At 44.7% G+C, this 144,179-nt stretch overlaps 3 protein-coding genes across 8 annotated transcripts; 1 reads left to right on the top strand and 2 right to left on the bottom strand.

Annotated features, from left to right (window-relative positions):
• Nucleotides 1–13,264: 13,264 nt before the first annotated feature.
• Fgfbp1 (fibroblast growth factor binding protein 1) lies at nt 13,265–14,076 on the bottom strand. The gene has a single exon (XM_052199395.1). It carries the CDS (start codon nt 14,074–14,076, stop codon nt 13,321–13,323), a length of 756 nt encoding a protein of 251 aa, XP_052055355.1. The 3' UTR covers nt 13,265–13,320.
• A 13,795-nt stretch (nt 14,077–27,871) lies between these two features.
• On the bottom strand, nt 27,872–128,455 carry Prom1 (prominin 1). 6 transcript variants are annotated; one of them, XM_052199144.1, is made up of 27 exons: nt 128,389–128,455; nt 120,853–121,223; nt 94,119–94,174; nt 87,088–87,293; nt 77,837–77,957; nt 75,802–75,865; nt 73,664–73,753; nt 65,382–65,599; nt 63,475–63,549; nt 62,640–62,703; nt 59,232–59,391; nt 56,294–56,446; nt 52,090–52,213; nt 50,469–50,572; nt 48,506–48,590; nt 46,742–46,888; nt 46,080–46,151; nt 44,898–44,990; nt 43,258–43,311; nt 40,638–40,718; nt 39,743–39,811; nt 38,302–38,394; nt 35,579–35,694; nt 35,061–35,084; nt 34,571–34,639; nt 29,041–29,080; nt 27,872–28,487 (listed from the first exon to the last, which is right to left on the bottom strand). In XM_052199144.1, exons 2-26 carry the CDS (start codon nt 121,070–121,072, stop codon nt 29,065–29,067), a joined length of 2,574 nt encoding a protein of 857 aa, XP_052055104.1. In that variant the 5' UTR covers nt 121,073–121,223; nt 128,389–128,455; the 3' UTR covers nt 27,872–28,487; nt 29,041–29,064. The 6 variants fall into 6 exon arrangements, with proteins under 6 accessions (XP_052055104.1, XP_052055103.1, XP_052055102.1 ...); XM_052199143.1 differs by lacking the exon at nt 128,389–128,455 and adding an exon at nt 128,097–128,237; XM_052199142.1 differs by lacking the exon at nt 128,389–128,455 and adding an exon at nt 127,684–127,857.
• On the top strand, nt 100,355–100,819 carry LOC127696410 (60S ribosomal protein L29-like). Its single transcript, XM_052199148.1, has one exon. It carries the CDS (start codon nt 100,355–100,357, stop codon nt 100,817–100,819), a length of 465 nt encoding a protein of 154 aa, XP_052055108.1.
• Nucleotides 128,456–144,179: the final 15,724 nt, after the last annotated feature.

Below are 144,179 nucleotides of genomic sequence, written 5' to 3'. Positions count from 1 at the left end.
TCTAGTGTTTCTGTCCTGAACAAATCTCTCCACCTTCTCTGGAACTCTTATGTCTTGGCCAAAGCATCTGAGGGTACCTTGAGCTGCTCCTGCTGAACCTAAAATGTCTAATCACTCATAGCGGGTCCCAGAAGTCCTTCTGGTATCTAAACGGCTTTGGGAAGGTTTTCATCATGAACTTTCAGGGTTGCTCAAGTGTCTTTTTATGTCTCTGAGTGAAGGAAAATATATTTATGTTCCATGAGCATGTGTGTACACAGTGTGCCTACAGAAAAACGGGGATCTTTTGATACCTACTTTTTTTTGTTTTCTGCCTTTGACAGCATTCTGCACTGACAAAGTACATTCACTTGCAGATACTACAGGATACTGGCAAAAGAATCATGTACAGTCATTCTCCAGAAGCCACTGGGCTCTGCCTAGTTTAGCTCAGGGGCAACATAGATCACATATGGGTCTACTCCAAGTTTAGGAAGCCGATATCAGTTCCTCATACATTTTTTTAAAAAATGAGCTATTTTATTTTAATCAATAGGGAAATTCTAATTTGAGCTACATAAAATTGCTTGGTAGTAAATGATAAGATGCAATCATGAATATTCTAACATGTTTGTATAGTGAGCAATTCCAAAAGTATAAATACAACAGAAGCTCTCTCCTATTGTAGCTTTCTGCCTTCTCTTTCTAATACAATCACTATTGGGTATTTGAGAAACAGCTATCATGTAAGAACTATGTTACATGCATATTAACTTATAAACACATGGGAAGTATGTTAGTCTCACTTTTACTTAGAAATTGTTCCAATGAACTAATTAGTGTTTGCTAATCATTACCTAAGACTTTCTCCATTGCTCCTAGTCTTTTAACATTGTCTAAGGAACATCTAAGACATGGTTGATCTCCTTGGAAGTAGAATGATGTTTTCGGTTTTACCATTACTGTACTTTCCCTGGCATGATTTCTCTCTTCAGAGTCCCAGGGGCAGCAGTGCCTTGCCAGAGCTCACAACCTCTAGCCAGGTGCCCTGGGCCCTGGCTCTGTGATTCCTGTGCCTTCCCTTGTCTTGCCAGCTGTTGGCAGCTGGAGTGATGTTCTGGCCTCTCTGCATCATGTTGTGCCTCACAGTGTCTTCAGCATCTTAACTGTCCAGTTTTACTCATCTCTATTGACTGTGAACTGTTTCATTCTCACTCTTGTCCAAACTAGACCCTGAACTGTTACACTCAGAGTGGTGGGGGAGGGCACATTATGATGATGATGCTGTGAGTGGAGATTGCTGTAAACATCCTTTGACAGGCAGCTTGGCAAGAACCTTAAACATGAGCACAGTCTTATCTTAAGAAACAAGCTTTGACATGTTCATGAACTGTTGGGGCCTAAGTAAAATCTTAAGGCCTAAATGGGATGTTAAGGCCTAGGTAAAATCTCCAGGCCTAGTTAACTGTTACCTGGATAGCCTGCCATTGTAAGAAAACCTTCTCATATCTCTGCTGATACTGGGAAACTTTCTAATGCCAACACTGATTACATATTCTATTATGTTCTGTGCCCTTAGAAACCAATCATGATAGAAGTCAGTAGAACTGTTTTATGTAGTTAGCCACAATAAGCTTAGACCCAAACCAACCACCCAATAAGCTTTGCACCTATCCATAAGCTTTTATGGTTATTTGCCTTTAGAAGCTGTCCTTAGAATGGATCCCAACATAGAGACACCTGCACCAATGTAAAAAACTATTTGGAGTAAGATTTCCATTTTGAGTAGTGGTCTATTAAAGTATAAGTTCTCAAGACCTCCCTGGGAACTAATATTCTACTTGGTAGAAAGTACATGGGTAACTGACATCCTGGTTGGCAAGCTAGGACATGAATGTTGTACAAGTCCCATCCTGGTAGGCAAGTTAGGACATGAATATTAGACAGGCAAGTCCCCTGTCACAGTTGAATATTGAAACCAGTGGGAACAAGATAAGTGTACAACAAAGTCATGTTCCTAAGGAAGTCCCCCATCCCTAAATCCTGATTGGGGAAATAACTTGGCACAGATGTTTGTGGATTTGGGGCTTAAAAATCCTATAGAATCTTAACTCAATGTCATGGTTCAGCTCCCGAATCTGGACCATAGCCCTGGTCGACCAGTCTTGGGGCGTATGCTCAATAAACTACACCTGTCTGACTGAGATTGGTGTGGTGTGGTTTGTGAGAATTCCTGGACCCCAACATGAACAAAATAATCTAAGATCTCAGACTTGCTTCTAAACAAACTGTGTGGGTGAGGGAGATGGAGCACGGATGCAGGGAGGCCGCCATGATGTGACGGCTGAGCAGGGGTACCCTGCTTGAGCACTGACCTCTCTTTGTGCATGTCTGAATTTTCAGTCATAAAATGAATTCTTCCAAAAGCAAAAATAGACAGTTTGTTCTTCATCATAGATATTTATCCAAAAGGAAAATAGATTCCTAAATGTTAAAAAGTAATTGGTTTCTCTTTGGGAATGTTTTTAACAGCATATAATAAATAATTGCTTTATAAGGGCCATCAAAGGAAGAAAGAAAGCATCCAGTACCATCCACTGTTAAGCTTGAGTTCTCTGTCAGACAAGTTAGATTCAACTGGTTTATTTATTAGATTAATAAATAATTTCTTTATAATAAATAATTGCAAATGATCTAAATTTCCATAGTAGGACACTCCTATTGGTGTTTCCAATATAGCTATATATTGAACACCACTCAGGCTTAAAGAGAAGTTGTAGAATAAGAGAAATAAGCTTTTTGAGGCAAGAATTCAGAGAGCATGTGTACAGGCTGGTGACACAGGAAGGGAGGGAAGGAGGAAGAGTGGGAGGGAGCAAGGGAGGGAGGGAGGTGTATAGAGGAGTGAGCTAGTAACCATACCACTTCCTTTGCTATTTTTTTGAAGCCCTGATTTTTTTCATTGGTTCATAATATTTTAAAATGAAAAATTATACAAACCTTGTAATAATCCAATCAGATTAAAAATTTTTAAAAGATAGTCTTATATATCCCAGGTTGGTCTTGAGCTCACATTGCTTTTGTTTGGTTTCCATTTTTTCTTTTTGTTGGTTCGAGACAAGGTCTCACTCTCCAGATTGATCTGGAACTGGCTATGTAGACTTTGCTGGCCAAACTCAACAGAGATCCACCTACTTCTGCCTCCTGAGTGCTGGGGCTAAATGTGTACCACTATGCCACATGTTGAAATCACTTGGTATCAGAAGATGACCTTGAACTTCTGATCCTTCAGGCTCCACCTCCTGAGTGCTGAGACCAATAGGTGTGCATCATCTGGTACTAGGGATTGTCCCCAGGTCCAACTAAGTCTACATACTTGTCTGACAGAGAACTCAAGCTTTATAGTGGATGGTGCTGGATGCTTTCTTTCTTCCTTTGATAGCCTTTTGTTTTTGTTTGTCGTTTCTTTTCTCTTCTGATTAATTTCCCTTCTGGTATCATGTCATGTATGACTCCTGAGCTCTAAAACACGGTGAACACATCTTCCTCTTCTTCCTCTTCTTCCTCTTCTTCCTCTTCTTCCTCTTCTTCCTCTTCTTCCTCTTCTTCCTCTTCTTCCTCTTCTTCCTCTTCTTCCTCTTCTTCCTCTTCTTCCTCTTCCTCCTCTTCTTCCTCTTCCTCCTCTTCCTCCTCTTCCTCCTCTTCCTCCCCTTCCTCCTCTTCCTCCTCTTCCTCCTCTTCCTCTTCTTCCTCTTCTTCCTCTTTCTTTTTCTTCCTCTTTTCTTTCCACATCTTTCTCAAAGCACTTTTGCCCTGGAAGCCAGTGCATGAATTGGAGTTTCCCTTCAGCTTCTTTTTTGCAAATGTTGAGCTTTTCCAAGCCAGAATTCAAAGAGAATGTATACAAGCTGGTGACAGAGGGAGGGAAGGAGGGAGGGAAGGAGGGAGAGAGGGAAGGAGGTGCATAGAAAAGTCAGCTGACCACACCACTTTCTTTCCTTTTTGAAGCCCTGCTTAGCAGTGGACAAGCTCTGGGTTAAAAATATGCAGTGGGCACAGGGTGGGACCTGTGTGTGGCCCCTCCCACATCCCCAGCTGCCTTTTTGTTTGGCTTTAACATTTGACCCTTAACCTGTGACCTTCAGTGTAGTAAGGGCTCTAGTTTGGAGAGGTACACACTCTCAGCAGCAGCCTTCTAGGCTGTTTACCCAGCTTTGACAGTGTGGACTCATAGGGATACAAAAAGAAGCATCCTTGTGTCAGAAATATTTTTAGAAGGGGCCAGTTGGTAAAGTGCCTGCTTTGCCAACTGGCCATGGTAGTTACACTTCTAATCCAAGTGCCAAGGAGGCAGAGACAGAGAAACCCTTAGGGCTCACTGGCTGTCCAGCCTGGCCCAGCCCATTTCTGAGGTCTTTGAGGACAGGCTGCCTAGAGAGATCCTATATTGATTGATGTTGGTCAGTCGTAGAGGCTGCAGTAAGAAGAGAAACTCACCAAGATGTTAAGCCTTCATTTCCCAAAGGAGTAGAGGGATTCAGCCTTCTTGGGAAAAAAAGAATGACGCCCAGCTAGCTCATTCCAGGTACTTTACTCAAACATTATACAAGGTTAATATACATTATACGAGGGGTTGGGAAAGGTTCCAGCTACCAAAGTTTTATCTTGCCCTTGCCACCCCTGAGAGCAGGCAACCCACACAAATCCCAGTCCCTGTTGACTATGGCAGCCGGAATGGAGAGCAAGAGCTCCAGGTTGGTTTGGAGTAGTTTAGGACCAAGGTTTGTACAACTGCATGCTTTCATGTGGCACCAAGTACAGACTTTCCAGGGAGACAACAACATTCCTTCAAGGTTCCCTCAAAGCCAGACACAAAAGTTTTACTATATATATATCCCAAGACTCTAGTCTCTGCCTCTCAGGAATGCAGTGTCCCTGGCAAGCAGAGAGGCTCCCTGTAGCCCTGCATTTTTAAGGTATTTGTGGAGATAAAATGAGATAACACTATGGGAATACTTGGATCGGTGCCCAGTGGAGTGTAGCTTCACCTTGGCTGCCCATGTCAATCGTATGGTTGATTTATCTACCGTCAATGGGTTATATTAATAGTGTACTTACTATAAAAGCCCGTTTAGTTGAGTTTCCCACCATCCTACATCACCTGAAGACTCTGCCAAAAAACCATCTGCCATCTCATTCTCCCCAGTACACTTTCTCTGCATCCTATAGTCAACTGACTTGTGTGCAGAACCCTGTCTTCTCCCTTCCTTCCCAGAAGAATGCAGAAGTAGCCAAGGGAGCTGAGCCGTGATAGATATCATTACCCCAAGGTCCAGTTGTTCTCAGCTGAGGATGACCCTCCCTTTAGGGATGTTTAGCAACTTCTGGGGTAATTCTGACTGTCCCAACTGAGGAGAAGGTGGCTCTAGGCCCCCGGAGTTTAGGGCTTAAGATTGTGATTGCCAGCTGCACAAACGCTTGCCTGCTCAGCACAAAGTGTTATCTGCTCTAACTGTCAACAGCATGGAGGTTGAGAAACCCTACTGTTATCTCTGAGATTTATTGAGCATCTGGCAGGAGCCAGGTGGGTGCTAAGTCCCAAGAAGAGAGTGGGAAGCTAGACTCATTTCCTGCTCAGCTGTGGCTCACAGCAGAGGCATGCTCATTCCTGAGTTGCTCCACCAACCACTCAGCTGAAAACCAGCACAAATGGGGGCTTCCATACCATAGAAATCTCCCCAGTCCATGTAGGATGAACTAGGCTTCAGGGACCATCTGTTTATATAGATGAGGCTGTAGGGAGGTGGGGCATATCAGTATTAGAGACTCAAACTCTGGCTCTTTTTTCTTTTTTCTTTTTTCTTTTTTTTTTTTTTTTTTTATCACAAGTAAGTTCTCTCTAAAACCCTGTCTGGACCACTCCCTGATTCTCGGTTTCCCCAAACAGGCTCACTCTAAGAGCCTTGGTTCATCAGTTCCCTCTTCAGAGAACCCTTTTCTGACTTTGATTGCTACTCACGCACGTATCCTCAGACACCCAGTGTTCCTTTCTGATCATACCCTGTTACCTCAATCTTAACCTTGTTTGCATCTCAATGACAAAGTTATATTGGAGTTCTCGTCCTCCTCTATGTCATCTTTCACCATCCTTTCTTCCTCCCCTTTCCCCTTCTTTCATATCCATCTTCTACCTTTTCTTCTCCAACGGTACTTGAGGTCAAAACCAGGGCTGCTTGCACACCAGCTATGCTCTCAGCCCTCAGCTTCCTGACAGCTCCACAGTGGTCAGCGGCAAGGTCCTTAAGATGGCAACGCCTGGATTTCCCTTCTGGTGTTTAATAATTCGTACAGTGCAAAGCTTCATTATGTGGAGAACTGTAGCTGTCATGGCAGAAACATAGATGGATGCCCTTGTGTTTTCCATGATGTCAAAATGTATTAACTACAAGTTGACAAGATATGCCAGGTTTTACTGGCTGGCTGCTGCTTGTCAAGTATTTTGATTTTGCTCGAGAGACATTGGCAACCGCAGGTTCTTTCATTTCGATCTGAGTTACTCCTCTTAACTCTCATATACATTTTACTTTATACAAACGCATACAGGTTATACAATGTCGAAGGATCAATCAGCTACAGAGAGCTGATACAGATGGGAAAGAGTCTTCACGAGCCTAGTTACAAAGATGCTCAAGGTCCAGAGTGTTTTAGTGGCTGGCCATGGACAGTTTTAGTTAGCAGTGGGGTTAAGTGCCATGGCAAGCAAGAGGAGATGCCCACAAGCTGGACCCGAAGGACAGAGGCAGAAGTCTTTTGCTGGCCATGTTCCTGGGTGAGACTCAAAATAATAACCAGGTGATGGGTCAGTACAACTGACACATCTCAATCTCGGGTGCTTTTCCTTTTACAGTCCCAGGTAATCACATCAAGTATGATTAAGAAGCCACGGAGAAGTCATGTCACAGCATGTGTTTCTTAGTGTGCTGGCCAATGATGGTGGTTTTGTTGGGCTAATAAATATGCAAAATCATGTTTTCTTGGTACTTACACTCAAAATGGTGCCACATGTGTCAAGACTCTTTGCTTTATGGAGTGGATCATGGCTAGAAGCTACTGCTCATTGCAATCCAGGGTAGCTGTTGCAGGCTCCCTTCTGGGTGGGAGGTTGTGAGAAGCAGGGAGGTCATTCCTGGCTCCTAGGGACCTGACCCACGACCCCTGGATGTTCTTGTTGGTATGCTCACCAATAGCCTGCATATGCTCAGACACTCATCATACTTGCTTAGGGAAGAAAGCCAAGTCTTGGAGATGCTAAGGAATGTGCCCAGGGCTTATGAGACTAGAAAGTAGCTGAGCCAGTATCTGAATCCACACCTCTGTTGCTGGAGGCCACACCACTCCCTGCCATTTCCACTCTGTGGCTACTCTGCCATGCCCAGGCTTTATGAGCTACCTGCAGGAAATGCCAAGTACTTGACTGAGCTCTGAGACTGCTAGAAAAACCTGGCACAGCCTTTGAATGGGGACCAGAACCTTGTGCCACTTGCCTTCTGAGGAAACAGCCCTCTCAGTCCTGTTCCCTTGGATTTAAGGCAGATGTCTCCCCGCCGTGCAGCCCCTCACTCTCCCTTGACCCTTCTGCCAGTTAGGGTCCCTATTGAACCCTGGGCAACCCATTACTTTAGTTCAAGCCATGTGGTGGTAACTGGGATGAGAAATTCAGGGTAGGGTTGGGAACTAAGGTGACTTTTGAGCTGAGATCTTTCCTGGTGCAGTGTCCAGAAGGTACAAAGGGGTGTGTTAGGGCAGGTTTCACAGCAGCACAGAGCAGTGTAACCGTGGAGTTATCACATAGGGAGTATGCTGGCAATCAGTGAGGGAAGCCAGGTCACACAGCTTTATAAAGCTTTTAAAGACCTTTTGGTGTTTGTTTAGAATGAAACAAGAACCATTAAAGGGGTTTTTGCAAAAGAAAAAAATTATATGACAAAACTAAAAGGGATTTTATTTTATATTATATTTAATTTTATTTTTTGTCACTATGCTAAAATGAACTACACGAGATAAAACCAGAAACAGAGAGACCCATCAGGAGGACACTGCTGCTGCCACCCAGGCGAAGAGGCTGAGCTTTTTAGCAAGGTTGTGGAGGCAAAGGGTCACGGCTCGGATCTTGAAGCCTGGTTTGAAGGTAGAGAGGACAGGACTTGATGGTGAACTGAATATGAAGCTTGAGCGGAGTCTAATATGATCTGGAAGAATTCTGACGAAGCAATTGGAGAGTTACGTCACCATGAGCTGAACTCGCGATGGAAACGCTTGCCCCAGCTGGCACACTCAGTAACTCTAACCCAGGTTTCTTTCAGCCTGAAGTCTATCTTTGTCCTTGCTGCGATTTCTTTTCATTCCCTAAAGCAATATTTGTAGAAGATACACCTGTGGCAAGCCTGGCACTGAGTGTTGGCACTCTGCTGGTGGGCCAGACAGGCTTGAAGGCTGCATTATCACACACATTTCCAAGTCCATTGTGAAAACTTGCCCTGAATAGCCCAAAGCCAACAATCCAGGACCCTAATCAGCCTTTTTAGGGAATTTCTCATGCTTCTTGAGTCCTTATTTAAATGGACCCTAACAAATATGTTCTCGTATATGCTTGTTATATGACAAATTTATTGAGGAAGATATTTAAAGGTTTTTGGGGAAGATATTTCAATGTATACACAGAAACATGAAAAGCCAAGACACCAGCGGGTGGCCAAACTTGTACGTGTGCGCGAGTTTTAACCCCTGACATTTTATACCAGTTGCTTATTCTGCCGAAAGCAATTTAAGAAGGAAGTTAATGAAAGAGGGTGGATGGGAAGGAGGCCAGGTGAGATGTGCCTGATTCCAGCCATTCAAGTTTGTACTAGTGTGGTGAGTAACCAGGCAAAGCTAGGACGCTGGAGGCAAGGGGCCCTCCTGCTGAAGTATGGGGCATATAGATATCACTTCTCCTGGTGGCTTCAGAGGATGCACACATGCCTCTAGTCGGGGGTTAGGAGGACAGACAGACTGAGAGGGAGAGGGAGAGGGAGAGGGAGAGGCTGCTCCTTTTTGTGGGGAGGTTTTGTTTTGGTTTGGTTTTTGTTTTATTCTGTTTTGTGACAGGGTTTCTCTCTGTAGTCTGTGCTGTCCAGGCACTTGCTCTTTAGACCAGGCTGGCCTTGAACTCAGAAATCCACTTGCTTCTGCCTTCCAAGTGCTGGGTGTGCCACCACTGCCCAGCTAGAAGCCTCTCTATTTTATTTCCGGAGAGATCTCAGGGAAACTACACAATGACAATTTAGGTAGAATCCAACAAAAAGTCTGGATTCTCTTCTGTTTATCTTTTCTTAAGATTTTACCACCTTCCCTCAGGATGTGATTAGGATGAAAAGTTCAACAGAAATGCAAGTGTTAGCTTCTAGAATTTTCTCTTTATAAACGTTGAAAGGGGTTTCACATGGGGAGGGGACTGGTGGACCCTGTGGGCATCCAGGTTTGACTCATCTGAATACTGTAACTATCACTTGAAGAAAACTCTCAGGCTCTCCAGTTAGAAGGACCCATGGACTCCCCAGGGAGTATCCCCCCGCCCCCCAGGCTCTGGTGTTCACAGTGTCATGACTCTTAAAATTGTTCACCTTTTCTGAGTCTCAGTCCCTTTATTTAGGACATGATGTTGAGGAGTCCGGTCATGCTTGTTAAGACATTAAATAACAGAATGAGGACAATGTCATTGTCACCTTGTAGATGATCATTAGTGGTGGCACTTGGCCATTCACTATTCTATAAAATGTAACGCGGAGGCAAACATGTCGAGGCGTGTCCAAATTGCCAATACTGAGGAGGTTGAAGCAGTAGGATTATGAATTTGAAGCCAGTCTGAGTTACAGACTCAGTTTATGGATAAGCCTAGGTTGCATATTGAGACCACATCGCAAACAACAGTTAACAACACACAAAGACAACAAAACTGAAGTCAAACTGAAGTGAAGGAGAAGAAAACCAATTCCTTAGACCAAAGAAAGCTCATTACAAAAACAGTCTCTTTCTTCTACAATCTAGTTTCACAGCATGGACTCTGAATGGCCACTTGGGGTGGGCGCCCACTGTATGAAGGGAACAGAATAATGGGTAACTGATTTCTTTTTTTTTTAACTTTGATACTGGAAATTGACCCGAGAGACACATGCCTACCAAACAAGTACCCTACAAGACAGTAAGAGAACAGGTTTATTTTGGCTCCTGGTTTAATAGGTTCTGATGTCTGACCTCTTGACCCTGTTCTTTAGGATCTGTGGTGGTTCAGCATACCATGATGGGATTAAATGCCAGGCAAAAAGAAAAGAGGGAAAAAGAGATTGGCTTTCCCGTGTCTCCTTGAAGGGCACTTCCCTGATGACCCAACTCACTCCCACAAAGCCCCAGCTCCTAAGGGTTCTACCACCTCCCAACAGAGCCCTAAATTCAGGGCCAGCCTTTAAAGGTACATGCATGGGAGGGAGAGTCCAGAGCCAAGCTAGGAGCAGGGAGAGCTGGGAGGTTGGTTCAGTTCCTGAAGCTGATGGTTAGATTCTTAAGCCAGGTCTAGGGCCCCACCTTATGATGGCAGTGCAGTCTTTACCATGCCACTAGTGTGTCGAGCATGGTCCCCATCATGGGAATAGACCCTAAGGATGAGGAGACATTTTTCTGTTTTATTTTTCCCTGATGTTATTTCTTAAGTCTGGAGGAGGGCCTGGAAAACAGTGGAAACTTAACAGAGAACAAAGAAATTACCTGCAATGTCAGACCATTTGCTCTGCCAGCTTCTTCTGGGGCCTTCTTAACCTGGCTGGCTCCCTCTCTTTAGATCTAGGTTCAAGTTCCCTCTAGAGAGAGGTCCCTCGCCTGCCGTGTAAAACTCCCTCCCATGGTTTACTTCTGTCCCCACCTCTACCCCAGCTCTGTTTTCCTTCTCTAACTCTTGTAGAATCATATTTATCAACACTCCCCCACACCAGTGAGAGGTGTCACAGCAGAACAGCCATCCGTGGCACCCCCCAGTGTGCCCAGCACCCGGAGCACACACCCCTAGGAGTCCATGGTCCATAAACCACATTTGAATGAATGAGACTGTGAGGGAATGAACATACTCATGGGAGAGTCTTGGCAAAGAACCAGGCCCATAGCAAGGGAGGGACTCTGATTTTGGATTTTGTTTGGTTTGTTTTTTGTTGGTGGTGATTTTTCTGTTTGTTTGTTTTCTTAATTTTTTTTTTTTACTAATTCTTCAAGAATTAGTAATCTATTCTGATCATATTTACTCCTATCCCCTAACTACCCAACTCCTCCCAGATCTATCCTACTTCCCCATTCGCCCATGCATGGCCCCTCACTGGAATGTGGTTAACCTACAAAGGGCCACACCCTTAGAGAAAACTCCCCCCTGCACACCCCCTCCCACCTATCAACTGATAATAGCTCCTCAGTTAGGGCTTGGACTCCCTTTATGACCTCTCTTCACTATGCTGGGATTTTGTCTGGATCAAGTCTGTGCAAGCACTATGCGTGTTATCACAAGCACTGTGAGTTCATAGCACTCTTATTAGCCTTACGAAGCTGCAGATATCCTCCTAATGTCACTGTGAGGCCTCCTACATTTCTCGACATGTGTCCTGGGAAGATGAAAACAGCAAACGACTCTGTTGGTATCATAGTCGAGGTTTGTCTCTGACACCATCAGAAATGCTAAGGGTGGGGTTTCCGCTAACTCACTCTTTTCCTACTTGGTGAAACATAACAAGGCATTTGGGAACAGTCCTTTCTCCTCTGGACTCAAAGATAGCTTCATCTCTTTTCTACTAACATGTACACAACTAGGAGTTGTGTTGACTGTCTATCTCACCAAGCCATCCAACCACTCTCAGCTTCCAGGACTTGCACAAAACTTTGCTTTGACATGCATATTCTGTCATGTCGAATGTGTCTTACTTTACTTCATTTCATTTTTTTTAAAGTGTTAATATTATTTTATTGGTTTTGTATGTATGGGTGTTTTACCTCCATGTATGTCTGCATATCAGAAGAGTTTGTTGGATCCCCTGAGACTGGAGATACAGATGGTTATGAACTGCCTGCCATATGGGTGCTGGAGATCAAACCCAGGACAGCTGGAAGAGCTGCCAGTGGTCTTAAGTGCTAATCCATCACTCCAGCACCCCCATCTCATTATTAAAGATGCTCTCTCCAGAGCCCAGCTCTACCATTGCTTCCCTGTGAAGTTCAGCCCACATCGCCCACATCTCTCTGGTTTTCCATGCAGCACCCACCTCCTGTTATAGTTGTTATCACAGGACAGGCCTCTGTCGCCAATAGGCTCTGTAAGGACAGTTCTACAGATGTTGGATGGACATGGGGAGATCAAGGCTGAATCCTCAAGCCTGTGTTCTCAGTGGCTTTAATTTCTGAGTCCCAGGGTTAGTGAGATGGCTCAGTGGGTAAAAACCTTGGTTCATAGGGATTTCACCTCTAGGATTGATGTAAAAATGAAAGCAATCTTCCAAGGTGTCATCTAACACTCTCTCTCTCTCTCTCACACACACACACACACACCATGGCATGCATGCACTCTTACACATCACATCTATATACATACAATAATATTAACAATAACAATGATAACAAAATTAATTTAAAATATTCCTGGTTCTAAGGAATTACTGTCTTCTCTCTAATCACTTGTGACACCTTGAGAAGTCACTGTGCCCAGGGCATCCCATCTGAAAACAGATCCTGATGGCTATATTCCAGTAAACATCAAACAATACAGGGCAGTGAATACAAACAAAATACGGCTTGGATTGCCTCAGGAGATAACTTTGGATGGGTAAACCCCTGACGTCAACCTCATGTGTCGCATCTACTCACACCTGGAAGCGTGTTAGAAATGAGCCACGGGCTCTCTCAGAATGAGAAGTATCAGAAGGAGACAGCGGTCTTTCTGAGAATGCCCAGAACTTTATTATCCTGATAAGTACAGCCAACAATTCCTCGCATGGATATTATCACTTGGGTTTATCCACTACTTATATGCACCTAGATTTGTGGTCCATGGAGGAATACGCTGAGGCAAAGAGTCTCTGAAAAGCACATCCAAGGATGTGAGAAAAAGATAAAGCAAACTCTAAAACACAAAAACAAAATTTACAAAATCTGTTCAAATACTTCATTTTGTTCCCATATTAGAAATGTTTGTACCTTGTGGGGAACTTGGGGAGTTTCCAGCAGACTGTGAGGCTCTGATACCACATGTCTTAAAGGCTGCTCCCTCTGACCTCGTTAGCATGATGTAGCCTGTAACATGTTGAGGAAGAACGTGCAGAAGGAGCTCCAAGATTCCCCACAGAACTCCAGGGCGGTCTTCCTCTGGTTGAGCACATCTGGGTCCTCTAGACACTCTGAATCTTTGACGGCCACAGTCTGGGCGGGTGTGGTGTCTTCTGGACTGGGTGTGATGTCTTCTTTGACTTTGTTTGGCTCCATGGAGACAGCTTCTTGGACTTTGTTGTGCTCCTTTGAGGAGATCTCTGCTTTCTCCTTCCTGGGTTTCATGCTTCTATGTGCATTGGGGTTTACCAGCTTGAGGTTAGACTCTGGAAATTTCTTTCTGCACACTCTGGTCTTCAGGACACTCTTGGCGTTCCCACAGACATTTTTCTGTTTGCGCAGTGCGCGAGCAACTTGTTTCCAGTAGGTCTGCTCTTGGTCGTGTTTAAGGCAGCCGGTTGGATCACCAGCAAAAACACAAGAAAACTCCTGGTCGCCTTGTGTGCACTGGACCTTCAGGCTGATGCCCAGCTCCTCCTCAGTCACAGCCCATCTGCATGTGGCTTGGTCTTTGGTCACAAACTTGCCATGCGTCGGAGATTTGGATGCCCTGCTTCTCTGCTTATTCTGAGCCTTCCCCAAGGACTCAGATGCACCCTCCTCCTTGGTGCTGGGTGGTGCATCCTTGGCTCTTTTGCTGGCCTTTTCTGAGAGCACTTGAGCAGCCAGGAGAAGGAAGGAGAGCAGGGTGAGGCTGTGGAGTCTCATGGCGTCGTCGTTGGCTGGGTGGACACCTGTTTGGCAAAGGCAGGTGAATAAGTGGCAGCATCCAGAGGCTGGGAGAGGGATAGATGGGGGATGGGGGGCTGCAGGCTGCCTCCCTCCACTCTCACAGGGCTGGCCCAAGGGGCCCGCCTGCTCTTAACTTCCACTTTAAAGAAAGTTAAACCTCCTTTCCTTCCCCACTGAGTGAGCTCATGACCCTCTCTATTCCCTCAGCTTCTCACTTTCTCAGCCCCATCTACTCATGCAACAAGCTCTGAGTGCCTACGACGTAACAACGTCCTGCACATTATTGCCACATGGAGTGAGAAAGCCTGAGGCCTTAAAGAATTCATAGGATACAATCGGAGAAATTTAAATAGCAGCAGCTGGGGACTTTCTCCCTTCTCAGCCCTCAGTTTCATCTTGGAAAAGCCACTCTCCCCCCACCCCCCTAGAAACTGTTGAATAAAACAACCACTGACTAACCACTCTGGCTAGCTCCAGAGAGAGTTGGGTTTCTACCCCATCATCCACGTGAGTATCAATGACCACCAGTTGGGTAAAGATGTAGTAGGCGTCATAGAAGTGTCATGAAAAAGATATGTTGACTCCGAGTTGAACAGGCCCAGGGATTGACACACTGGGCTGGGTGTGGCTGTGTGAAGAAAAGAGAAGTCATGAGGAAGAGCCCCAGGAAGGCAAGAAGGGGAGGGAGGCCACTGAACTCGATGGGGCCAACTTGAAACAGGGTGGAGAAGGGTGAGTTTCAGATTGAATAGACTGCAAGAGGGAAGGGAAGGATCATGGCTGAGTTCAGTGGCACAGTGCCAGGCATATAGAAATATTTATTCAATGCCATATATATTATATGTGTGTGTGTGTATATATATATATAACACATATAGAAATATTTATTCAATGCCATATATTATATATGTGCGTGTATATATATATGAATATATATATATACATATATATGTCATAAAATGACTTTCAATGGTGTATTAAATGACATGGTTTCTATGAGGTATAAAGCTATAGTCAAAGGCAGAGGAGGCGCACGTGATTATTGGCTATCTCCTAGGTGTTAAGCAGCGCCCTAGCATTTGATTCTCACCCCTCTTAATCCACAAAAGAGCTTGCACAGTGCAGTTAATGTAACACTCCCAGGCACCCCTGAGCCAGCTAGGGCTCAGACAGATCCAGCAAGTTGATCAGGGACCCTTGATGGGCAGAGACAGTGGCTTGGGAAGCCAGGCGGTGTCTCCCTTTCTGTCAGTCCTTACTGCTCATGTCTTGCTTTGCACCTGTATTCTGCTCCTCAGAAAAACAGCAAAAAGAAACACGGACTGTACAAGGTTTGCTATGGCATCCTACATGATCACTAGATAACATTTGATCATGTTTGATCTAGTGATCATTAAAAACATTAAATCTGTGGTTTTTAAAAAAACAGAATTTTTGTCTGAAAGCTAGGAAAAGTCCAGAAAATTGCCGCAATTTCATTTCTGCCCACCTGGAAGGTAAGAAAAGGAAGAGGTCCTGAGAGAGTTTGGGCTAAAGCTTGGCTGAGACAAGAGGCTAAAAGAGCCAGGAACAGACCTGTTTCTCCTGGCATTGTGACATAGCTTTCATGTCCCCATAATGTGGTCCTGACCCAAGGAGTCCAGGGGCTATGAAAAAGGTAACACAGCTCTTAAGAGGGGACTTGCAGGATGGCTGTGAGGACGGAGGCGCTTGCCATGCAGGCCCAGTGACCTGAGTTCGATGCCCAGAACCCGTGTGAAGCTGGAAGGTGAGAGCCAGCTTCTTTTTACATGTTAGCCTCTGCTCTCAGCATATAAGCCCCCATCCCTGAAACCATACACACTAATTAATAATAACAATTACAACTTTATATATGCGATGTGAACACACACACACACACACACACACACACACACACACACACACGAAATGTTTAAAAGAGTCAGGCTTACCTTTCTGTGAGTGTACAGACCCAGGTGTGTTGGGGAGTACAGGCTTCTAGTCCTCACACTGAGGTGCAGGCTGCACTATTTAACAGGAGCCCAAGCTGGCTTTTACAACTCACATACCTTATTCACGCTCCTCCCAGCCACACCCCTCAGGGAGAGCCAGTTCCTGGAGAGAAGGTGCTGGGTGGAATCCAAAGGCTGGGGCTTTGCATTTGCTGTGAGCCCTCCTCCTTGGAGAAGCCCTTCCTTTCCCATCCAGTGACCACGATCAAAGCCATAGCTCAGCCTTGCAAAGATGAGGCAGGGATCCCGGCAGTGACTTTTCTTTATGAACAGAGGAAGAACCATACTATTTAATTGTAGCTGCCAAACACAGAGTCCATTTCCTCTAGTGCCTTTCCATATTCTCTCCAGTGGCTCTTCCCATTTGATAGGTGGAGAAATGTGCACTTAATAATAGTAAATGGGTCAGGATTCAGAGAGCTGGTGATTTACACCCAGGACTCCCAACATCCGTAATCAGTTCTCTTCCCACCTGGCTGTCTTCAGGGAATATTTGGAGAATGAGCAGCTAAAGTTGCTAAAATCTGTCTCTGAGTTCCTGGTTGCTCTGAGCCAGCTGGATTTACTGTGTAGGCAGATGCATCTGTGGGCCCCAGGGGTGGTGAAGAGATAACTCTCCACTTGGGATTTCATTTGAAAATATTTGCCTTCAGGTCATCAGAGAGAGAGCTTGCACAGGTCATCGTGTTGCAGGCAGAGTCTCACTCCAGATACATCTAGGTAGGGAATGCTGGCCACAGCACACACTGAACTGTGCGACAGTCCACACTCTCCGATCTCCTTCTCCAGCCCCTAGGTGGCCACTTTGTGCTTAGTGCAGCACTTAACAACAGCACCTCCCTGCATGCAGCCCACTGAAGTCTTTCCTGGGGCTGAACTGTTAGATCTCCTACTGAGATCTTAAGCCGTTTTTCTTGGAAAACAGGCATTTGTGTGAGAGTGTGTCCTTTGTGTGAGTCTCCTTTTTGAATGTGGTGTTTCTCATTAGGTTGGGAATTTGTCATTGCTTAAACTCTTGGGGATATTGAGCAAAGAACACAATAAATTTTACTGATGAATTGGTAATTGCCACCAGTGAAGGCTGGTGACTAATTGCCTCTCATCCAGGCTGGTTAGCCACTGCAAGAGAATGTCATGTTCAAAGCTGGTTTTATTCACATGCTTTTTTTAAAATTATTTTTTATTTTATTATTATTATTATTATTTTACACATAACTGTGTGTCCTGAGGCCACCAGAGAGATTTTAAGTACATGTGTTTGAGCTCTGAGGTGAGCTTTAGCTAAGAGCAATACTATCAAGTCATTCTAGCCATCAATCAACCCACCTCTTTGGAAGCAACCTCATGAATAGAAGAAAAGGCTGAGTTGTTTCATTAAAGCAGTATCAATCCGTGGGATAGATAAATACATTGAAGTCTTTCCGAGTGACCGAGGAAACGGAAGGGGGAGTGGGTGTCTGACTAAACAAACAGTAAAATCCAATGTGTGTGGTAAACAGGTACTCACACTGGAGCTATGAGAAGAATGTGCATTCCAAGTTTTAATTTTTAGGCTTCTGGATCCCTGTGTAGCAAATCAAAAGACACCTGCTGCCAAAGTCTCGCTTTTGTGGCGCATCCAGAGATGGTGTTGACACTACAGCTGTGCTGTGTAAGAGGAACACCAAGGAGCTCTTACAATTCCTTGACTTGCAGGAGAAAGCGTTTCAAGCCATTTAGCATCAGTTCCTTCTGTTAGGTGTGTTCAATTGTTTCAGATGCTGAGTCAATCTAAGAAATAACTCTTAAATTTTAGTTTAGACTAATCCAGAAGTGATTAGGGATTTCTTTTTCTTGTCTTTCTTTTTCTTTTTTTTCTTTTTTTTTCTTTCTTTTTTTTTTTTTTGTAGCTTGTAATACTAGAATGCCAATAATTAAAAGTAAGACAGTCTAGCTTGCTCTGTGTAACAGTTATTTCAGATACTACTCTTCTTTCTGAAAAGGGTTTCTGTGGTGGTAGAGGGCGAAGAGGGTGGTGAAGAGGTGATGGTAATGCTGTTGGTAGTAAGTTAGCACCATAGGTGATAGTAGTTTTGTTAGTTTTGCTCTTTTACGATAGTTGTTCCCTCAAATCAAGCTTTTTGACCATCCTAGAACCTTTTTAAAAGTACATTATTTTTAATAGCAAAGATTCCTTAAAGGAGTCCACGTGATTTAATACTTTTTCACAACCACCCTCTGCACACTTATATGCACACATGCACATATGCGATCTCATGGCATATAGCACACGGAAATACATGTAAGTACCCTGCTGCTCTGGAAAGGGGGAAAGGGAGAAGATAAGTGTCCTGTCTTTGTGGTGAGACTGTCACTGTGTGGGTTGGCATGTGACCATGCTCCTTCATAAAACTCTGAAGATGTTTGGGAGAGAACCCCAGAAACAACTCTGGAAAGGCCAGTATGGATCCCAGAGCCAAGACACTCCCATGTAGGGAGGGGCCCCTTCAGAGAGGACACGGGAGTAAGAGCCCCTCATGAGACCTTGCCTATTCCGCTCGATCAGTTAATTCCTTTGTCTAAAGACCAACAGAAAAAAGGCAGGCCACTGGCTAACAAGAATGTATCAAGGCTGCTGTAGTGTTTGCCCTCAAGGAAGCCATGGACAATAAGGGGGCAGGCATATCTCAGATGATAGTGAAGAAGTTAATTGCCAGATTGGAGGAAAACCTGTGGTTCTACCCACGGGGACATCGACATCCTTCCCAACCAAAGTAGAGAAGAATTTCTCAGGAGACTGCAGTGACAGCAATAACTGGGAATGGAGAGGTGGGAGCTAGTGAGTCTATCTTCATGTAGTGACTATGCTAGGTGAGTTGTAGTATTAGGCACTCCAGGGAATGCCAGCTCCTGTCCTCAAGACCTGACAGGTTTGGCTCATGCCTGGCTCTTAGATGCTGATAGTTTTCTTTGGGGAGGGGAAGGGGGTTCAAGACAGGGTTTCTCTGTGTAGCCCTGGCTGTCCTGGAACTCACTCTGTAGACCAGCCTGGCTTTGAACTCAGAAATCCACCTGCCTCTGCCTCCCAAGTGCTGGAATTAAAGGTGTGCGCCACCACCGCTCAGCACTGATAGTTTTCATATCACACTCGAAAGCCGTGGGGTCATATGAACTGAGGCTATGTCATATCCTGTGGTGAGCTTCTGAGACAGCACAATGTCCTCTGAGATGCCTTTTCTAATCCAAGAGAAACCCTACTGGTATTGATGTCTATCATAGCATTTGTAAAGGGTCTATTCATTTCATTTGTATACTTATTGATTAATTTATTTTTGGGAGCTTATAATTTTGAGTTCTTTATATATTCTGGAATTTAATCTCTTGTGCGATGAACAGCTGATGAAGTTTTTCTCCTATTCTGTAGGTCATCTCTTTACTGTCTTAGTTGATCCTCTGTTGAACCTTTTGGCAAAGCTATGATGTCTCTAGAGGACCTGGGCTTCTGCATCGTAAATCAATGAAAGCGTTCAAATCTGAGAAAGAATCAGACAGAACGGTCTGTAGGTGCACTGTTTTCGCGAAAGTCGAGGTTCAAATGGGTCCTGTATCACGTGAGCAGGTCCTTTGTTGATGAGCATTTATAGTTCATTAGTTCTAGGAGAGTTTGGACTCCCCACTGTTCCTTCTGCTATTGTGAGGTGATGGCAACATGCAAAACTCATAAAGAAAGGTTAAGTCGTAGTGAAAAGCAGAAGCTCTTTTGTTGAGGGAAATACTAAAAAATGACCGACAGGCTTCAGGAGCTACTGCTGGCCCTCTCAGCCCTGCGCTGTCCCACTGGGCTGCTCTGCCTGCCAACTCTCTGATGGGGCCTGAGCTCCCAAGTTCCCTTCGCTGCCACGCCAGCCCCATGCAATGACTGTCTACCCTGTGGTCAGCTGCCACAATACCAAGCAACCTGAGCAAACTGTTAGATACAAAACTCTTGCTAACCGGCCGGTGCTACTGCCAGCAACTCTCTCAGCAATGGCCGACCTAGTATTATCTTGCTGGTATTATCTCATGACTCTGACTCAGAACTCCAAAATCTCTCCACCCAGCTCACTAGTTCCCACTGGTGGGTCGCTACCACACCAGCCTCATGCTTCAAAGCCCCACGGCCTTTGTGGTGCACATCAGACAACCAATGGGATGATGGGAATCCCGGAAGAGTTCTGAGGAGCTCTTCTGAGGAGTTACGTTTACCTGATGGCTAAACATGCCATGCATTTATTGTCAGTTGTACTTTCTGTTTTTAAAGGAGTCTATTCAGGCCATTTACCCTTTTATTTATTTGATTACTTGGTTTCTGATGTCTAATTTCGGTAGTTCTTTATATATTCTGACAATGAATCCCTGTCATAAAGACAGATAGGAAAGATTCCCCCCCCCCCATTCTGTGTGTCATCTCCTAACTATGAATCACATCTTACTTGGGTATGTGTGTTTGGAGTGTTTTCAGGAACTTTTCGTTGTCATCATATCTTGCAGTGTTTCTATCATCATGGGCTAGGTTCTTATATCAGAACCATTGGCCTCTTTGTAGCCATTAGGAGGCATGAGCAGTTGATAAGGCTTGTACAGTTATAGTTAAGGGCTCTCAGAGGTTCAAGAGGTGCTCCTCACTTTGAAATAAAAACTTTAAGATATATATTACCATCAGAACGCCCTAAAACCCAATACATATTCTATTTGTATTTCCATAATGAGCATGTCTGTAAATTTCTGTGGAGGAGGATGGCATCAAGAGGCGTGCCCAAAGAAAGGTGGAAAGCAGTTAAGATGACCTAAGGTAATACACAATTCCAAGCTGGAGAGGACCCTGTGCTGGCCCAGACGGCTCCGCTGCACCCCTCTGGAGGCAGAGGCCAGTGGGGCACTCAAGATGCTGTTGGTAGAGGCTCTGAGAAGAATGCACTGGCTAAATCTTCAAGAGCTGACCGAACTGTAGAAAGCCAGAGTAGGCAGAGGGAAGGGGCGGTGCCTACACACTGCAGCCTCTCAGAACATCTTCAGTTGTCTCTGACATTTTCTTTTTAGTTGAAACATATTTCAGGTATATCTATTTGTTTATTTATTTATTTGTTTGTTTATTTATTCCTTTCCTTTCCTTCCTTCTTTTCCTTTCTCCTGTCTCCCCTCCCTCTCTTTCTCTTCATTCTTTCCTTCCTTCTCTTTCTTTTCCTTTCCCTTCTTCTTTCCCTTTCTTCTCTCTTCCCCTTCCCTCCCTCTCTCCCTTCTTTCTATCCTTTCTTCTGCATTATTTTCTTTTCTTCCCTTCCCTCCTCCTCCTTTTGTCTCTTTTCTGTATCACTTTTCCTTTTGGTCATTTATCTGCTAAGCTCCTCATTGCCCCAGTGGCCTGGGTCTGCCTCAAGTGGGCAAAGTTTGCAGTGTTCTGATTTATAAACAATAAAGTTGTAAGATGAGTATTTTAACATGCTGACAAGCTGAAGGTTCTTGAGGCCCTGGAACATTAGCCAGAAGATTGACAGCCTATTCCAAACTGGAAATGTTCTCTGGGTCCATGAGAGAGACAATGATTAAAAGGATTTCTCCCTTTGCTTTTGTTGTGAAGCTGTGGGCCCTTTACACAAGGATGTGAGGCCTCTTGGACTAGGGTCTATTGACAGCAGCAAGGCAGACAATCACAGAGGTGGCCTTGAGCTATCTGTAAGGTTAGGGGTCATGGTTTTTCATGAGGAGGGTCCTAATGCAGGCTCCTAGCCACCAGGAATTAAATTGGGGGAATTCTGCAGAGGGTAGCGTGTCAGAGATCCAACTAAATCAGCCTCAGCCCCCAATACACTGCAAAAGGGAGACCCTCATTTATCAAGAACTATTTGCTAGCCAGAGTAAGGGAAGATTTGTCCAAATATAGACTTCTGTTTGAGGCCAAATACCTAGCTCCAGAGCCATCTATGGTGCTCCCTGCTGGTCCTCTCTGACATTGCCCTCAAAAAACATCCAGAGGAACAACTCCCTGTCTCCTTTCTCTCTAGAAAGATTTGCTGGCCAATTAGCCCTGGAAGCCTCTTCCCATCCTGTCTAACAGGATGCCTTCTCAACCATATGGTGTCTGTAGGACTTTGCAAAGTATTACCCATGTGAGGCAAGAATCTACAGTCCTCTCCTAGTCCATCACAGAGGGGAAGAACAGTTATTGTTCATGTCCCAAACATAGTCTCCAGGGAGAGACTGCTGATGGGTAAAGTCAGTGATGAAGCAGGAGCAGATGGAAGCTGGCCATGTATGGACCTCTGAGCCACCCTGGCGCCTGACACTTGTCTCCATGTGCCTGCAGTTTATGAGGCCAACTGAGTGGTCCTGCAGCAAAGTCAATGCCGTGAAAATATGGCTTTACCACTTCAGAGACAACGAAAGCTAGTACGCCACGCCGCACAGAGCCACAGTGATTTGTATAAAGCCTTGGCGATGACGAGGAGTAGAAGTGGGGATGAGGGGGAACGTTGGGTTATTTCCATGGGATAATCAAAGTTGGCGGGATGTACCTGCTGTAGAATGGGCTCAACCAGACTTGGACTTGGGACCTCGCTGTCCCTGGGATAATTTAAGGAGGAAACTGGCTTGGATTGTGAGTATTAGATAGAAAGGGAGGCTGGTTTGCACAAGAGAGCTGTGATCCCAAATGTGTTACCTTCAGGACTTAGCTGACCCCAGAAGAGATAGGCTCTGTAAGTTCCCCAAAGAGACCCAAAAAAACCCCAAAACATCAAAACACATTAGGCTGAGGGGATGGCTCAGTTGGTGAAGCGCTTGATGTGTACTTCATCATGAGGAGCTCAGTTTAGTCCTGAGAAAGCACTGGGAAGGCATAGGCAGGAGGGTCCACAGGGGTCACTGGCCTGCCCATCACACAGCTGTGTGAGTGCATGTGAGACATCACTCACACTTCTTCTGGATGCTTTTGTAATATCAACACCCCATTCAGTCCAGGTGAGTTCTCAGGAGTCCCCATAGCACTTCAGTATGAGGGTTTAGGCAGGAGCTGACTGTGCGCATGCGCCCGGAACTTCTGAAATAACTACTGTGTGGACTCAGGAATCCAAGGGGATCGCTGTGAATTAGATGTCAACGAAAACTCAATGTATCATTAGACCTCTGTTCTCATCTGCTTTGACTGGGAGGTAGGGGTCTGTACACCGTGATGAGACTAAGTATAGCAATTTGGTCACTAACACAATGAATCCAAAATGGGCTTCTAGTACTTTCCCTGGAGGTGGAAATACCCTTGCAGGATGGGTGGAGTCTGTCAGGAGTTGCTGTGTCTGTCCAAGGGTAAGCAAGGACCCCTTAATGCTGGTTCCTTATACCTGGCTAGCAGACCACTTGGTGCTCTGCTGCCATCTTGTGGCTGCCACTGGAATGTGGAAGTACGTGGAACAGGGTAACAGGGTTCTGTGAGGGGCAGATGTTGGCCTTGGTCATGGTAGGACCAAGAATCAACTATGTGTTTCACTTACCTTTTAGTTGATGCTGTTCTATCCAGGACACAGAATTCTCAACACTACCTGATTGATGCTTAAGACCGTTGGCTCACACCCTTAAGTATTCTCAGCTAGTGTTGTCTGCGATGGAATGACCTTTGTGACTTGACCGAAAAAGATGGCAGATAGAGTGTATGCTTGTGATGAAAGCGTGTCAGGTTTCCGCGTGAGCAGCCTGGAGCTGTGCAGAGAAGACAACACTCAGAGCAAAGCAAGGGCCATTGGCACGCCATCGCCCAGCAGCCTCTGTGTGAAAAGCACAGAACTGGGCATTTAAAGGAACTCGAAGGCCACCCTGGCTTGGCTTCTGCCTTGCCATGCGAGCTCCAGGCTCATTCTCTGATCCAGATATGCTGGTGACTGCTCATCCCTCAGCTCCAAACCTGAGGTGTCTTTCTGAACTCACAGGCAGGTCCAGGCCCTTTCCCTAATCCCGGTGGCTTCTCAGCTCATTCCCTGCATCTTCTGCACAGGTTCTGAGGCTCAAGCTCTGGGGCAAAGCTGTCCACCGCTTACAGTTCTGTGGACGCCTCGTCGTTGCCAAACTTTTGTCCCCGAAAGCCCCTTCTCTGCTCGTCTACATGGAAACCTCTCTCTCCGACTTCTGTGCTTGTGATAGCATCCATGGGTTCTTCATAAACTAAAGTTGTGGGTTGCCATAACTTTCAGTGCAGCTAACCTTTGTCTGGTTGATGTTGTGTGTGGCATGGCACAGTGCCATAGTCAAAGCCCTTCACTCTGTTATTACACATAGCTTCAACTTTTTCTTTTCTTTCTTTTTTTTTTTTTTTTAAATGTAGCCAGGCAGCGGTGGTGCACGCCTGTAATCCCAGCACTCTGGGAGGCAGAGGCAGGTGGATTTCTGAGTTCGAGGCCAGCCTGGTCTACAGAGTGAGTTCCAGGACAGCCAGAGAAACCCTGTCTAGAAAAACCCAAATCCAACAAACAAACAAAAAACAAAAACAAAAACAAAAAAACAAAAAAAAGTGCTTTTTGTTTTGTGTGTGTATAAGCATTTTGTCTGCTTGTATGTCTGTATACCATGTGCATGCCTGGTGCCCCTCGAGGTCAGAAGTGAGCATTATACAACTGGAGTTAGAGGTGGTTGTAAGACAGCGTGCAGGTGCTGAGAACTAAATCCAGGCCCCCTGCAAGAGCAGCAAGCGCTCTTAACTGCTGAACCATCTCTCCTGACTCAGATCTCATTACACTCTCCAGAGAGTGGCCATTATTATTTCTACCTACATTGAAAGTGAAAAACAAAAACAAAAAACAAAAAACAAAAACAAAGCCTTGATTTTAGTGACTTCCCTGAACCACATAACTCGTTTGCTGCAGATGCCGAATTGGCTCATGACTCTCCCATTCCAGACACAATATTAGTGCTTGCTCTAAAAGAGTAAACGTGATCTGACAATGGACAGTCATTAAGATGAACAGTACCTGAAAGCTTCAAGAAAAACCAGCAGAGATACAGCTTAGAGCACCCAGCATGCCTCTGGAAGCAGGGGGGTAGAGAAGGAAGGAAGGAAGAAAAGGAGACCCTTCTCAGGACCTGTGAGGTCTAGGACAAATGGCTGGGGGATGGGGACAAATACGCATTTGCATAAGTTAGTCATTGTCACTCACAAGTTCTTAATCTTTTCAAATTCTAGTTACCAAGGTTTCGATAGATACGCAATCAGTTCAGAGACACCTGAAAGCTAGCTGTTAAAGGAGCAGCCACCTCCCAGTCCACCTCAGGCTGACATCAGATGTAAGGTTTACGCACAGGTAGAAAATACCCTTCAAAGGGATGCTTTGTGTCAATCAACTGTAACATTCCAGGGAACACAGATCTGAATGTATTTGCGACCAACACGTTAAAACAGCCTTTCGCGCATGTGCTCTGCGTAGCTCTTTCATTCAGAGGGTACACTCACACCACAGTTAATGATGGCTAAAGAGGTCAGGAGCCGCACTAGTGCCTAAACAAAGCTTTAAAAAGAAATGGAATTGCTTAACATGAGAAGGAGATACTAAAATGTTTCAATTCTATCACACTGACAATTTTTACTGAGTGAGCATGACCAGACAGGTTGGCTTATGTGACATATCTATCCAAAGTGACAGAGTGATTGTTGTGTTATGTCAGTTAATGTGATGAATGAACAAACCCCAAGTTCTGGGGGCTTAACACATTAAAAACTTCCCTCTGTCTCACAGGAATTCCAAAATGAATGCTTCTAACCCAAAAGGACAGCGAATCACCAAACACATCTGTTGGCAATAGCAACCAACTGAACTGACAGTGGTTAGGTTGATTGCACAGGTGGGTCATGGCCAGTGCTTGCTCTTCAATTCCCTTCTATTGAGGATCAAAGATTATTTTCTCTATACCCCCCAAACTTGTCTAATTGTCTCTCCCCCTCACACACACCAAATACTAAAGTATTTCTATTTATTATGGAAGGATGGGTGACAACTGTGTGACAACATTTGGCAACTGTTCTTTTTTAAAAAAAATTGGATATTTTCTTTATTTACATTTCAAATGTTATCCCCTTTCCAGGTCTCCCCTCCAGAAACCCCTTACCTCATTCCCCTTCCCCCTGCCTCTATGAGGGTGCTCCCCCACCTACTCACCCATTCCTGCCTTTCCAGCCTAGAATTCCCCTACATTGGGGCATCAAATCCACTCAGGCCCAAGGGCCGCTCCTCCCACTAATGTCCAACAAGGCACGTTGTGCCACATATATGAGGGATCTGGCTGGGACAACCATTCTTTTGATGATACCCTGCTCATAGGCACCACCAAAAGACAGGTGACAGACTCTTCAGAACTGCTGTCCCATAGACAAGCCCAGCCTTTTGTGGATGCCTTGGACTGAGGATTACAGACTGGCTCCTGAGAGAGTCAAATGCACCATTCATTCAACAGAGTCACCTCCAATACAGGAAGCCTTGAACTTGTTCAGACTAATCAGAACAAGAGATAAGCGTCAGCTTCGCAAGCCAGGAAGCAGCACCCCTCCATGGTCCCTGCTTCAGTTCCTCTCTCCAGATCCCTGCCTCGAGTTCATGCTCTGACGACTTCTCTCACTGTAACAGTAAGTCAGGCTATGCCAAGGTGTAGTAGAGATTTCTGGGCAGGTCTTCTGTCCTAGGACTTTCTTGTGGTGCCTCTCTTGGAGGCCCATGGACTTAGTTAATCGAAAGGATCCGAAGTCCTGTGAGATCAAGTCATTGAGATCGCCAAACAAATACAACAGACAGACAAACAGAAAACCAAAAGTAGCCAAGCAAAAATCCCTAAGCATAAAAACAAAAGAGAGAGAGAAAAAAAAATAAGTGGACAGCCGGTGCAGAGGACGGGCTGAGAGCCTCAGTCACAGCACCGAGAGCACTTGGCCTGGTTAAAGGGACATCCCATTACCTACACGACAGAGGCCAGCATCGACTGAGTGACACCCAGCTAGGTACAATGAGTGTTGTTGACCATGTGACCTAAAATCTATTTCAGACTGCGGGATACATTTTAAATTCAAGTAAAAAGCACCGAACTTTAATTGTACTGCAGGAAAAGTGACTTTAAAAACTGTCACTGTACTTACAAGCAAAAGAAACTGTAATGTTTGATTCTGTGTAAAGAATCCTATTGTGCCTGTCACAATTGTCTGCCCTGTAAGCTCCTTAGAGGATATTTTTATAGGGGGATATTTGAGTATGTAGAGACCTGGACTGTTTGTTAAGAAATGTACTTTTAAAAAACTACAATGGTGCTGATTAGGTATCCCAGACTGGACTTGAATTTGCCACCATATTGCTTCTGCTTTCTTGTGTGAGCTGGGATAACAGGCTTGTATCATCATGCTTAGTAAAACAGTATCTCCGTTAGGTCTGAAAATCTGTTATCTCAAAAGACAACTGAGTGAGGAGGCAGGGTGTCAGCGCTCTGCCATCTCCGCATGGGGGCGCTGTGATCCTGGAGAGCAGTGGAACCATCAGAGCACAGGCTTTATCTGGCTACCCAAAGAAGCCACACTTGCCACGCTCCTTTACAGTGAAATGAATCAGGGCTGGGATCACAGGGAAACAACCCCTTTACCTGCAGAACACACTCTCTCTGGCCTGACCAGCCAGCTTTCCCCCCACTGCTCGCTTTTGGAAAGGTGAAGGCCAACAAGAACAACCCACAGCAAAAGCAAAGTCATTTTACGCTTCTGGGTGTTTAAAGGACCAAACGCCAAAGGCTCCGTTCACTCGTGCTTTATTTCAAATCTCAGAATCAGGACAGGAGCTCTTGTGGTCATTGCTTGTTCTAGGGTTGACACACGTTTAGCGAATGCAGATTCCTTCGACAGCATCCCTAAGTCATCCCCACCCCAACAGCAACCTCATTTAGAAGAAAAATCTAGAGTATTCATTTGTTTAAAAAACTGACTGTGGTAAAAGGGTATATATACAATTTACTATACACAAAATACATCTCTTCTGTAAACTGGTTTGTGTTTAGCACACTTCACATATGGAAGTAAGTCAGGTACCCAGCTAGGACTTCTGAACAGCTGGCTCTAAGTGTATCCAGGGGAAACCAGCATCCCCATATGTTTTAGTGTCTAAATAGAAATTCAGTGTGAAAAAAACAGTTAAAAACAAAACAGGAGAGACTCATTCGTGAGTAGCAGTGGATACGAGGATTATAACCACGCCTGTTCATTCCTGACAAAGCGCTACCCTAAGATCATTGGTGCCATGTTCCCAATGCCCGCCTGAGTCTTCACCCTGGTTTCTTCTGCACTTGGAAAGTTCTAGAGGACTCAGACACTATCCAAAGTCTGGGACTCTTTCCTCGTTGACTGTCTTGATGCTGAAATGGAAATTGAACATAATTTTAGAAACTCGTTGAGTTACAAAGGAAAGCAAGAATGCAGAATCCTAAGATGGTTCTGTCAGGAGCCTTAGAACTACAGAAAACATCAATTTATTCAAGAGGCAGGTGGGTGGGCCTTGTGTGCATCACATCATTGTGTCCTAGTTTAATTTCTGACATAGAATTTTTTTAAAAAATATGTTTATAGGAGTTTATTGTAAAGCAATGTTTTACAGTGTTAGCACAGATTAAAAAAAAAAAAACAACTCTCAATCCCATAACCCTCAATGTACATGTGAATATTTGGAGCTGATTATATTTACTACATTTAATAACATCTAATTATATACCCTGTACATCTAGATGTAATTAATCATAGTGCATGTGTGTCTATCCACACATATGTGGATACATACATACATTAACTAATCACATATGAAGTTGGATTCCATGCAATTAAAAGCATGTTATATAATCTATATACTTATTTAGATTTTCCACCTAATATGTCAGAATTACTTGTACATGTATATAAAAGCATGGAACTTACTTCAGGCAATTTCAACTTCAGTTGTCAGTATCGAGACGGGCTAGAAACAAAAACAAAACAGAGAGCTGTAGAGCTGTGGGCTAGGCTGCAGGTGGTCTCATCTGTGCTGAGAATCAGGATGGGACTGGATAGTCACAGCTGAATACAGAGCAATCCCCAGAGAGTTTGCCAAGGAAAGACAAGGCCAGAGTAAGCAGGCTGTTCTAGCTCTCCATACTGTATTTGAAAGAATGATGTGGAGGATAGTGTGAGGCGAGCTGAGACACGCTGTGGTTAAAAGAAGATGTGTGTGGTAAGGATCACTAGGAATACATGTGTGTTAAGAGTCACATGTGTGCAGGACATCAGAGTAACAGAGACTGGCCACAAATGGCTCCCTGAAACTTGACTGTAGGATCAGGAGTCAAAAAACAATGGAAGTTCTGCAGGGATCTTGCTGGATCTCATGTGTGTGAGCTCAGATGTGTACATATCTTGTAAGTAGGTTTCTGATTAACAAGGCAACGCTAACCCCACCATCCTCTCATACTTCATTAAGACCATGACCTTGACCGGCATGAAGAATTTGTGCAGGGGGAGGTAGGTCGATTCTATCTGGAGGGCCCACCCAGTTCACTGTACAACAGAAGGGCCTCCAGGAACCTTCTGTAAGACAGGCACACACAGAGCAGGTACAGACAGGGATACTGTGGCCCCACTAGAACTTCCCTAGGATCAAATGTGTTTTATCCTTTGGGTAGGAGAAATACGAGAAAGATGGGCGCTTTGCATCCGCAAGCAGATTGCCCAGAAAGTACCCTCCCCAGCTCAACAAGGCATAAGTTTGAAGACATATTTCATAGTAACATGTGGTTTGTTAACACTAGATGGGAAAACATCAAGCAGGGTATAGTGGCTAATATCCATAATCCAGTACTTGGGAAACTGACACAGGAGGATTACCATGAGTGTCAGGTCAGAATGGGGTACGGAAATGAACCGGTAAGGAAAGGATACAAATCATGCCATCTCCAGTTGAGCAGACCCAATCCTTCCTATGATGGCAACTTGATGGGATTTAACATAACCATGAAAACGCAACTCTGGACATGCCTGCGCTGGGTTTGAGGCTAGGTTAATTGAGGTGGAAGACCCACCTCAAATGTGAGAGGTTCTTCCTACAGTGTAGGTGTCCCAAACTAAAAAGAAGAAAGCAGGCCAAATACTAAATTCATGCTGTCTGCTTTCTCACTGTGGCTACACTGTGACCAGGAGCCTCATGTTCCTGTCACCATGACTTCCTGCCATGACTCACTATATGTACCTGGGAAACTGTGAGACAAAATAAGTCTTTCCTTCTCTAGGTTACTTTGGTCAGGTATTTTGTTACAGCGGATACACCTCCTCAGAGGAAACTACCTCTCCTTAGTGCAGACTGTGGAGGAGGCAGAATTAACCCTATGAAGATCAGCAGGAAGTCCATTGCTTTTTTTTCTTAGGCAAAAGCAAATGACAGGTCCCACAACAGACTAATTAGAGGCTGAGACTGTATGGGTACGTGCATTGCATAGCAAATACAAAAGGGGACTCTATTCAACTTGTTTATGAAGTTGAACTTACCACTAACAATATGCTTCTTAGGAACACTTTGCCCTGCCCAGCTCCTCATGAGGCAATAGCTTCCTGCTGACCCGACCTTGATTAAGTGTCAGTGAATGCTTTGATTGTCACAAAGCTTTTCCTAAAGGGCCAAGTACCTTCACGAAGCACACCTAGCTGAGTCCTGGTTACAGACAGCTTAACTGGAATCACATTACCAAGTCCATGTGAAGGGAGTGGGTACACAGACTTATGTATACAGAAGGTCTCTCTAGGGGTCTTTCCCTGTTATCCGTGGCTCTGTGGGTAATAAAGGGAGGCTGAGTGGAACTGGCTTGGCTGACAGGCTAGGGATGAACCTACTTAATGTTCGGCTCACCTTAGGTTCTGTCAGAATCATGCAGGGAATAAGAACTTCCCCATTGAACATTTGACCCTCAGGAGTTCTTTGACACTCACAACATCTAGGCAAGTAGGGTTCTTACTGATACCCTCTAAAGATATGGAAACTGGGGCTGTAGGACAGCATTAGCTTTCCACAATGATGACACAAGTAAAACGGAGTGACGATTTACTCCCATCTAGACCCCAGAGTCTTCTGACAGGAGTTGGGGGTCTTGCTGAGGCTGAAGTGACTGTGTCCCTAGGGCTTCTGAGGTGTCACTCTCTCATCTTCAAAACATAAGCAAGCCTTTTCATCCCCAACTGACTTTGAGTTCTTTTTCCTGCCCAGGAAAGCAGGTTCCTCAGGCAAGTCACTAGATCCCCATAGGACAGTGAATACTCAGGAAAGAAAGATGGTAGGTCTTGGTATAACTGTCACTGAGAAAGTGGATTCTGTGACACAGGATGGGCCCTGCCATCTTTGGGACTTAACGATATTGAAAAATCAAAAGAAAGCAAACAAAACCTTCAACCTATCTTTGGAGCCATCTTGTGGAATGCAGAAAGCTCAAAGGAATCCAGACTCCTATAGAGCACGGAGGAATGACCTCAGGCACCAACATAGGCTTCACCTATCACACAATGTGGAATCGTGTATCTTTGGGAAGGACACACCTTCAAAGCAAGGTGTGTGTGAGGATCATGCAAGCAGAAGCATCAGCAAACCACCCTAAAACATGAGGCATGTAATGCCGCTGCAGCTTTTGGTCTGTTTTGAACCTCAACATTCACAGCCCCAGATGAACCGTTCACTGGGTGGCTCCCTTCCTGTTCTCTACGGCAATCACCTCCTTCTTTGCAATAAACCAAACTGTAGCTTCAGTAAGGCTTCCTGCAGTCTATTTATACCGACATGAATTCAGGAGAACCAATAGCCCAGAGAACCAGGTGTTTCATCCTAGAAGCAGTGTGCGCATCGGACTAAGTGCGGTCTCAGTTACTTCATCTTTGATGCTTACAGAGGACACCTGCCTCTCCTTTACACCCGAGGGCTCAGGCCAGGACAAGGCAGGATGGCTCCAAGGAATGCCAGGCCAGGCATGTCCGAACTTAGACCCCTCAGGGTCCCAGGTGAGCTAAGCATGCAGCCCAACCCAAAATCGTAAAGTTACTTGAAAGCATGACGAGACTTAGGGTTTTATTTTGTTTTACAGCTTTTGTTGTAGCTTGATTGCCTGATTGCGGAGTGCGAACTTTGTAGATAAGGATTGTGTGGGTATCAAAAGTTGGACACACCTGCCGACTTTGATGCCATTCCTAAGTGGCAAAGTCCTCATAGCTGTACAGATTTACTAAAAGGTTCCTGGTTCTCAAAGACAATCCTTCCACTGCCGAGCAAAGCCCTCTCTTCTCCCTGGAAACACTATGGGGCTACAGCACCCTCTGCCAGCCCACCAGAGCTTTTACTCCCATTGCTTCCTGCACTACACCACCATCCCCTCTTCTAAGATGGGCTTGCCACCAGTTGTGGGGCAGTCAGCACGTAGTTCTTCCACTAGAGCTAAACTACTCCACCTGAGGCCTTGAGCAGATCCCACACCTGAGAGGGGTAAGGTACCAAGGCACATCTGGCCTGAGAGGGGGACTTCTAATAGGCCACATCTGTTCTGGTACCAAGGTTACATCTGGTCCATGACTTCTGACAGCCATATTTGCTCCGGAGCTCCCCACTGCTGAGAAGAGGCCTATGGCAGCTCCTGTCTCCTCCTTCCTTTCACAACTATGGATCCCATAAACGTCCTGACTCCAGTTTCCATTTCAGCATCTGCTAGAAACCCATCTGGCCACACCCTGAACCCAAGCAGGCCTCTCTTCAGCGCCTTCCACGCAGCCTCAATGAAAGGCCCTGCTTGAGAATGGGCATTTGGAGACCATCCACTCAGGAGGGCAGCACCAGAAGTTAACTCTACACACACAGCAAGTCCTCAGAGCTCACCGCTGGCCTGGAAAATCTCAGTTGAGAAATGGAGACACTCTCCAGATTCACCATGCCAGGAAGGGGGAGGGTAGTATAAGGTGCAGGTCATAGCATTGTGTATGTGCTCTGGACAAAACCTCATAAACTGATACTTATCTTGAAGCAACCTCGTAACACAGCACTCTGGCAGCCAAGTTCAACGAAGTATCAGAAAAAAAGGTCTTTGTCCCCCATTTCAGAACCTTACTGCCCTTCCCCAACGTCATCAGATGCTCTGACCTGTCCACCTACACAGTTCCAAATTCATGAAAAAGGATTCTCATGACCTGGATGGCGGTGGGGGTGGGGTGGTAGTACATGCTTTGGGAAAGTGATTAGGGTGTGAAACTCCAAAGAACTCACAGACCACCGCAATATGAAGACTCGGTAAAAACGGAGATGTCCTGTATGACAATCTTCCCTTATCAGGCACTGTATCTGGGGCACCTTGATCTCCCATTCCCCAGCCTATAGAACCATAGGAAGAAATTTCTGTTCTTTATAAGCTACACTGCTTATAGTGTTTTGTTAGAGCAGGTCAGACATTACAATACCTCTCCCTGTATATGACAAATGAAACAAGGGGATTTTTAAGTTGTTAGAATGTACCAAGTTGTTAGTTGGTGGAGAAACCTTTATCCTTCTGAAAGGAGAAATTTTACTAACATTCTTGTTCTCTTCCTCTTGAAACCTGACCCTGATGTTTCTAGGCAACACTGCTTAAGATAAGGATGTCCCAGAGTGGAAGGGGAACTCTTATGGGGAAGTATCAGGTAAGGAGCCCACACTGGGGACCTCCCTGAATGTGGTCTCTATTCTTTTACAGGAATATGCCCCATGTGGAGCATAGGCCTTCTGTGACAAGAATGATTTCCCCGCACCAATGTTCAATTCACTGCTTTGCAACATTCCCCGGGGAGCTGACCTTTGGCTTGGGGTCAACTCTCTAGACACGGGGAGGACACACTTCTCGGCAGAAAGGCAGTTCCTGGTGGACATGTCTGTCTAAAATTTTAGTGGAGTGCAAGAGAAGTCACTTGGCAGGTAACACTCAAAGTTATCTGGCAAATCCAGACACACAGGATGTTCCTTAATTCCACGGACCATAAAATCACAAGCATTTTGGAGGAAAAGGGTGAGTTCTTTTTCTGGTTGATTATAGTTAATTTGCTGGAGAGAAGGAAAGAAGGAATGGAAGGAGGGAGAGAGGCAGAGGTCTTCAAATCACTACTTTGTGATTTGGGGTAGAGGAAGGCTCAGTAAAGGTGTACATGCATGGATCCTGTTAGGATCTAGAGTCGCTCATAGCATTTGAAGATGACATTCAATCTAGATGCTACTTGGTTCCACTGCTGAGAATTCCTCTGAAATTGTCTCCATTTGGCATCACGGAATGCTATAGAGAGAGTGGCTAGAGCCAGACAGTGACAGTGCAGTGTCATGCAGAGAGAAGTGAAGGGCACCAAAGAGCATGCAGAAGACTTGGTGTCAGGTCGAGCAGAGACGAAAGGTTCACCACAGGCTAGGCATGCACTTCGGGCTGTCTTTTACCTTGTCATGACAGGATTGTGAACACCATATAAATGATCTTTATGATAACCATTACTACCGTTTTCCAAACTGCAATACAAATAAATACACCAGAAACACCAAGTTACCCCTAGGATGAAATGTTTACATTACGGATCACAAAGACAATGTAACGGTTGTAAAAAACGTGCATCACAAATTGTTAAGTCTGCAAAGAAGGTTTGAGGGTGGATCATATATTTACATCTTCCCTCTTTCAACACCACGGAGGGAAATAGTGGCTTTATAGATCAATATATTTAATATTAAATGCTTCCATTCACTCAGTGAGTGGATTGTAGGCACCTCCTATGCGCCAACCCTCTTTCTCAGAGGTGTCATGATTCATCTTTACCCAGCTTTATCTATTGTTCTTTTCTCATATCATCAATTTAACTAAAGGTCTGCCATGTAATAGAGACCTCCCCCACCCCATCTGTGAAGATAGTTTAATAAAAAAAAAAAATCTTACTTTTTCATGGGAACAGTCTCAACACTATAAAATACAAAAGGGGGAGACAGGGTTATTTACTTGTTGCGTCACTATTAAGGCTCATGATCTACCCCCTCCCAGGGTTTCCACTGCAGTGAGTGCTGACAGTTCAAACTGCAGAGATGAGGACGACAGAGAAGTCAAAAGGAAGCATGCATGTTCACCAGACACAGAGCAAAGGCGGGCGGCAGAAGTGGCGGAAAGGAGCAACAAGAGTTATTATAAAGTGAAATGCCACATCCCCGAGACGGACGAGCTGAAACAAGAAGGACACGGGTTAAAGAAGCTGAGATTAAAGAAGGAAAAGTCGAATCATAAGATTGGCTACAAGTAAACAAAGTCAAGAACAGCAACAGCAACAACAGAAACGGTGGAAAAGAGACAGCCCAGTGCTTAAGCAGATATGTTTTTCTCATGAGCACTTGGCGTGAGTGGCTGTCTGTGTAAGGACAGTGCATCGTAGAAAAGCCTGGCCCTCAAGAAATACCCATACTCACTCATCATATACGTCCTCCGAATCCATCCTGCGGTAGTACTTGGCCAATTTGATAGCAATGATTACAGCTGGAAGTAGGAGCACCGTGGCTGTCCCTATGCCGAACCAGAACAAATTCTGAGGATAAAAATACCAACAACAAAAATCAGTAGAATGGAATGCTTGAAGTTTGGTAATAAGAAAGAACATTTGCCAGGGGGAGAAGTCTTTTGTGCAATTTTGAAAGTTCTTATTTTGCTCTCAAAATCAACTGTGAACCTACCAGGAGTCAGTCCCCAGGTAGAGTGCAATGTACTAATGTAACCTAGTTCCTCTCTCTGAAAGATGAACAGATCCGCGGCTCATATTTAGTTTGTAAAAGAGGTCTAGAAGCATCTAGTGGGAGATGGGATTTGGTCTAAGACAGCCAAAAAGCACATAACCACAAACCACATGGGGTACTGTTGAGATCTGGTCTTTGGCTATGTATTACAATGCTAAATAATGCTCCCAAGATCTGGTTGCCCTTAGGAACAAGGAGATCCTGATGTACATCAAGTGATGCTATGCAACCTTGCTCCTTAGTTTAAAGCTATTGGTTGAATAAAGATGCCTACAGCCTATAGCTGGCCATGAAGGGAGGGAGACGGGGCTTTGGCTCCTGAGCTTGGGGTCAGAGACAGAGATCACAAGAAGAGGGAGAAGGTGGAGAGAGAAGATGCCGTGGGGTAAGGGACTATGAGAAAAGGCCATGATGGCAGCCAGTTGGAGTAAGAGTGGCCCAGGTGGAACATAGCAAGTCATAGCTCAGGGTTATTGATAGGGAAGTTGATACCAATAGCTAAGAGGGTAGATATCTGGCCAGCTCTACTGCTAATCAAGGCATATTATAAATATAAAAGTTTTGTGTCTTTTATCTGGGAACAAAATGATCTAAGGTGTGGTAGAAACCCCCAACTGAGATGAAATAGTTTACTACAACAGCATATCTTTGCTAGACAAGCTGTCTAGCCAAAATGGTTAAAGATGGTACATTTTGGGGGCACCCTGGTGTGTGCTGAATGCCAGCCACTCTGTCCTCTTGGCTGAGCTGTTAGAGGATGAAGATGTCACTGTCTTAACTATTCAGAAGTAGAACAAAATCAGAAAAGTCAACCAGCCGTGGTAACATTGAACTACTGGAAAGGCACCTGAACTTGAGTGTGCTAGCTGATCACAGACTAAATTTGACCATATTTTCTCAAAAAGGAATATTAACATTTAAAAAAAAAAACCTTGCTGCCAATATATATATATATATATGTAAACTTAATCCTGGACTATGCCTTCTTGAAAGTGGGAGGTGGGAGGAGTTAGGGGGAAGGGCCAATTGAAACTAAAGATGTGTGAAAATGTCAAAGAAAACTTAATATTTATTTGGTCATTCAAATTTTAAAAATTGAGGTTTGAATAGCAGTGCCTTACAAAGGAAGATAAAGCTACTTTCAAAACTCATAAATGATTAATGAATTTCCAGTACCAGAGCTGGGCTACCTCCATCTGAGCTGTTGGTCAGAGAGGCTCCTGAGACGTCCAAAACAACACTGGGAACTGTCATTGCTGTTGTGGGCAAACCAGACTAAACAGTAAGACTCTATGACTGAAGATACCACACCCTCCTCTTATAAGACATAGAGAAACAAGGCTGGAACTGGACTGGAAGCTTCCTCACTGCTGACTACCCCCTACATGTTGCAGAAGATGTTGTGCAGGCTGCTGTGACTTCTCTCTGCAACACTATCTGCAGGGCAGGGGAGATGTGCCCATAGGTGTAGTAGTTGTGGCTCTGTGATGGGGTAACCAACCTATTTTCTAACTGGATTTTGAAGCCTGCTCCACAGGAGATAATTCCTATCTGATACTAGAAATTTAGTCAAAGATTATGACAAGAAGGGTATAGACCCTCATGAGGAAGCTACTTGTGTAGCTGTGCTGAATTGACACGATGTACCCATACAATTATCTCCCAAACAGTTACATTTATGCTATTGGTTGGCGCTGTTGCCGGGGTTTGGTCAGAGAGGCTTCTCTTTACAGTGAACAATGGTAATTGCACATGGTCACAATTGGTCAAAATCACAATGTGACTTTTGAATGTCTGACCATAAGTGCTGCGTCTCTATCACCGCCAGAAAAGCTCAGGAAATATCACAGAGGAAGGGGTACATAGAATAGAAAGAAGAGCTAGTGTTGTGCAGTGCTGTGGAGTCTTCCATGCATGACATGACTGTTGGTTCCCTACACAGGACCTGCGCAAGGCTGGATCCATCAACATCCTGTCACAAAGATGATAGGGCTCCTGAGGAGGCCCAGGCCTCCCGGGGAATTCATAGGCAGTTAATGATTGATAGGAGAAGAAAAAAAATGTCTTTTGTGGTTTACCACTAGTAAGGGCTTCACACTCCTCTAAATGATCCTTCAGCCATGTTCCTATAAAAAACTCCAATGAAGACCATTAGCTTAAGAAAAATCGGTTTGGGAAAGGAAAGTGATCAGAGGCAAGGGTGTGGGACAAGGGAGGATAATGGTGGTATCCCTCCGGCCCCTAATTTTCAGAAGAAGAATAGTTTTGTCACAACACTGTAAAACTCTCAGAACAAGGTTGAACATGTAGAAAACTACCAATAATACAATATGGGAGGGTGGTTTGTGGGGAGAACATGTTTACTTAATATGTCTTCTCTTTTGGAAAGATGAAGTTCTTACCAGAGGGTCGGCAATGTAGCTACACAGAATTCCTTTAATGGCAGAGTCCATCGCAGTGGTCATCGGTTTGCAGGATATCATCTTCTCTGTGATCTGTGGGATGAAAAACACAGACAAACATTCACTGAGCCAGGCTCACAAAAATAAATAAATAAAATAAATAAATAAATAAATAAATAAATAAATAAATAAAAAATCATGCCATAAATCAGGAATCTCGGGCTGGATTCACAAGAGCATCTCTGAGTCCGGGAAGCCATGAGGACTGACAGCTGCTGAGCACTGAGGAGTTCTATAGCTGATGCATTTACATTTATAGCAAGACCCTTACTCCCATGAGCCCCCGTTTTCCTCATTCATTGTCTGGAATGCTAAGACCCATCCTACAGAACTGCTGGGAGAACCAAGGGGCACACATGCCTGGCCAAGGGCTCAGTGGACTCTTACCTGATGAAGGAATGGGCAACAAATGAAATATGGCATACAGTAAAGGGCTGAGGGGGTTGGAGGTTGGGGTGCTCGCTCTTATGGGGGATGCTGGATCCCATCCCAAATGTCCTGGATTCCCCCCATTTCCAAATCCTCTCAACACAGGTAAGTATAAGAAGTCTTGGCACCCCAGGACTCCGCTTGCTCTGTGCACTGCTCCTTTCCTAACTATGCATTTAGCCACCTTGGACTCCCACAGCATCATGAGCTGCATACACACCCCACCCCCAAGAACATAATATGTCAATTCACCATAACAACCGTTATGCAACGCCCTGAGTCCACTCCAAAACATCCTAGAGCACAGCATGGGATTTGAAGGAATGGTAGAGAAATGGAAATCCAGCCTGATCTGATTTGGGATATATGCACAGTACAGTAAACTGTGCTCTCTGAGTGACCATTTAAGGAAAATCCGGATGTACCTTCTTATGCCTATGCATAACTGGATCTGTATATAATTAAAGTCTCTCTCTCTCTCTCTCTCTCTCTCTCTCTCTCTCTCTCACACACACACACACACACACCACACACACACACACACACACACACACACACACCATGGGAAAAAAAAACATATGACGAGAATGAAGACTTACACCACCAGTGCCTTTAATTACAAGAGAAAACCACCCCATCCCACCCCTAGTACCTAGCTCTTCCTTCTGAGGACCACATATGAGGAAGCCTCAGCCGTTAACCCACTGATCTGTGGCTGCCTCAGACTGCCTGCTGCTTCCAAAGACTTTGAATAAAGCCCTTGCTGCTCTGTTCTTCCCTTCCTCAGGCTCTTTGTGTGAGATGTGGGGACCTGGAACACCAGGTCCACACAGGCACTTTTATCTATCTCTGGTTGAAATGACCAGGATTTTAATATCCTTCAGAATTTATACTAGGAAATAACTCTCCTGAGATGTGGCACCGTTGATGTTCAAAAGACAACGCTACTTACAGAGTACAAGACCCATTGCAGATAACGTTCAAAATAGCCTACTATTGTTCTCCCAAACTTCTTCGTTTCCTACAAAGAAGTCAAAGATTAGGACTATTAGTAAAAGGACTAGAGCAGAGGTTCTCAGCCTGTGGTTACATATCAGATAATCCTGTGTATCAGATATTATGATTACACTTATTATGATTTATAACAATAGCAAAATTACAGTTATGAATGAAATAATTTTATGGTTAAGGGTGTTTATTTTCAGGGCCAGGACAAGGGACTGAGGTGCATATCTTATATATCAAAGCAGACCTGGCCTCCAGGTTCTCCCCGTATCCCTCAGTGCCTGCCTGGCATACTCTGCACACAACCCTGAACCCTCCTGTCCACAAGCCTGACCTTTTCAGGCCAGGGGCTGGGATGCCCTTCCCCCAGAGGCTCTTCCCTAGTAATCCAGACATTTTGGTCTCTCTCTCTCTTCTTCTCCTTCTCTCTCTCTCTCTCTCTCTCTCTCTCTGCACTTTTCTTTCTTTCTTTCTTTCTTTCTTTCTTTCTTTCTTTCTTTCTTTCTTTCTTTCTTTCTTTCTTTCTTTCTTTCTTTCTTTCTTTCTTTCTTTCTCTTTCTCTTCTCCCTCCCCCACCCCTTCTCATGGTGATTTCCCTGGCCTCTGTCCTTAGGTCCAGTAAACTCACCTGAGAACAGCTTCCCAATAAACTTGCAATTAATCTAATCTGGTTTGGATTGGCTGATTCCACCAGTGGACAAAGAACTTTTCAAAAGGGTTGCAGCGTTAGGAAGGTTGAGAACCATTGGACTAAAGCATACTTAATGGGTATAGCCACTTCATCCTATAATATCCTCACAGGGCACTTTATCTACACATTTGTTTGAGGAAAGAGAACTCACTTCAATAATGATGGAGGAAATGTTATTGTTGAGGAAATGCTGTGCAGAATCCAAAGAGGCAAAGATGTCCTTCACTTTCTCCTGGAAAACACAGTAATTGGGAGGGAAGCAAGAGGTTTAATCAGGCAGTTTGCAAATCAGTCAGAATTCCCCAAAGCCAATTCCAGGATCCCTACTCCTCTTGATAGAAATCTGAAGGTCCTAGATTCCTCTCTGTAAAATGGAGTGGCCCCGTCATATAACCCACGCTATCTGTATACATATCTAGTGCCAGGTACCTGCTCTGTCAGTAGCTGAGATACAGTAACATAGCTGAGTGTGCTAACAATGACACAACAGGGGTGTCATTTACCATACATGTGTGTGTGTTTGTGTGTTAGATATAAACCTGCCCCTCTTCTATATATTTGTTCTCTCTCTCTCTCTCTCTCTCTCTCTCTCTCTCTCTCTCTCTCTCTCTCTCTCTCCTATTTTGGTACTGAGGATTGACCTCATGACCTGTAATTCACTAAACAAGCATTCTACCACTGTGCTAAATCCCAAGGCCCTCTATTCAAGATATAACTGTTTGAACCCACTCACAGACACAGAACACTTGTTGATGGACAGCTATCCAGTGACTAAGGCCTATAACTGGATACAACCCTGAACTTTTTCCTGCCCACAAGCCTGAACTTTCCAGTCCAGCATCTACATGTGCAATGGGTCCTTGGTGGGAATCCCCTGGTTCTTTGTGAATTCACATGGCTGGAAGAAGGGCCTTGATGACTTCCTTTGGAGGAGACAGCTGACCTCCTTCAAGGTCAGCTGGGTTAGCTGGGGTTTGGTTTTTTTTTTTTTTTCTTCTCTCTTTTTGAAAATTTCAAAAGCTGACACCTGTTGAAGCATCACATCAAGAGGAAGCCACTCCAAACCCATGTGACAGCTTGGTTTCAAGAAAAAGAGGCTCCTTTTGCACAGAGGTCCAGGGGAACACAGCTGGGCAAATGAATCAGAACTGAGTTCTGTCTACTGTTCATGCCCTAAACTGGGTCTCAATAGTGGGGTAACGTGCAACATGCATCCTGGATATGCAGAGAGAGTCAGCAAGGACTCTCAGGAGAGCTCAGCAGTGTGTTACCAGATCCCCTTGGCATAGGACATGCATGTATGAAATGCACTGGGACCAGGGACAGAGCCATGGCCCTGGAGAAGAACAAATATAAATGGTCTTCAGAGGGACTGAGTCTCAATATTGGGCACACTAAAGAAAGCAAAAATATCATTTTTTTATACTGTGAGGTTCACATCCAGAGCTTTTATGAGCAGTCTTTCCAGTGCAACAGAGATACTTATTTCTGACTCATCTGCTGCAGTTCTGAACACAACACAGCCTCGGGGCTCAGTTTCTGTTTCAGGGTGCCTCTTGTGGTGAAGTAATGAACCTTCCAAGATGCCTGGCGCCCTTCCTGGCACAGCTTCCCAGCTGTAGGGTGCTGTATCGTCAGTCCTCTAGGAGTTGGGAATCTGTGGCTCAATTAATCTTTTGCAGCAGGGAAGGGAAAAAGGTTTACTGAACGTGTAAGGATTGTTCTGATCATTTTTTTACTAAACAATACAGGACAGTTGTTTACATCATATTTCTACTGCATTGGGTATTGTACACAGTGTAGAGATGGTTTCAGTACAGCAGGCGTACCTATGCTGGCCACACATGCTATGCAATTGATATGAGGGGACTGAGTATTTGTGGGGTGTTTTGGAAGCTATGTCCTCCCCATACTGGGACAGAACTGCACTTCTCATCTCATGATGGTGACAATAGTTGTGGAACAAGTGACTTGTTCCAACTAAAGGCCTGTAAGACAAAGGGCGGTACCCTGAGCAGCAACTTAAAGGCAATCTACACGCTTGCTTCTGCCCCAAGCTCATGTCCGTCTGGAATTGTTTAACAACTGAGATGATCTCCCTCAGAGTTGCAAACAGAAAATCTGTCTTGGGCAGGAGTGTATGTCACACTATGGTGGATTGAATGAGAATGGTCCCCATAGGCAAGTGTATTTGAAAACATGGCCTAAGTTGGTGGAACTGTTTGGAAGGGATTAGGAGGTGTGGCCTTTTGGAAGAGGTGTGTCACTGGGAGTGGGAGGTTTAAAAAGTCCATGCTATTTCCATCTCTCTCTCCCTCTCTCCCCCTCCCTTCCTCTGTCTTCTCCTCTCCCTCTGTCCTCCCCCTCCCTCTGTCTCCCTCTCTACATGCCTGTGGATCAGATGTAAACTCTCATCTACTGCTCCAGTACCATGCCTGTCTGCCTACTGCTGTGGTCCCCACCAGCTGCGACAAGAGGTCACTCTTCCAGGCTGAGTCTTTTAGGGAATAAACAAGTTGGAAAGCCTGTGATGTGCCCAGCAGTGATGGAGAACACGTGTGGTTAACAGTGCTGAGATGTCCACTGCCCTCTTTCTAAGGGCAGCCACACTTAAGCTCGCCTCCTACATGGCAAGGTCCAGGGTTTCTGAAACTTACATTAAAAGAAACACTTGGGAGATGGAAAGCCAGGTTTGGTGCTCAAAATATTCCCAATTTACCTTAAAGTACTTATGAAAATCAATACCTCACAAGAGAAAAGCCATCCCTTACCGGCAACTTGCTGCTCATTTGCACGAGGGTCCTGACACTTTGTTTTAAAGTATTCTGGTGGAGAAAGGAGAAAGACTTCAGAATTCTCATCCAAAGCATCAACAGCCCCTCTCCCAATACAGACATCAGACCTAACTGTATAGTGTAATACATTCTAGAAAGTAGAACAGACCCAAGCAATAACATGGACTTTGTGCACCATTTGTGCGTAAGAAAACCTATAAAAGAAAGACAGAATTATATTCAAAGGGCTGCATATCACACGCAGCATACAGGAACTCCTTTAAAAAAGGTTTAATTGGAGGGAAAGCTTTAAAAACAAAGTCTGCCCATCAAGCATGGTCTACCTAGACGGTTTAGGTAAAGGTGGGCAAACTATCTGTAAAGAGCTACACTGCAAATACTTCAGGCTTTACGGGCCATATTCTATTCTTATAGCCAACAGCAGCCAAAGATGGTTTTCTAATATGCTCCAATAGCTGTGTCCAAATAAAACTTTATTTAAAAAAGGAAAACTGGCAGCAGGCTGGATTGGGTGAGGCTGTGGTTTATAGGGGGCAGTTTGCCAGCTCCTGCCTGGTTTACATGGTAGGTCTATGGCCAAGTTGTCCTAGCTCTGAAAAGACCAGGGTGTCCTGTCCACTTGAAGAAAAATACAACGATATGTATGCTCACATATGCTCACTGCGTTCTAGGTGTGCACAAAGACAGAGAACTGTAGTGAGCCGATACACAGAGTATGTAAATCCAATAGAACCCTGTGGAACACTAGCAAACCAGGAAGTAAGAAGGTGAAGAGACAGAGACAACCAGAGTGAAAACTAGATCCATACAGGTCTATATCGGAGAGGATGGGCTTGCGTGCATGGCAAACCTGACCAGCTGACCTGTTTCCACACAGTCTTCCCTTTGGCAGCCACAAACAGGCCTGGGAGCAAGTGTAACGATTCCTCTGGTTCCTGAGTCCCCAAGTTCAAAGGTCGGATATTTCCATGAACCAAGTGATAGCGACATAGGAGCCACCCCAATAGTCCAGTGTTCTCACTTTTATTATTCAAAAACTTACTGTTTGATGAGGACACTGGAAATCATTATGTTTTAGAGGGACAAAGGAGGGATTTGAAACCAGGTCAGTGGGATCTCAAACTGCAAACTACCTTTGCTTTGTATAGAACTATAGAAGCAAGGGAACAGAAAGTTGGGAGATTTGGGGGTAGAACAGAGGAGAGAGAGAGACTAATCACGGATGGAGCCAACAGAGCTCAAGGGAGGTACTTACCCTCACCCTCACAAGTTTCTAAGCAGAGTTTGGAGAGAGAGAATTGGAGAATATGTCAGCATGGGCCCAGAGCACAATCACACCACCCAGGAGGCCTACTAGCTGGAGTGCAGGCTAAAGTGAGGTGCTGGAGACAGGTGTGGGGGGAATCTCACTGCTCACACTCTCATGGAAGGAAGAGAGGGGGGAGCAGAGAAGGAAGGCGTGGTTTAAGGTTATGGTTTTTAAAGCCCAGCTCCACATTGGAGGCTGAGGATGAGTGGACGGGCCCTCCATCATGTGTGTGTGTGTTGAGGCTATCTGCAAGGTACTGGATTTCACACAGGCTGGCCACAAAATGCCACAGGTTGTTAGCTGTTACCAGTGACTGCTGCACAGGAGGGACGTGCTGATGGTGGATGGCTCTAATAGTCTGTGCATCCATTAACAAGTCCTGTTTCAACTTTCCTTCAGGCTACAAAGAAAAGAAAACATATAAGGATCAACACCATCCTTCTGGACTACAACACAGGCTCTTTAACCATAAAGGATACCAGAAGACACTGCATAACTACAGGATCTCCTCTTAGACAGTCATGACAAGGGTAGGCATCAGGGCTAGCCCAGAGATGCAACCCCTAGACAAATGACTTCAAACTACAAAGTCATAGATTTAGCAATGATTCACATTCCTAAGCATTTCCTAAACACAAGATGCTGTGGTTTCTTCTTCTCTGCTACCAAATGATATAGTCACTAAAGTTCCCTGTATTACTGTTGAGAAAGGCCAAAGCTCAAGTTAATTCACACATAAACAATGATCAGTATATGGACTATAACAATCCTGTAAGGCAGGTGTAATTGCTGCCTCCATTTTACAGACTGGAAAACTAAAACATGGGTGGGTGAAATACCTTGCTCAAATTACTACTATTAGGAGACCCAGTCAGGGTTTAAACCTGGGTCTTCCTCTAGAGCCCAGCTTCCTTGTCACCATAGCCTACTATTTGTTAGAGGGGACCAGTCTGGCCATGTAGAAGAGCTGATGGTGGGGAGGTCTATGGGCTATGATGGTGCCTCTGCCCAATTTTCTATGCTTACTGTTGGTGATGCAAGGCACAACTCAGTTACAACTCCTTACAATGCACAAACATGTGTATGTTTACATATGCATATGTGCATGTCTGTATGAGTATGTGTGTATCTATATATCTGTATACATGTATGTGTGTGTTTGCAAGTGTATGTCTGCGTGTGTGTATGAGTGTATGTATATTCTGTGTACATGTATGTATGTGTATGCATCTGTGCATGTATGCATGCTGTGTACGTGAATATGTGTGCGTGAAGTGGAGGTGAGGGTCCGTGAAAGCACATGCAAAGGTGAAAGCCTTCTGGACCACGCAGGGACAGTGGCAGATGGGGCCTCTAACGCACCGGTGCGGTGCTTATGAGACGCAGTCCAGCCATGGTGAAAGGGACCTCTTTTGTGGCTTCCCAAACAATGCTATTAACATTTGCTGTTCTAACTATGACAGTATTAAATCAGGCTACTTAGACTCACCAACTGGTTTACTTTTGCTTCCAGAGAAGAGGCAAATGTCAGAAGATCCGCTTTGGTAGGGGATTTCTCAGCCTACGGGGGAAAGAAATGAGAAAAAAACAAAACAAAGAAACCTTATAAACAAGGTTGAAACCTGAACCATCAAAACATAACATTTTGAACAGAGGGCCACAGCCATCAGGTAACACAATAAAGCTAGAAACTGTTACATAGCTAACAACCTTTGAGTTTCTATGTATATGTATTATTTTCATTCACCCATGAAAAAAGAATACTACGGATACACTCTGTAACATTCATGGGTCTTAAAAGCATGCTCAGTAGAATAATCTAGAAAAGCAAGTCACAAGGTATAGGTTTCTACGTATATGGGTTATACAGAATAGAGCACAGATGGGTGGCTGCCAGGAGTTTGGAGCTGGGGAACAACTGCTTTTGAGTATTTCCTGTGGGTGACAAAACATTGCTAGGGCTGGAGGTACTAACTAGGAATACACAAAATGTCCCTAAACTGCTGGCTTTAAAAAGGCTGGCCAGCATGCTACGTAAACCCACTACTGTGATAAACAAAAATGAAAACAAAAACAAAAGAACAAAAAAACCACACGTGTGCAATACTCTAATTTCTCCTCCAAAGCCCCACATCTGTATCTGGCTCTTACCTCCTTCAAGTATATGAAATACTCGATTGTATCTATCCCAGAATGTGCAAAGTCCTCGAGGCTCTTCCTTCCTGTGTTATCCAACAGTTCAATGCTACCAATGTTCACATTCAGGTTTTCCAACTCCTTGATCATGTTTTCAGAAATCTGTGTAAAAGAAAAGCATCCTTTCACCCTCCAAGGTCACACGCTCAATGCTTCTAAGCAGAACGGGGGTCACTAGATCAAGAGAAATGCATATACTTTCATTGGAATCACCGCCCCCTTCTCTGCCTCCATAAGCATTCTCTCTGGAGGTGCAATCTAAAGAGAAGTAAGATTGCATCTCCACCCTTCCTTAAAGACCTCGAGCAAGAGACTGGGTCACGAGAGGAAGGACACGTGAACTCCGTCAGAAGACCAGTCACAGAGGACTCAGTGGAAATGGGCTGTAGAGAAGAAATGACCTCCAGCCTTGACAAATAGAGAGGATAAAAGAATAGAGGAGGCTGTCATTCCAGGAAGGGGACCAGCAAGCAGCCGGGTAGTAGGAAGCCATAGGATATATCTTCTGGGAGACAAAGATCCTTTGTGGTTGCTGATGTGGGGTTGTTTTACTAGCCAATCAGTAGTTTCCATCAGTATACAGTGCCTGGCTACCATTCTCAACTGTTACATAGTGGGGTACAGGGGAAAATAGCTCACGGCATGTTGGACAAGAGAGTGTAAGCGGATACATATATACGTGTATGCTTAGGACTTTGTCACAAGATGATGTTTTATTTGCAGGAATATTTAGTGGAGGTGCTGCATACAAAACTTATATAAACTTCCTTTCAAACAAAAGGTCCTGACAAAGGAAAGCTGTAGAGCCATCTTGGTTCCTCTAATGACCCTCCTTGATGCCAAAGTGAGAGAATGGGTAGGACCTTCTCCCCTGGTCTTGGTTTGGATCTATCTGCTCATTATGGAAGCTGGGAAGATGTAAAAAGGCCTCCTAGTAGGAAGATTGAAGACGTCTAAGCTAATTGTCCTTTAGAACAAGAGCAGAAACTCTTGTTCTTCTGTCCAGTGTGCTCTGGGGAAGCCTTTCCTTGGAACCGTGCAGTCAGTCTCCTTTGGATTCCATCCCTTCTGCTCCGTGTCACAGGTGGGCACAGCTCACATAACCCATTCAGGAGTCCTGGGAGTGGGCAGTGCTTAAAGAAGACAGTGAAGACAGTGGCAACCATACTTTTCCATCTCTAATTCCCAAGTCCAGGACCTGGTGGAGTAGAGGAACTGGTCTTAAAGAGCCAACGTCCCTGGGTGAGTAGGCATCTTCTCATAGAGCTTGCTTGCTCAATGAAACTAAGGGTCATCTTACAGGAGACCTCTTTGGAGGGTCTTGCATAGTCTATAGAATAACTGTGAAGAAGATAAGGAAGACTGGGTAGCTGTGAGAAGATGTTTGGAGAGTGACAGATAAGACTGAGGATTGCAAACAGATGGCAGATTAAGTAGATCCCACGCAAGACTGAGGGAGGAAGCCTTGGCCCACATCTTGCTCATTTGGCCTTATTGAAAATCATTAGAGGAACTAAGGTGGAACGAATGGCCCTATGAATTTCCAATGCAAAGAGCTTTTACTAGAACAGTTCTGATGAGTTTGTGCCCATTGGAAACTACTTGATGCCACTGTAAAACTGTTTTACCTTCTGTGGCCTTCACATCAGCTTTAACTAAAGGGAAGAAATACACCTGCGTTTAGAAAGGTCAAGGTCATGACTGGCTCTAATGACTCACCTTCTTGATGTTGAAATTCCTACTGATGTTGAAGACATTCTCAAGCTGAAAGGCAGCATACACACCTCTACCTCTTTTGCAATCCCTATGGAAAGAAAGTCACCCCAGGTTTAGAGGGAAGGCAATATCACACACTATTTAGAGGCTTCCTTTAAAAGTCCAACTAAAGACAAATTAAAGAAATTTTCTGTTTTCTTTTTTTAGATTTATTTACTTTGTACATGTGAACACATTGTCACTGTCACATCAGAAGAGGGCATCAGATCTCATTACAGATGGTTGTGAGCCACCATGTGGTTGCTGGGACTTGAACTCAGGACCTCTGGAAGAGCAGTCAGTGCTCTTAACTGCTGAGAGCCCTCAGGTCCTCAGAACTGAGGTTCTTTCTGTATCTTGTCAGACGACCATGAATTTGAGGTCCTGAAGCAAGACCTCTAGAAGTCATCTGGCACTCTCACATAGCCCCCATGTGGCTATTGAACATCAAAAGACATTTATGATCAAAAGTGGAAGGACATGAAGGAGACGATGAAAATGACCAGGTCTTACACCCAAAAGGAAACATTACGGGGAAGAAGATGCTTCCAGGGCAAGGATGCTAACGGAGAATGTTTTCTCAGCCAACTCACTACCAATGGGAGGGGAAATGAAAGAAGTGTTTTAAAGTAAGGGGTCAGTTACACACTAGGAGTCCGTGTCACGTTACTGCTGCAGGACTTGAAGATTGAAGGTTATGAAAGGGCTGGAGATATCTATGTTATCTCCAGATAGCCCAGATAGCTCCAGATAGATAACTGGGAGATATCCCAGTTAGCATCACTGGGATTTAGTGACAGAAGTCAGGATGGTCCACCGATGTTCTGAGGTGTCAGGGGTGGGAAATGCATGTAAATGAATGATGCTAGAACACTATCTTATCATGTTCTTGCTGGGTGTCAGGCACTCCTGCGAACAAATGCATCTCACTTGGCTATAACAACACCAGGGAAAGATTCCTGTAGTCACGCATCATACTGAATGGACACGAATGAAATCATCCAATCCATAGGAACTAGGTAGGCTCTGACTGCACAATGCACAAGTTAGCCTTAATGCTGTCTCACTATTGAGTGTCTGTGACATGTATCACTCGCTGAGTTCTTACAAGATCCTGTTTTTAATTTTATTTTATTTTCTATAATCTTTGTTTTCATTCCAAATGATTTCCCCTTTCCTGGTCCCCCCCCCCCCCCCCCCGCCCCATAAGTCCCATAAGCCCTCTTCCCTCCGCCCATTCTCCAAACAACCCCCTCCCACTTCTCTGTCCTGGTAATCCCCTACAATGCTGCATTGAACCTTTCTAGAACCAGGGCTCTCTCCTTTCCTCTTGGGAATGATTTAATATGTGAGTTGTGTCTTGGGTATTCAGAACTTAGAAGATCCTGTTAGTGGGCATTATTGTTATCTTAGCCAGGGAATCTTAAGGAATACCAAGACAAGAGGACTGAGAAATCACTAAGACCAGGTCGCAAGGGCTTGAAGTGATGACACTTTGGGGTCATTTCCTATGATATTTTGATGAGACTAGAAAACATCTTACTTCTGAATTTGGAACTTCATACCATTAAGTGGAGGCGGGGGGAACAACACTGAAGATAAAACTTTAACTCTTAGTAACAGGAAGGGGACACAGTAGTAGGAGGTGATAAAGCCAACCAGCCACATGAGTTTTCAGGTAAGTGGCCACAGGCCATTGAGTAGTAGGGGAAGGTTTAGGAGTGCCCAGCCTTTGACGTAGCTAAGACATTTTAAAATTAACTGATGTGTGTGTGTGTGTGTGTGTGTGTGTGTGTGCGTGTGTGTGTTTTCTATTCAAAGATCTGTGATAGCTCTTAGGCTGGTAGTGTGACCCACCCAGGAGCATAAAAGGCAGGGTAGCAAAAAAATACCCACAACAGGAAATGTTTATTGCAAGAATTAATACCTGTAGACTTGCTCAAAGGTCATGTTAATGTTTGGGTTATTGAGTATCATGCCAGAGAGATAGAATTGCCATTGTTCCTTGAGCAGGTAGGGAGTATCCAAGACCTGGAACAAACACAAAATTTATTTTAAAGGCAGTTGTACAACTAGCCCATCAAATGTATCATTTGGTTAGATATTCTTGAGATATTTTCTACTGTGATATTTCTTATTCATTTTAAGGTTGAAGTGGGAAAGCAATGGCATAATTAGAGTAAATAGGCTGACACCATGTTAGCATCGACCAGAATTTAATCAACTTTAATTTGTTAGACACAGAAGAAGACAGGCTAAACTATTTGGTTTAGAAAAACAAGATCAAGTCAGAAAGCAATAGACTCAGTCTCTCGGGACAAAGTGAACATTTACTTCCCAGTTGGCCATGAGGGCGCTCCCTTGTAACCCCTGTATGCTGGAGGCAGATGCACACAGATATCTGTGAGTTCTAGGCCAGCCAGGGCTCTTTAGTGAGACCCTGTCTTAAAAACAAAACAAAGAAAACCAGCCATTACTTTCTAATTCTGTGACACACACATTAAAGAAAAGTGCAGCAGTGTGTGTCCATGCGTCTGCTGTTCAAGGCTCAGCATCCCCTTCCAAAATGCTTAGGGTCAAGTGTTGCAGACTTTGAAGTTTTTTTCCTGATGTTAAAATATTCACACAGATATAAAGAGACATCTAAGGTTTAGAACCCAAGACCAAATATGAAGTTCACCCCTGCTGGCTTATTTTCTTATACACATAACTTAAAGGTAATGTTCTACCATTCCTTTTAGGAAGCTAAATAGAGATGGTGTGATCCATTGGTGGTCACAATTTAGTTTCTCTTGACTAACGATAACTGAAAGTTGCCTGTGCAGTCACTTGCTTGTTTTTATAACAGATGCCAGGTGGAAAAACATACAGTTAAAGCAGGGAGTATAAATAGGTTTCAAAAGTAAGGATCTACGGCTGGAAACATGGCTCTGTAGGTAAAGTGTTTGCTGGGCAAGTGGGAGGGCCTGAGTTCAAATCCTAGCGCTGATGTAAAGGAAGAATGCAGAGGTGTATAACCTTAGCACCACAAGGCAGAGGAGGGAGATCCTGGGGAACTCAAGATCTGGTAAGAGCTCCTGTCTCAAAATGTAAAGGGGAATAGATAAGGACATCTGACATTGACCTCTGACCTCTAACCATGCATACACAATACTACCTACACACAAACATCATAGACAAATAGCACATGCACGCACACACAAATCAGAATCTACAGAAAAATACTAGGAAGCCAGATATATGAACCAAACCAAATCTCTATATTAATGAAGAAAGTAAAAGTATAGACTGAGTCCTGGAGTCTTTGTGAGTTGGTCTCCGAGAAAGCAAACCTGAAATTCAATTCTTAACTGTGCCTCCTTGATATCTACCATACTGTGTGTGTGTGTGTGTGTGTGTCTGTGTGTGTGCACGTGTGCGCGCTAGCTATTACAAGCAGAATTTCAATTCATTGAGTGAGAGCAAAGTCCCTATAGTTTTTCAGTTCATACAACCCACAAGATATGGGGAGACCCAAGCCTTCCAAATAAATAGAAAACGATATTTACCTGTAATAATTTCTTGTTTTCATAAGGTTCACAGAGCAACTTTTCCACATTTGCACCAACAACAAAAGTAAGAACCACAAGGATCATCAATATCCAGCAAAAAAGGAAGCTGAATCCAACCCCACTGGAAAAAACACAAACGACATGAGTGACACCGGGAGCTCTCACCAATCCCACCTACTAGTCATACACAATCGACCTACGGTCTCCAGTGCTTTTGGGTTAAAAACACCAAACAGATAAGGTTTGGTCAAGGTGGTGAAACACGGCAACAAGCAGCAGACATAGTGGCTAGAGCAAAGGCTGAGGGTTTTCATTCCAAACCATAAGCAGGAAATAGTCTACTGTGTGGAAGTGACTTTTATTCACATCGTATTAAGGTGTGTCTCTTCATATTCCATTGTTAACTGATGACATGGCAGTGAGCTAAATGCTTAACAGATTCTTACTGGCCTCTCATTTTATATAAAGAAAAAGGTTACATGGTCCTCTATCCCTAGACTGTTTAAGAGTTGTATCAGACGTATCTTACTGCTGATTGTTATAAAGATCTGATGGCCAATAGCTAGGGCAGGAAGTGGAAGGTGGGACTTCCAGACCCAGAAAAAGGCTCTGGGAAGATAGAAGGAATGCTCTTTTCATCAGAAGGCAAGAGAGGAGGGAGACATGACTATGGGTCTAGAAGGTAGCCATGTAGTGGGACAGAGCTAGATATTTGGAAAAACTATATATTACCGGTGAGACAATGTGCCGGTGTGAAGAGTTCAATGTGTTTGGTGCCCATGCATGGGATTAGAGCAGACATTAGGAGTAGCAGCTTGGAAATGGGTTCTTAACAATGGGGATGGATTGACGAGACAAGCATCCTAGGGCTGACCTGGAGGACTTTAACCTTTGAAGAATGGGTGGTGGAAAGAGAGCCAGTGGTAGAGAACAAGACAGAGAGCCAGAGAAGCATAGAGAAAGTCATGTAGGTGTGAAGCCGTCAACTGGGAGCGAGGGCTTTGCCCAACTGCAGAAGGGAGTGCTCAGCTTGGCAAACACTGCTGTCCCCGCTGTGGTGGAGAACAGAAGGTACTGTTGACTTGAGAGGTGGAATGATGGGGGAGGAAAATAAACTGCAGAGGGCCTGGGAGCTGTTGGGAGAGGAGAAGGCAGGAAACAGTGCAGGTCGTGCTGCTGAGGAGTCTGGTGTGTAGGGAAGAGTGTTGGAAGGGAATTGTTGGACGGTATTCTTTCTGTTTAAAAGGGGGAACGGATAGAGTGGTTGGCAGCCTCTATTTTCCAAATATGTAGACACATAGATCAGTGGTGTAGACAGGTTTATGTACATAGATCAGTGGTATGGACAGGCATGTGCACATAGATCAGTGGCATGGACAAGTGTATACACATAGGTCAGTGGTGTGGGCAGTTGTATGTGCACATAGGTCAGTGGTGTGGGCAGGTGTGTGCACATATGTCAGTGGTGTAGACAGGTGTGTGCACACAGACCAGTGGTTTGGGCAGGTAAGTACACATAGGTTAATGGTGTGGGCAGGTGAGTACACATAAGTCAGTGGTGTGGACACAGGCCCAGGGTAAGAACACATTGATGTGTATTCCAAGGACCAGGAGAGAGGAGGAACAGGGGGAGAATGATGAGCAGGAAAAACAAAAACCACAAGAGAAAGCAAAAGCAAAACTGCCCCATGCAGGAGGCCTGGTGATGTCAGCTTGCTCAGCGGTAGTGCAATAAAGCCCTAGGTTTGACCCTAGGGACATGAAAGAAAAGGATGCAGCAAGAGAAAGGGATGGAAGAAGGACTATGCAGTGAATACTCCAGTGATCAGAAAGGCCCAGAACAGTGATTAACCAGCCCTGATCTGTGAGGTTATGACTATACATGCCTACTTCTGTGACCCCTGTCTTATCTTGGAAACATTTCTTTTTTCTAGAAAGCCGTAACAGTCAACCTAGTGCCCAACCCACAAGTGTTTTTACTCTGACCAACTTGTCTCTCCTGCAGCTGGACATTCAGACCTTACCACATTTTTGGTTTTTGGAGACAGGGCTTTTCAGTGAGTGTGGGTAGGAGTCCTGGCTGTCCTGGAACTAGACTAGAACGCCCTTCCGAGTGCTGGGCGTGCACTACCACCACCACCTGCCAGACCTTAGCACTTAACACAAGCCACGGAAACACATCTTTGCTCAGGAGGAATCTTCCAGAGCTCAGTCTCCTTTCTTCCCAGAGTTGCCAGGATGTGAATAAGTAGACAAAGGGCATGACAGTGTCTCTGTGGCCTTTGCTAGAGTCTGGAGATCCTTGAAAATGGGCTCCCAGCTATGCAGATGTGACTATATGACACCAGTGACTCTCCTGGAATTAATTTTTCTTCTGAAGTCTAGAACGATGATCTGAACATTGTCGCCAAGAGCCAAAGGAGGAAGCTTTGTAATGGACTTCAAAGAAACACACTCAAAAAAGCTTGTAGTCACTGCTGGGTACCCCAATCTCCAAGGAAGCCTGAAATTCTACGCTGTGTTCAGCATTGTATCCTGCAGCTCTTAAGATGCTCTGGGGACCCTCAGAAGATACAATGAAAGGACCTCTGGATCTTCATGGGGAACCTTTTGGGGAATCAATTTTTGAAAGAGACCGCACTTCCGAGTAGATGGTGTCACTATGTGCAGCATGTGCAGAACATATGGGGATGTGGTCTCAGCAGAACTGGGAAATAGACTGCAGCTTTTACAAGCGAGGGCATGATTTGGAAGCAGACACTGCAGCCTTCTCATGGGTCTGGGGTGAATTGCACTGGGACCCAATCTTCCCTTTGCAATTATCCAGCTGTATACAGGATGTCTCAGGGGGTCAAATGTCGGCAAGCATAGTCAAGCCTGTCGTGAGCACAGGTGGAACTCAATGATAAAGAAGCCACAGGCCCCATCTGTGGCCCATCTGCAGCGAATCTGATGGCATCTGACACGCTTAGCATTTTTCCTGCCTCTATCCCAAATTTTTCTATGACCCTTTGTCTTTGTAAAGACTCCTAAATCTACAGAAAAATAATCTAAACAGAATTAGCTTGTAAGCCTTCATCAACCTATGGATAGATTCCTTGCATGCTTGTTTTTTTTGAAGCCAGATATCAGATTTTTGTCTTTGTTGTTGTTGTATCCATAATTTATTTATTTATTTTTTACAATCTCATGAAGGGAGTCAATGTTTAAGCTAGTTTAAATTAAACTAATGGAGTATATGTGCTACCAAGGTGTGTTCCAAACAGCTGGTTACTTGTCTTAACATTAATCTACCTGTATCTATGTTTAGTTGAACAACAACAACAACAACAAAAAAGCAAAATAAATACATTTTTCCCTTGCTGGTGTAATTTGCTATTGCTTATTTCCTTCCCTGTTGAGTAGTACTCTCACTTTGAGGTCCCTCCTTCCCTCCCTCCCCCCTCCCTCCCTCCCTCCTTCCCTCCCTCCTCCTTCCCACTATGGGTTTATCCAGAGCCTTGCAAGGCCTCTACCTCTAAGCCATTTCTCCAGTCCTGAAGAAGAATGCTTTCAAACTACATGTGTGAGCAAACAGGCTTCCCCCGGGGAACACTTCGTTGGGTCCTGCCAAGCCCCAGGTCATTTGCTTTAAGAATACTTTTAGACATATCTACATTAATGTGAATGAAGGTATGTGATTCTAGAGCCTGTTTGGGGGAAACATACTTAGAAACACGGTGGTGCTTCCGATCCTTCCCCTTGAGCCTGCTCATGTATCCTAGTGCTATTCTTACTGAGAGCACTGGAAAGTCACCCAGCTTCCTCGGCGATACATTCATTGCCACTGCACCTGAATCCCAGTTTTCCATTCCGGTGCCATCTTTGGACATATTGTTCACTAGTCTTTGTGAACTTATATATGGATATCTCCAAAGCAAGGATAGTCCCTCCTATCTGCCACAGGATCCCCACTATTGGATACCTGTCACCTACTCTTGCCCCTAATTCAGGACACTCATCTAAATACCAAGGGTCTTGACCTTAAATTAAACCCTGCTTTAAATCAAGTCCCTGGAGTTTGAGGTTAGCATTACTGCTAACAGGAGACAATGGTGTCTCTGCTTCTCATGCATGAGTGGGTGAGGGAATGAAGATAATGAAGGAGCCACACCCTCCTCCTCGCACTTCTACTGTGTGACAGAATGGAGTGAAGACTCACACCATGAGGAAGATGCCTCCAGTGTTGGACACACAGCCTCTTCCGGTTGGGGTGGCATGCTTGTCATAGCCAAATACACCACATAGCAAGCCCAGGAAAAAGAAAGTCACAATGAGGGTCAGCAGGAAGCAGACAATCAAACCACCAAGCCACCTGCAGAAAGAAAGAAAAGTAGTGTTATCATTAAACTTTTGGTTGTGAGTCATCTTTAAGCCCAGGGCCATCTCTCCAGCTCTATTATTATGCCAAACAGGTAATGGCTATTGTACTGACTGGTTTTGTGTGTCAACTTGACACAGGCTGGATTTATCACAGAGAAAGGATCTTCAGTTGAGGAAGTGCCTCCATGAGATCCAGCTGTAGGGCATTTTCTCAATTATTGATCAAGGGGCAGAGGCCATTGTGGGTGGTGCCATCCCTGAGCTGGTAGTCCTGAGTTCTATAAGAAAGCAAGCTGAGCAAGCCAGGGGAAATAAGCCAATAAGTGACATCCCTCCATGGCCTCTGCATCAGTTCCTGCTTCCTGACCTGCTCGAGTTCCAGTCCTGACTTCCTTTGGTGATGAACAGCAAGATGGAAGTGTAAGCTGAATAAACCCTTTCCTCCCCGACTTGCTTCTTGGTCATGATGTTTTTGTACAGGATTGGAGACCCTGGCCAAGACAGCTATATTGGCTGAAGATGGGTTTAGGCTAGTGTCTTGCTCATCTAACACCAGAGGGCAAGCCTTCATGACAAGAGCCCTTTTCACTCCTGCTTCTTAGCCAAACCAGTCAACACACTTTCCTTTGGCGCTGCAGTGCCCCCCCTCTATTGTAGCAGTGAACACATACAAGCATCACATGGGGCTCTAACAGACCCAAGCTTCCTCGAGGCTCTGATCAAAACACACCTGAGACATTCAAAGCCTGTCAAATTTCTTAGTGTTAGATACTGTGGTAATGGTTCAAGTTGATGACAGAGAAAGCGTAGCAAGTACTTCTCCCTTTCTCAAATTTCTTTTGAGGTTACAGGAATATTCTGGGGCATCATGTTCCTTGGCGAACCAGAAATGCTCTGTGTAGCAGATGCATGGGACATTTAGAATTTTATGAGCATCCTAAATCAGATGTCTACAGAATGCAAAACTTAATTTTGTAATGGTCCTGGGAGACGTTTTAGGATAATGGAGCCTCAATTAGGTCTTACTGGCATTCTGGGGATGTGTACCAACTTTCCCCGAAACAGAGGAGCACTCAAGGTTATGAATGCTTCCCAACGTTGAAGACACTAAAAAAACAGCAGTATCTGTGCATCTCAGGGCCTCCGGACAGAAGTGGGCACTAAAGCTTTTCATTCAATTAAAAGCTATTTTGGTAATTACACTCCTAGCTACTAGCAGTCATTCTGTGGGAGGTTCATTCCAGATATCAGGAAGGCCAAATCAAATAAACTATGGAGCCTGGCTTCAGAGAACTTTCAGGGTTGATAAATCAGATGATTAGTTGAAATAGTGTTTTTAAAAAACAAAAGCTTTATGGTCTCCAAGCAAGGCTGCAGGAAGACAGGGAGAGTAGCTGGAAGGGGCAGACAGATAAATGTGCTACGCTCTCCTAGCAAGGTCTCTGGGGAAGGCTGTTTTATGTCTGCCCCAGTGTCTGCTGGGGTGTCCTAGACCCACAAAAGAAATGTGACATGAGCTCCTGGAAGCTTATCCAGTGCAGTGATCTACGCACTGCACAGCATGGAGTCCTTTCCCTTTTCTGAGCCCGAAAGTCCCAGCCATGCACAGAACATAACTCAACAGATGTCGGGGAGCACTGTTGGAACTATCATGTGTAAAATGCTTAGTGAACACACTGAACCGTCCGCTCCCATCGTATCACCTGTCTTGTGTACTCAGGCAAAAAGGAAGCCAGGTGAGGGAGAGCCTCTAAGGTCTCCAGAGGGCAAGTCCTAAGGCTGTGTGTGCCCTTGAAAGAAGAAAGTGCTCCTTTCTCCTCCTGCAATGCCTAAGTCCTTCCCTCTCCATGCTCTGTCTGCAATGCCCATCATCACGCTCCAGGTCCGACCACACAACCTGCATTATTTAAGCCCTGGGTACAGCAGCTCCCTCCAAGTCCCCGACGCCCAGCTCAGATACAAACCTAGTGGTTTCACAGCACAGCTAAGAAAAACTGATTCCTTTGGAAAATACCAGCCTCTGTGCATTTGTTTCACAAATAAATAAGGATATGTTTCCAAATACCCTTGTTGATTACGTTTGCACTTTCAAATCCCAACACAGCTTTGGCTTACTAACTCTAGCAAAGATTCAAGAAGCAATTAACACCAGAACCCTAAACTGTTAGATATGTGGCTCAAGGATTTCCACTCCATCAATTTTTGCTTTTAAACAAGGAGGGTCTCATGAACACAAAGGTCACCGTTACTCAGAAACTATTTCTGTATTGTTCCAATTTTAACTGTGAACTGCCTTAGTAGGCATGTAGAGTGTGTGTGTGTGTGTGTGTGTGTGTGTGTGTGTGTGGTGTGCAGGGGTACGTGGCTCAGGCATGAGTATGCTTTTATAGGGCAGAAGTTGATGTCAGGCATCTTCCTTGATCACCCCTCACCTTAACTGTTGAGTCAGGATGTCACACTGACGCCAGAGCTCATCAATTGGCTGGTCCTGGATTGGTTGACCAACAAGCTCTAGGGCTCCACCAACACCCCTCCAACCCCAGTACTAGAGTTACACTGACCCTCTTCCCAGACTTTATTTTTTTACTATGGGTTCTAGGGATCCAAACTCAGGCCCTCACACTTGTACTGCAAGCGATTTACGGCAGTTCCGTCTCCCCAGTGCCCTCGACGTTCATAAACGAACACAGCAGCCCCATTTGGCTTCATAAGGTTGTCCTGGGATTATGTCATGTTTTTATAACCCCCTCATTGGCCAGCGGCAAGGGGGTCCTCACCAGTATGAGTCATATTCTTCCAGTTTGGGCAGCTCCTGGTGGAAGTATCTGTTGCTTTCATTAATGTAATAGGAGACCGGTAACAGTGCGTCCTCAATAGGAATATTTTGGCTCATGTTCCTAACGTTGGAGCTAATGGAATCCGAGGCCTTTTTGATATCTGCAAACAAAGGGCCCACAGTTACTCACTTTCAAACGGAGAAGACAGAGAAGTCAGACACCTTGTTTGGAGACAAGGAAAAGTCACTCAAGTTTTCCTCATGTGAGTTTCTAACAGAGTAAGATTCTACAGCAAGCACCAAGACCATCTACAAGAAACGGCCAAACCAAACAGTGGATCTAAGCACAAACTAAGTGAGATGGTACTCAAGTCAAGCCAATCTCTTGGGGAGAAAAAAAAAGTTGGGGGGGGGTCAGGTGACTAAAATGCAGGCATGCCTACCAAGTGCCAAGCATGTCTATCAATATTATTCCGCTCCCTCCCCAATGCAGAGTCTACCTTAATGCCCTCTTTAGTGTGACCCAGAGGCTCATCTGGGTTCAATTGCTGACCCATTGTTCTCTTTAGGAACACAGATGTTTGTTTTAAGGAAGTCCTATCATATGATTTCTGAAACAGGAGGAATAAAAATCCCACTATTTAAGAAATGGCCTTCAGTGTCAGGCATGGCGGAGGTGTGTATGCAGTAATTCCAGCACTTGGAAGGCAGAAGCAGGTGGATTGCAGTCAACCTGAGCACATCCTGGTCCTTATAGGGAATATCGTTTGTCAAAGACACAGGGGTGTGTGGAGGGGGGAGTAGGGAGAAGGAATTTAGAGGAAGGGAAAGAAGGAAAAGGAGAAAAGGGAAGTGGAGGAGAAACAGACTAAAAATAGGACGAAATGGCATTCATGGGCATACGTCTCTTGCATTATTTCCTGAAAAAGTGACCTCAGTTGTTTATTTAAAAATTGCTTGTCAGCTGGGGTGTGGTGATGCAGCACCTTTAATTTCAGCATTTGGGAGGCAGAGGTAGAAAGATCTTTATGAGTTCGAGGCCAGCCTGGTCTACAAAGTGAGTTACAGGACAGCTGGCAGAATTGGCACACAGAGAAACCCTATCTCAAAAAACCAAAATAACTAACTAAATAAAATAGTAATAGTAATAATAGTAATAACAACAACAACAAATAAAATTGCTTGACTCATGCAGTTGGAGACTTATTACAGAAGTCCACCTGTGTTTCCTACATGTCAAGAGCTCAGTTTCCACTCGGATCCCTAACAGCTCCCCAGAGTGGAGATTTAAATCCAAGGACACACTAGTTTTCTAGAATGTGCTTCTCTGTCCCAATAGATCCTAGATCACAGCCACCTGCTCACACTGTCACCTAACCAGCACTCCCACAAGTCCAGAGGTTAGGTTCTGACCCAGATATGTAACAAACAAACACAATAGTTAAAAGTCTCCTGGCCCTGACTGGCAGAGAAACAGAAACTGCCAAAGTAACAGCAATGGTAAACAGGGCTGAAGCTCTCCAAATTCTTCTCAGCACTCTGCTGGACTCTGGGTAAGTGGTAGAGCTCTGAGGCTTGGTTCAAAATGTGATTGTATATTAAAATGGTGGGAACCTTCTCAAATATGTTTTCCACAGGGATTTGAAATTTAGAAACAGACAGCAGTTGAGCACACCATGCTTGAGGACCTCTTTGGTACCTCATTGCCTCCCCAAATGGCTCCTGTACAAAAACTCCTGAAGATTCTTAACTGCAGGGTCACCACAGGCCATTTCAATAGAAGTGACGTGAAGACCCAGTCTGCTTTGAGCAGATCTTTAAGGGCCTGTCTTATCCTCGCCCTAGGACATAAGGCACAGCCTTGTCAGCATTGGTGGCTGAAGCTCTTTCTATATGACAAATGGCTTCTTCAGGCCTCAGTGTGCAGACTGTCTGTTTTTGAGGAAGGCTCCTCCTGTTGCCTCCCCACTGTGCCTACCTTGCACATACTTGGCCGTGTTACCAGAGTGTGATCTGTGTGTGTGATTGGCTGAAGGATAGTCAGTGATCATGCCTAATGCTTTCTCACATGTCCAACATGTGGAAGAGCCTGGCACAAAGTAAGTACTTAAAAAATATTCAGGTTAGGACTGAAGGCTCAAATAATGGGAACTAAATTCATAAAAACAAACTAACATCCAGGGTGAGAGATGGGTACTTGTCTGGCCCTGGGAGAATGCTGAATCGTGTTTAAGCAATGACACCAGAAAGAAACGCTGTGCTTAGCTCATGCATGCAGCACACTTATAACAGAGGACTGCTCACATGGGCAGAAGAGCTCCAGGGAGGAAAAACAAGAAACCAAAGATTAGTAAGCAGGCAGCTACGAGACATCCAGAGTGCAGTAAGTAGCCTTCAAATGTCACCTCAGAGGAGCATAAACTTGCCTTTAGTATCGCTTTATAAAGTTTTATTTATTTTGTTTTACGGGTATAGGTGTGCTCTGCCTGCATGTGTGTCTGCATCACATGCATGCAATGCCCAAATGAAGCCAGAAGGGGGAATCAGATGCCCTGGAATTGGAATTAGAGATGATTGTGAGCTGCTATGCGGGGTGCTGAGAACTAAACCCTGCTTCTCTGGAAGAGCAGTCAGTGCTCTTAACTGCGAAGCCATCTCTCCAGGTTCTAACATGGAACACTAGTGATTTTCAAATCATGTGGTAAGTGGACAAAGTAAGTACTGGGAAGATAATCTTCAGAGAGAGAAGACAATCTTACTCAGCTGCTGGCAAAGAATCCCAAGTGCACACCCTGCTTGGCATAAAGAGCTTCCGATATTATATCAGTCTGTACACTCACTCCCAGCACCGTAACCTGAATGTAGCATGGTTTAGTAGTTCCTAAAATCTCCTCAGCATAGACTTGAGTCTCTAAACTTCCAAGCAGCCTTAAAGCCTAAAGGACCATCAATCACATCAGGACCATGGACAGAAAGAAACCGCTTCTGCAAAGACAAATTCTTCTCTACAGTCATCTCAGAAATATAACAATCTGGGGGTGGCTCCCCAGGAAGCTAATTATAACAGGAACTTCCAAATTGCAACTGTCATAAGCCCCAGAAGAGCCCAGCTTAGGGAGTGACCTCCCAGTGACATCTTTACCATATAGCAACAAACATTAAATATGAACCTTGGTGTTTTTCTTTCTCTTGTCTATATCACCACTGACTACAGATGGCATAATCAAAATGTCTGATATTCCATATCTGGTACTCCATATCAATATCTGATATACCATAGGGTATACTGACAGATTTTTTTTTTTTTTAGAAAAGAACAATAACATTTATAACAAGCCCTTCCTTCATACCCACCAATCAGAGCATTAGCAAAGAGAGAAGCAGAATAACCTTGAAGCATGACTCTTACCATTGATGATATCCACAGTTTGGTTTTGTATTGTATTGGGTATCTCATCAATCGACATATACCCCTAAAAATATTTCGAAATGAATTGAAGATCAGTTGGCTTATATTTCATTTTATATCAAGTAGAGAAGCAAAATCAAGGTGTAACATTTACCTTAAGATTGAAATTACCTTAATATAACCATCAGCAGTCTAAACACAAGTGTCCTTTAGATAAATGTGTTGCTTTTTTGTGTTGGGCATTAAACCCAGGGTCTTGCACTTGCTAGGCAAGTGTTCTGTCACTAAGCTGTATGCCTAGGCTGAGACCATGTTCTTCTAACTGGATAAGTCAGAGATCATCTTAACGTCTTTTCAGCCTAGAAGAAAGTCCTTTGGACTATATGCAGAAAGTCCAAAGAAAGTGGTTGTTTGCACCATTGAAATAAGAACCATAGACCACTGGGACATTAAAGATGTTGAGCAAAGACATTCGAGAGGGAAACATATACAATTTTTTTTTTTTACATAAAAGAGAAAGTAGTGTATGAAGGCTAAAACCACAAAGTCACAGATAAAGGAGAGGGAGAGAAAAGTAAACACCAGACTGAGGGCAGAGTGTATCAAAAAGCATAACGTTTAGGAAGGAAACAAAACGAAGTCAATAGAGCAGCTCCTGGGCAGAGCGAGGCAGCACTCTGCATCAAGAGTAAGGTTCGGTCTACACTGCACCCACAAGTAAGGCCAAGAAAGCAGAGGTCAAGGCCATCATGCAATCTCACTGTTTCCTATGTTCCTATGTACTAGACTGTCCTTTATATAGAGTAAGCTACCTTAGTTGTTCCAAGGAGCATACCCTTTTGACGAGGCTCTCCAGATCAATTCTGTCGACATCATTAACGGCGTTGAGTTCTCTATCCACTGATGGGAGCTGGAAATTTATGAAACAAATAATAAGAAAAGGTGATTAACCTTCACACATGCTCCTGAGTGGGCATGTGCATGTGTACACACAAACACACACACACACACAGTCATCTCACATCCAAGTCCCAGTATGAAACAAAATAAGGTTTAGGGAAATCATATTCTGTTCAAAGTGGCATCTAGGAGAACTGATTTTAAAGTTCTCAATCTTGCTGTAGTCGGCTAATGAGGTACAGATAAAAGTATGTGTGGCTACTGGCACAGCTGCTAGTGCAGAACATGTTTAATGAAGTTTTATTACGCTATAAACTTAATAAAAATCACTTTTGGAAGTAAAGCAGGGGCCAAGCCTACAGTCTAAATGAAGTGACAGGCGCCAGGCTCTGGGTTGGACCCTCTACATTAAATAAGACAAATAAGTAAACAAACAAAGAACACTAAAATTAAATAATGCAGCTGGTGGTTTCATTGGTTAGAAGTCTGGAACCAGTTTGCCAGAATTACAACTGGGTTCCATGTAAAATAGCTCTTGGCACCTGGGACCCATGCCCTGGGGCTCTCAACAGGACAAAGCTAGGTAAGGACCAGCAAGCCAGCAAGTAACTTTTCTTGATGGTTTCTACTTCAAATTCCTGCTTGAGTTCTTGCCCTTATTTCCCTTAAGTGCAAACTGTGATCTGGATGAGTAAGCCAAAGAAACCTATTTCTCCCCTAAATTGCTTTTGGTCAGAGTATTGTGTTACGACGGCAGAAAGGAAAGCAGAACACTCGGAAAAAGTATTCAAGGGCACAAAAGGAGTGCCACGCATTTATAACTTTCCCACAGTGCAGAAATCATACTAAAAAGCAGTAGCTCCAGGTGTGGTGCTGTATGCCTGCCTTACCAGTCAGTGTTAGGAAGCTGAAGGTAGAGGGTAAAAGTTTGAGGTCAGCCTGGATTGCTTAAAATGTTCCAGGCAGGTGTGGGACTATTGTGAGACCCTGTCTCAAAAAGGCAAACCACAACAACAAGGCATAAAATATTATCCTCTCAAAAGATCTATTCCAAATAGCTAAACGAGAACTGACCTTTAAAAGTACATTTGATGATTCCAAATATAACTCAGCAGATATGCACTGATAGTATATGTGAAGTCTTTTAAAAAAAAATCAACTCATAAAATATGAAGGAGAGAAAACGTATGTTAAAATATTATTTTATCTAGACAGTGAATTGTAATATAATTAAATATATTAATTATAATTAATATCACAAATATGAAATTGTATGAATCTCAAATGAGGAGATAGATTTTAGAAAATAATGGAATTGTCTATTCCGGCATATGTAGTTATTATGCCTAGTTTTACAGGTGTTTTTAGTATTCTTTTTTACTTAGGTGTATTGTATGTCCATGTGGAGATATGCACGCATGGGAGTGCAGTGCGTGTGGGGAACAGGACAGGGCACTGGAGCCCCTGGATCTGGAGTTACGGGCAGCTGTGAGCTATCCAAGAGAGATGGGAACTGAGCAGCAGCGAGTGCTCTAACCCGCCGAGCCTTCTCCCACATCCCAGGGTGCCAGAGTTTTAAAAACTACTTAATTGTGAGCTTGTATCCTGCTCTTTTTCAATCTGAATTTACCCTGCTAGACCATCAAATGGCACAGAACTTCTCAAAAGCCCCATCTTGTTTACTTCGGTTGTATCCACTCCAGCCAAGTGATCCAAGGTCCCGAAAAGACTCCCAGAGCACCAGCTCTTACTCCTCTCCAGCCCAAGCCACCGTGAGCCCGGTCTTAGCCCGGCTTGGCTCCCTCTAGTTCTCCTGGCTGTGGTGTGCTCACACCAGCTCACCTGGCTTGAGTCATGGTTGCTCTCCAGACCTGTTAGCCATGGTCTGAGGCTATCACAGATCTTCCTGGCTGGGTCTGAAGCACAGTCGCTGCTGTTGAGTGAATTCTCGATGCTGTTTTTCACGGAGGTCAGGTTGGTACTGAGCTGGGTGCTTGTTTCCTGGAGACTTTTTAGGCTGCTGCTCATGTTCTGCAGGGCATCCTTGGTCTGTTTGATGGCTGTAAAAACACAGCTAGAATCAGACCTGGCCAGAAGAATACTTCAAAAAGAAAGAAAGGAAGAAAGAAAGAAAGAAAGAAAGAAAGAAAGAAAGAAAGAAAGAAAGAAAGAAAGAAAGAAAGAAAGAAAGAAAGAAAAAAAGAAAGAAAGACCCTGGAGATAAGCTAGGACAGCTGCAGAGGGCAACGGGACAGGACACACAAGAGAAACCAGCGCTCCTTGCCAGCCCCTTCACCCAGTTCTTCTCTCCCTTCCACGGGCTCTCTTTCATTAAGCAGGGGTTGAGCACAAACTCAGGAACTTCATGGGAACCACTATCTGGTCAACAAAGCAGTTTAATCCACTTGAGAATCAATTACATCCATACACGGGCTATGAGTATTAAGCCAACAACCATTGACAAGCCAGAAATGGGCAGGTGGTGTGGGGCGGGGGTGAAGGCATTGGGGGAGGTCAATAAAAGGTACAGTGACACATGCTTAGGAAGACAGCTACAATGAAGGTTGGCAGGACGGCACATGGAATAAAGGTGCTTGTGCTGACAAGCTAAGATCAGTCCCTGGATCCACATATAGAAGAGAGTGAGCTCTGAAAGAACTGTCCTCTGAAGTCTGACATCTGTACCCCACCCATGCACCAAATAAATATATAAAGAGGAAAAATGGCATAAGGAACCCCATTATTTTTATACTAGCCTTCAAATTTTTAATTAAAAATTGATGAAGCAATACATGTTGATATCTATAAATCTGAAAGGGAAGAGTTATCTAAGTAAGCCCTGAACGTAAGACATGCGGATGCAGAATTTGGAGTCTGCTCTGCTGGTCAACAGTCTCCCTTTGGTCCACTATATCCTTGCTACGCTCCCTTTTCTCCCTTTTTGGAATGTATCTTCTGTGCCATTGTAATGTTGGAAGCATGAAATCTGTTGGAGGTGGTTTTTCTTTTTTCTTTCTTTCTTTTTTTTTAATGACACAGTGGGGTTATAGTAAAGACATTGCTTTGAGTCTCAGAAGATACTTTGGACTTTTAAACGATCTTCAGACTCTTCAAAAGTAGGGGAATGTTTGAAGTTGGACTAAGTGCATTTTGCATTATGATATATATATATAGGCATGGGCTTGTGGAGGCCAGTGAGTGGAATGTGAGGGTCTGTATGAGAAATGTTCCTCAGCATTTCAGGCATCAGAAACCCTGGTCGCTGGTTAGTAAAGGGTGCTGTTGGGGAAGCTGTGGAACTCTAGGGGTGTGGAGCCTTGCTGTGGGAAGTATGTCCCTGGGTCACTAGGGTGGGTGTGGTTGAGAGGTGATCTCTCTGCCCTATTTGATCTCTACCATTACCTCTGGAACTGTAAGCTCAGATGATCTCCTCCTTAACGTGCATTTGGTCACTGCATTGTATCACAGCAACAGGAAAGTAACTAAACAACTATTTCTGTATAATTAAATGAATCAGAACAATGAGGCAGAAGGTTTGAAGTAAAGCTAGAGCAGCAACTGAGAGTACAGTTTTAGATTCAGTCAAGTTTAGACCTAGATCCTAGCTTTCCCGCTCCTTGGGACGTCAAGTACAGATATCCTGAAAGTCTTTTGTGTCAGTGCCTCATGTTAAGATGTTATACCACTCCTGGGCACATACCCAAAAGATGTTCCAATATATAGCAAGGACACATGCTCCACTATGCTCATAGCTGCCTTATTTATAATAGCCAGAAGCTGGAAATAACCCAGATGTCCCTCAACAGAGGAATGGATACAGAAAATGTGGTACATTTACACAATGGAATACTACTCAGCTATTAAAAACAATGAATTCATGAAATTATTAGGCAAATGGATGGGACTAGAAAATATCATCCTGAATGAGGTAACTCAGTCACAAAAGAACATACAAGGTATGCACTCACTGATAATTGGATATTAGCCCAAAATATCAGAATACCCAAGATACAATTCACAGACCATATGAAGCTCAAGAAGGAAGAGCAAAGCGTGGATGCTTCAGTCCTTCTTAGAAGGGGAACAAAATGAGCATGGAAGGGAGAGGGTGGGAGGGACTTGGGAGGAAGAGGAGGGGGAAAAAGAGGGGGGCAGGATCAGGTGTGGGAGGAGCCTGGGATTATATCCAGAGGGTCAGGGATTTGAACAGAGGTGTGTAGTGATGGGGGATGGGGAACTGGGGACAGCCACCAGCAAGTCCCAGATGCCAGGTAAGCAAGAGGCTCCCAGGACCCAACTGGGATGAGATTAGCTGAAATGCCCAAATAAAGGAGAAGGAGGACCTGTAAATACCATGTCCAGAGGTTAGGCAAAGCCCCTGATTGCGGAATGGAACCACCCACTCATCTCCAAATTTTTAACCCAGAATTACTCCTGTCTAAAGGAAATATGGAGACAAACTGTGGAGCAGAGATTGAATGAAAGGCCATCCAAAGACTATCCTACCTGGGATCCCATATACAGTCACCAAACCCAGACCCTATTACAGATGCCAAAAGTGCTTGCTGACAGGAGCCTGATATAGTTGTCTCCTGAGAGGCTCTGCTAGTGCCTGACAAATACAGAGGTGGATGCTTGCAGTCAATCATTGGACTGAGCACGGGGTTGGGGTGGGGGTGAGGGGTGGCAATGGAAGAGTTAGAGAAAGGACTGAAGGAGCTGAAGGGTTTGTAACCCCATAGGAAGAACAACAATATCAACCAACCAGATCTCCCAGAGCTCCCAGGGACTAAACCACCACCCAAAGAGTACACATGGAGGGACCCATGGCTCCAGCTGCATATGTAGCAGAGGATGGTCTTATCTGGCATCAGTGGGAGGGCAGGTCCTTGGTCCTGGGAAGGCTCTATGTCCCAGTGTAGGGGAATGCCAGGGCGATGAGGTGGGAGTGAAAGGGTAGAGGAGCACCCTCACAGAAGCAGGGGGTGGGGGATGGGATGGGGGTTTGGGGGGGAGGGGGGAGACCAGGAAAAAGGATAACATTTGAAATGTAAATAAAATATCCAATAAAAAAAAGCGATGTTGAGGTTACCACAATTCACAGTACACAGGAGACAAGAAGATTAGAACAATCCAATTCCTCAAAGGCAACGAGTTTAAGTTTTCCTTAGTGAGTTCCAAGCCCCAGGACAGAATCTTAAGATTTGCTATATTAGAGTATAGAATCCCAGCTGAAGACTAAGGAGGTAATAGCATATCTTTTCTACAGTGGCTTAGAACAGCACAAAGAAAAGGCAAAAAATTTAAAGTAGCAGCCATTGTTCTTCTTCTGGCCAAGTGAATCTTCCTTATCAGATATTTCCTCAGTCATTCACGAAACAGATATGAGAACATCAGGGTGCAAAGGAAATGAGGCAAGAAATAGGGCAGATCCCCTCAACCAGTGGGTGACGCCTCTCATCCCTGGCAAGCCAGTAAACATGAGTGTTAAGATTGTATACACACAGGCCACAGGCATCACACACACACACACACACACGGGGTGGGGAGAGACAGACAGAGAGAGAGAGAGAGAGAGAGAGAGAGAATATCTGTGGCAAACTCTGAGGGGCCTCAGTTGACACAGCTGTGAATTAGAGAGCTGGGTCACCCTGACACCAAGAGTCTGTGGGTCTAGGCTTGGTTCTCACAGTGGTAGGTAGGCCTCAGCTCTTAAGAGATGTTAACTTGCCTGAGTAAGCTTTCAGAATCTACTCAGAACCTGGAGGAAGCTTCCAGTGCTTGGGTGTACAACCCCTGGTCTCCAACCAATTCTATAATTTTACCCAAGCAGAAATACTTTGAAACCTGCTTTGCTCTTTGCTCTTGATTTGTTCCGACCATACCTACTAATGTTTAAACCGTCAACGAGCATGCTGGAAGTCAGCGGTGCACCCTTGCCACCTAGCGAGACCCTGCCCAGGCACAGACTGTTAGATCTCAGAAAGTGCATGTATCCCGGAACGAGCTCAAGCTGGACTACAGGATTTCTGACAGCTCTATAAAAGACAGCACTCCTCTGGAGCTAGTGAAAGAGGTTCCCACCCCCCCCAGAGCAGTCATTTCCTTTACCTCTGGCAGAAGGCGCATATGGGTCACACATACACCTATGGTGCCTATCAGCATAGCAGCGTCCTGGCTGGCCAAAGTCCCTGCACTCGCATCCAGACTCTTCTCAGCTCCCCCTCTACCCTAAACTCCAAGGCCTGTCCCAGTTCATGGCTTCCCTCTCCATAGCTGCTCATCCTTTCAAGTCACATGATTCTTTTTTTTTGTTTTTGTTTTTGTTTTGTTTTTTTGAGACAGGATTTCTCTGTATAGCCCTGGCTATCCTGGAACTCACTCTGTAGACCAGGCTGGCCTCGAACTCAGAGTGCTGGGATTACAGGCATGCGCCACCACTGCCCAGCAAATCACATGATTCTTACACACACACACACACACACACACACACACACACACACACACACACACACAGGCACTCTTTTGCTTCTCTTGGAGACAGTCCTGGCCATGCCCAATCTGTTGGTCATGTCCCATCTACTTCTTTTTCTCTCTGCTCTGGATTCTTCCAGATGCCTCTAAGTATCTTCTCTCTCTTACTCAGAACAAAACCTTCCCCCTAATAATGGAATGACCATCTTGGCAGTTTCTTTGCCATGTCCTGTCAGATACAGAGACTCAATAAAACTATTTACCACTAGGAAAGAAAAAGAACATAGGATTAAACAGATCAGAACGCAAGAGGATGACGAGAGAGCGCACGCCAGCTGGCTTTATCTCATTACCCCGACCTTTGATTTCAGTTATTTTCATTCAAGAAACAAAGAAAGACAAGTGATATAGTGGGCTGATGGCCCAAGAAGCATGTGTTTATTTAGTCACTGTCTAGAAACATTCTAGCTTATAAGGACTATTCTGTCATGTCCCAGGAAGAACCTAGTGGTTATAAATCTCTATTTTCTGCTGAACATCATTAGTCATTAGGGAAATGCAAATCAAAACAAGCCTGAGATTTCACCTCACACCAGTCAGAATGGCTAAGGTTAAAAACTCAGGAGACAGCAGGTGTTGGCGAGGATGTGGAGAAAGAGGAACACTCCTCCACTGCTGGTGGGATTGCAAACTAGTACAACCACTCTGGAAATCAGTCTGGCTGTTCCTCAGAAAACTGGGCATAACACGTTAGGATGACCCTGTTATACCACTCCTGGGCATATACCCAGAGGATTCCCCAGCATGCAATAAAGACACATGCTCCATTATGTTCATAGCAGCCTTATTTATAATAGCCAGAAGTTGGAAAGAACCCAGATGTCCCTCAGTGGAGGAATGGATACAGAAAATGGTATATTTACACAATGGAGTACTATTCAGCAATTAAAAACAATGAATTAACAAAACTTTTAGGCAAATGTTTGGATCTGGAAAATATCATCTTAAGTGAGGTAACCCAGTCACAAAAGAATACACATGGAATGCAATCTCTGATAAGTGGATATTAATTAGCCCAGAAGCTCTGAATACCCAAGGCACAATTAGCATAACAAATGACTCCCATGAAGAAGTAAGGAGAGTGTTCTGATCCTGCAAAGGCTTGCTCTAGGACAGAGAAAAAGGAGGGAGGTGATTGGAGAATGGGTGGAGAGAAGAAGGTTTATGGGACATATGGGGAGGGGGGAAATGGGAAAGGGGAAATCATTTGGAATGTAAACAAAGAATATAGAAAATAAAAATATATAATAAAAAAAGGAAAAAAAATCTCTATTTTCTAAAAGCCTGAAGCATGCTATGCCCCTAAAATAAGTACAGGGCTGAACTCAGAGTCATTCCACGATCCCAGGCTGCATGCATCTGAAGAAAGCAGAAAAGACCTGAAAGGTTCTTAATTTCAGCTCAACTCCTAATTCTTAGTTCCAGCCAATTAGCATGAGCCAGTCCAAAGCTCTTTCCCTTTGTGTGGACTGACCTGCGGCCCACATGTAATGTACTCAGTCAACTGTAATGATTCCGGTCTATCTAAAATCCATGTGTTCTAGATCCCCAGACCTTAGAAGACCCCCGGGAGCTTAGCACAATTGATACCATGACAAAAGTACCATTCGGGCCTTGGGACCCAGCAGGTGGGCTGCTAAAACTCCATCAAAGTCCATAATTCTGGAAAAGTCTCCAAGTGTGACCTTGCTTTTTGGTTTCTGCAGTTCTGCTCTGGCTAACCGTTCTTGCTACCTGAGGGTGTGTTTTTGTACTTAAATGCTCACACTGAGAAAGGTTTGGGGCTGCACTCAGGTGTCAAACATCCAGTGTGCTCGGCAGCTGGCTGAGGAAGACTTTCTGTGGGCTTGGACCCATGTCCATGTGGTCGTCTCTATAGGATACCTCACAACGCATGCAGGAACAAGCACATTACTGGAATGGCTCACCAAGCATCTGTGATGACACATTCCTGGCCACAGTGGAAACTTAACTTATTCAAGCTGGCCTTAAAATGAGCTTTAATAATATGTGAAGAAAATACAGTGTGGGAAGGGGGCTAGAGAGACGTCTCAGTGGTCAAAAGCACTTGTTGCTGCTACTGCTGCTGCTGCTGCTGCTGCCGCTGCAGAAGACCCAGGTTTGGTTTCCTGGTTCCCTACAATGGAGATTTACTCTAACTATAGATGGAGGGGGCCTAATGTCCTCTTCTGATCTCTCCACACATCAAACACACAGATGGTGCACATACATACATGCAGGCAAAAACACTCATAAAGAGAAAATTAATGAAAAAAAGAAAAGAAAAATGTATTAAGGGTAGGGCACTGGTTGGAAACAACTGTTATCTCTTCTAGAAGAGGAAAAGCAGCTGGCACAGCAGTGCCAGGGTAAAGGTGCTGGCTTACAGGCCTGACAAAGTAAGCTCCATCCCTGGGACTCTCTCAGAGGAAAAGGGAAGGAGCCAGCCCCGTGAAGTGGACTTCTGACTGCTACAGGTGACGAGTGGTGCATACGGCACATGTTCACATATACAATATTAACAAATAATGTTATCAAGGAGAGGAAAAGAAACTAGGGATGAGCATTCACCCCAGGAAATGACACTGGAGCGAGAAGGGCAGAGGAGAGCAAAGGAGAATGGGACGGAGGGAGGGAGGGAGGGAGGGAGGGAGGGAAGAGAGGAGAGAAGGAGAGAGGGGAAGAGGGAAGGAAGATGGAGGGGAGGAGGGAGGGGAGGAGGGGGGAGGAGGGAAGGAAGATGGAGGGGAGGAGGGAGGGGAGGAGGGAAGGAAGGGGAAGAGGGAAGGAGAGAAGGAGAGGAGGGAGGGGAAGAGGGAAGGAAGGATGGAGGGGAGGAGGGAAGGAAGGATGGAGGGGAAGAGGGAGAGGAGGAGGGAAGGAGAGAAGTTATGGAGGAAGAGATGGAGGAAGGGAGGGAGGGAAGAAAGGAGGTTGACCAGTCTTTGAGGTTTACTTTCCTGGGTTTCTAACCTACAAAGAAAAGGGTTAGGGGTGGACAGAATTGATATCTGAAGATTTCAAAAGGCCACCCCCTTTAATTAATTAATTAACCCTTTTTTTGATTCAAGGTTCTACATAACTCTTTACCTAGCCCAGGCTGGCCTCAAAGTCATGGTTTTCTTGCTTTTCTAATGCCGAGGTTATAGATGTGCTACCGCACCCAACACATCAACAGATGTTTGTTGAAAGTCCAGATAGTAAATAACTTATAAGCTTTATGGGTCTAATCTCCTCAAACCACAAAACTCTACCATTTCAGCACAAAACCAGCCATCAACCATACCTAAGCATGTGCACATAACTGTGTTCTAATAAAACTTTATTTACAAAAACAAGTGGCCAACCCCTATCAAATTGGGTCACTATTACCTCAAATGACTTTGTTTTTCCAGTATCATATATTCAGCACAAGCTTTTCAAAAACAACACACATCCTGGGACAGATCATGTCTTTGCCAGACCTGTCTGCATGGCCAGATTGTATTTCTCATCCCGACCCACCAGAAAACATGCAAGTCAAAGTGAGTGACCCTGGGAAGCCAGGAAGCCAGGATGGGCCGTTCTTGGTCACTTGCCACCAGGCTTACCTGTCGCCATGGCCTTAATCTCTTCGAGAACAGGAGTTACTTTGGGTTTTATTTGGTCCTTTATTCTGCCTCCCAGCAAGGAACCGATACCTGGATTCAAAGCAAAGATGTTCATGAGGACAGGTCTGCTTCTTCAGTTCTCACGAGCTCTCCTCACATCCCAGGAGTCTGAACCTGGAAAACATCTCTCTTCCTGCCCTCAAGTCCCAGCCTCTACACCAGACCATCGCTGTGGGCCCTGATGTGAGACGTCATCAGCTGCCTCGGAAACCCCAAACTCTCATTCCACGAGGGAAAGTTATTCTCCGTGAACCTCAGGCTTTGGGTGAAGAACACAGCATTTGCCATCTTGAGTTGTGTGATGTAACCACTGTCTCCAGCTCTCTGCCTACACTGGATTTTCTCCACTGTAATACCACTGACATTTGGGACCAGATAGTGCTTTGTTGGGGGTAAACTGTCCTGTGCACTGTAGGATGATGAGAGGCATCCTCTGCCTTGGCTAACAGATATCAGCACCACTGCCCCACCCTACTCCTTCCAACAAATACTGACAGATGTCACCTTGTGTTCATAACCACTTAACGAAGCTGCATGTGAACTCACGAGACATGATCCAACAAAGAACAAGGCCCGGCTATTTCTAAATACCATTTATAGGGGCACTTAGCAGGTAGTGCATGAAAATGACTAAAGGGAAAGCTTTGCAATAAACAACATAAAATTCTAGTTGTTTGTTTATTATTATTTGTCATGGTTTGAATATACTTAGCCCAGGGAGTGGCACTATTTGGAGGTGTGGCCTTGTTGGAGTAGGTGTGTCACTATGGCTATGGGCTTAAGACCCTAATCCAGCTTCCTGAAAGTCAGTTTTCCACTAGCAGCATTCAGATTGAAGACAGCATTCTCAGCTCCTCCTGCACCATGCCTGCCTGGATGTAGCCATGCTCCTGCCTTAATGATAATGGACTGAACCTCTGAACCTATAGGCCAGTCCCATTTAAATGTTGTCCTTATAAGAGTTGCCTTGGTCATAGTGTCTGTTCACAGCAGTAAAACCCTAATTAAGACATTAGCAGCAGCAGCAGTAGCAGCAGTAGTGGTAGTAGTAGCAACCCTGGCTGTCCTGGAACTCTGTAGACCAGGCTGTTCTCGAACTCACAAAGATAAGTCCACCTCTGCCTCTCCAGGGCTGGGATTAAAGGTGTGCACCACCACTACCTGGCCCTGCAAAGCAAAATTTTAAGACAGAAACCCAAGTCCCTCTGCTTGTGAAACTGAAGTTAAACGTTGAGTGGCTGTTGTGGATTTTGACGCTAATTCTGCTTCCTCAAGAGGGACTGTGCCTAGGAGGAGTGGCTCACATATTCGGATGATTTCGTGTGAGCCCTCTCTCCACTTTAACTGGTTAAATAAAGGCTAGAGACTATGAGTGGGCAGCAGAAGGGAAAGGTGGGGCTGGAGGTTTTAGAGGGTGAGAGAGGGGAAGGTGATGACGAGACATGGAGGTGAGAAAGGAAGACAGAAGAAGAGGAGGTGGAAGGAATACAGACCAGAACCACGTGGCCAGGAGGAACCACAAGTAGCAAGGGATCTCATAGCTGGGGAATAGAGTAGTGTGGTGGGAGATCTGCCCAATCTAGGCGTGCATCTTATTAATATCATAACTGAGTTGTGTGTTCTTCCATGGGCTTATTGGGGTTGGAGATTTACCACAACAAGTGGCTTTTAAAAAAAAGATTTATTTATGTGGAGGAATGTTTTGCCTGCGCATATGTCTGTGTACTGTGTGTACGCCTGCTGTCCTTGAAGAAAGCATTGAAGGAAGGCCTTGAATATCCTAGAACTGAAGTCGAGAATGGTTATGAGCCTCCGTGTGGGTACTGAGAACATAACCTAGGTTCTCTATAAGAGCCACAAGTTCTACTCACAACTAAGTCATTTTTCTGGTCCCTAAAAGTTGGATTTCAACCATCCAGTGCCCCATGGCAAACACCCAGTAGTTCTGCAGTTTGTCCCGCCTTGCTCCTACCTTCAGTTGCTTCCTCCTTTGGTCTGTGCTTTATAGGAGGTAAGTAGCTAAGTCATCTTCTGGGGCATAACAATAAAAATGCAGACCATCTTTCAATGCTACTCACCATCCAGGTCTGAGAACGCCTTGTTCTTGGTGTTGGTGTACTGCTCCAGTATATACTCAATTTGCTGGAAAATAGAATTACATGGCATCTGCCCTCTGAGGTGCAAAGTCATTATACAAAGACAATATTTAAGATTTAAAATTAAAAAAAAATAACTCTATAAGAGCACTTTGAAAAAGATAGAGCTAGGATGTGGTAAGCACTCATCTGGCTCTCCGATGGACATAACCCCACACTTTACTGCCTATTACAAACCTATCTACTGAACTTGCTTATTATAAACCTACTAGCTTTGGTCATGTCTTAAATGTCCCATGATTCTGTGGACCAGCTAGAGGGATCATGTTGAGGACTGTATGGATGAGCAGAGGCGGGTATCTCTCTCTCTCTCTCTCCCCCTCCATGTGTTCTTGCATCTTCTTAGTGACCAGCCTGGGTATCTTCATAAGATATCCTTAGGATCACCATCAGCAATATTCAATTCAAGGCTCCTAGATGCTGGAGTTTCCGACTATATCAAGGTTATGTCCACTGTGTCCTCCTGGTCATAAACAGGTCACAGCCCAGACTTGAGCCAGCCCAGACTCAAGAAACAATGAACAAGAAGGTCTTCTGAAGTTTTGACTCATGAGTTCATGGACTTGACTATTCCTGACTGGTCTTCTAAAGGAATATCTTATCTTCTTACCTACAGTGGCTCAGATGGCCCACTTCCAACCTCTCTGTGAGGCTGGGTTAACATTCTAGGGTTGCTAACCTTCCCAGTGAATACACCTCAGAGTTTAAATTTTCTTTCCCTGATTACCAGAGGCTAAACGTTGTGCTTTCTTTGGAGACAGCTATGTTCTATCTGTTGGCTGCCTATTCAATTATCTGTAAATTTTCTACATGTTTGAGGCCTTCATATATGTTCAACCAGGTAAGTTTTCCCAAAGTCCCAGGAATGTACTCTCTTTATAAAAGGATGAGAGGCAGCCTCGTTTTTCAAGCACCGCTGTTGTTACTCTTGGCATCTAGAGAGGCATCTATAGAGTTTCCCATGGTGGAATCTTCAGGATGTTACGTGAAAATCATGAGTTTTTGTTTACATGGTGAGAGAAAAGTATATTCTACCTGTGCTAGACCGCAAAGCCATGCAGGGCTAAGCTCTCGGCTCTCCACCCCCCCCCAACTGTCCCCATCCTTTCCTGTCAGCTTCTTGACACACTTGATGCACAGAATTTTGAGGACAGAGTCGACTTGGAAGGCCATGCCTTGTTCAAGGATCCATGGGGTTGGGGGGACTCTCCCCAGTGCCAATACCCATGAGCATCACACACTTAAGTCAGTTCCTGCTCATATCCTTTCCAAGTCACATTCTGTACAGGTGACACATCAACACACTGAGGTGAGGGCAAAAGAGGCTTCCTCATCACCGCCTTCAGCTATTCTGCTTGCTGCCTTCCAAAATGATGTAGTGTGTGTGTGTGTGTGTGTGTGTGTGTGTGTGTGAGAGAGAGAGAGAGAGAGAGAGAGACAGAGACAGAGACAGAGACAGAGAGACAGAGAGGTGTGTATGTATGTGTGTGAGAGAGAAAAGAAAGTCCTTCCTAAGCAGGCTGACACACCTACACAGATAATAAGCAGGTATGCATAAAGCTAATGAATTACATCTTAATAGTAACTATGGAAATGAGGAGGGGTTAACTATACCCACCAAACAGAAAGGCAACAGCATCCAACAATGTTAACAACAACAACAACCAAAACAACCCACAGCGAGACTCTTAAAATTGTTAGGTACTTTTTATATGTGCAGTGATTTTGTCATGTTTCAATAAAATAAAGCAAAAATAAGACACCTGTGTCTTAAAGCTATGGAAACCACATTTCCATGCTTTTGAGACTGCTCTATCGTGCTTCTTCATCTACCTCGTTAAAGGGCAATGACTTTCCATGTGGGTTCACTGACTTCCTAAAAGGTTCCTGAGCTTCTAAACACACACAGGTACTCAGAGCAGCTTACACATGGGATGCGTAGGCTGTAGGATTTTACCTTCGGGGTTTCAGTCAGGGGGGTTTGCAAGTCTCTGAAATTGCTTTCCGCCAGTATCTTGGTCCTCTGGATCTGATTCCTTGTCTGCTGGTTGGCCACAAAGCCAAACATGATGCCAAGGCTGCAGGGAACAAGGAAAGTATTGGCCAAGACCCGCTGTCCTCAGCAGCATAGGAGCCACCCCCTTCCACCGCAGCCCACCCACCAAGGCCACCATCACACATCCCCAAGATGGAGACACAAAATAGGACTAAGGCCTCTCTGAAAGAACTCGGTTTAAGATGGAGTACTGTGTCATTACTCTCATAAAGGAACAGTGATCACAACAAATGCTGGACGGACAGTGACAAAGGCACAGGCAGTATCAGGTGTGTGTGTATCTGTATGCACACGCGTGTGTGCCTTGTGGGTATACCTTCTTACACCCACACAAACATTCTCACGCACCTGAGCTACCCCCAAAGAAGAAGGAAATAGCAAAATGGAAGGAGGGACTTGGGATGTCTGGCGTTTCTTCGTTTGATTGTTAGTTTCTATGTTGTCCAGATTGACAATAAATAAGGTATTTCAGCATTAAAGCATGATGGGAAGGCTTAGTGTCATTTCCTTTTGCTGGGATAAAATACACCCACAGTTATTTCCTCCCACACAATACCAGGTTATGTGAGGATGACAATTTGAAGTGAACTATCGCATACATATAAAGCACAAAATCCACCCAAATGATGGTGCTAGAAATGTCCTGGTTCTCGTGGTGAGGGTTGTGTTTTCCTCATGGAAATTCTTGAATATGTACTTATGAAGAGAATACTTTTCTTTACATGAAATACACATCATAGGGGATTCCAAAATCCCCTATTTACAGTAGGAAAGACTACCCTATGTGAAAATTAAAAACTTCTTTCTCACTTATCTTCAAAGACTGCATTCAAATATACTTATGCTTATAAGCCACTATCAATCTCTTGATTTAAATCACACAAATTGGTTCATTCGTTGCGACAAAGCCTCTGAACATTAGAATTTTATAGGCTATAGGAGTAAACTCCCAGCCAGACATGGTGGTATATAACCATTGTCCTGACACTTGGAAGAGCAAGGTGAGAAGACCTCATAGCTGCAGGCTAACCTGAGCAGCCCAGAGACCTTGTCTCAAAATTAAAACAATACAAACCCCTCAAAGTGGGAAGGGAGCTAAAACCCAAACTACTTTTTCAATCTGACCACTAGAGGGCAGCAAGGAATTAATAAATAGCACAACAGTTCTACCCACAGACCCAAAAGACCAAAACTGTTATTTTGTAACTGTCCAGTGTACAAATGTGCTTGTATTTTAAGAACAGTTTAGCAAGTACCAGAGAAATCTTGGGCAAACAATATGCAGCAGCCTATGAGGTTACCAAGCCACTCCTTGTGTTTTATGCACACATAGACACGTACCAGTGGGATAAGAGGCATCCTGCCTTTTTGCACTGAAAAATCCCATGTCACCAAAAACAAAACAACAAAAACACCAAACAAACAAACAAATGAACAACAACAACAATAAAATATGAGTCCCAGGATAGAGATTCACTCTGTTGAAGAGTACTGCTACATGGGTCTGGAGAGATGCCCCGGCAGGAGGGAAGTGTTCTCAGCTGTTCTTCCCGAGAACCCAAGTTTAGTTCTAGCAGCGGTGGGGCTGCTCACAACCAACTGTATTGCCAGCTCTTGGCATCCAATGCCTCTGCCTTTCAAAGACACACACACACATATGGACATACAATCGCAAACACACACATATGGACAAATAATCACACATAGCCACATTCAGACATATACAGATACATGGTAACAAAATTATTTTAAACAAATAAAAAGCAGTTGCATCTAGAGGTGGGCTTAGGTCCTTTGCTGCTTCTCGTTCTTAAAACCTGTCTTCTTGTGGCAGTAATGCACACTTCCTCTAGGGCTCCCAAAGTGACCCCAACATGCCTATGTGGCACATGACATTGAACTGTACTTTTACTAGGCCTAGTGAGCTACAGTGGAATTAGGAGAGCTGGAATATGTGACTTGGACCTGGTTCCTCATGCCCCACCCCCCACCTCCCATGCCCCACCCCACCCTACCACCCCACCACGCCCCACCCCCAGTAACTCTGTGAAGACCTTTTCCCTATCTGAGCCTCAACTACCATCTCAAAGGGCAGTTTGGAGCTGATATTACAAACGGGCTGGAATCAACCCTAAGATGTATAAGTGCTGCTGCTGCTGCTCACACTGCAAAGGAGAAGGGCTTGGGGGATGTCCACAAATAACCAATTTGTCTTAGTCAGGGTTTCTATTCCTGCACAAACATCATGACCAAGAAGCAAGTTGGGGAGGAAAGGGTTTATTGAGCTTACACTTCAATGTTGCAGTTCATCACTAAAGGAAGTCAGGACTGGAACTCAAGCAGGTCAGGAAGCAAGAGCTGATGCAGAGGCCATGGAGGGATGTTTCTTACTGGCTTGCTTCCCCTGGCTTGCTCAGCCTGCTCTCTTATAGAACCCAAGAGCACCAGCCCAGAGATGGTACCACCCACAAGGGGCCCTTCCCCCTTGATCACTAAACCCTGGGACTTGTTTATTCTTGAGCTTGAGTTCTATCTTAGCGCAACCTCAGAAAATAAAGACAAAATGTCCTGTACCCTTTGAACTGCTGTATGATCCACTACTCTATGTCCTAAACTTATATATGTCTATGAGGCAGACATTGTGCCTCAGTTATAATCATTACTGACGGGCACGACATCCTAATCCTAAGCTATGTTAGTGACTCGATGATTTTAGACTTATGTGCAAGACATGCATGCACACACAAACACACACAACCAAGAACTGAAACACAGTAATGTACAAGATCTTTATTTAACTAAGCCAGGTTCAAATAGGTCATGCCAGGGCCTTAGTCCAGCTGGTGTCCACCCTGGGGAATATTACTTTCTCTCCCTGCATTCTACAAACTACTCAGCCATTCCTTCTACTGAGCAACAGACCCATTTGGTCACAGAATAAGTCAAAGTGGAGTAGGAAGTTCACCACTTCCTACTGACCTTTTCCTGTCCATTCCCATGAAAGGAGCTCTTCCGCAGGGATCTGTGATGTTCTGTGTCGCAATGCCTGCTGGAGTTTATTCTTAGTTATACCTAAGTTCAATGTCCGTAAAAGGAGGTGGTAACTACCTCCCTGTCAACTTTGCCTTATGTGGTCTGTCCCCATACAGGAGCGCTTGAAGGTTTGTTCTAAACTTCATCTGGTGACACTCGCAGTATGCTCAGAGTGAACGTCACAAACTGCCCTTGTCCCTTATTCTATGTGACTTTACTCACAAGGCCATGACTCAGATCAATGAACTGCCATACAACCTTTCAGAAAATATTATTCCCAAACTTTCCAACTGTCAAGAATGCAGTTCTAGAAAGCCCTGTCAGATATAATTAAAATCAAGCTATCAATAACTTTAACAAAAATCTGTGCTAAACAGAGTTCTGCAAATGAACTCAAAAACTTTCCAAGCAAACTTTCAGTGTAAATGTTTATGTTTTGGTTAGAAATGACAACTCCAAGGACTATAGAGCTGGCTCAGTAGTTAGCAAGGAGGCTTTTCCAGAGGACCCAGGTTCAAATCCCAGCACCCACAGGGTCACTCCGTAATTCCAGTTCCTGAGGATCTGGCCTTTGCAAGCATTAGGCATGCACAAAGTGAACAGACATACATGAATATAAAACACCCAAAGGTAATAACAATGACAATAATAATAATAATAATCTTTAAAATGACAAGTCCAAAAGCCCTTGTGGTCAGACAGAAAGCACAAGAGGAAACAGAGTGGCCTGAGACCTGGATAATGTCAGGTGGCTGGCAGACTATTGTTTCTGTAGTTCTCCAAAGTAACACCAAAAAGGAACTTCCCAGCATCTGCAAACACCTGTAAACAGAGTTCTGACATAAAACCTCCCAATGTGTAAATACTAGCAACTGATAAAAACTTTACTATATTGACCAATGCTAGTTTTCAATTACAAGCTCTAATTTAAACCTTTCATTTAAACAAAATAGAGTGAATGACTCTATTAACCGTTGATTTAGACACTCTCTGTCACTCATTGTATTTTAAAGCAAATATTAGAGCCACATAAATTAATTTTTCTGCATTTTAACAATCTCCAGTCAATGACTAGGGAACGAAGACACTGAGAAAAAAATGACCCAAGGCAAACAAGCCATAAAACATCATGGATCCCCCATTCACAGAACCAGACATAACTCTTATTAAACTACCAAATATAAGCTTTGATATAGTATAGCAAAATGTCTTCAGATTTTGAGCAGAAGACAGAAACTTTTATTCACAGGATAAATGGAATTATGAATTGTCTGTACACTGTGGAAAATAATCTCCTCACATACTTACAAATAAAGACTTAAGAGCTTTAGACTAAAGCTTTAGAAAGTGATTTTTCCCTATCTATAGCCTTCATGAAACTGGCTAGTGAAAAGCCAAATAAACACTTGTAGAGAGTGGTAACTGATCTCTTCCTTCTTAAAAAGTTACTTATTTTGATTTTAAACAACCAGATCTCTTGTTCCCATTAACAAAGACTCAAGATGTTCTGGGAGGATACAGTTTGATCTGTTTTTCTGAGAATCTCTACTCTCCGAAGCCAGGGAGTGGTAAGCACATCCCATACTTCGATAAATTTAGAAGCTTTAGTTCTCCAGGGTAATCGTTACCAAAGCTGACTTACGATGATATCCAGATATTTCATTCACTTTTTCTTTCATATATACAAAGACATTTTCTCTTCTAGATCCTTGTTGCAGAATTTTCCCTGTCCAATCACATTAGGGCAGTGGAAGGCCTGTGATTGGACAGAAAATGGAGGCGGAGCTAGGAGTTAGGGGAACAGAGTGAGGTTGCAGGAGGAGAGGAGAGAAATGGAGGCCCAGGTGATGTTAACAAAAGGTTAGAATATTTGGGTTAAAGCTTTATTATTATCAATTGGCTCTAAGATTATTTATTGGCATCTTGTAAATTGTGATTTTATTGATACATAAATCTAATTGCCTAACAAGCTTTAAGAGTTTTGATTTACTTGGTTACTGGAATGTGGGTCCGCCTATTACAGGGTTTATGTCTGAGAGGGAACTCAGCTGGGAGGCTGAGGGAACTAGCTGGGAGAGAATAGCTTGGTGCTGAGCTGGAATCCGCGGGGACATGGTGTTGTGGGCTGGCGGGGCAGGAGAGTTGGGCAGGAGAGTTGGCCAGATCTTTTTTAATATTTCCCCCAACAGATCCTAATCTCATCTGTCCTGATTACTGGAAAACAATATTTAGCAATTTTCCAATCATGATGGAAACTAATAGGGGTTTCTCAGATAGAAGATACCAAAACAGCTATAGTAAATTGAGAGGTTTGAAGCAAAGAACTTTAAATTTTTTGTCTAAATTTGAAGAAGGAGGAAGAGGAAGAGGAGGAGGAAAAGAAGGAGGAGGAGGAGAAGGAGGAGAAGGAGGAAGAGGAGAAGGAAGAGGAGGAGGAGGAGGAGGAGGAGGAGGAGGAGAAGGAGAAGAAGAAGAAGAAGAAGAAGAAGAAGAAGAAGAAGAAGAAGAAGAAGAAGAAGAAGAAGAAGAAGAAGAATCTACTATTCTCATTCTCATGTATACTACTTTACACATAAAGTTCAATTTACAACACGAAATCAAATTAGACAACTCTGACTTAATTATATTGAAACCTGAAGTTATGAATAGAAAACAAATGTTTTATTTGGATTAGAAAAAATGAATAAATGTATAAGAAACTAGAAAAGGAACAGATTTTTAAAAATTAATTTTCCAAACTAATATATACTTAAAAAGCTTATCAAGATTTGTTTGATGGGTTTGGATCTCAGGAATAAGATAGGTAAACTATATGTCAATATGTAAATGGAAGCTAGGTTTATATCTTATTTTGTAGCTTTGTTGTTTATGTATTTTGGTATAAAGTAAATACTTTATCAGTTCAGAAGAAAGCCCCTCATAATTTATAGAAATGCAAACAAAAGTCTAACTTAAAAGAGGAATCCAATAGAAAGCATGTTTCTTTTTTTAAAAACTGGAAACCTGTTATATATAGGCAAATATTTGAGGCTGATAAAAATAAATCTGTATAATAAAGAATCTTCATGGTATTTTGACATACATTCTCATGAAGCAAAAATTATTCTCTAGGGAGGGACTGGGAAGATGGCTCCAGTTAAACACACTGGTTATTCTTCCAGAGGATCCATTTTCAAATTCTAGTACCCACATAAAGGCTCACACCATTTGTTAAACCCAGTCCTAAGGAATCCAATACCCTCTTCTGGCCTTTGTGGGTACTAGTCACGAACTACACATGGTGCACAGACATATGTGCAGGCAAAATATTCATAGACACAAAACAATATTTTTTTTAAAGAAATAACTAGCTTGCTAAGTAGGGAATTATCCTAAAAGAGGCAGTGTGTTCAAATGTCGCTTCCTGCTCTGAGCCTAGTTCTTAATGTCTGGAGTGTGTAGATGAAAACCATACAAGCCAAGTCTGTGGGTGAAGTAAACACACGTCTCCAGCTTCTTAGACACACTAGGGAACCCGTGTAGAGTCTGAAGGGTCTTTAGGCTGTAACTTACATTCCTTTCCTAACTTCCCCTCCCCCCTTCCCATACTGCCCTGCTGGGTCTCTGCATTCCTGAGAAGACTTCAAAGGAAAGTAGGGAGAGACAGACACTTCAGGAATTACCAGAGAAAGAATTTGAGTTGTTTGCAAGAGTCAGTCAGACAGACAGACAGACAGACAGACAGAGTGGAAAAAGTCAGAGATGGAGGAAAGATGGACACACTTTGAGTTCAAGTGAGAAAGTAAGGAATAACGAGAAGCGCAGGAAGTTAAGGACACGCGTATCTGGCTCGTGTTTATGCACATATTAATACTTGGTTAATGTTTACTCTTCTACTGTTTTCAGGTGAGTCCTGTCTTTGATCCAGCTGTCACTACTCCTGGACAAGAAGCAATGAACTGGCTTTTGTTGGTCATGGGGAGTCTTTGTTGTTCACGGTTAAATTAATTCAATAGGTAAAAAGGCAAGCAACTGCGCTCCCCAGAAACCCTCCATTTCTTTTCCAGGGACAGCCATTACAGAAGCCAGGGCTTCTGTCAATCATTACGAATAATTTTTTTTTTCAAATATAAAAAGGTGTTTTGCCAAGTGTGGTGGCACATGCCTTTGATCCCAGCACTCTGTAGGCAGAGGCAGGTAGATTTCTGTGAGTTTGAGACCAGTCTGTTCTACATAGTAAGTTCCAGAATAGCCAAGCTCTGTAGAGAAACACTGTCTCTAAAGGAAACAAAGCGTTTGTGCTTCCTTTATTGTTTTTTATCAGATCTGCAAATTCCCCTTTCTTGTCATCTTTCTTGGAGATAGAGCTAGATCTGGGGAATCTTTGCTGGGTGTATCTGTGAGCCATGAGTCTTGATCAAGTCTTTAACAATGACTTCTTTCTTTTAGTTTCTCTAGTTTCTTTTAGTGTAGGAAATACCTGCTGAGGTCAAGCAAGGTGGCTCAGTGGGTAAAGGCGCATACCGCCAAGCCTGATGACCGGAGTTGGATCCCTAGGACAGGCATCATGAAATTAGAGAAGAGACCCTCTCAAGAGCTGCCCTCTGACCTCTCTGTGAGTGCACTCTGCCCCCTACCCCACCCTCGGGAGCACACATAGTCACCACACACAATAAATTAAAATGCAATTTAAAAAAAAATCTAAGAAAAGGTACAAGAATCGAAGAGCTATGGAACAAAAGGGGGCCATTGGTGGGCTCCTTCAGGAGCGGGGCATACTACAGCTGGGGACTAGATGGAGATCCTGAAAAACAGCCCCATCTTAAAGGCATGCATGTTTCTGATCTGCCATCAGCTGGATACTCCTCTCAACAGCAGGACTAACACATGAACATCCTAGCTTATGAGAATGCTAGACTTCACGAGTGGAGGCAAATGGCAAATTCAAGTAGAGTGGGCATCAAAATGAATAGGAAGATCTTATGTTCCACCATCTTTACAAATTCACAGAGTTCAGGGACTCAGCTAGCAAACAGAGGCTCTCCTTGCTTCTGTGTATGCTGTGAGCCTCCACAGAGGTGTCAGAGGAAGGAGGTAAATGCTTTCTGCATTAACTTTGCCTGGGGGATGGGGAGCCGGCCCAGTGGGTTAAAGTGCTTGGGACATAAGTGGGAAGACTTGAACTCAAATCCTAGGACCCCACGTAAAAGCTAGCATTTGGGGCAAACATCTGTAATCTCAGCATGCCTATGGGGAGGTGGGAGGAGGAGACAGGAGAATCCCTAAAAGCTCACAGCCAGCTAATCTAGAGTTCTGGGGAGGGAGGGGGGACAACAAAGAGGCCCTGCCTTAAACAAAGTGGAAGATGAGGACCTACATCCAAGGTTGTCTTGTGACCTCAGAGGCCATGGCATGTGCATTACCTGTCCCATAACGCAAGCACGCACACGCACACACACACACACACACACACACACACACACACATGCACACACACACTCACATGCACACATAATTTATCAGGACATCTACAAGAGGAAAAATTGCCAAAAAGATCACTCATGGAGCAAGGCAGGCAACTTCCAGACTATACTATTATCTAGTTGACAATGGCACCTTAGTGAGTCGCTTCCATTGTCCCTGTTTTGTTTTACTTTAAACTGGGCATGCTGGGGCATCCCTGTTATCCCAGGACTTGGAGGCCAAAGTAGGCACACTATTAGATGTTCAGGCCCAGCCAGGACGTTTGTAGTCCTTACTATGTTCTTGGGCAGCCTAAACTCTATAGTGGGATACTGTCTCAAAAAATAAAAATAAAAAATAAAAATAAATCAGGTTGGGTGTAGTGATGCCTGCCTTTAATTCCAATACTCTCGGAGGCAGATGCAGCTGGATCTATGTGAGTTCAAGACCAGACTGGTGTATATAGTGAATTCCAGGACAACCAAATCTACATTGTAAACTCTGAACAGAAGAAAATGAAAGAAGAAGAAAGAGATGCAGGAGGAAAGAGAGAAAAAGACAAAAGAAGAAAGGAGAGGAGGAAGAGGAAATGAAACAAACTCGTGGATAAAAGCAGGCATCCCCCGTCTCCCTGCAACCCCTAACAGCTGCGACAGTCGAGTCGAGTCTTGACTTGCCTCATGAGCAGACAAGTCACCAAGAGGGAGAGGGCTAAGCACTTCCTCTGGCATGGCTCGTCCCGCCTCTGCCGCTGGTGCATCTCTCCGCCGCACTTGTTGCAGCAACGGCACATGCAGAAGAAGAGGCCCACCAGGGGCGTGAGGATGACGAACAGCAGTCCCAGGATGGCGCAGATAAGAATTCCCATCTCATAGAAGGCAGCCTGCAAAGGGAAGGCACAGCACATTGTCACGCAAAGCAGGAAGGACATTCCACAGGTGCTCGCTATTGCGGGCACCTCAACCTGCACTCGTTTAAGGATGTTTAGAAGCTCTCTGTTGAAGGAAGTAGAGTACTGAATTACCAGAATGCTGGCCAAGAATTTAATACTTCTTTCAACTGCCTGGAAGTTAAGAGCAAGGTCAAATGGGAAACAGTTTACGTTAAATTCCAAGGGCATTTTGTTTTCCAGGTGGCTTAAAAAAACAAAACAACAACAACAACAACAACAAAAACTCTGCATAGAGTCCTACACACACAGGGTGCTTTACGCCAGGAAGACAGAACAAGTAGAGATTAGGAAAGACTTGAACCATGCTGGATGGGATTGATTAGTGACAAACTCCATGTTTCTAAAAGTATCTAAATGTTGAATGAAGTCTAGACATTCTGAGTAACTCGAACTGCACGCGTTTCCATGGGGATACTGGGAATAACAGTATGGCTCTTATCAGGTCATTGTGAGAACTAGAGAGAATGTATGCTTAAAGAGGAAGTACCTAGGCAATCAATCACCCAGGCCATAGCACATAAAGCTTTCTATGCCATTCAAGAGGTAGACCTGGTGACTACGGGGTTGCAAGCCCCTGTGTCCACACTGGTCCTGAGCTCCCAGCATCCAGCACAACTATCACATACAATCACTAGGTAGACTTTAATTCTTTTCATTCTCCTTGCTAGCATGGTCCTGGAGGACATGGAACAATGCCCTGGAGGATGAAATTACCTCTCATCCCAGACCATGCACAAAGTCGCTCACATTTCTCTTGTTTGTTTACTCCCTGATGCTGTCTTTTGTTTTTGAGACAAAGTTCCCTGTATCCCAGGTTGGTCTCAGGAGTAAAGAATGATCCTCCTGCCTCCAACCCTTGAATACTTCAATTATATTACAGGATGTATGCCTCCATGCCTAGCTTATGTAGTACTGAGGATGGAACTCAGAAATTCACAAAAGCTAGGCAAGTACTGTGCCAGCTAGAATGACAGAAAAATCACAGGATGGCATTTAACGATTCGTGAACAAGCAAGATAGCAATGGGTGATGTAGGCGCTAAAATGAAGAATCAGATAAGAGCCTTGCTCCTTTTGGTGTGCACTGAGACATGATCGCACATTCAACTTCTTGTTTAACCAACTTACTTTCTTTCCACAATTGAATGATGCCTAGTTTTTCTTTTTCATTACCATGAGTAAGGCAATCAAAAATAGATCCTAAGGCCACCACTCCCTGGAGCCTGTCCATAGTGGAATACAGCAGGGACAAAATCAGCAGAAGAAAAACAGTGACTTCTGTCTTGAGATCTGCAGCACTAAAAAGCATCTCCTGGTACAGGGATGTGATCACGTGCGCCTTCTGGCCACCTGTTGTGAGCAGTCCCCCCACCAGTGTGCCATCCCTTACCCCACCGCCACCGTCTCTGTCATCACTCCTGAATGTCCAGCAGAATGAACTTGGTGGCAAACCTGCCGTCCCCCCAGCTAGCTGGCTCTCCTCAGCTGCCTGCCTCGCCTCAGTGTCTGTCTCTTGGCTTAAATGGCCTGATGTACGGACAGCAGCCCTACTGGGTGGACAACCCTGCCAGAGGCGACAGTGACACTTTGATAGAGGGCACTAATACTGAAATCAGCTGCATCCTTCTGGGAGTGCCTGGTTCCCACTGGGAAAATATCCATTAATACAATGAGCCTCCTGGTAGGCAGGAGGGATGAATGGTCCTGAACTCAAAGCGAAAGCAACTGCTCGGAATCAATGTTCAATTGGCAGTAATTAGCTATAGCCAAGCAAGCGCTCACGTATGAATCAGGGTGCAGCTGACACAGGAATATTGTTCGCCTCAACAAACATCCATTATTAACTGACTCTTTAGCATTTTCTTGAGAACTCGTATCTTTGGCCAACTAAGAAACCAACCCAGATACTCCAAATTCTCACATACTTACAGATTTTGCTTCCATTTCTCAGCAAACAAAATTATTTAATATTTTAAAGGACTTTTAAGTATTTTCTGGACCACAGAAAGCAATAAACTCAAACCCAGGAGAGAAGATGCAATAAAATGTATCTAGTATATTAGTTTTAGCTTTAACAACGATAACGAACATTTGTAAGTTCCATACAACCTTCCCAATGTTAATGATTGTCAGACAGGGTCAGGAATGAGGCTGCTTGATTTCCTTTCTCTTCCTCCCACACTGCCACAGCGCAGAATTGAGCTTAGGGCCTCACACACCATCGAGATGACACAGACAAAACGAATTGAAACTCTATCACAGGGGAATCACCCGGAAGAACAGAAAGTGCCAACAGAGACAACACCAGTCATCGACCTAAGACAAACAACGACACAGAACAAGAGAGCGAGCACAGTTTACCTTCAAAGCCAAGACTATGTTTTCTGGCTGTGGAAATCAAAGCAGTTGAGGAGTTTGTGTGTAGCAGAGGCAGCATGCATCAAAATAAAACAGAAAAGTCACATGAGTCAGTCACCATAACCATATGCCACATTGTAAAATATCAAGGTGGAGGGATCAACTGATTCTTCAGTGCACATTGAGGATCAGTGTTTCAGAGTAAAGCTCTGCAATTCACATTTGCGCTTTTGAAAAGTTCGGAGTCAGCGTGATCATCAGTTAGGGAAAAAGCAATCAGAGAGTAGTGATAGACGCTACCACGCTTGCTATATGATTTTCAGGAAGCAGTAACAAGGGCTGCCTATAGTCCAAGAATCAAACACAACTCTTCTAACGTGTCCCCTCTAGAATGAAAGCTGGAAGTGTCCTTCTCTTGTTTAACAGCAGCCAACAAAATTGCACTGTTTTTAAACGCAAACTTCCCCGCATGGACCTTTACTAGCCAATCTGGACTTCACCTCCTCATTTTTCTTGGCCATTCTAAGTTGGTTGTTGTCTTTCTGGCAAACCATTTTCTCTCTTCTCTCCTCACTCTGCCTTCCCAGGTTGCTTCCTTACTCAGCTCATCCATCCCTCACTGGATGAAACTCAAGTCTCAGAAGAGATGCTGCCTCCTCCAGAAAATCTGGGCAGTGTATATCTTCTTTCATATGACCCAGTATTAGAGATAATGTTCTCACTTAGAAGACCAGGCCGCCATATTGCCACCTCCTATCATACCAACTCCAAGAAAGCAAGCCCACATGCAATACTTACCTAGCCAAAACTAAGTCAACTGATGTGCTAATGGGATAAAAGTCACAACCCAAGACCGGAGATTCCTCAGCATGGTCCAGAGATGGAGACCAGTCAGTCAGTCAGGAAAATGAACCAAATCACAATGAGGAAAGGAAGATAATTCTATAAACTAAATTTGCTCAACTTATAAGACTTTTATCTCTTTTGGTCACCTGTGTGAGGGGGAAGAAAGTTGCTTCTGCTTTTCGTTTGTTTGGGGTTTTTTTAAGATTTATTTTATGTATATGAGTATTCTTTCTGCATGTGCACGTGCATTTCACCAGAGAGCATCATATCACATTGTAGATGGTTGTGAGCCACATACCACCATGTGGTTGCTGAGTACTGAACTGGAGGTCTCTGGAAAAGCGGCCAGAGCTCTTAACCACTGAGTCAACTCTCCAGCCCAAAGATTTATGTATTTATTTTATGTATATGAGTGCCCTATCTGCATGTACACCTGCACGCATGAAGAAGGCATCAGATCAGATTATATATCCCATGCGGTATCCCATGCGGTTGCTAAGAATTGAGCTCAGAACCTCCAGAAGAGCAGCCAGTGTTCTTAACCACTGAGCCATCCCTCCATCCATGCTGTCATTGTTTCTAAATGCCCTCTGAATCAAAACAAACCGAGGTGGTTGTGTCATTCCCTATGTCACCATTTTGAAATTTTCTGGTTTGGACGTTTGAACGTATATAAACTGTTTCTTACCTGGGTCAGATCCTCAAACCCTTAAAAGAACAATGCTTGTGATTCCAATAATTTTTAACTGAAACATTGAAAATGTTGAGGGCTGGGGACATTTCAGATATACATGTCCCCAACAGTCACCGTGACATGTCCCATTCTGTCTTCCTGCGTGAGTCCACAAACTCGATACCATTCACAACCTTGACTCCCACATCTACCAGCCCTAAGAACCTCCCCATGTAACTAATTTCTAGGCTCCTATTCCCTTACAGAACAAGAGTCCAGATCTGAGGAAGGTCAGATATCTGTATTTTAAGAGAGCTCTCATGTGAAGATTACAACTGAGTAATTTGGGGAAATCTGTCTTCAGTTGGTATTGTAGCTGGTCATACTAGATCTAGAAAGGTCACTGTAATGGTTTATATATGCTTGGCCCAGGGAGTGGTACTATTTGGAGGTGTGGCCTTATTAGAGTAGGTGTGTCATTGTGAGCATGGGCTTTAAGACCCTTGTCCTAGCTGCCTAGACGCCAGTATTCTCTTAGCAGCCTTCACATAAAGATGTAGGACTCTCAGCTCCTCCTGCACCATGCCTGCCTGGATGCTGCCACATTCCTGCCTTGAGGATAATAGACTGAATCTCTGAGCCCGTAAGCCAGCCCCAGTTGAATGCCATCTATAAGCCTTGGTCATGGTGTCTGTTCACAGCAGTAAAACCCTAACTAAGACAGTCACTCTACTTATAAGGTATAACAAACTGCTAATTCTTTTGTAATTTCTCCAACCCAACAGTCAGCCTTGCCTGGTATATTTGACATGCTACAATAAACACCTTCATGGACTTGGGTGGGTGAATTTTTACTGATCTCTTTCCAAATGAGTTGTCATATGGGATAAATTAATTTCTGTGTGGCACAGCAGTTAAAATTGTGATTCTGCACCCTGCTGTCCTATGATTCTTTACTCAGGGGCTTATTATAACCACTTAGGGGTCTTTTAAAAATACCAGTAGCCAGCCAGCCCTGAAGACCAATACCAAAGTCTTAGGGAACATCCACAGTATTGCTACTACTAATGGCACGTTGAGTCTCAGTTCCCTCATGGGCAAGATAAACAGAAAATGTACCCGGCAAGGCTTTGCAAAAACTAGACTGAAAATGGCAGCCGATGGTGCCATTGGCAGCATAATGGTGGCTCTGCTTCTGTGCTTCCGCGTGTTTGGGATGAGCTGGTCTCGTGAAGACCACAGGCTTACAGACAGTAAAACCCAACAATTCCTGCAGTGTACTATCTTCTAAATACCCTCGAAGATCCCTGGGGTGTACTTTCCTCATGGAAAATAGGATGTGAATTTAGACTAGTGGTGTGCCTTCTCCCTCTGAAGAGGTGCTGAACCGTAGCTGGGCCACTTCCAGGCCTCCCTGCCATCTTGGAGTCTCCAGACAGGGGTCCAAGCGAGGTGATGTTCTCATTTCAACCCACGCCCAGAAGAACCCTTGCCATTTGGGCTATCCGATTAGTCAGGCGTGCTAGTGTTTTCCAGATATGTGGAAAACAACAGTCATTATATTTTTGCAGAGAGATATGAGCTCATCTGGACAGCGGTTTGGTGATAACATGGATCGAGAACACTGGAGGCAAATGGACACTCTTCAGAGTCCTAGGAGGGTAGTGAGCAGAAGGTATTGTGGTTTCCTCTTCAACAGTCTCACAGTTGGCCTGGCTGCCGGATGAAATGGCTTCCACAGAGGTTTCCCTCTTTGGCTTTTACAGTTACCCTTCTCCTAGATCACCCATTACAAACCAAGGCTGTGATGAAGCTGTTTCTAATGACAAGGTTTGGGCTCCTCAGCCACCGGGGCCGTGGGCATTCCCACTCAGACCTGTGCAGAATTGTTCCCTGGACACCACCCTCAGGGCAGCGTGGGAAGGAGCAGCACGTCCTGCTTCACTGGGGGCTGCGAATATGACAAACACCTTTCCCTGGTTTTTAACCCCCTACATTCAACACACAAAGATCTACCATTTACAACTAACCAAAATCAAAGGAATTTTCCTCGTTCGGGTCCCAGAAGCAAAGGGTCAGCGGTGCCTGGAGAGTTGGGCTGACATCAGCAAGGTCCTTTAAAGCTCGCTGAAAACCCTGGCTGCTCACCTCCTATGATCTGGCCTCAATCACTTTTCTTCCTCTCTGGACCAACTGTTCACGTTTCCCACGCTGACCGCTACTCACCTGGTCCCCAGCACTCGCAGAGCGCCCCCTTCCCACCCGCACCCCAGTCCGCCCCACTTCCGCTGTGCTAAGGGCTTCTGCTCAGAATTTCTTGCTTTCTTCTGTGTGTTGCTTCAAACCTGTGGATTTTCTTATTGCCCTTTGTGCTGGAACCATCAGGTTCCTGCGTGCCCAAGAACAGCCTGCTTATCTCTGCCAGGCCTTTGACTCCCTCCAGGCACACTAGCCGGGCGCTCCACAGACCCGGCAATGATCACAGGCGGCCAGTTGTTGTGTAGCAAACTGTTTTCGAGAATAACCTCCCCTGTCACCAGTTCTGGTTTCTAGGGATTCTCAAGCATTTCTGTACAGAGATTTTTCCCTCCCTTGGCTAAAAAAGAAACAAACAAAATTTAGTATTTCTTTTCAGGAAATTTTTAGAATGACACATAACTTGGTTCTCCTCAACAACCAATTTTGAAATTTCTGCTGCCACTAAAATGAGGTTTACAAAACACGACAGTACTCCATAAAAATCCTTAGTCAAAAAAGTTACCAAATTACAGGTAAAAAAAAAAAAGGTTATTTAAAGACTTGTGTTCACACCAGACATGATTTTTCTATTTGCTATTCTTAATAAATTTGCTATTCTTAATAACAAAAATAAAAGGTTACCTCCTTGGTATCAACTAAGATGTCAAACTTCTTCTGCATGAGTTTTCTGATCAACTCTGTAAAGAAAAAAAATCATAAAATAGAAAAATTATTTTTTCAGTAAATGTACACTACACACACACACACACACACACACACACACATGGTCTATTAGGTGCTTATAAGTTATTTCAGGTAGACATAGCATCCTTAAAATGCTAGTCCAGCTCCTAAGTTAGGTAAGTCATTAAGCAAATGAGCCTAAACTTACAGTGAAGTTATTATTTCACATTTATTTGAACATGCTCCCAAATGAGCATGGATGGAAAAGTAAATATTTTCCACGATATTTCATATACTGCTTACAAACAGGAAGAGGGATTTCTCACGTTAATAACTCTTGGTTTGCTTTTTAAGACTCATTTGCAAATACTGCAAATGTTGGGAGTAAGTTGTATTTGTGGTTACAAATAAAACGAGTGACTTCAGGGCCGGCAGAATGATTCTGCAGCTAAGTGCACTTGCTACCCACACGTGACTCAAATGTGGTCCCCGGAGCCTATGCTGTCGCAAAACGGAACGGATTCCTGTGAGTTGTCCTCTGACCTCCACTGTGTGCTCCTGATGGACAGAACCGCAGACCTGGTCCATGCTGTGTACCCATCCTACCGTTGTGCTACACCCCTTCAGTCAGTGAGGGAGACCTCAGGCAGGGTGAGCATGGCACACTAGGGAGGCAGGTGGGGAGTGTGCATCAGTGGCTGGGGCTAGGTGCTGGGAATGCTTTATTTGTATAAAGAGGAATTCCGGGTGCTTGCCGGACATGACCTGATAAGGAGAGGGGAAGCTTAATCTAGCTATGACTACATGACTTCCTTTAGGTGGGATTAAAGGTGAGAGGCCCAGGACGGGCAGGCCTGGGAGGAGGAGGGAGTGGCCCTCACTCCAACCACTCTCCAGGTGAGATTTTTCAGGCTGATTTGACCCCACTCTGGGCTCCTGACCGGCTCTCCCAATTCCATGGTATTCCATCCCTACAAGTATTGTCTAATTATTCTGTAGAAGAAAATGGCCACTATACCAGTAGTTAGCTGTAAGCTAAACTGGCCACATTTTTCACTGAATACCTTGTTTGTTTGTTTGTTTGTTTGTTTTGTTTTGTTTGCTGAAAGAAAGACTGAATGACAAACCATTTACTCTGACTTGAGTGTCTGATAGATATTTTTCCTAAATTTCAGGTGTATAGCCTGCAGCTTCAAAAAAGCCAATGACAGCACCTATTACCAGCAATTACATGAAGCTTTGAAGCCAAAATTAGAATTTTGCAAAACTCCATTAATAAGTTTACCTGTTATGACTAGTAGATATATTAAAAATTAAATGTGTTTAGACTAGAGAGATGGCTCAGCAGTTAAGAGCACCGGCTGCTCCTACAGAGGAACGTTGCTCAATTCCCAGCACCTACAAGGCCGCTTCACAACTGTCTATTGCTCCGGTGCCAGGGATCCAATGCCTCCATGTGAGCAAGTAGAGGAATCCAGGGAACACAGTGCACAGACATACTTGCACATACATGCATACATATAAAGCAAACACAACCCTTTGAAATGAGATATGCCAGCACGAGAAGACTTGTATCGCTTTTCTCATGAGAGTATAAGTAGTCACGAAGGCTTCCACGGCAAGGTGGAAAATGGACCAATGGATCGTACACCAATATATCAAAGCAAGAAAAGTTCATTCACATCCCCCATCCAAAACAGACTTAAAAGCCAGGTGGCAGCGGTAGCATCCACACAGGCCTTTAATGCCAGGAACTGGGAGGCAGAGACAGGCAGGCAGATCTCTGAGTTCAAGGCCTGCCTGGTCTACAGAACAAGTTCCAGGACAGCCAGGGCTACACAGAGAAACCTTGCTTCAAAAGGGGGGGGGGTGTCAAAAAGAAAACAGAAAACCGCCTTAAAAGATAAGCAGTTTGGGTAAGATCAAAGAAAAGTACCCAGAGTTAAGGAAATGACTGAGAGGCTCTTTATTTACCTGTCTCTGCTTGCTCAGGTGTCCACACTGCGATCCAAGCCACTTACTGTGAGACACTGAGCTGGGACGCAGAGAGGAGAAAGTGGCTGACGCCCACTAGGCCAGAAGTAAAAGAGATTTGCAAAGATGTGGAGACTATCACCATCCCTCTCACTCTTTAACTATGCTAGATATGAAAAGTTGGACATTTGGTTTGGTGGTTGGTTTGTTAGCTTTGAGACAAAGTGTTGCTGTGCAGTGCAGACTTGCATTGCCATCATGAGAATCCTCCTGCATCAGCCCCACTCGCACCCATGCTGGCTTTACATACAAGCCGTGCCTGGTTAGGAAAGGATTCATTATCATTACTTTTAAATTAATTTAGAGAATGTTAAAAAAAAAAATCTCCAGTTTAATTCTGAACTTGGCCAGTGTGGCGGTTTTAGGCTCTCAGGGAGTGGCACTGGTTTGGTATTAATTTTCACCAGCATGTTTTCTCCGTTACCTCTTGACTGGCTCCTTTTTTCCCTTGAACCAGAAGCCAGCAAGCCCGGAAGGAGACCATAAAATACAGTCACTGTAAGGTGCATGCACTTTGTCCCTCCCTTTCCTCTACGACCTCCCAGGGAGTCAGAATTGAAGGAGTTAATCCCTGAGGACAGGTATTAGGCACCCAGGGACGGGTGCTTGCAATCCTCAGAACATTTCAAGAGGACTGATGCATAGTTAAAATACTCCCCTCTCTTTCCTTCTCTCCCTCCCTCTCTCCCCTTCCCGGCTCCTTCTACATCTGGATTGATTTAAAGAGCATAAATACCCCGTACTCAGCACAGCTGTGGGTATCGTAAGCACTTGCTTAGATTTCATGGCAAATGGCAAACTTCATGCTGAGATCCTGTGACAATTGCTCCAGGTCATTTATCCTGCACAGATACGGTAAAATATGATTTTACATGCACGGGAACCAGAATTTTAACCGTATTTTGTCAAAAATTATGTTATTTTGTTTTCAGTTTGAAGTCGGACTGGATATGGAAGAATATGCCAATACAAAATTTTTTCTCATGACCTGAAGTATGTACAGACTCTTCCACTCTTCTCCCACCGTGACACACTCTGTCTCCAGGAGGCCAGCGTCACTCAGAGCCTTAGTTCCGTGTAACAAAATGGACTTACTTGATCCACACACAGTCCCGCAGTCCTATCATTAAGATCATGTGGTCTCTGGTGCAGATCAAACACATAACTGAAACCATATGTCTTTCAAAGGTCCTCCAGACACAGTTTTTCCTCTGTGAAGAGCAGAGGTGGAATTATCCTCTCCGAGATGATTTAGAGGGGGATGCACCCATGGGAATCCATGGGAATCCATGGGACATTCACAGTGGGCCTTGACTTCCTCAACCTAGACTTACCATGTCTGCCGTGCTGGAGCCCCAGACAGCAACACGCAAGAACCAGGTCCCTGCTGCTCCTTCATAAATCACAGAGGCCTCTCAGTCCCTTGTGCTTATCTGAGAGGCAGCCCTGTTAAGGATTCCCAGCTCCAGGAGATAGTGGAAACCTTCCTGAGGCCTGTACAACCTCATAGCTTCCTTTGAAGGAGATAAAAGGACCAAAGGGTAGCCCAATCACAACGTGGTTTGGGTCAGACTGCATGCAGAGTAGGTCCAACAACAGTGAATTGCATTGGTGTGAACACTTGGTTGGTTGGCAGAAGCTAAAATCTTCAGATTCGTCCCAGATGATTTCACAAGCAAAACTCCCTCTGTAGCTGTTTTCCTTCATTGTTCATTGTCCTGACTAGTTTTATGTCAACTTGACATAAGCTGGAGTCATCTGAGACTGAGGGGAACCTCAGCTGACAAAATGCCTCCGTAAGATCTGGCTGTACACCAGCAAGCCTGTAGGGCATTTTCTTAATTAGTGATTGATGAGGAGAATCTAGGCTCTTGTGGGGCTAGGTACCACCTCGGAGCTGGTGGTTCTGGGTTCTGTAAAAAAGCTGGCTCAGCAAGCCATGGGGAGCAAGCCAGTAAGCAGCACTCCTCAGTGGCTTCTGTACCAGCTCCTGCCTCCAGGCTCTTGCCCTGTTTTGCCCTGCGTTGGCTTCCCTCTAGGCACTATGGTCAGGATGTGTAAGCCAAATAAACCCTTTTCTCTTCAACTTGCTTTTGATCATGGCGTGCTATTGCAGCACAAGTCACCCTGAGGTATTCATCCGAAGAGCGCGTGGACATTGTGGCTAATGTAGTAAAAAGCCAGTGTGCATGGAGAGACACTCCAGCCAGTGAAAGAAGAATTAAATATAGTCACAAGGAGAAACTAAATATGGAGAATTAAATTAAAGGAGCAGCATTCAATATGACAAGAGGTGAAAAATAATCGGACGTTGTTGTGGATGTACCCTCATTCTCTGGCTCCGCCCCCATTGTTCAAACTGCTTTAAACTCCTGAGCTGAGGGGACTACTCCTTCCTCAGCCTCCTGAGAGTCAGGACTACAGGCATGCATTGCTACACTCCACTGTATTTTAAAGAAAAGGAAGGAGGCACACCCTGGCCAATTCAACATGAACTTAGAAGTGGGGGCAAACACTTGATAAGTCTGATAAACATGACTTAGCTTCTAACCACCTGAAGCATCCATCGATCTCTTTATTAAAGAGCAAACCAGAGGTTTAAGTAGGTTAATGTTGGGATTTGATTGGTCTCTTTTCTGTTACGCAAAACTGCAAATTCTAGCAGGGCTGCAGCAGGGATTTCGACTGGTTCACTGTAGCCATACCGGCCATAGGAACCAGGAGTTCAGTAACAGACACATAACATCACGGTAAATGGTGGAAGGAGTATTTAACCTATCGGACTGCTGGAAGACGACGCTTCCATTCCCCTACTTCTCACAATAACAGTTGACATTACCAGCAACACATTTCCTTAGCGCTGACATTTCCAATTGAAATCTTCTCAGATTTCAAGCCTTGGAAGTCAGGGCCCCTTGGAGAGCAACACCATCATCAAATTCAACTCACTTGGAGTTGAGCGTCGACTCCCACCCTCCACTGCCTGAGACCTGGCTTGGCATGGAGGAATCGCACGGCCGAGGGATCAGCTGTTAAAAGCACCTTCCGGAGGGCCCTCTCCCTTGTGCTTCTCAGCGCTCAAACGGCAGCTTACAACCATCTCTAACTGCGGTTCCAGGGGAGTTGATGCCCTTTATTGGCTAATATGGGTGCTGCTTTCACACAGTTTATGTACATTCACACACACACACACACACACACACACACACACAGACAAAACTAGATAGGTACAAGCAATTCTTCACAGTGTTTGGAAATCAAGGTAGAAGAGTTCTATAAAAACCCGATCCTCTCAAGTCCGAGTCAAATGAACCTGGCCCTTGACTCTCAAGCATGACTGGGGAATGCTCCTGAAGCTCCCACACTGTGTAGGCACAGCAGCCCTGTGAACCTGCAAGGTAATGCTTGGCCCGCTTGTCTGTATGGCTTGAGGTGGGGTGGGTGGCCGTAAGTCTGCCTTTATTTTTATACATAGTCTTATAGGTCCTAGGGATCAAACTCAGAACCCTAGACATGCTTTCTATGAACACCCAAAGCCTGTTCACTAAACTACCTTTGCCAAAGATGTCGTCGTGTGTGTGTGTGTGTGTGTGTGTATGTGTGTCCATGTCTGAGCATACATGCTCAAGTGATATGGGACTTGTACAGAGGTAACAGGACAGCCCCAGGGGTTGGCTTCTGCTGTTCACACTGGTAAACATGGGCCTCCCTGATTTATGAGTTTCTGGAGATTCTCCTCTTCCCTGTTTCCCGTCTCACTATAGGAATACTGAGATTACTGATACACTACTGTGTCTGGCTTGTAATGTGGACTATGGAGATCTGAAGTGCTTTACCCACCCAGGGAGGGGGGTTGTTTTCACACCAACAGACTCAGTGTCTTAATTTCAACCTGCATTCTCCTTCAGAGAGAGCCATGTGGGTTTGGAAGCTGGTGTTCAAAATATTCTATGGCACACTTTGTGCATGTAACTCTTAAGGATGTAACCAGAATTCCATTAGCCTCAGCTGCCATTTAAAGGGTTAAATATTTTAGCAGTACGCATGTACATGAATTGGGAGTTTACACTGGTTATGAGCATGCATTTTGTAGATTAAGAAAATCTGGTCTTTCTCTTCCGGTCCCAGGCACTGCAGGAGCTGCGGGTTACCCTGCAGACATGGCGAAGTCCAAGAACCACACCACACACAACCAGTCCCGCAAATGGCACAGAAATGGCATCAAGAAACCTCGGTCACAAAGATACGAATCTCTTAAGGTGGTTGACCCCAAGTTCCTGAGGAACATGTGCTTTGCCAAGAAGCACAATAAGAAGAAGATGATGCAGGCAAACAATGCAAAGGCAGTGAGTGCGCGCGCAGAGGCCATCAAGGCCCTTGTGAAGCCTCAGGCTATCAAGCCCAAGATGCCAAAAGGTCCCAGCCCCAAACTCAGCAGCCTGGCTTTCATCACTCACCCCAAGCATGGGAAGCAGATTCAAAGCTACAGGGCCAAGGGGCGTAGGCTCTGCCAGCCAAAGCCCAAGGTTCAAACCAAGGCAGAGGCCGCAGCTCCAGCTAAGACCCAGGCTTCAGCTCCAGCTCAGGCTCCCAAAGGTGCCCAGGCCCCTGTGAAGGCCCCATAGAAAAGGCTCCTGCCAGTGTGAAGACAGATGGGACTGCAGGGACACACCTAACCTCACACTATTTGAAGATGACCATGTCCTATGCTGTTTTTACAAATAAACTTGAGGCTAGATCTGTTAAGAAAAGAAGAAAGAAAATCTGGTTGGTTGTAAAGCTTTAGAAGGCTTATGCATGTTAGAGACTGTGGGGTGAGACCTCTTGGGGTTTTGAAGATCTAAGGATGAAAATCAGGTTATAAGGAATATCTTGTAACTACACTTTCATTTGTATGGCTTTCAACGGATTCTTTTATGCATTCTATTTTATGATTCCATGAGTTAACATCCTACATGAAGTCTCTTCAAGACTTTTGAAGTCTTATTTTGTACACGTGTGCCGCTCTGTTGGCAGCAGAGTCTGCATGCAGCACATCTGTATATATAATCATCTTCTGGGGAAATGAGGACTTTCTCATTTTTTTTAAAACTTAGTCAGAAAAGTTACAGCTAGAGGAGGTGTCTTAGAGCTAACAACACAACATCACCATCTGGATAACTTATTAAGGAAATAAGTTTATTTCAATTCCTGCTTCTGAGCCAAGGTTAAGGAACCCCGCTGGTGCTGGCCTTCAGGTTGGCCAGAGCGTGGAGTTGGGCAAGCAAGATGGCCCAAGGTGGGCGCCGGTCGTGTGCTTGAGAGCTAGCTGAGTCCCGGTCACTTCATCCTACTATTGCATAACTCGGTCAGCTTCACCACAGATTTGGAAGGGGCCAAATCATATTCAAACTGTGGCTACAGGCACACTGGAAGGTAGGCTTATCAGGGTTTAGCTTGTTTTAATAAAAGGCTCAATAATTCCATTTACCACTATCCCCAAGTTTAGTGATTTTAGGGGTGTTGTTCTTAAAATTACATGTGCTTAGGGAGAGAGACAGAGAGAGAGCATGGCTGTATACCATATGATGCTTGTGGAGGTCATAGAGTAACTCATGGGATTTGGTTTCCCCTCCCTCTACCATGTGGGTCCCAGAGATCAAACTCATGTCTGAAGGTACTGGCAAGCACAGCTGTCTCCTGAGCCTTCCCGTCATCACCTCTCTTCTCCTTTTAAAGACACGGTCTCACACTTCGGCCCGGGCAGCCATACAACTCCCTACTTAGCTCTGAATAGTACCTGTTATCTGGTCTCACCCTCAAGTGCTGATTACAGGCATGAGCCATTATGCGTGGCTCGGTAAAAAATCATTTCCTTCTGTAGATAGGCTGAGGTCCAACACATAGGAAAAGTGGTCCGGGGATTCTGGTTTGTCTCCCCATGGTCCTGGTTCAGACATTTCTGTGGATCTACCATACTTGACAGAGATGAGGACAACCGCCATGGGAGGCTATGGAGGCCAGGCCTGGAGTTGACTCACATAGACATACATCTTTTCACATCCTACACTCACAAGCTGCTTCCTAGTGACAAGGGATCTGGGATACTGAGTCGGGGTGTGGGCCTAGGGAGAAGAGGCTACACAGTGAGGTTGCCCTGCTGCAGGGCGCGCATGCTCTGAAGAGCCAGGGAAGGCAGAGGAGCGTCCACTTGCCGACATGGAGGCATTGATCCCTGGAACCGGGGCAATAGACAGTTGTGAGGCGCCTTGGAGGTGCTCAGCTGACTTCTCCAATGTCGAGTGCTTGTAACTCATTACCCATCGTGCCATTTTACAGTCCTGTCTTACACTGACTACTCATTCAGCATCGACACATCTCACTCCCACCATCAATCAAATTGTTCGTTCCTTAAGGAGGAAAATGCTCTCTCTCCCATGTAAATCCCAGAGCCCCACCCAGAGCTACACATCTGTGACAACCATGCCGTGCAACTTGCATGCCCTAGACAAGACATGGAAATGAGATCCAGGAAACTAGCTTTAGTCTAAGTGGGATTGGTCTCCTTGACAACAACAACAATCTAGAAACATAAGCATGAGAAATATAAACTGAAAAATTAAGTTTTCTCTCATTTTGTTTCTTTCGCTTTGGCTTCCTTATGAAGCCACAAAGGGGGATGGGACAGATAATCAAAAGCCTCTTATATACTTAAAACACAACTGCAAATCATCAGTGAACATGAAGACCCAAAGCACTCAACATCAGCTAAAACATGAATTCCTTACACCTCTAAGTGAATGCTTTCGGGCTGGCTTTAACTTTTTTTTTTTAAGTTTCATGAATAATAATGATGACGGTGATGGTGACAGTGATGGTGATGATGATGGTGATGATGATAAACATTGGGGAAGGATTGTGGGAGGGAATGACCATGAGGGAGGCAGTGAGCAGGATGTAAAGTGAGTAAGTAAAACAATTAAATTATAAATAAATAAATAAATAAATGACTCCCAGAGGATCCAGTGCCTCCATGACAGTAAGTGGAGGCACCCATGGGAACAGGAACAGTGTACACCATACTTGCACATACATGCATAAGCATAAAGTAAAGACAGTTCTAGATACATACAGGGAGGCCTATGGGTAATTGTCTTAAAACCTGATGGATTTAGATATCTGCATTTTTTTTCTATATCACATCTTGATTTACATTCTATCTGGGAATATGGTATGATTTGAATTCTTTTTAACCAACAACACAGTAGTTTGAGAAACAACAGCCCAAATGTACAGCTATCTACAGGCGAACAGACACCTCTTCTTTCTTGTTCCTATATATCTTATAGGAACATAAACTTTCTATAAAATAGAAAGTCTAATATAGATAGGTCTGCTGTGCTTGAGATTAGTAACACTGCAAGAAAAAAAATCAGCACTGAGCTTCTGCAGTTCACAATTCCACTGTATTCCAAGTGCCAGGAATTCATTTTGTAATGACATAGAAGATGTGTGCCATTACACACATCTGCTCTGTGTGCTTACTCCTCCAGAGACTAACATTCCCCCACACACCCACCCACACACACCCACACACACACACACACACACACACACACACCTCATCCCCTCTCACCCCTGGTCCACTCCCCTGCTAGCTTGCCCTGTTAGCTTACATTGACAGTGTGGTCCTAAGTAAGCTTCCTGTCCCAGAGCCTTAGTGCTCTCTGTAAAAGAAAGCAACCTTATGTTTATAATCTCCCCTAAACAACAATTTCCCTCACACCAAGTAGCTTAATTAGTGCCAGTTCCCAGTGACCAGGTGAGCCACAGAAAGTCCTGCTGTTGCAGAATCATGGATAAACCAAACCAAACCAAACCAAAATATAACCCTTTCACGGGCAAACCCTTCAAAAAGAGAAACTAAGAACTAAGAGATGCCTGTCCCTCAACAGTTATCAGAGATCATGTCTTAATGATCAGTGCATGCAGTTTATAGTTCACCTTACCATGTTCGGGGGCAGCATGAAGCATTACAGACCTTCTGATGAATGACATCTGGCCAGGCGGTGGTGGCCCACGCCTTTAATCCCAACACTTGGGAGGCAGAGGCAGGCGGATTTCTGAGTTCGAGGCCAGCCTGGTCTACAGAGTGAGTTCCTTGAAAAAATGACATCTCGTGACTAACAAACCCTACTGGGGGCAAATATCTGAAGAGCAAAGAAATGCTAATTGCACGTATAACACTAATGTAAAACTACAATGAAATGTGTACATGTGTGTCAGTTTTCACATGTATAACCCTAATGTAAAACTGCAATGAAATGTGTGCATGTGTGTCAGTTTTCACGTGATCCCAGGCTTGTCCTCCGAGATTCGGAAGAATGCAAGAGGAGAGACACTGTTGCTGCTGGAGAACCTACTTCAGGGTTTGGGAGTACTATGTTTCTCCTCATCACATCTAGCCGCTGGACACTCTCAGAACAAATTACAGCTCCGCCACCTGGACCCACTTTACCTGCTACCCCAGCTCTGCAAAAACTACTCACCACTAAGGGAATGCATTTGGACAGAAGGCTGGGCTCGTGCCAAGACCTCCGATGTCAGGAGGAAGCCTGCACAGTTTCTGGAAACTAAAGGGCAGGAATAACTGCAGCCAAGAAAGCCAGGACAGCCAGGACAGGATGGCTGGAGGCACTCAAAAGTGAGCAGAAGCCAACACGGGGTCGGGGATAGGGCTCACATAGCCAGCAAATGTTTACTGAGCATCCAGTAATATAGTTACTGCGTTCTCAATAAGTTCCAGCTTTCAATAAATACCATTCCAGGCTCTGGGGATAAAGAACTATGAAGGTAAATGAACAGAGTCAACTGAGCTCTTCCAGTAAGATGCTTTGATTCTGAGACATGTAATGGACAAATACTGTACATGCATTAACCTTTTAAGGAGGGGAAGGGATATGTTTCAAGATGGCCAATGGATGCCTAATACTACATAGAATACGAAACCATAAATATACTATTTTGTTTTGTTTTGTTTTTTACTACATGCAGTCTAATTATAAATTAGGCATAGTGAGAAATGAACAAAAACTAAAAATAAATAAAATTAGAACTATTACACTTTGCTGAAATAAAACCACCAGCATTCCTACTCTTGTGTTTCAGGAATTATGTAGGAAAACAAGGGCTACTTGCAATAAGCATTGTCCACCACTACACCAATAAATGTGACAGCAGAGATGACTGACAGGCAGGTAGCATATAGAGCATGGATACTCTGCATAAGGAGATGGTTCAAGACCTGGACAGAATGGATCAGGAAGACACGGATCTTATCACGCCGCTCTGAACAGCGCACAACCTGAAAGTTTATGAATTGTTTATATCTGAAACTCTCAATTAAATCTTTTAGATCATGGGTTATTGAAACCACAGAAGATAAAGCCCAAGTGAAGGGGATACCCCTGTAATACTGAGGTGAAGAAAAAAATGGAGAGTGGGGTGACAGTTTGAAGAGATGAAAGCCAAACAAAGATTGGAGGGAACTGAGAAATAAACCCTTCATCAGAATGGCTCAAAAGGAAATACAGGCACACCAGAGGCTCATCAAGTTTCAGGAACAGCGAGATGCCAGATGGTATGACCATCACCGTCTTTGTCTTTGCTACAGGTCTTGTCTTGAAGGCCCACCTGGGCCGTGATCCAGGCGAGGGACAGCCTCAGCTTAGGAAGACAGTTCTGCCAGAAGAGGACAAATCTGACACATGCTTCTTATACTGTTTCAGTTTCCATGTGAGGAGTGAGACTGCAACAAGAAGGAGCGGCCCTGCTGCTCTATTGTGGACTCAGGAATCTCCTATTTCCAAAGTCAGAGGAGCTTGGCTTGAATGTCAGAAGCACATAGCCACTTCTGCTCAGCTTTATTTCCACGCACAAGTTGCATTTGGAGTATCTCTTTAAAGAAACGCAAGACAGTGTCAGTAAGCCCGGAACATCACCCTCAACATGCCTCACTCAATTACCCTCCAGATGCTCAGGTCCAAATCTCATTAGGCTGAGCTTCTGGGTCAGCCAATTCTTAAGAGGATATTAAAGCATACACAACCTCCTCTTCCCCCCACACCCAGACCAAACAAAGAGAGCCTTTGACTCAATTAATATACCTGTCATATTTAATAAGTAAACATCCAATTGAGAAACTATCAAGCCATGAACAGGAATTTACAGATAGATTCCTGATAGAGAAAGATCAAATAGGAATAGACTTTCACATCATCTTTGAGATCCCAGTGTCACCTACCCATGCAGGCAGACACTACCCCACCCCAAAGCGCCCACCCATGTAAACCAACTGGAAAAGAAATACACGAGGAAGGCCCCCAGCAGAAAGCCTTACCCTGGTGGTTAAAGGAGACAGGCATTGCCCTCCAGTTTCCCAGCACCAGACACCTGGAACTACTCAGGGTAATTGGATAAGAAAAACTAAAGATAAGGTTTGGTTTTTTGGCTTGTTTTCTTCTGAAGCACACACAGTAAGTGCCTCAGCAACATCCTAAAAGGACAAGCATCACAGAGAATTCCAAAGAACAGCAGAGAGAGACAATGCAGAGGGGCATTTGAGTCCACACATCACTGATGGCTCAAGACAAATGGCTCATGACATGCTGTTGAAGATATCGACATTTTCAGATGAATAGACCATACCAACTCTATCACAAGTTTTTAATAAGGTAAACGTTCCTCAAATTTGCCTAGCCATACTAGGCAAAGGGGATGATCAAAACCGAAACTATAAACTACTAGAAAAAATAATACCACACTACATTTCAATCTATAGGATGAAGTCCAAATGTTCTCAGGAAAACAAAACCAATTTAACTGTATTTATTAAGAAATAAGAATAGGGCTGGAGAGCTGGCTCACTGGTTAAGAGCATTGACTGCTCTTCCAGAGGTCTTGAGTTCAATTCCCAGCAACCACATGGTGGCTTGCAACCATCTATAATGGGATCTGATGCCCTCTTCTGGTGTGTCTGAAATCAGCTACAGGGTACTTATATACATTAAATAAATAAATCTTTAAAAAAAAATAAAGGAAGTAAGAATCAAGTTTAAAGAGATACAATTCAAAAGTTCCACCAGTGGGTGGGACTGTTTGGGAAGGACAAGGAGGTGTTGCCTTGCTGGAGAAGGTGTGTCACTGGGGATGGACTCTTCCATTTCAAAAGATTTGTGCCATACCTAGCGTTTTTTCCTTTGCCTCCTGCTTGTGATCACATGTGAGCTCTCAGCTATTCCTGCTGCCATGATCACCGTCATGGACTCTAACCCTCTGAAACTATAAGCTCAATTATGTACTTTTTTCTGTAAGTCGTCGTGACCTTGGTATTTTATTACAGCCGTAGAAACTTAACTAAGACAGAAGTGAATTCAAGACCAGCCTGGAAGACACTATCTCATAACATTAAAAATTTTTAAAAGACTGAATAAAAAATATTAATTTTTCAGTTTAAAGTTATCTCTGTCACTGGGGTTACTCAGGTCAAGCTAGCCTTGGCCACCCATCCTCCGCACTCCAACAGGCAAGTAATAGCACAAAGGCAAAGAAAGGAGATTTATTCAGTCTAATGACACTGCAAAAGAAGGGGAACAAAGACCCAGTGACCCCCCCCCCCAAAGTACGGTTTTGGTCCTGACATGGGAAATGGTTTTAAACATTAAGGAGGACATAACTGCTCAATCCTGGCCAAGGTGTGGTTCTGCTAGCCACTGACCCATCTATCTGGTCCAGTCTCTACTGTAAAGTATCTGACAAGCTATCAGCCTGTGTGCATCTCTTCCTAGGAGACAAGTTCCTCCTTGGAAGACCCTGAGCCTCAGCCTTTTCCTTCTCCCAGCTTGAGATTCCTGGGGAGATTCCAGCTTCTTTGTTTCAATGGTTTGATGGCCAAAGAGAAGGGCACAAGTTTGTCTAGTATCTTCATTCCTGCCAGGATAGTTACACCCCAGGAGCTAGCTAAGACCAGCTGTAAATGCTGGGTCTGTGCCTGTTTAACAGGGAAGACACAGCAACCTAAGTATAGCATTTTCCCTGTCCGTGCATCTCTAGATTTTCTCTAGATTTACTCTAGTTTTAGATGCCACGTACTAAGGAGATGGCTCCGCGCAAGGAAGAAGACCTGAGATGCCCAGCATCCAAGTCAGAGCTGGGCACTGCACTCGTCTTCTACTTTAGCACCAGTGAGGCAGAGACAGGAGGATCCTGTGGGCTCACTGGCCAAGCAGTCTAGGCTAAATAGCAAGCTCTGTGTTCAGTGGGAGGAGGTAGAGAAAGACAGAGAAAGGTATCATATATATATATATATATATATATATATATATATCCTTCACACACATACACACACTCAACTCACACACAGAAATCCTCCTCGGCACCAGCCTGCTCTGATATGGCCTCATCTTAACTATAAATTAATCCTCAATGACTCTAGTTTGCAAATGAGGTTATCTCCTGAGGTACTGGGGGTTAGGACTTCCACATATGAATTGGGGCCAAGTAGGTAATTGAACCTATGACACTGAGTTTGCTGACAAGCTATTTTCTGCCTTTTTGTTTATAATACAGTTGTGAATGCGTTATGATTAAATTTCACATGAAGTAAAGAAACGTGAATGTAAAGACACTGAGTGCTGAAAAACTAAGTCAAAGAAATGGATGTGGCATGGTGGGGGCGTGGCGTGGTGGGGGCGTGGCGTGTGGGGGCATGGCTCAGTGAGAGCCATGGTTGTCTCTCAGTGGGAGAGCACCAGCCTTACAAGAATAAGGAAGGCCCTAGGTCCAATTCTCCACACCACACACAAACACACACACCTAAATCAATTATAAAGGCCAGTAATTCTGATGTCTAAGGAAAAAATAAGCTACAAATCTGGCACTCCAAACTGAAGTGTTTTCACTTTTGCTATACTTCAAAGAAATCAAAACAAAGAAACCCAAAATTATAAAGGATGCATTGTGAGCATGATTTATATCAAAAACACTAATTTTAGAACTTCAGTTAACTCAGAATAAAGGCAAATTTTAAGTCTTGGCCACATATCAAACAACTGACCAATGGATGTTTTAAATTCCTTGATTAAAAGAAGTTATTTTTAACTTAAGGAACATTATAATAAGAATAAATATGGAAAGATGCCCCGAAGTGTGAAAATTTCAAGTCACAAATATCCCAGAGTATCACATTCGTTCTCAAAGTTGAAAGCATATTAGAGAGCAGATTGAATTAATAAGATCTGGACCATCAGGATGACCAAAGGAGAAACATCTGAAAAAGACACAACCAAACATTATCTGACGTTTGGGTTGAATCTCTGTAAATACCTATGCATCGTTTTGCCTCAGATGTGAACTTTAATCTGACCTTTGTAAATATAGTCGAGCCACCTTGTCCATAGATTCTGCATTACTACTTTTAACCAGCTGTAGATCAAATGACAAAATGGTTAGAATTTACTTCAAAATAAAGGGTGGGGCATTGGGGAAAGGATGGCGTTGCTGGAAAGGGATGGGTCTCATTAGATTCTGCCCCTGCTCTTGAATATGTCTCAGATGTTCCCTAGTAATCCTTATTCATGCGTACGGAGACATGCATGTCAGTGTGTGTGCATGGGAAAGCACACTGTGTGCATGGGAAAGCTGGAGGCTGATGTCTGGTGTCTTCCCTGGATTGCTTCACCCTTCCTTCTTTAAGGCGGGATCTCCCAGGGAGCCTGAGGCTCACGACTTAGCAGAGGAGGTTAAGGAATCTGCCTGTTTCTCTCACATCCCCAGTGCTCGGGTTACAAGCATGTGCCTTGCTTTTTATCTGAGTTCTGAGGATCTAAACTCAGGTCCTCAGGCTTGAAGGGCAGGCATTTCACCGAATGAACTATGCAGAGCACTTATTTTTTTTTTAAATATTCAGTATATCTATTAAAACTGGTAGTATTGGTGAAGGAAAATTATCAGCATCTCACATGAACAGAACTGTGTGTGAAGTCACTGAAAGACATATAGAAAAATGTTCATAACAGACCAATGCATAATGACTCAACCAGAAATCCTTACATACCAATTCGGTCGGCTAAATTAGCAATTTCTGATATGTACATGTAGTTGAATAGTACATAGTGAAGAAAGAATATTTACAGCTAGACATAGCAATATCCTCATAAACAACGCCGGGAGAGAAGCCAGAACCAAGACTACATCTGGGATGACTCCACCAGGAATAACAACTAGTCCTTACCACTGCAAGGTGGCAGGCCAGCTAGCTATTCTTGGCAGTGACAAAGAAGCAAGTTTCAGGTATGGTCTTGAGGGAGACAGGTCTTCTCCTCGCTGTGGATATGTGGGTAGCTTACCCATGTTGATCTGTGTACACATTTCTGCTTTGCCCTTATGTTTTCTTTTTTAGTGTTTTAAAAAGTAGTTGATTACTCCAAAAATGGTGTGAAAAGCCCAAGATCTCATGTTTCCACTGAACTCCCACATGACACTTAAGTTAGAGTAACAGTGAGCTAGCCCTACTCCAGACACACAAGGAATTTTCTGGGACTGAGTGGCCTCCATGAATTTCTGTAGCCTCCGGCAGGTAGCTATCTGTGGTCAGGAGTGTAGGTTTTCCTAGTTATCCCTTACTCCTTGCTGTCTGCAGAACCTTATGTAGGCATTCTGACGCCTATCTGTCATGCATCCGTCTACACGTCCTGCCCTCCTACCCTGCTCTCCGCCTCTCAAGGTCCTTTTTGGAGTCTGTGTTTCAGTTTGCGTCACTCAGCTTCTCCCTACTTCTGAGACTCAACCATATACTTCGCAGCTCAGTTCAGCTGCAAGGCCCTTTACGGAGTTTCCTCTCCTTTCTCCATTACTATCAGAATGGTAGTAGAGGCCACTCAGTCCCAGAAAATTCCTTGTGTGTCTGGAGTAGGGCTAGCTCACTGTTACTGTAACTAGGGCTAGCTCACTGTTACTCTAACTTAACAGCCGTGAGCACACATTCACACGGCCTGTGTTGGAGCTGACTGGAGTCGGGCAAGGTGGTAATCAGCTCGTGAGCCTGTTAGAAGGCAGGTCCCTCAGCCAGTGCTCTCAGCCAAACTGCACCAGGCTCACCCCAGAAAGGAGCTGGATTGCCAGTACTTGGAATCAGACAAACCAGGTTACAATCTGGTTCACCTTCTAAGAATAGAACTTGAGGCTTAGCATCTCTGTGCCGCATGGGGTTATTCGGAGAACCAGGGAGGAATGGAAAAGGGGTAGGAGGTTGAGTGGAGGCCATTAAAGAGACATATCAGAATCCAACCCTAGAAGCTGCTGATGTTATTTGTGGAAAGTCTTTACATATGAGAGAAGTGCGCCGAGGTGTATCCTGGAGGAGCAGAACCCTAAAGACAGGAAGACAGACAGACGGCAGTGACCCCACCTAGCACCATCAGACTGGAGAAAGCGAGGAGCATTCTTCCCTAAGGCCTTAGGAGAAAGCTGTGCTTACACCTTAATTTTTGGACTTCTGGGCTTCCAGTTTATTCCTAGTATATTTAAGGACTTGGGTAAGTGCCCCAGACGGTGACCATCTGTTGTTACCACTACACAACAAAGCCAGTATTCGAGGGTCACATATGACTGCTTCTCTTGCCTCTGTGATCAAACCTAGGTTTAACCAATATAGATTATAAACGTTCTTATGCTATTTGCTAACCAAATAAACACCAATGAGTGTTACTGTCAAGGGTTATTCTAAGTGCTTTATAAATATTTACTTAATACTTACATACTGTGACCTCCAAGGTAGAGCACGTGATCACTGTCATCTTCCAAGGGAACAGAGAGGTTAAGTGACTTGCTCAACATCACAGAGCTAGTACGGCTAGGAGGCTGAGCCAGGGCACAGGCTCTTTTTTATCCTCACTCAGAGCACTGGGTGATTTTCTAAATCTAAACTCCAGGCACACCATGGGGTTCTGATCTTTCGGCATTCATCCTGCTGGGCAGCTCTGACCAGGCAGGGCTCTCTGAAGAGCCTCTCTCTAGAGTCTCGGGGCTGGTTCCACACCAGCCTGGCTTCATGCTGAAGCTGCTTTGGTGCCTCTCACACGTGTGCATCCACACTAATCTGCTTCCTACATGGGGCTAGAGGAAACCCGTGGGCCATTCCAGGGCAGGACCCCACAGAGCAGGAAGCCCTGCTTTCAGTCTTTTGAAGGACTTTTCCTGCTGCTTGTTACAAGCTAAAGAAAGAAAGGATCACATTTCAACCACAGGGACTTTGTGTACAAGGAAATGAAGCAATGGTCGGCAGGATGCGGCTTGCAGTTCAGAGACATGGCCGTGCTGTGAAGCTGGAGACACAGACGCAGAAGGAGTGAGGTGCTTGTCATACACCCACTGCCCATCCAAGCTGACGCACACCTATGCACATGTGTGCATACTCATGCACAAGCAAACACACATGCAAGCACATGCAAGCACACAGAAGCACACAGGCACTCTCACATACACACATACACAAGCACACACACACACAAGCTCATGCACACACAGGAATACACAAGCACACGCAAATGCACACTCACACATACACATGTGCATGCACACACAAGCATACACACCCCACATAGACACACATGTAAAATAAGATGCTCAGTGGTGTTCTTTGAGACATTGCAGCACTGTCTCCTGGGCCTTTTGAATCTCACTTTCCTTTTGTGCCTGGAAGCTGCAGCCCACTGCTGGGCTAGCTGCAGGAGCTGGGAAATTCATTCAGTGCTCTGGCCTCAGCTTCTGTAGAATTAGACACAAGAGGACCTAGTTCAGTCTGGCTAACTTGTCTAAGCCTGTAAAGTTGCTGGGAAGAAAATAGGAGGAGGAGGTACAGGCTTCCCATTGAAAAGACTGACACAAGGAGGAGGGAACAAGACATCTTTTTCTTTCTTTTCTTTTCTTTTCTTTTCTTTTCTCTTTTCTTTCTTTCTTTCTTTCTTTCTTTCTTTCTTTCTTTCTTTCTTTCTTTCTTTCTTTCTTTCTTTCTTTCTTTTTTGCCTTTGTGACCTTATTTTGTGAGTCACATGATCTGTAAGAGGACAATGGCTACTTTCTGTGACTTAGGTAAGAACACTCAGGTGCTGTCATCTAATGGTACCTAGACCATTAGTTAGTTCAGGCACACCTGCTGGACTCTTGTCCTGGCCAGCAACTTTCCTGGAACATCTTCTCTCTGCTTCTGATGTTGTGGTGGCAATGATAGCTCACAGTGGCCCCAGACCCACTCAGCACCACCCTGGCTATGGCTATTGGGAGGGTCTAACATTGACTGTCTTCCCTGGGGGCTTAGGATTTGGGGATGGAAGAAAACCAGCTGCTAGGCTCTCTTCGGGAAGCTAATATGAAGCCTGTAACATGGGCAAATAAATTCTATACAGCCAAGACTGTGGGAGTTGAGAGTTGGGGCAAAAAAGACTGGGGCAGGAGGAGGCAGGAGATGCTGAGGTCTCTGGTTCTGATGAGAGGAAGAGGGAATCTCCACAGTAAGGCCATCATCTCACGCCTCACTGAGGGCCATGGCGCAACCCTCTGTCCTGACATTCTACTCTCTTGATAGCCTCAGCTAATAAGTTAATTTAACCACAGGATAGAAGCGTCTACTCTCTAATGTCCCGAGGAGATCTCAAACTCATGGGAACCCAGCCTCACTCACCCTCCTGCTCCAGTTCTACCTCCTGGCCAATGCCATGCCCACATGCGCCAGATCCCGGGGGCAAATGACATTAGTTCTGGAAATACTTTTCGAAATAGGTCAACCATCCTAAAAGCTAATTTAAGAATGTGCTAAAGCAGGGTGAACAATTAGTTTAGAATATTTCATAAAACTAAAAGCAGACATGTCTTCTCCCCCCTTCCCCAAACCTCACTCCTTTGCTTGTTTCCTCAGGATGGCTCTGGGTCTCACCTTAGGACAGATTCAGGTTGCTGCACAAAATTGGAAGAGGCACCATTTAACACCTGCAGTTGACAGCTGGGAATACCTACATGTCACATGTTCATATTGACTCGTGGTTATTTTAATTCTTTCATTTTTTTTAAATTCTGGCTTAAAATTTAAATCTTTTCATTTGTTGTTATTGTTGTTTTTGTTGTAATGTCTAACCCCTGGTTATTCTAAGAGTACCACATTAAAATAAAAGAAAAAAGAGATCACCCGCAGGAAACCAAGGTTTACTGGAGAAATAACTAGTCCCAAAAGCAAAGGTCTCTCTCAGTCTGCCTCTTTCTAGCGACTTGAACATGTACTTCTTCTGACTCAGTTTCCCAACCTGCAAAGAGCTGTATTATTATAACTGATACTCCACCTACATTCATCACCTACCTCCAAAATCTGTGAAGATTTCAGTGAATTGACAGGTCGCAGAGCAAGCTTTATGAATTGATTACTGGGGTCATCAGTAAAGAACAAAGCAGAGGAAACCTAAGAGCCTATAAGACCACTGAGAATGGCAGTAAGCCCTAGATCTGCTCTGCATTTTGCTCTGATCTGCTCGGCGCCCACTCTGCTACTGGGAGGCCTGCCAAACAGACCCAACTGAAGACACTCTGCAAAGTCACAAAAGTGCTTCCAACAGAGCAGTTCTGTGTAGAATGTTCTTGAGGGAGTAGCAGTAAGGACATTTTAACGATGCCCAGGGAGTCATCTTGTCCTATGTCCTCTCCCTACATCAACTTAAACATCATATTTGGCCAACTTTTCCTCTCAGATAATAAAGTTAATAGCAACCACAGCCATGGTTTTAAACATAGGCTTTATAAACAACATCTCACAAAGAGTTCTAAAGTAGGTTATAACTACAGTGAGATTCCATCTACAAGAAACAAAGATCTGAAAGTTAACAACTTGTCCCTGAAGGACATTGTAAAAGCTATGAGAGAAACATAGTCCTTTGGACATGTGATGGATGCTACATTGCATGCATTTCCCCTATTTTCCTCAGGTGTGTGTGTGTGTGTGTGTGTGTGTGTGTGTGTGTGTAATAATATGTTCATAGTTATCCCTCTAGACCAGTGTAGAAGCATCCACCTTCATGTGGTCTACCTATCCAGAACCAACCAGATTCTTCCTCAAACCAAATTCCACTTGACTCTGGCTCACACCACCATTGGCTCTTGTTGACCTTAGCCAAAGTATTCAATGAATACCCACCTTATCCACTGTGGTGGTTTAAATAAGAATGGACCCCCAAGAGCTCACATATTTGAATGTTTAGTCATCAGAGAATGGCACTGCTTGAGAAGGATTAGGAGGAGTAACCTTGTTGGGATAGGTGTGGCCTCGTTGGAGGAGGTATGTCACTAGGGGTGGGGGCTTTGAAGTTTCAAAAGCACAAGCCAGGTTCAGTGGCTCTCTCTTCCTGCTGCCTGTGGATCTGGATGTAGAACTCTCAGCTCCTTCTCCAGCATCATGTCTGCCTTTGTGCCCCCTTGCTTCCTGCCATGATCATAATGCACTTAAGCTCTGAAATCATAGGCCAGTCCTAATTAAATGCTTTCTTCTATAAAACTTGCCTTGGCTATGGTGTCTCTTCACAGCAATAGAACACAGAATAGGGCACCTACTGTCTTTGCTCCTCCTAAATTCATGAGCTGAGCTCCAATATGTTGGCACTTGGAGATATGAACTTTGGGAAATAACTAGGTTTAGGTGAAGCACATACGTAGTGTGTTCATGGTGAAATTTCTTGCTGGTGAAAAAAAACTGAAAAGAGGGCGTGCTGGCTGGCTTTGAGTGTCAACTTGACACAAGCTGGAGTTATCACAGAGAAAGGGGCCTGCCTCCCTTGAGGAAATGCCTCCATGAGATCCAGCTGTGGGGCATTTTCTCAATTAGTGATGGGGGGGGGGCATTGTGAGTAGTATCATTCCTAGGCTGGTGGTCTTGGTTTCTATAAGAGAGCAGGCTGAGCAAGCCAGGGTAAGTAAGCCAGTAAGGAACATCCCTCCATGGCCTCTGCATCAGCTCCTGCTTCCTGACCTGCTTGAGTTCCAGTCCTGACTTCCTTTATTGATGAACAGCAACGTGGAAGTGTAAGCTCAATAAACCCTTTCCTCCCCAACTTGCTTCTTGGTCGTGATGCTTTGGGCAGGAATAGAACCCCTGACTAAGGCTGAGGGAGATCACTGTGTGTCTGATGTCTGCTTCTATCTCTGAGCATGCCCCATGGAAAGAACATGCAAGAACACAGCAAGAAAACAGCTGTTTACAACCAGGGTTATAGTGCCTGTCTGATGCCGAATCTGATTCCACCTTGATTTCAGACTTCCCAAAGAGGCTCTCTTTTCAGTGAGCTTCAGGCTAGCATGCAGTCTTACTGTCTCAGTAACTCCAAGCCAGGAACATATTCATGAGATAGCCATTCAGGTTCTAGAACATCTTGTACCATGGTTCAGTTGCCCATAGTCTTGATCAATTCCTATCTCTTCTCTTTTGTCCAAGAAGTAAAACTATGTCTTAAGTTCCATTCTATCAAGGCCGTTCCATCTCAGCCCTCTTCAGGATATAACATGGGCTTCTCATAAGAACAAATGATAAATTCAGTAAACTATGTTGGTGGAACACAAGATACCTGGCAGGCAAAGAGAGCCCAGGCTCTGATGCCATTCCTTCCTTTACCAATCCTCAGTCTATACTAAACTCTTCATTTAAGACTCTCTGGTCGGGAGGTAGGGGCACATGCCTTTAATCCCAGCACTTAGGAGGGAGAGGCAGGTGGATTTCTGAGTTTGAGGCCAGCCTGGTCTACAGAGTGAGTTCCAGGACAGCCAGGGCTACACCCTGTCTCAAAAATCAAAAAAAAAAAAAAAAAAAAAAAAAGACTCTCTGCTTTCAGTCAGAAGAACAGACCCCATGGATAATTTCATCTGTCTTAATTATGGTTTCTATTGCTGCAATGAAACACTGTGACCAAAAGCAAGTTGTGGAGGAAAGGCTTTATTTGCCCTGCCCTTCCACATCTTAATCTATGATGGAGGGAAGTCAGGAGGAGGAAGGCAGGAGCTGATGCAGAGGCCATGGATGGGTGCTGCTTACTGGCTTGCTCCTCAAGGCTTGCTCAGCCTGCTTTCTTGTGAAACCCGGGACCACCATCCCAGGGATGGTGCTACTCACAAGAGGTTGGGCCCTCCCCAGTCAATCACTAATTAAGAAAATGTCTTACAGCTGGATCTTACAGAGTCTATAATTTTCTCAACTGAGGTTCCCTACCTTCAGATAACTCTAGCTGTGTCAAGCTGACATAAAACTAGCCAACACACAATCTATCAACATATTATCCTTGTCTCAAATGTTTCTGTTTGAGTTAATACTCTAAGGCTATTTGGTGCCTATGAAGTATAAGGGCCCCACACAAAAGCCACGACTGTTTCGTTCATGTCCTAGGTGACATAGAGCACTCATGGACACCTGAAGACTACTAAGGATGTAATCTAGTAATTGGATAGAAGGATGAAAAAGAAAACTGGGATGGGAGAAGAAAATGGAAACCCTAAGGTATCAACTACCAAACTCAATCCTAGGCTCTGGAATAGTCTTCCCCTTTAGAGGGAAAGCTGTTTCACTTTCATCTGCTGCTGCAACTCAGGGTCCTGTCTCACTTCACTATGATGAGCCCAAGCTACAAGCTAGGCTAACACTCTCGGAATGTTCAGGCTTGCACACTCTCCAGACAGCTCTTTTCTAAGCTCACAATGTTTCTGATGATGTTCAAGCCCTTCAGATCTATCCCTCAGCTAGCCGTGTCACTGAAATGAAGGCTTGGAAAACATATTGCTTTATAAAAGACAAAGAGTGGGGCTGGAGAGGTGGCTCAGTGGTTAAGAGCACTGGCTGCTCTCCCGGAGGTCTTGAGTTTAACTCCCAGCAACAGCTTGTTGGCTTACAGCCCATCTCTGAGTTCTAATGCCCTCTTCTGGCATGCAAGTATACATGTAGGTAGAGAATACATAAAATAAATAAATAAATTGAAAACAAAATAAAAAAATAAAGTACAAACAGCCTTCCTATGAAATCTAGAAGGAGCTACAAAAAAGAGTATATGGAAAGAGATCACAGGATTTGCTAATTGTAGCATATGCCTTAAACTGAAACGTGGACAGCTTCAACTCTTCTGAAACAACTGAATTCTAAGCTTTGTACATATATTTTTCAAAATGATAATAAGGGACCAGGGAGATGATGGTTCAGTTGGAAAATATCTGCCCCACAAGCATGAGGGTCTGAAACTAGATTGCCGGCACCCATGAACAGGACAAGTGTGGTAGCAGACATGTTTATAACCAGTGAAAAGCAGCAGAAGATATCCAACATCAGCCTCTAGCTTGTACACGCATGCAGCTTCACCCGTATGCAAATGTGCATACACTTACACTAGACACACACACACACACCAATACAAATTTTACAATGATCAAAAGGCAGGCAGTGGTGGCACACACCTTTAATCCCAGCACTCAGGAGGCAGAGGCAGGAGGATCTCTGTGAGTTTGAAGCCAAACTGATCTATAGAACAAGATTCAGAACAGCCAGGGCTACATGGAGAAACCCTGACTCTAAAATAAAATAAAGCAACAATAAAAAATGACTATGAACAGAATGACTAGGAACAGAAGTAGTTACCTGTCTCTATAGTAACATTCATAGTAAGTCTATAAAAAAGCAAAACAGCTATTCCAAATGGATGGTATGTAACTAACAACTAACATCTCCTGTTTTATCTTTTCATCATTTGGACTTCCAACCTTATTGTTCTAAGCAATGACAGAAATAGTGTTTAATTCAAGATCATCTTCTGCGACACCAAAGGCCCAGACTGACCTATTTAAACAGAGAACTGATAAAGGTACTTCAGACTGTTTCAGGCTAATCAATAAACATGCGTTTCAATGAAACTATAAAGGTCCCTGTTCTTATTTAATTTCTACTGCTGTGATAACACATCCTGACAAAAAGCACCATAAAAGGGTTTATTGGCTTGCAAGTCCAGGTCACAGTCCAGCATTTGAGGTAAGTCAAGGCAGGATCCCAAGCACCCAGCCACATGACATCCACAGTCAAGAGCAGACCACAAGAACACACACCCGGTTTGCTTCTGGCTTTTTTCTTTCTTCCCCAGCCTACAAGGCCATCTGTCCACCTTTCACATGGGGGGGAGGGGTGGGGGCTTCCATTTCACCTCAATTAAAGCAGTCCCAACTTCCCCCACAGGCATGCCCATGCCCACAGGCCGACCTACCAGATATGGGCAATCCCTCAGTCTTAGTTGTGGCAAGTGCTATTTAAAACTTAACCAGTCAGGACTGGAAAAATGGACGAGAACAGTGGCCCCTCTTGCAGAGAACCCAGGTTTAATTTCTAGCACCCCCATGGACTTACAACTGTCTGTAACTCCAGTTCCACCTAATCTGGAACCTTCACACGACAAACACATACACAGGAAAACCACCAAGGCACATAAAATAAAAAAATATAAAAAAAACTTATTAAAAACAACATCAACAACATAGCAGCATAATGTAAATAGTGAGGCTCAATAACCCCTGACAGACACACACACACACACACACACACACACACACACACACTTCTTAAGACATTAGCCCAGATCTTCTAAGCTCTCCTTGTTTTGGTCTTTTCCATGTTCATCTTTTGGACTGCCGCCAATTGTACAACCAATGCCAGTACTCAAATCTCTGAAGTTTAAAGACGAGCTTAGGAGAGGAGCAACCTAAGTTCGTCCAAAATGCAGGGCACACCGCAGACTCTTCACCTCGGCCACTGTCCTCTTCCCAGGACTGTCCAAGGGATCACACACACCAGGGGACTTCCAGGTTAAAAAATTGCAGATAGGGTCAAAGAAGCATCAGTATTGTGTATACAGAACAAAAGCCCTGACCACAAAATGCCCTCTACCTGTAAATGAGCAACCCCTCCCTTTCTCACACGAATCTCTTGGCACAGTTAGTTAATCATGGAAGCAAATCTGGATCTCTCTGTCCTTGCCCTAAGGAGGGTCAAAGCTGCTTTTTTGGTTTTTGTTGTTGTTGTTGTTGTTGTTTTTCTGAGACAGGGTTTCTCTGTGTAGCCCTGACTGTCCTGGAACTCACTCTGTAGACCAGGCTGACCTTGAACTCAGAAATCTGTCTGCCTCTGCCTCCCAAGTGCTGGGATTAAAGGCTTGACCCACCACTGCCGGGCTAAGAATTAAATTCTTAAGTGACACATAACCAACAGCTGCCTGGTGATCATCAACCTCTCATTTCATGACAAGGAATTTGAATGTTTACCCCAATTTTCACTTGTGTATACACACACACACACAGATTGTGTGTAAGCAATTTGAAACAATGCAATGCTCTGGGCAAAACAAAGCAAGATAAAATGGAAAAACAACCAGGCAGAAAGATTCAATTTTGTTTCTCACTCGGCTTAAACAAACACACACACACATCTTTCTAAATTCTATATAAATATTTTTTGCCCCTGTATAATGAATGCTTCTGAACCTTATAAAGTGCTGATTGTCCTCTGTATGAATGGCATGGCCATGAAGAAACCAAGAGAGGCAAATCAATCCTCCCCATGGTCATCACTCACCTAGAGGGAAGTCATTCGGCTGGACCACGTTGAGGAAGATGTGCACCATTTTGTAGAGAGGGGCAACAATTCCAGCACTGAAGGTGTCTTGGGTCACATATTTTATGGTAGGCAATTCATAATTCAAAGCCCCAGAAGTGTTGTCGAATGCAGGCTGACCTCTTGAAGCGATCTTTCCACACAGCCCCAGTAGCAGCAGGACAATGAATACAAGAGCCATAGTTGGCCTGATCTTCCAAGCATGTGGTACTTTCTGGAAGCTCAAGGGAAATGGGCCTGTCCTGGACCTGCGGAATCTTCTGCCTCCTGGCTGGTAACAAGGGGAACAGAAGATTGGTCTCCAAGGAGGTCATTCACTCAAAGTACCATCCCTGGTAGGGAGAGAGAGAACACTGGTTACCCAGAGACAAGCAGTTACTCCAGGAGTCACCCCAGAGGAAGGGACATGGTTTAGAATTAAACACTAAGGCCTAATGAGGTGGAAACCAAGCACATAGCCTGCTCCAGTGCCACAGGTGGGGCCTAGGAGGAGGCTCCTTCCTCCAAGATAGTATGATGCAGAAGACGGTCTTTTCTGGGGTGGAGGAACACCAGGCACGGTTCAGGAAGCTGATCATTCTTGGAAACAGATGTTCATCAAATACTCACTGTATTCCAGGTACATCTTACATGTTTTTAAGGCATAATCCCTCTTTATAGATGACGGAACATGTGCAGAAGGGAGTTTAGTAACCTGCACAAGTTACCAGGCAGTCACAGTGTGGCCAGAATTCAACTCAGTGTTTTCCCTCTGAATCCAAGCCCTGGCCAGCACGGCAGGGCTCTGAAGCTCCAGCTCACCCTCCCAAGCTCCGGCTGCTGCTACGGAGGCCCCCAGCCATGGAATAGTGTTTTTAGCCTTTTAAAGTTTCTGCTGCCCTTCTTACACTGAAGATACAGCTTCCTTGCATCCTGTTTGCAAACAGATCACATTCCAGGCATCCATCAACACATCTATAACCTAAGCCCAAAGGGGAGGACCCTCAAGGTCATGGACAAATAGAAATTGAAATCTGCTTTTCTATCAGGTCATCCTTTGAGACACTTCCATTCCAAGTCACAGACTCCAATGACTAAACACCCAGAAAGTGAGAGGCAGCGCCAAAAGAGGCTTCCTGTCCACCCTTGAAGAGATGGTAAGAAACAAGAATCCTAATGGTGGTCACCACTGCCATGTCTGGGGAGGGGGAGGAAATAGCAGTGACAAGAACAACGTGGGTTCTTTCTATTCTAACAGAAGGCATCTCTACTCAGCACATGAGTATATGAAAGTAAGAATCCAAAACACGCGACTTCTGACCACCATTTCTCAAGGGTAAATAAATCAGCCAGCAACCTAGATGTACTCCATCTAGCATACACAGCCCACCAGTGTCTCATGAGGTAACTTCACTACAGCCTTGGTTCTTAACACACAACATACAAGCTTTGCTCTGTACAAGTCTTCCTTCAGGCCATGAAACGCGAATGAACACTACCAAGAATGCCTAAGTTCAGATTCGAGACTGCCGCACATTCTGGAGTACAGCATTTTTACTAACACACAAAGACTTCTTTTCTCATAGAAACATGATGGTTTAATTACAGAAAAGAAGGAACCTTGAGATTTTTCCTTACCCCCATTCCTTCGAATGTTTCACTTTAGTGTATCTTTGGGTTGTACTGTGTTAAACAAACAACCACATTCACCTTATTGACATGCAAATTTGCTTTAAGTAAATGGTAAATTGTATAGATGCTAAAATTTGTTTTAAAATGAAATTATCATCTATTATCAGTAAGCATTTGATATGTATGCCTAGATTTCCAGATTTGCATTACAAAGTTCTACAAAGGAGTCAGAGGTACCTAGGTGTAGGAGGCAGGCTTTCATGCTTTGGGCCAGATAGATACTAACTTTCGGGGTAAGTACAAAGTTCACTGGGAAGGGGACACGGGACCATCAAGAACTGCCAACCTTCTAAATGACATCCTGCTGAGCAGCTCAGGGAGATGGGAGCACAAGGTGCAGGACAAGATGCACTATCAAAGTTTAAAAGCAAGTGCACATTACAACTAGACAAGAGGTAGGCTTTCTGAGCAGTCAGGATAAAGAGGTGAATGCCTGTCTAATCCCTTCAGATGTTGCTTCCTTTTGTAGCTCCCATCTTGCTCTGATTACTTCTGTACAGAGTTACAGTAGAATATCTCTGAAGGCTTTCTCCAGCAAGTCACCACCAGCCGCCTTACTCCTGGGATCAAGCTCTGACACAGCCACAGTGTGTCCTGTGACCCTGATGATGGCTCTCCAGAGTTCCCTCTGCTCTCCCCCCCCACAACACACACACCACAAATATACAATACACATGTATACACAACACACACATCCACAAACCACACACAAATACAATACGCACATACACACAAACACACCACATACACAAGCCACCCACATACACAATGCACACACAACTAACACATACACAAAACACACACACCCAACAAACACATACACAAACCACACACATACACAACACACACACACAAAACACACACACACCAAACACATAAACAAACCCCACACATACACAACACACATATACACAAACGACACATATACACAACAGACGCATGCACACAAACACACCACATACACAATTCACACATACACACAAACACACCACATACACAAGTCACACACATACACAATACTCACAACAAACACATATACAACACACACACAATACACAATACACAACACACACACACACCTACTTCAGCCAGTTCTTTGCTTAAGGGCCTCAGAGCCTCAGAGCTGGACGGATTAAAGGCTCAGGAACTGAGGAAGGCACACTTCCTGGTAATGAGACCAAGCCCCAGGCACAGATAGAATCTCCCCTAGCACTAGGAATAAGCAGGCTTCCAAACTCAAGCTCCTTGTATGGAGCTTGGAAATCCCAAGGGAGGAACGAAGCAAGGAAATTCCAAAGGAAAGAAACACCTCTGTTCACCAGGGCAGAGGTGGCGGTGCTCACTGCTTCAGAGACCAGGTGGGAGTCAAACACAGACATTTCTCTCCATCCCCCCCCCCCACACACACACAAAAGGTGCAGAAACACTAAAGTCCCAAGAGTTGTGAAGCCCGGCACTTAATGAAACGCAAGTGAAAATGAAAGATTTCGCCTCAACTTTAGTGTCTATGAAAACCCCAGGCAGGGGTGGATCTCTGAGTTCCAAGCCAGCAAGGTCTACAGAGCTGGTTTCAGGACATTCAGGGCTACACAGAGCAACCCTGTCTCAAAAAAACAGCAACAACAACCTAGGAAAAGAAGGCATTTAGTTTAGGGCCTACTCAGGAGGTAAGAACCACTGCTGACAGCGGTTCAAAGAGCACAAAATGTGCTGCACCTCCTTAAACAGTCTTTGGGGCGAGAGCGTTGGAGCAGCCAGTGGTTAAGAGCGCTGGTTTACTTGTTGCTCTTGCAGAGGACCTGGGTTCAGTTCCCAGCACCTATACAGCAGCTCACAACCTCTCAAAACCCAGAGCCAGGTGATCCAGTGTCTTTTGGCTTCCACAGGCAACAGGCACATATACGGTGTACATTCTCAGATGCAGGCAAAAGATTCATACACATAAAATATTTTTCTTAGTTTAAAAAAAAAATGCTTGTTGACTTAAAATACTGATGACCAGCTTGGCTACTGGGATGGGTTTATTAAACTGCACTTTAAATTTTATTGATTGCAGGGCTGGGTGACGTGCACTGTGGCATCTAAGTCAGAGGACAATTTTCAGAAGTTTCTGGGGTTGGTGCTCTCCTACTGTGGGTCCTGGGATTGAACTCATAGCTTTGACAGTCATTCGATTTTTCCCCCATTGAGCCACCTTGTCAGCCCGACTTTCAATTTGAACCAGCATCCCCGAAGGTAGTAGAAGGCTGAACCAACACTATTCTTAGAACACCTTTCTGCCCTGTTCCTGTCACTATCCATGGACAAGGCAGGTTTCCTGGATACAGCTTCAGGACAACAGACCAAGGTAACACCACCCTGTTCTGGTTGCTTTGACCTGTCCAGATGCAGTGTGAAGTGCTAAGGATACTGACTCATCCAGGTGTCCCCAGGGCCTGGTACACAAGGAATCCCCAATACAAGACTGTTGAAGTAACAGTTGGGAACGAGGCTGACACAAAGTCATCACCTCTACCTCTTCTAAAACTGAACCAAGCATCTTCTTGTCAGCAGTCCTGAGAAGGATAGATCCTAGCCTATCTCCAGGATTGCTGCGGCTGCTTCCTCAAGTTAGGCAGCAGGCTACCTCTTCAATGTCACCAAAGGCAAGACTACTGATCCTCTCTTCAGGGTAGGAACTCATCTCTTGAGACCCTCACCATGGCAAGCTCTAGAATCTGCTTCCTCCAGGTCTATCCCCTTAAACAGGTCATAGTTGGCAAAAATCCGCCTGGCTGTTTTCCTGGTGAAGTGGGCACATTATTGGTCTCTGCTTTAAATGCACTCTATTCAAACAGGAAAAGAAGCCCATTAAAGTTAGTTTCAAACAAATACCTCACATGTTTCTGAGACTGAAGTCCCGGGAGCTGCATTTCTGCAAACACTGGTTTTTAAAAGAAAACTGGGTGGCCCAATGAGCTTCATTTTCTTCTTTTGATAGGAAGTGCTCACTCTTTTATTTTACAAGGGTCCCCGTGGTGGATGCAGGTTTCTGTCTTCTGGGCTGCTTTGGGGATGAGGGAGTACTGGACTTCAGAGGCCACCTGTTTGAGTCCTGTGGGGAGCAGCCCTTCCTCTCATTGTGAGGCCAGCTGGAGTGCCCAAATAGGTCTGGGGGTGAGCCAGTCTAGGCTGGTCAGATCCTTTCTCCTGGGCCTGAGCCTGAAATGTGTTCTGAAGCTGAGTGTTCTAATTCATTCTAGAAAGACAGTGGCAATATAGCAGCCATATCCAAGGCCTGCCACACCCACGTAGTTATTCATCTGTCAGGGTCTTGTGTTACTAAGACTGGTTAAGACTGGCTATCCGACTTTCCTGCCACTTCCTCTAAGTCACTGCCCAGCAAGAACATCTGTGGGTTACACTCATGCTGGCTTAGTTTGTAGCATTTGTAACGGAGCTTCCTGGTCCTTATGAACCAGGTGGTGGTTCTTGACAACTGACAAAACTTGTTTTTCTCAAATTGTAAAAGAAATCAACCATACTTAAAGTGTGGTTATTTTCTCCTGTTAAAGATTTGTTGTATTTTATTCTATTTTACGTGTATGGGTATTTTGCCTTCCTGGGACCATGTGAGCACCATGCGCCTGCTGCCAGGGATTCCCTGAAACGGGAGTTACAGACAGTTGTGAGCTACCATGTGGATGCTGGGAGTTGAACCCAGGCCCTCTAGGGGAGCAGCTAGAGCTCCCAACAGCTGAGTCTTTTCTCCAGCTCCCAGTGTAGTCAACCAGTATCTTGATCTGTTTGTTTACTTTACTGAACTAGAACACAGAGAAACAGTTCATCATAAAAGCCGTAAGGAAGTCCATAAAAAATTTATAGAATGCTTAAAAAAAAAAGAAAGTACCTTGCTAAATAGCAAAAAAAAAAATCCTGTTTCAAACAGGACCAGGTCTCTGGACCCACTTACCAATCCTGTGACAATGACAGTTGCTTCACTCTATGGAGTGGGCTTGTGGATGGGGTTGGCGGGTTAACATGCTAACAGGTAAAGAACTTGGCACACTGTGTGCTGGTCATAAAGTTCTGATGCTCCAGACCAACCACCGTCAACCCTAGGCCCATGCAGACTGATGCCAGTACCGTGGTGCTTCAAAGAGGTAAATTCACAAATGAGTGAGTAAACTTAGTCAGCCAAGCCGACCGTATGAATTTGCCAATATTCAATTGATCAATCAAAACGAAAAAAGTTTTTATATAGCTCCATGCAAATTCATTGTTCAAGTTGTTGGGTCTCTAGTGAGTTCGGGTGGAGGGGCCTTGAAAGGAATTTAATCTTTTCGCTCGCTTAACAAAGGCCGGCAACCACCCACAAGAAGCCAAGCAAAAACCATTCTCCGCCAGGGCATGAGAAAAGTCCACAATTGAACAAGAGAGCAACAGAGTGAGCTCCCGGGGTAAGCAGAGCTGCAGGAAGCGCGGGTACCTTTACTCCGCTGCTTTTCTCTACAAGCTGCTACCAGACCCGGTGCCCTCCCGCCCTCGCTCCCCTTTCTCAGGGGCCTTTCCCGGGCTGCGGAACACAAAAGAACCGACTTCGAGGCGGCGCGCGAAGCTGGGAGCCTCCAGGAATCCGCCGTCGCCTGGGGGGAGGGGATCGTCCCTGAGTCCCGCCGTCCCGAGCGCCACCAAGGCATTTCCCCCACCGAGTCCTCTTTGAGCGCGGGTTGAGGACTGGAACCTCTCCGACCCATTCTCAGAAACTCAGCCCGAGCCCCCGATCCTACAGCAGCCACGAAACTCGGGTCAGTCCACACTCCTCTTTGTTGTCCCTTGTCCCCGCATTCTGTCAAGGTATGCCCTGAGCGCCCCTGGTCTCCATCTCTAGGAAAGCCGAAAGTCTCGGCGCTGTGTAACACTGAGGGTTGATCTCAGTCAGGACTTCCAGCCAGGGTGCATGCGCTTGGCAACGGCCGCCGGGAGGCGGTTTGCTCTTGCACCCGCATCGCCCTCCCGCTCCGGCCAGTAGCACTGTGAGCTGCACATAGGTAGCAGATGGTGGCTGGTGGCGGGGAGTCCTGCGTCCCTCTCCACACCCCACTCCACCCCACGCCAGGCCTTTCCTGGAGCTTTCCTTACCGCAGAAGAGTTCTCAAGACCTGGACCGAACCTCCTCTCGCCGCTCTGCCCGAAAGCGAGCCGGTGGCCTGAAAGTCTCACCGCCTCCTGCTCGCGTCGCCGGAACCCAGCGACCTCCACCCCTCCACAGGATGGAAGGAGCACCGCGGCGGAGCAATGTGGCGCGGAGAGGAGCGGGCCAGCGCCGCGGGAAAAAGTTTGCACGCTCTAACTAGTCTTCCAGATCCTGGGATCGCCCAGTGGCTGGGACCCACACCACCCTGTAGCCCCTCCAGCTCCGGGAAGACGATCTAGGTTCCCGCCACCTGCTGTGGACACACTGGCCCACCTTCTCCACTCCCCACCCTGCCCTGGGTGTTCTAGAAGAGAGGGAACTCAGCCCCCGCGCTGGGTCCGCACTCGGAGCAGCTCACCTCTCCGGTCCAGCTCCCCCCGGGGTCTCGGAACCCTCCAGCCCCTCGCTTCCAGACTGAGCTCCCTCCACTTAATTCATGAATTATTTAAAGTCCAGGCCCAGGGCATCACAGGGGTGATTGGGTGAGAGCCGGCCCCACTGCTCCGCCCCGGGTTGGCTAAGGGTGCCTAAGGCAGGACTACGGAACCCCAGGATTCTGAAAACCTGTTGCGTCCTCTAGGGTCTTTGGCAGAGGTTTGGGATGGCATTAAAGGAATACACCACACCGACTCCTTCAGAAACGTACTTACTGGGGGCAGAGCTTAGGGCCAGGTGCTGGTGTCTCCACAAGGCTCAGTCATTTAAAGAGCAGGAGCCTCCGGCTCTGGGTCTGAGCGCGCTCTGATTGGACTGTCTCTGAGCGGCTAGGCTACAAAGCCCCGGAGACACATACAGGACAGAGCATGCATTTCCTACTGAAATCCCTGCTCAATCCCAGAACACCTTTCTCTACCACTTAATCCTAAATCGCTCCTTAGAAGGCCACTAGCTCCTAAAATCTCTAGCCTCTACACACTCTTTCCTGGCTCTTTAGACATGGTACCAATATCGTGTTTAGTTATTAAAAACAACTTTTAAATAAAACCCTAATGGGGAGAAAAATTAGCTAGAGTGTATCCCTGTGCAATCAGGGATAGAGACAACACTGGTGCTTTTGATCACTTACATTCCTGGATGTAACCAAAGGTGGATAGAGAACAGACCAAGGAAGAATAGGGCCACTGGGACATTGTTACCACCAAAAGATGCAGATTAATTGTGTGTGGGTTGTTAGGTGAATGGACGGACAGATAAAAGAATGGCCTCAGAGATGGTGGACATGTGGATATATGGACATAGGACCTTTTAAAAAATATTTTATGTGTATGAATATCTTGTCTGCCTGAATGTATGTGTAGCACGTAACCGCGGAGTTGGTCAAAAGAAGGTGTTGGCTTCCCTATAACTGCAGTTACAAACGGTTGTGATCTACCATATGGGATGGGTGCAGGGAATGGAACTCTGCAAATACTCTGCAAAGGAGTTCCTCTGCAAAACCCACCACTGCTTTTAAGCACTCACCAATTTCTGTGGCCCTGACAAATGAACTTTAATGTAATCATTCTCTCACCACAAAATATAGCATACCCTGAGGATGGGCAGGGGAAGGGGAAACTGACCTTGAATGTTCACATGGCCAAGTTCTAGAAAGAGCTCATTCAGAAAGACCACTGAAAAACTACACAAACTGCAGCAGGCAATGTTGGGGTACCAGGGGTGTCTAAGATGGCCAGTTACCTCCTTTGCAGTCTCTTGTGCTCCCAGGCTCCACAGGCCTCCTGCTCACAGGCAGACATGTCACGGAGGATGGTGTTAGGCTGAGACTTGAGTTCTCTCCTGAGAGTTCCTAGCTAGCCCTGAGCTGCCTATTTTACCAGCATAGGCACTAATGATGGCCTTATCACTCTGAATCCAGCTTCTGTGTCTGCAAACCATCACAGACCTGACTACCCGTACTCCTTCTCATTCCTGGTAACATCCACAAAGTTAGGGCAGTGATATGATGAGGCTCTAGGCCATGGGTTCTGGATGGATTTGTATATAAGCTTACCAACAAGAGCTTTCTAATATCTTATGAATGATTAACTGTATGATGCAGGCTTGCCAGAGGCCACATAGTCACTGAAGCCCCCAAAGTTGGACCCAGCTCTGGTCTCTAGAACCCAGAGAATAGGCAAAAATCATCTCTGCCCAGTGCCACATTGAATTGAAATGGATGTCCATTGCTGTGTGATTTTTTTTCCCCTGCGGAGATGTGAGCAAGTGGCTATACAAACAGGGCGTTCATTAACACGCCCTAAACTAAAGATGCATCTTTCTAAATCTAGCTTGATGAACTAAGTAGTTTTGGAGGGTTATTTAGAGGAATGTGAGTAAGAGGCTCCCTCCTTCCAGGGGTATGGGTAACACAAAGGTGGCTGCGTCAATGGAAAAGCCCATCCCTGTAAGGATGCCAGTTCATGAAAGAGCTGCGGTGTTGTGGGTGGTGGTACAAGCCTTTAGTCCCAGCACTGGGGAGGTAGAGGCAGGTAGATCTCTTGAGTGTGAAGTCAGCCTGGTCTACAGAGTGAGTTTTAGGACATCCAGGACTATACAGAGAAGCCCTGTTGTCTGGAAGAAACAAAAACCAAAAAACGAAGAGAGAGAGAGAGAGAGAGAGAGAGAGAGAGAGAGAGAGAGAGAGAGAGAGAGAGAGAGAGAGAGAATCCCTGAATCTCAATGCAGAGCTTTCAAACAGCTCCACAGAAGACTGGAGCAATTGTGTAATGCTACCTTGAAGCCTTGTGAGTCTTGCAACTTTCTGAACTTTGCTGAGCCTCCTGTTCCTTGGTTTTCTGAATCTATTATCAACCTCCCTCTTCCCTGCAGGAAGGGCTGGTTCAAGCCAGAGGAAGTGGCAACACCACCATCTGCCTTCACATCGCTTAGGACACAACGCTTCAACTGTCACTTAAATTTTTATATTCTAGCCTAACCCCTATTCTGCCTGAACCATTTTCTATGTTTGACATGAACAAATGAATAAGCACAAAATCCAGTGGTAATGTATATCTTGGGTACCCTTAAGCCAAAGAGACAGCTCAGCAGTTACAATCTCCTACTGCTCTTAGACACAAATTTAGTTCTCAGTATCATGTGGGTGCCCCACAACATCCTGTAACCCCAGCTCTCGGTCTCTTATAGCTCCACCTTCTGGTCTTCTCTGGTAACTGCACTCAGGTGCTCATACACACTGATCCACATAATTTAAAATAAAGTTTTTAAATGTAACAAGGGTCATGTGGTTTTATAAATGAAACATTGGGTGGGGTGGTATGATAGCTCAGTAGAAGAGCATGTGCTTAGCATATCTGAGGCTAAAGTTCTAGTACCATACGAAGAGAGGAGGCCGTGTGCAGACACAGTGGTATATGCCCATAAACCCAGAACTAGGAAGACCAGGGTATTCAAGGCCAGCATGAACTACAAAAGCAAAGCCTTATTTAACTAATTCCAGAATGCATAAAAAATCAATATTCAATAGTCCTCTTCTTGGTTTCAGATACTGTAGTCCCTAAAACTAAAACAAAACATGCTTGTGAATAATTGTTCTGGTTAACCTGACCATGTCTCCCATGAATGAGGGTGTTCTGAAAAGAACAATGTCACTTTACAGATGCCCTAGGCAGTGCTGCTCTAGGGATCCTCACAGAAGGCTAGTGGTCTCCATGGTGAAGCCAATAAAGGGGCCTAGCAGAGGCTGTGGTCGCTCAGCCTGGAGTCCTTTGCTCTCTGTAGCCTGGAGCTTGCTTTCCTCACTTACTTGGGAATTTAAGAGGGTTGCTAATTCCGAAGTGCCTGGATCAACTATTTTGAGCCTGCCCTGGGGATAAAGGACTACCTGCTCCTCAGATGAAGAGAAGCTGTGCAGCATAGGGCTGGGACAGAGTGGAACTGTTAGGAACATTTGTGATGATCACAAAATGAATATTTTTTTAATAATTAAATGGTGTTTTGGTAATTCAAAACATGGCATCGTATATCTTTTGATTAAGAAAAATTTACATCTCAACACTCCTATTAAGACTAAAACTTGTGTGACAGGGAGTCAGGGAGACAGGAAGAGGGAAGTGATTGGAGAAGAAAAAAAAAGGCAGAGGGAGAGCAGGCCAGTGAATTGCTTCAAGCAAGCCAACATTTTCCTGTAAATATTTTACAGCAAGATTTCCTGTTCCTCTTGCTTTTTTCTTTGCCTTACTTCTGGGCTAGGCTGCCAAAAATAACAAGACTGGCCTCATAACCAAAGGGCAATAAAGCATTCGTCCTGCACTTCAGGTGTGATCTGCGTCTGATCCACCAGGCCACAGCAGCCTAACTCAAGGGCAGAGGTAGAAAGCTTCCACACAGTGAAAGTAAAGCAGCCGAGGAGCAAAACAAAGCAAAGGGAAGACTGCAGGGTCCGCACTTCATGCTGTGGAGAGGTTGGGAAACTCAGCCAGTGGTTTCTTGGGAGTGGTGTGGAGTACAGTTGTGCTTTGCGCTCTGAAGCCTACGCTCCAGTCTGTAACTGCTTCAAATAAATCCCTGATCCTTAGTCTCCGTTCTTATCTCAGGTGATAGTAATATGCTCTAAAACAAACAGGTGAATTCATCATTAATAACCAATGTATGTAGCTATAATATCCAGCAAAGACAATGGGAGCTTCAGAAAGCTCGAGTTATGCGAGTTACACGGTGTGAGGGCATCTCGCCTGCCACCATACTTCACCTGGCATGGCAGAAGAGGTTTCAAGTGAGCGAGAAGAGAATTGTCTACACGCAGTAGACACAAGGCCATCATCACTCAACTCAAAAGCTGTCAATTGTCATAATCCGCTCAAGGGACAGCCAGGAACTCAGCCTATGCCGAGCAATGTGTTTCCTCTTCCTTTAATGACTTCCTAATTTGTGCTCCTTTTCATCAGCTGAAGGTTGACAGGCTTTTCATCTAGGAAAAAACAACAACAACAAAAATCAAAAAAGCTTCAGATTCCCAATTACCCATACAAATGTCATTCTTCGAGTCACTCTTTGAACTAGTCCAGTTACAGCCTCTTGGCGGCTAACTCATCCATCGATCCATGAGCCAAGCAAATGCTTTCACGTTCACTGTATATTTGCACAGAAGTCGTGTTTTTTAAGTCCTTGCAAATTAGAACTTAGAAGCCCTAATGGGCCTCATTGTCCTGGGGAAGACAAATAGCAAAGCTTTACATATTACACCACTGATTTTTTTTTTTAATTAAAATTAGACCATGGCTACTGCTAAACAAACTTTAAAGAGCTTCTAACACAGACCTGGGACTAGAGCAGCTGTCTCTTTGCTGGCGCGTAATTGCTGCATACACACACCAGAGGTGCAGGTCATACATCTTCTAAATCTCTCCATTGACAATCCTATTCAGAACAGTCTTTCACTCAATGTCCCAAGCAGCTGATGGAAACAAAGGGAAACAGCAGAAGAGGTAGGTGCCAATGAACTCCCTTTGACTACTGAGAACACAGAATGATTTCTTGTTTTTAATTAACAAGCATGAAGGAAGTTTTCTGCTTTGTTTCGCTTTGTTTGAGGAGCTATAGATTAAACCCAGGACCTCATCGAATTAAGCCACACCCCCAGCACCAGCATGAGGTGTGTGTTGGTTGGATTTTTGTCAACTTAGCACAAGCTAGAGTCATCTAAGGAGAAGGTACTTATGTTGAGAAAATGTGCCCATCAGATTGGCCTACAGGCAAGCCTATGGTGCATTTTGATTGATGATTGATGCGAAAGGGCCTAGCCCACTGTGGGCGGTGTCAACCTTAGGCAGGTGGTCCTGAGATATGTAAGAAAGCAAACTGAACAAGCCAGGTGAGCAAGCCAATAGGCAGCACTCCTCCATGACTTCTGCTTCACTTCCTGACTCAGTGTTTCTGCCTTGAATCCTTGCCTTGACTTCACACAGTGATGACCTGTCACCTGGAAGTCTAAGACAGAAAAACCTTTTTCTCCACTAGTTGCTTTTGGTTGTGATGTTTATCACAGAAACAGAACGCAAATGAATTTCTTAAAGCAAACTGATTCTTTTCTTTTCTTTTTTTCTTTTTCTTTCTTTTCTTTTCTTTCTTTTTTTCTTTTTTTCTTTCTTTCTTTTTTTTTTTTTTTGAGACAGGGTTTCTCTGTGTAGCCCTGGCTGTCCTGGAATTCCCTCTGTAGACCAGGCTGGCCTCAAACTCAGAAATCCACCTGCCTCTGCCTCTGCCTCCCAAGTGCTGGGAGCAAACTGATTCTTAAAGACCAGTATCCATTCTCAGCAGGTAAGTAGACTGGCCTTAACCATAAAGACCGGAGAGCATTAAAACTAGTCTGCTGCAGGGAGATAGTTGTAGAAATCACGCCTAGGAATGGTTTCAATGGTTCAGTGGCCTAACATTTTTCAATGACAGAGATGAAAGAGAGCAATTTCTAAAACTGTTCACATTATGGGTGAGGAAAAAATACAGGATGAGAAAAAAAACAGTCTAGATTTATACGGTTTTGGTATTTTGTTTGTTTGTTTTTTAATCTCAGTATCTTAGTTCCAGGAGAGAGCTGTTCAGTAATGCATGCAGAGATATTTAATGATATCCCAAGTGTTAGCTCCATTAGATATAAATAATAGTAACCTCTACCTAAGTTGTGACAATCCCAAATGTTCAAACTCTAGAGTTTGGTTTGTTATTTTTGTTTGTTTGTTTGTTTTTGTTTTTGTTTTTTTAAGTCCCGGGGCCGGAATGACTCTTCCAGAGAACCTGAATGAAGTGGAAAGTCAGTTATGTTGGATGGTGTTTTGCTGGAGCTAACATGTGAAGGAGTCTTTTCCTGAATCGGTCGGACACAGATGAAAGGATGTTTCACTAATGCAAGCATGTGAAAGGACACATGATGTTAGGAAGGACACAAGAGACAGTGGGTAACACTAAATAAAATTGACATGCCTTACCATTGTTTATTGGTCACTGTCAGGACTCCATAGAGAGAAACACACCAAAATACTTGTGGTGGTGTGCTGGTGGCTTCTTGCCACTTCCACAGACTTGGACCAACTGGCAGAGTGACGTCAGCTGACTCATGCGGCATTTTACTAAGACAGAATAATGTATTGAGGCAAGATAAGTGGTGAGGTGAGACCCGTGGAGGACATGTGATGTTTTAAGGAAGTATAAATGGGACTCAGCAGACCACGAGAGGGGCTTGCTGGTAGAGCTAGCTTTGCAAGGCTTCTTGGTCTCCAGTCTTTGCTTTCTTGAGAGAGGCACAGCAAAGAACTTCTCCTGGTGTCCCTGGTAGTCCTGGTCCCTCCTGCTGACTTGTGTTGATTCACTGAGGTCTGGCTGTCTCTGCTAGGTTGTACCTCCGCTGCTGATTCGTGTGTGCTATCCCAACACTACAAAACTGGATTGATGGTATATTCATGAAGTGTTTGTGAGTAGATCAAGCTGCGACTGATGATTCCTGTGGACTGAAGTACTGATTTCCTGATAATGCAAATGAGATTTGCTTCAAAGAACAGTTTCTAAACAGGTTCACTTCCACTGTATCCTAATAACCTTTCTTTTCCACTACCTCTGGTGGGTAGTGGGCTAGAGGAGAAGTTAAAGCGTTTAGGAACTATTATTAAAAGTAGCATGAGAAAAATAAAAATTATACCTGAGTTTATTTCCTTGCACCCATGTTGTGCAGCTCACAACTGCCGTCACCCCAGTTCCAGGGAATACAATACCCTTTGGCCTCTGCAGACACCTACACTCATGTGCACACACTGCATACAGGCAGACATGCATATGTGTAATTTTGAAAAACAAACATAAATCACAAGCAAAATTACTGTTGGTCTTGGGCAGAATATTATCAGATATATACTATAAAGATCCTGGTAGCAATTTCGCAAATGCCAAAGATTATGATTATAATCTGAAAGATCTTTACCATATACTCAGCCTGAACGATCCAGTTCCATTTCCTGTCTAGCCGCGTAGGCAGGAGACTCTGGAAGCTCATAGCTAACTAGCCTGGTACACACAGGGGTGAACAAGAGACGCTGAAGTAAAGAAAATGGAAGGAGAGAATCAACACCTGAGGCTGTCTTCGGTCCTCCATATGTGTACCATGTTCTCCCCCATACCACACACATGTTATAAAGCAAAACCAAAACAAGACAAAAAGAAAGGATGAGCAAATAGGTCCTTAGAAAAAAGGAACAGAATTCTTACTAAAATTTCCTGTGGGCAGAATGAAGTATGGCTTAGCACATGATAGGTCTTCAATCAGAACCAGGGGAGGACAACAGTGAAATGTTTGCTAAGTTCTGAAGAACTCAAGTAACCATGGCAACAGCAGCAGCATTCTGAAAGATCCTGCACTCCTCTGCGGGCAGCTCCAGGCACCTGTCGCTGTCATTCATTAACTTCCTGGCGTTTGCCAAGCACCGAGTTACCTACATTCTTTTAATTAAAGCCTACCAATCTGGGGAGGGGCTGTTTTGTTCGTTTTCTAAGAGGAAGGAAATTGAGATTTACAGGCTTGGACTCTGCTTAATAAAACCAACAGCCATAATTAACCGAAAGCAACTGCTATTTTAAGTACCTTGCAGACACAGTATTTGAGATAGTTTTAGAAAGTGTTGTCTAACACAAACCAAACCAAAAATGCGCTGAGTAGCCGTTTGATGGTGTGATAGTGCTAGCTGGTGTAGATACGGCAGCGGCCGGCCCTCAGAGGACTTTCAATCTGGGGTCTGTATTCATTTCCTGAGATTACTATGACAGTTCTGTAGAAAGAGTCACTGAGGCATGCTGTCTTGCAGCCAAGGGGCCCAAGTCAAAGTGTCTGCAGGGCTCCTTCTGGAAGCTGTGAGAGAGGATCTGGTCCCGGCCTCTCTCTTGGCTCTTTCTCTTCTCCCAGTCCTGATATTCTTTGGCTTGCAGATAAACTGCCCCCGTTTGTTTTTATACTATTTTCTCTCTATGCACAACTGCCTTTGTCTCTATATTTTCTCCTTTTCGAAAGAACTTCACCTACCATGTAATCTCTCCTGACACAACCGTCTGAAAAGACCTTATTTTCCAGTATGATCCTGTTCAGAGGCCTGAGGACAGTGACATCAGTTAAAGGCACTCAATTCTCCCAGAACCTCCGCAGTTCACAGTTGGAGCAACTAAGACTCTGAAAAGTCACCTTGCCTGAGAACACCTAGCTGCTAAGTGGCTGACATAGGATTGCGAGTCTGGCTGACTCTAGGGGATCACGCTTTTAAGCATGGTGTGCAACCAGTTCTCAAGGAGAAGTCTTAAGGGGAAAAATGGTTCAGAAAGGATCACCTAATATTTAACAAACTTATTCATCCAACCAACATCTCCCGATTGATATACATATGCCTGTGCCGGCCTGATGCAAGCACTTGAGGTCTATTCACAAACAAAAGGATGCCATTGTCAGGATGGAAAAAAAAAAGGCGATAAATGTGAAGACTGGTAGAAATTGGTGAATGTCTTAAAAATAGAGCAGGCAGGACAGCAGCACCATCTTGAGCGTGCTGGCAGGGATGGGTGTCGGTGAGCAGGCATGAACCGGGTGATGAGGGTGGAGGGGACCACAGGGCAGAGGTCATGGGTATGAGCTGGCAGGCCCTGACTTGGGAGCTCCCATGAGACCTGTTGATATCCAGAGGACTGGCAGGCTTGTTCCAAGTCACTGTCAATTAACAGCTAATTCACTGCCAAAACCCAGTCTGACTTCCATGTTGGAGGCTCTTAGCACGAGAAAAGTGTACTGGCTGGTTTTGTGTCAACTTGACACAAGCTGGAGTTGTCACAGAGACAGGAGCTTCAGGTGGGGAAGCTCCTCCATGAGATCCAGCTGTAAGGCATTTTCTCAATTAGTGATCAAGGGGGAGGGCCCATTGTGAGTGGTACCATCCCTGGGTTGGTAGTCCTGGGTTCTATAAGAAAGCAAGCTGAGCAAGCCAGGGGAAGCAAGCCAGTAAGTAACATCCTTCCATGGCCTCTGCATCAGCTCCTGCTTCCTGACTGGCTTGGGTTCCAGTCCTGACTTCCTTTGGTGATCAACAGCAACGTGGAAGTGTAAGCTGAATAAATCCATTCCTTCCCAACTTGCCTCTTGGTAATGATGTTTTGTGCAGGAATAGAAACCCTGACTAAGACAAACAGAGACATAAGAGCTGAAATCTCGGGCCCGAAGAAAAGCTTCTGCTTTTTAAGACGCACTCAGACTGCCCCAGGCCAGATTTGTCTTGGGCACTTTGAGACACAGAGGTGATGTTACCCCCTGTTGATGAGAAACTCATTGCTTAATGTACTGGCAGCTCATGTACTGGAGTTGATCAATCAAGTTCTATAAAATAGCAGATAAAAACAAATAATAACTTAATAAGGAAAATGCGGACTGCGGGCATAGTTCAGTATAGCACTTGCCTAGTGTGAGCGAGTCAGGGGTTTTGTTCCCCCAGCACCACATGTAAACAAATGAATACATTTCTCTATTTAATGTCTGGATCTGTTTGAAGGCAACAAAGTAACAGCAGTCAGGCTGGAGAACCAAGGCATTGGAAAACTGAGGTTGAAGGAGTCTAGAGATTAACAGAGACCTAAGGGCAGAGTCAGAAATCTGCATTCAAGGACTCTGATCTCACACTGCATAAGATTTAAAGAACTGATTTTATTCTCAGGATACACAGCCGTAAAACATCATCCTCCTCGGTTAACTTGAAAAGGTGGGAAACACAAAGAAAGGAAGACTGACCTAAGCTTGTCTAGAAAAATCCTCAAAGTCCTCTGCTAAGCTGAGGTCTCTGCAGGGACGCTGGGGCACACTGGAGCATGCCCTGAGGCACAGCTGTCAGACTCTGGTCAGTGGCAGCACCTAGGCTGGGTGATGGGTCCTGGGAGGTGCTTTGTAAGGCTCTGAAACATCCCGTTCTAGAAAGGTAAAAAGGAAAATATGGAAAGTGAACGGAGGGAACACTGTGGAGAGGAGGTGCCTGCTTCCCAGGGAGTTGCTCATGTTGTATGTTAGGTGCTGGCAAGAGTTAGGGCCAAGCTAGAGCCAAAGAGAAAGGCTTCAAGCCAGAAGGGGTCTGTCCTGGAGCTGCTTTCAATTGCTTGGGTGGATACTCCCCTCCAGTCCCTCCTCCTCCTCCCCTCCAGTCCCTCCTCCTCCCCTCCAGATCCTCCTCCTCCCCTCCCCTCCCCTTCCTCCTCTTTCCCTTCTTTTGAAAGGGAAAGGTCTCACTACATTTCTAGCTGGGGTACAACTTGCCCTGGTGGCCTCAAACTCACAAAGCCTTGTTAGATCCGCTAAGCAATCTGCAAATAATGGGATTAAAAGTATTTGCCACCACACCCAGCAAATCAAGTATTTCTTAGGAAGGAAAATGTCCAGCCCTCAGAGACTAGTAAATAAAGTCACCTTGTCTGTGAGGGGTAGGGTTGTAATGTGTCTTTAAACGGACCAACCTGGGGTTCTCCCTGATTAGGATACACCTAACTTCCTGTGTCCCACTGAACTTCCTGAGGTGACGGCAGTAACATGTCAGGGGGATCTGATAGGAGTGAACTCTCTCCTGAGCACTGCATCCTGGGTGTTTTATGGCTGTGTGATATATAATGACTCTACCTCAGGCTCTGGCTGCTCCCTCCTCCCATCCTACAAACCCGTGACTGGTGGGGAAGCGGGACAACATGATACCAGGAAAATTAGTTCCATGGGGTCAGCAAAGCTCTGACCCCAGACCAAGGAGGTGTCCCCCTTATAGCATCATGCCTGGCCATGGGAGGTGGGGGGGATCGGGGGTGCAGGACACCTGCTCTCCACAGTTACCTTTGCCATAGAAAACAGTTCCGTGTGCTTTCTAGCCTTCAGATGTCCAGATGGGACCAAATGCATGCAATGACTACCATTGACTTTCCACACCCATGGGTTCTGAATCCAAAGATACAACCAGCTACAGAGGGAAAATAATCATGAAAAACATATTGTTCTGAAAGGTGCTGGATAGTTTCCCTGTGGTAGCCTTGTCTGTCCTGAACTATCTTCCTCGTCTTTGTTCCTTAAACAATACAGACTGGAGGCTGTTTACATAACATTTACATGTATTTGGTATTGTAATCGGCTGGAGGAGATTATCGCAAAGGAGGGAGTATGAAGGTTATGTTCAACTACTACAGCGTTCTACATGAGAGTCTGGAGTGGCTGAAGACTTCGATATCTAAGGGGCCCCTGCCACCACCCCTCCATGGATCCCAAGGGGGAACTGCATTTTCCTTCTGCCACATTCCAAAACCAAAACCAAAATTTCTCTAGAAACTTTGTTTGAGAATGGTTTTCCCAAAGTTCTTTCGATGGAGTTGTCTGACTTAATTAATGACCTTAACAAGATGCCACACAGAAGATTTCCATTTTTTTTTCCTGGACTCTATCATTTTTAGTGACCGCACCCCCAACCCCACACTCCACCCTTTCCCCACCAGGAAGAAACTCCTTGTGGAGCAGTAAGTATATCCATTCCAGGCCAGATGGCCGCAGAGCCATGTTATGGGTTTCCCCATTCACCTCCTTCTGGGATCCTGCCAATGGGTCTCTTCTACGCTGGACTTTGACCCTGGTCAACAGAATAGCCATGGTGATCCGGGTGTTGATAGCTGTTTCCCAACCAGACTGCACCCACACTTGTTTCTGATCCTACCCTCCAGTACCCAGCCTAGACCTGGGGCTCCCTAGCACCCTTCTGACTATTCTAAGACTAGGCAGAAATGGCTTTCTTTAAGCTCTGATTGACAGCTACACACCTCCGACAATACCTTCACTTCAGTTTCCCATCCTTCCCTTCTTTACCAGACTCAGTGTGGCCACTGTAAATTCAGCCACTCAGCATGTACACTGCCTGGCACTCCTCCTCAGTGTTCAGTGAAAGGGTTTACAGGGAACAAGAGTAGTAAGATGAAGGTTCGGAACCAGGTCCTGCTGTATCCAACACTTTGAAACAGTTTTGCTATAGTTTTTAAAACACTGTATAAAATACTATTAATGAGCCCTAATTAATGAGTTGCTTGGACACATCTCTTTAAATTGTGTGCTGCCCCTTCATGACCCTGCCCAGTAGAGGCCCAAAGGAGCACTTGTCTGCCTGGAACCACTCACAACTCTCAGATTCTTTAGAGTCGTGCTCTGTGCTCAACTCTACTTTGCTATGAAGATGGTGTGATGATTCCCAATATCAAGATTGTCAGAGTGAATGTTGAGTCACTTCTAAAACCCTCTTGGCAAAAGGTCACGATGCATGGATCTTCACAAACCAGCCACTGCCAGAGAGCAAACGCTGTTTCAAAACAAAGACTTTGCACAACCGCCACCATAACCCTTGCCTGCATATAGTCACCTCCATGAGGAGACCCACCTAGCAATCGCCTGCTCAGCCTCAGACTGACATCATCCGGGTTATTGACCCTGCAGGTAAGGATAAATGTCTCAAAACAACTCAGTAATCTTCATCTTACTTATAAACACCTTTGTCCCACTTGGGCACCTTAGGCACACCCCTAATTCACCATAGCACATATGATCCATTGCAACACTCTGAGGTTTCCGATGGGACTTTTTCTCATTAGAGACTCTCTCTCATTTGATTGGTTAGGTTGATACTTCCTGTCTAGGAACTATATCACTGTGTAGTAGGGGAAACAACTAAATACCCCAACAGTGGGTGACAGCAAGGTGATAGACAGTAGCTGGTTTAGCCTTGAGTGGATTAGAAGAGGTTTCCAGTGGCCTGTACTTGGTGGCATAAGCCTGTAATCTCAGCTACTAATGAGGCTGAGGCAAAGAGGATCACAAGTTCAAGGCCTGATTGGGGTATGAAATGAGTTCAAGGCCAGCTTGAACAATTTAGTAAAACTCTGTCTCAAAGTAAGAAGCAAAATGAGAAGTCTGGGGGTATGCAGATACAAGAGGTCTTACCTACTATATATAAGGCTTGTTATGGTTTTAATGAAAATAACCCCCACAGGTTCATAGGGAATATGATATTTTGAAAGTTTTTGAAAGGATTAGAACTTGTGGCCTGGTTGAAGTGGTATAGCCTTGTTGGAGGAAGTGTGTCATTGAGGGGTGGGCTATAAGGTTTTAGAAGTCCAAGCTAAGCCCAGTCTCTCTCTCTCTCTCTCTCTCTCTCTCTCTCTCTCTCTCTCTCTCTCTCTCTCTCTCTCTCTCTCTCTCTCTCCTTGCTGCCTGTAGATCTGGTTGTAGAACTTCTGGGTTTTCTTCCAGCACCATGTCTGGAGACCATGTCCTTCAATGCTTTCCACTATGATGTCAATGAATGAAACCTCTTAACTCTTAGCTAGCCCCATCCCATGTTTTCCTTTATAAGAGTTGCCATGGTCATGGTGTCTCTTCACAGTGATAGAAACCCTAACTAAGACAAAACCCTTGTTTCAGTCCCTGATGGGAGAGGAGGGGTAGGTTGGAGGGCAAAGGAAGGAATCATGTGGCTGTTCGGTTAGAGACAGGACGGCTGAACAGCAGTGTGCTGAAGCACAGTGCCGCAGAATGAAATGAGCACTTGGAGGACTCCAGAGCTCTAGGGTGGAGACTCCATTTTCCGGAAGGCTCCTGTGCCAAGTCAAAGAATCAGGACCATTGGAGGTGAGAGAGAGAGAGGTAAGGAAGGTTTTTAAGTGTGGCAGCACTGATTTAACATCAGTGTCGGGGTGGTAGTTCCAGAAGGCAGCCAAGAGAAATGAAGACAGTGTGAGGAATGAAGGGCCAGGCAGGAAACACACCTGAGTCCTTGGGGCTGGTTGACAAGAGATGAGACATCCTAAGAGGAGCCTGAAATAATCCTGAATAAACCTCTGCCCTCTTGATTGATTGTATTTATAAGGAAAATACAAGCTGGACAGTGGTGGCGCACGCCTTTAATCCCAGCACTTGGGAGGCAAAGGCAGGTGGATTTCTGAGTTCGAAGCCAGCCTGCTCTACAGAGTGAGTTCCAGGACAGCCAGGGCTATACAGAGAAACCCTGTCTCAAAAAAAACCAAAATAAATAAATAAATAAATAAATAAATAAATAAGTAAGGAAAATACAAGTATCACACATGGTCACCATCCCTACCCTTAACAACCTCCTCTACAAGCTAGTGTGGGTAAGCCTTAGATGACCTGTCTCTCATATGATGGCTTAATGTTGATTGTCCACTCAGTGGGATTTAGAATCACCTCTAGGTATGTCTGTGACGACGTTATTAACTTACATTAGTCGAAGCAGAGAAAGCTGCTAAAACTACAGATAGCACCATTCCCTGGGCTAAGAACCTGGACTGAATAAAATTGAGGCAGCTCACTTCACACCAGCATTATCACTCTCTCCTTCCCGGCTCAGGTGGCATCAGTGTGACCAGCAGCCTCCCATCTCTGCTGCTGTGCTTTCTCCGACATGATGGACTGTACCCTCAAACTGTGTGCGAAACAAATATCTCCTTCCTTCCAACCTTCCTTCTCTCTTGTCAGGTATTTTGTTACAGCAATGTAAGTGACATGCCCCCCAAAAGGCTTGTGTGTTGGAGACTTCGTCTCCTGCTGGTGACAATACTTTGAAGGGTCTAGAAAACTTAGTGGGTGGGATCTAGTTGAAGGACGTAAGTCCGTGGCCTTTCCTTCAGTCCCTACTTCCTATGCCTGATGAGGTGCAGAATATTCTCCATCACGATATTCCCTCTGCCTTGGTCAGGGTTTCTATTCCTGTACAAACATCATGACCAAGAAGCAAGCCAGTAAAAAACATCCCTCCATGGCCTCTGCATCAGCTCCTGCTTCCTGACTTGCTTGAGTTCCAGTCCTGACTTACTTTAGTGATGAACTGCAATGTGGAAGTGTAAGCTCAATAAACCCTTTCCTCCCCAACTTGCTTCTTGGTCATGATGTTTGTGCAGGAATAGAAACCCTGACTAAGACACCCTCTAAGTGCGTGGGCCCAAGCAACCACTGACTGAACCTCTGATCCTGTAAGCAAAGCAAACTTTTCCTGCCTTGGGTTGTTTTTCCCAGGTATTTAGTCACAGTGATTCAAAAGAAACTGAGACAATAACATCTCATTTAACCTAGTGTTCCAACTGGACAGAGTCCCTGCCCTGTCCCATCTCCATCTAGGTAGAAGAGCATCCTTCTTTTCAAGCACTTGCAAGGTAGATATCTGGAAGCCCGGCGCCATGGGGTCCACTCGTAGTCCACTCCTGCATGTCACACCTCTCAGAGTCCTGTGTGTTCTTTTTTTTTTTTTTTTTTATTCGATATAATTTATTTACATTTCAAATGATTTCCCCTTTTCTAGCCCCCCCACTCCCCGAAAGTCCCGCAAACCCCCTTCTCTTCCCCTGTCCTCCCACCCACCCCTTCCCACTTCCCCGTTCTGGTTTTGCTGAATACTGTTTCACTGAGTCTTTCCAGAAC

Source organism: Apodemus sylvaticus, chromosome 11 (genome assembly GCF_947179515.1).
Source record: "Apodemus sylvaticus chromosome 11, mApoSyl1.1, whole genome shotgun sequence".
In the NCBI taxonomy this organism is placed as follows: Eukaryota; Metazoa; Chordata; class Mammalia; order Rodentia; family Muridae; genus Apodemus; species Apodemus sylvaticus.
This window is presented reverse-complemented; position numbering and strand designations above follow the sequence as displayed.

Coding starts and splice junctions, on each gene's coding strand:
- Prom1 (XM_052199144.1), bottom strand. CDS start 121,072: ATGGCTCTTGTATTCATTGTCCTGCTGCTACTGGGGCTGTGTGGAAAG. Junction 65,600..73,663: donor GATTAAGGCCATGGCGACAG/GTAAGCCTGGTG, acceptor GTGTTTTTACAG/CCATCAAACAGACCAAGGAT. Junction 34,640..35,060: donor GAGACTGTTCCCATGAAAAA/GTAAGATTTTTT, acceptor TTTGTATTGCAG/TTTGGAAAACGGTAGTAATG.
- LOC127696410 (XM_052199148.1), top strand. CDS start 100,355: ATGGCGAAGTCCAAGAACCACACCACACACAACCAGTCCCGCAAATGG.
- Fgfbp1 (XM_052199395.1), bottom strand. CDS start 14,076: ATGAGACTCCACAGCCTCACCCTGCTCTCCTTCCTTCTCCTGGCTGCT.